This window comes from Denticeps clupeoides, chromosome 7, assembly GCF_900700375.1.
Source record: "Denticeps clupeoides chromosome 7, fDenClu1.1, whole genome shotgun sequence".
Classification (NCBI taxonomy): domain Eukaryota; kingdom Metazoa; phylum Chordata; class Actinopteri; order Clupeiformes; family Denticipitidae; genus Denticeps; species Denticeps clupeoides.
This window is the reverse complement of record NC_041713.1, coordinates 16,598,636-16,704,648: the sequence shown is the minus strand read 5'-3', so window position 1 is coordinate 16,704,648 and position 106,013 is coordinate 16,598,636. Positions and strand designations below refer to the sequence as shown.

At 44.7% G+C, this 106,013-nt stretch overlaps 1 protein-coding gene across 5 annotated transcripts; it reads right to left on the bottom strand.

The window, feature by feature from the left end:
• Window positions 1-1,641: 1,641 nt before the first annotated feature.
• sdk2a (sidekick cell adhesion molecule 2a) lies at window positions 1,642-101,795 on the bottom strand. Of its 5 annotated transcripts, none has more exons than XM_028986408.1 (45): window positions 101,203-101,795; window positions 49,528-49,687; window positions 46,480-46,586; window positions 46,222-46,369; window positions 40,482-40,615; window positions 39,528-39,639; window positions 38,395-38,585; window positions 37,449-37,532; window positions 36,910-37,104; window positions 36,512-36,628; window positions 35,316-35,483; window positions 35,126-35,228; window positions 33,359-33,535; window positions 32,043-32,179; window positions 31,824-31,971; window positions 28,184-28,324; window positions 27,800-27,981; window positions 27,570-27,685; window positions 27,281-27,476; window positions 26,836-26,934; window positions 26,561-26,752; window positions 25,535-25,656; window positions 25,301-25,410; window positions 25,062-25,212; window positions 24,730-24,967; window positions 20,704-20,819; window positions 20,421-20,610; window positions 20,211-20,309; window positions 19,914-20,108; window positions 19,284-19,485; window positions 19,078-19,181; window positions 18,383-18,453; window positions 16,876-17,011; window positions 15,789-15,845; window positions 15,367-15,468; window positions 15,162-15,277; window positions 14,781-14,967; window positions 13,531-13,668; window positions 12,189-12,371; window positions 11,879-12,004; window positions 11,637-11,801; window positions 11,389-11,529; window positions 9,652-9,793; window positions 7,126-7,255; window positions 1,642-3,423 (listed from the first exon to the last, which is right to left on the bottom strand). In XM_028986408.1, exons 1-45 carry the CDS (start codon window positions 101,300-101,302, stop codon window positions 3,019-3,021), a joined length of 6,633 nt encoding a protein of 2,210 aa, XP_028842241.1. In that variant the 5' UTR covers window positions 101,303-101,795; the 3' UTR covers window positions 1,642-3,018. The 5 variants fall into 5 exon arrangements, 4 of the variants coding, with proteins under 4 accessions (XP_028842241.1, XP_028842242.1, XP_028842244.1 ...); XM_028986409.1 differs by having other exon boundaries at window positions 12,189-12,350; XM_028986411.1 differs by lacking the exon at window positions 101,203-101,795 and adding an exon at window positions 99,152-99,199.
• Between the last annotated feature and the right edge of the window lie 4,218 nt (window positions 101,796-106,013).

Sequence of the window (106,013 nt, the reverse complement as noted above, 5' to 3'; positions counted from 1 at the left end):
GCGTGAAAAAATACATAACCAATCCTTCATGATTTTGTCCCACAGTAAAGTAAAATAAAAAATTTCATTAATGTAATGAAAGCTTTTTTGAAGTGAGGTGTATTCTGTCGAATCGCTGGGGTTTAATTACTTTTTACAGTGGGATTATTAAATAGAATAATTTGAGGGGAAAATCTTCCAGTTTAGGCAAATGAAGGCAGAAGCAGCAGCAGCTCCATCTGCCTTTCATCCCTGCGGTTCCTGGTACCTCAGAAGTGATTAACCGGTAATTGTGGCTGAGCCTTTGTTAGTCAAACATTTGCTTGAAAGCCGGTCAGAGCCCTGAGGCCACTGTGTATTCCAAATGAGTAATTTGATTACATTCAATTATATGCAATTTGCACCACTGCAGCGGGCCCAGCGTGAGGCGGCCGCGAGGTCAGGAGGGCCGCACGCAGAAAATGGTCAGATCATTATCGGAAGTCATCTTGCCACGGCCATGTCAGTTATCTTGGCTCATTTAGGAGGAGTTAGGACTAACATTTAGCAGTTCATTTCGACAACTGTCCACTTGCTAAACGACACTTCCTCTTCCATACAGACGAATGACCTTGAATGCTTTTGTGGGAAAATGGTTTATCACAAGATATGGGGGGAGGGACATACAGTGATGCATCACAGGATGTTGTACCGCGGTACGGATGGGCTGGCTTATATACTGTGTGTAGAGTGATTTGTTAATATCGGTTATGACTCAAAACCCTGGCCAGAGGGTTACTGGAGCAATGAACATTACCTGTAGTAGTACAGAACTGCGGCGCAGCGGCATTTTAAATGTTACATATTATGTTTGAATTTATATGTATGACAATTTAACCATTTAATGGTGTAGTACATGATATGTGATTACATTTTTATCTATTGGGGAATTACTTTGCAAGAGAAAAAACAAAAAAGCACCTAAACTTAACATTATTTCATAAAGTGTGACATGTGCTGACCCTAATGTACTGAAGCGACATTCCTAGTAATAATCTTGTTTTAATCATATTAATAAATTCATTGTGGTTTTTATTGGTTGTGGTTCTTATTGGTTCGGCATTGTAGTTCCTTATCATTGTATTGCTCAACTTTCCAAAAAGTTGATGTCAATATTCAGTAATGGCACAATGTGAGCAAATATTGTATTGTTTGCCTGTGCACCAGCCTCACAGTGGGAGTCAACATTCTGAACTGAGCCGTGTAGTCTCTATAAACACGCAGACGGTGCAGGATGACCGGATTGGGGTTTATACCTCAAACAGACCCTGGGTCAGACACCATTCCACAACAGAAGTCTGTGCAGGGAATGGATTTTTTGGCTGCCTGACTATGCTCTCCCATCCATTTAGTTTTTTATCCCCCCCTTTCCGACTCTGCCATCCGACCCCCAAAAAGCTCCAGATAAATGCTTCCTGGCCTGGAATAACGAGATTATCTTCAGATGAACTCTCCCACACTCCCCCAGCCTTCCACCTTCCAGATCTGGATGAATTTCACACGCGCTCTCATCATTCTGAGGGGTCACACACTGATGGGGTTCTGATAAATGAATAGCGAGTTTTAGCCGTGACTGCAAGGGAATCATTTCAGTTTTGCAGGAATAAAAGACAGAAACCAGGCTTGAAAAATAGAATAATTTATTTCGGAAAAGTGCCATGACTGAGTCCGTTATAATTCTTCAAGGATTTGTACAGTGATAATTCACCTCACAAATAACAAGACAAGAGATGTCCTATGTTCAGACGCGTTCTACAGCATTCTAAGCAAATGTACGTACAATGTATGTCGAAACATTGGACATCGAACATCTGTGTGAAATAAACTCCTTTTCTTCTCATCGTCATAATCCAAAGGTCAATAAATATTTACCGTGAATGGACAGATCACTCACATATGGGTCACTGGTGACAAATCTGTACATATTTATGTCCCCTCTGCAAAGCTAGGCATGGTGACAGCTCCATGCGTCTGTAATGGTTTATCAGCTTAATGAATTCAAAAGCTTCTTCATGATTTCATGAAAATGTGTCAATTGCAATATATAGTTTCTTAAACATAAAGTGTGCAAACATAATGTTCTGATGCCACATTTTGATGAAGTGGTGGTGGGTCTTAGGAAGTCCCTGTGTTTCATGCCTTACCAAGAAGAGGTTATGTTCTGGGCAAACATCTCAATAGTTCATGGACGTCTGAAGCAACGATGAAATGAACTAAAGGAGCAGGAATTGTCTTTTTTTAACGCTTCCTTTTGTGGTCAGTGCAGCATTTGTTAGTCCATGTTAGCGCACGCCTTCAAATGGACAAGCCAGGAAACAAAGAAAGACTTCTGCATAACACTGAGATGCAAAAAAAGTCATGTTGCTCCATATGACTTGAGTCTCACTGGACACAAACCACCATAACATCTCCACAACTGTACAATTTAATGGCACAGAATATTCACTGTCGGGACGTGACAGTGGTGCTGTAACGAGGATAAAAATGAAAAAGAAAGAAAACATATTTTACATCCAGATTTTTTAAGACGTTGTGAAGAAGAATGCATAAAAAAGATGGTAATATTGGGCCCATGTTGCATTACAAGTCGACAGCTTTCTGCCTTTCATCACTGTTCAAACTTACTTTTTCATAAGACACTGACATTCATCTCAACCTCAGCTGCAACTCTTTCATTTTTTTCTTCATTTTTTTTAAGGAATAAGGTTATTCAGACGAGTCCCACAGCATCAGCCTAATTGAAAAGCATATGGTAATGCAAATCCTGCAGCTCAAGACACGAAAATATTCTTACTTGATGATTGTCTGCTTCTTCCCCCCGGAAAAACACACACTCGCACACCCACACAAAAGAAAAGGAAAGTTCAAAATGAAACTGTCGATTTAGCTTGACAATGTGTGTAGCATGGGTTTAGATGAATAAAATAAAACACACACCAACATATCTACAAGAAGTCCAGACTTCTTCAAGTCTGCTGCTAGCCGAAGGAGAGTCTTGCGTCAAACGAAAGAGGAGAATCCCGTGGTAGGTGCCTGATTGGTCGAGCCCAGGCTGCTGGGGGGCCTGTAGAGGGCGCTGTGCTGGCTGTGGGTCTCGGACGACAGCAGTGATGGGGTGGGAGTCCGGCTGCCTTTGGGCCTGAACAGGGTGTTCTGGCCCTGAGGCTGCGGGGAATTGTTGCTTTGGGGCAGCATGGGGGGTAACGGCGGTAAGGGTGGAGGGTGTGGCCGGGACTCTTGCTCCACTCCTCCGTCGGGCTGAGCATAGCCGTATGCTGGGGGCCGAGACACGCCCTTCTGCTGCCGGCGCCAGGAGTTGTAGTAGGTGGGGTCGCTGATGTAGTGGTTGACGAACGAGTGGGTCTTCTGTCTGTTCTGATCCATTTCGTATTCGCCGTCGCTGCACTATAGGTGTGGGTAGGATACAGAGAAGAGGAAAATGCTGAAATACATAATTCATGCATAAGACTGCTGATTAACTATCTTCCCACTGGACCTCAAACCATCTATGGTTTTATTTTATGGATTATTTTGAGGGGAACGCTAATATGTAGGGTTTGTTCTACCACAGGGACATGGCTGACTAGCCTCTCACCCGAAGCACACTGGAGCAGAGATCTTATAGCAGAACACAAGCCTCTCCTGAGTGAACAAAAACATGGGTGAGATGGTACGAGTCTGGGCCAAAAGATGTAAAAGGGATGCAGAAACATCGAATTACCATTATTAATGCATCTGATGTGGCAACACAAAATTGATATACTTTGCCAACACCGGGCGCAATGTCTGTGTTTATGCAGTATGATTAGCACAACGCCTTTAGAATAATTACATTACATCAAAAGTAATATAATAATACCACGAGTAATGCAGCAAATTTCATCTCACATTAAGTAATTGGTAAAGTAATAATAACAATATTATTTTAGCAATATGTTTGCATGGGTAATTATGGTATCCATTACTGACAGGCTTCCTCTTCCACGCAGGTATGTCCTGTTTCAGAGTCGATTTATTTACACAGAAGAACGTGTGGGATAAACAGAGAAAGCCTATGCTGAAGCGATGGGGGGAAAGAAACACATTTTTTTGCTGCTCCCAGGAGAGACCCCCTTTATTTGAGCCCGAATGAGCAAATGTTATTGCTGCGTGGGTACCTGACAAACACACTGTGGGAAAAAAAACACACACACACACACACACACACACATGCTCCCACTGAATAAACCGAAGCCCTCCCACCCCCAAACGAAAGCACCATACGGTCACAGCAAACTCTATGCAAACATGCCGGAGATTACTGCACATTAACCATTAGCCATTTCCTGGCAGCGGAGAGCTGATTCATTACCATGTTCGTAATGACATTAAGTAAGAGCGCCAGCCATGAGAATGGCGGCTATCATCTCATCAAGCTCCCGGGGGTGAAGAGAAGCGCTTAGTGAAGAATGGCCACTTATCGTTAAACTCCGGGTCTGTAAATAACGCTTTATGTCGGAAAAGTGGCACCACAAACTTTTCCGCATGGATTTTTTTTTTACAGTATAAATGACTCATAAAAGCTTGAAGTGGTTTAACAAACTAGAGATCCACATGCACCCTGAGTCTGTCTCAACAAATAGAGGAGCAATTCGGCAGGTTTGTTTTCCTTGTGGAAAATCCACTGAAAAAAAGTGAAGTAACAAAAACCTGTTTGGTTCTATGAGATGCTATTAATGGCATTTTGATGAATTTAGTTGCTATTGTGTGGGTGAAGGTAAGTAAAAAAATAGGACATTGTTCCGTAATAAGAACAGGAAGAGGTTGCGGTCCATATTCACTCTGGTTAGTAATACAATAGCTCCATACTACTTTCTGGGACTCCTACTGAAAGTATTTCAGGAAAACCACAAAAAATGTGAAACTTTTCTAGTATGCAGTGACGTTTCTAGTATACAGAGCAGTATGATTCGCTACCTTAAAGGGAGTCGGGGGAGCTGGGTTTTCCATTTCAAAACAAATTACCGTCAAATTTATCCAGTCTGATCATATATTTACATTATACATTTACATCATTTAGCAGATGCCCTTATCCAGAGCGACTTCCAATTAGATGTTGCAGGGTCCCTCAGGGACCCACTAGCATTCCCAGTAACATTTGGACAAGTTTTCGGTAAATTGAACGGTATTAGCGATTGCCCGCTCACGAGCTCTCTTTAGCGCTCTGTCTGCAGTCGTCTGTCTGGACTGTTGGATATGCAGATTGAACAAATTCTCAGTCTGATTTTAAATATCTTGACTGCCGCCCTTGACTGGGTTCGCCGAAATATATCTTGTGCCAGTTGCTTGAGATGACACAGCGCCCTTATTATATTCACTGGTCTGAGTGAGGGCCCTCACCGATCGGTGGCATGGACGCATCAATTCAAAACACGTGGACATCTCACCGTGTCCACCGGCGTCATGCTAGGGTCGTCCAGTAAACAAATATGGATCATATTCGGCACTTCATGAAGAGTCTGAGCACTCCTCTCCCATCTGTTTCAATTGTTCTGAAGCTGGTTTCCTCAAGTATTCTGTCTGAACTGAATGAACTTCTAAATGTAATTTCACCTCTTTGCTCTGCTGTAATTGTACTTGGTCACTTCCTGCGTCCCCTCACAGTTGAGTTAATCTCTACCTTATCATGTTTTAACTTATCACAGCATGTTTCTGTCTCAGGCTCACTCTCAGGTACCTCTGATCATAAACTGAGATTATGGGGAAAGTCTGTCTCTTAGGAACGTTAGGTCCGTTAACTCCAATTTGTTTGCTGCCTCCCTATTGTCTTCATCTCTTTCTGTCCTGCACAGCATGCATATAAGAAATGCATTTCATTATCAAATATCCTTGATAACTCAAACCCTAAAAGACTTGGGAGTGTCCAGCCACCTGCTCCTGTTCTTGGTACATCCGGGACCTCCAAGCCATTCAGCAGCTTTATAAGAGAACTGTCGTCATACTTCGACTGCAGCTTTACTGTGAGATGTATTCTCCTCCTTCTTGACCTAAGTGCAGCATTTGACACTGTCAATCATGAAATCCTCTTTTCACGTCTATCTAGCTAGTCCTTCAGTTGTTCATATCATATCAGCCAGTGATGTGAAAGCGCTTGGACCATATAAATCTTTGACCTCTGTTGTGTCACGAGGTATCCCTCAGGCTTCAGTCCTTGTGCCATGGCTCTTTCTAATTTATATTCGTTGTGTCAGATTATTAACAGACAGTTTCCACAGCTACACAGTACAAACACTTCCTGCATCAGTATATGCAAAAAGGGTGTATATGGTGGTAGCATCCTACTTCATATGAACCAGAAGACCACACACAAAGTCACATGTTCAAACCCCACTTACTACCATTGTGTACCTCAGCATGACACTAAACTCTGGTGGTTAAGTGTAAGTCTAAAGGTTTTGCTGGTTGGCACTAGCTCCCTATTTTCTAAAGCCTCCAACTTCAATATTGCTATTGATTAGCACCTATTGTGTTTTCTTAGATTTTTCACTTAACTTTGAATTACAGGTGCCGGCCTTTGTCAATATCTGTCATTTAATGAGGCCCCAACTCTGGTTCATAGTTTCAAAATGTCTTGTATTCATACCTGTAATTCACTCTTCATTGCTTTGCATGCAAAACCTACACAAACTACAGTATATACAGTACATGCAGAGTCCTGACACACACTGTTCACATCACCCTGTTCTTTCCCAACTTCACTAGTTACTGGGGCCATCTAGGATACATTTCTAGATTCTGCTTCCTACATTATATATGTAAAGTGATCTTGATTCTGTATAATAATAAATTCTGTATAATAATAAATTCAACTTATTATTATTTTTGTCAGCGTTGTATAAAGAACGAATCAACAATGGAGGTTCATGGTCTATATAACTGACTGGCACTATACTGGGCAGCCCACAAATGACATCCAATGCTTATGGGTCTTTATGCGTATGGGTCTTTAGATCCAGCTATTGTTTCCTGTACAATATCCTTGTAACCTAACAACAGGATAACAAACATTATTGAAGGGCAAAAGGCCTCTCCTGGCCTCTAAAATCCATGTTGGAGACTACATTGTACCTGGGAGTCTGAGATCTCAGAAGGTTTCTCAGTTAGGCTACTGCTCTCTGCTGGAATCAGGTCATTGTACTTGGTGCTGACGTCCTCGTCAGAGTAGTGAAGGCTGCCAGGACTGGGTCTTGGTGGGGACCTGAATTCACAATAAAACAGAGGGGAAAGTGGTCAACTTTTGATTTCAAAGCATTCTGAAATGAAATTTCACCCATCCATTGTAGCCATGCTTATTCCAGCGCACAGTTATAATTGAACACAAGGCAGAAACCACCCCTGGACATGACCCCAGGACCTTATGAAGCTATGTTGTTGAGCCACCACATGAAGTGACCCAGGAACAAAACCATGTTCCACAAAACGTAAACAGCATTCTGCAAGGGAAGCAATGAAGCACTCAAGTTCATAATTGACCTTTAATCTCCGGTCCCTGACCCATGTCTGAGCCTCTATTTAGCACGGAGGCAGACGTAACTTTTCAAGCATCTCAAACTGATCATGAGGCACACTCGAGACTCAAGACTCTCAACTTGAGCTTCTTCATTCAACCATACCCTAATATGTTAACGGCTGAAAAACACGGCACATTTTCCGTATTTCCAAAAAAAAAAAAAAAAACCTACGGCTACTGACAGGTACTGACAGGAACAAATACACCCATCAACCGAGACATACGCTGGCCTCCAGTTGTCCTGGGTGAGGCTAGTTCTTAAATGAGGCTGAAAAAAACAGTTTCTGTTTACAGCACAGGCTGTGTGTACTTCTGAAAGCAAAGGTTGCCGAAGACATTACCATTTAAATAACTCTCAGCCCTTAGCCTTCCGCTCCATTTGTTTACATCAGTGGGTTCCGCATGTACATAAGACTGAAGTTAATGGGAGCTCGGAGGCTTATGGCAGAGGCACAGTGTAATGAGGTGCAGAAATATCAGGTATTCTGGGACCCGACCATTCAGTGAGACACAACTAGGCCACATGCCACAAATGCAATAACTAACCAATTTCTTATGAATCATTACCATCAACTAAACCTGTGTGTAGGTGTATAACACTAGCAGTGGCCATGAAAGGGTTAGGGTCGCTTAAGAAAGGGCCTAGTTACAGTTACTAGGATTCAGTGGAGGCAGATGTACACGGTCAAAACACATGGACAAAAAAGGGCATGGGCTGCACATTCAAAAATGCTCACATCACCCTGCACATGCACTGAGAACCAGTGCTTCAATTATTCAGCGGCACTGTATTGAATCACGCCCTTGTGCCCACAATACCACCCCCACCACTCCACCCTAGAGGTTTTCACCTCCCTCTGGGGGCACCTCATTACCAGCCTTGCACCCGGGTGGATCTTTTCAAAGGCTGGGAAGCTCCAGCACCCCCACTTTGATCTCCAGCACAGGCCTCCAGAAACAAGGGAGGCAACCGGCCAAGACTCCCTCTACCTCCCCCGACCTTCAACTACGCATTCCATTCTAATGGGCTCCGGGTAAACGCTCTGCCTACTAGCAGAGGAAGCTGACAGTGAACCCAGCCCTCCATCCTAATGACCCTTTTCTGTTGCCTCCCTTGCCCACTAGGGACATTGTGGTAGGTCAGTGACCTCAGAAGAGACAGTTGTCCATGGCTCTTTCATATGAAAACGCTGCTGTCAGGGAAATATTTTTCTTTCTGCCACTATGTGCCAAGTGTTAAGGCTAGTTAGGGTACGGCATCTTCAGGATTTGCATAAATAGATAGATAAAACAATAATGATGATTTTTGCTGTGACATATTGCCAGATGAAGCAGCATGCCTTAAAGCTGGGAATAAGGACCCCCCCCACAAGTAGAGATAACCTTTGGATGAAGGAAATAATATCACAGCAGCAAAGTTTCTCTTCAACTACAAAACATTTAAGTCTACTTTCTCTATTTATGTGAACATTACATTAACAAGTACCGTCTTCAGCACGCAGAGCTGTTCAAAAATGGTGCCCTCAATGTCCTTGCGCGCATAAGGATGTTCTCTTGAACATCTGCTGAAGGGGAAGCAGCGCGGGCCTAATGAATATGGCTGCCGCCCTCGCCACGATCTGGCCTTTGTCTTGGCAGACAAACGAGATCCTCATGAATGTAAAGAAAGATGCATTGTGTTGTCCACTTACATAAACTGTAACTCGGTGCTCTACACGCGCAGAATCTCAATTAGCTCGGGGGAGAAGCTTTTCTCTGTCCGCGGTCTTGGCCCGCTCCTTTCAGCTACCAGACTGCATGAAAGGGCCCGGTGCCATTCGAGTTCTGGCCAACAGTACACTGAATACAGTTGGAGCTGGGAAGGCTCGAATCTTAATCTGCTGCGGGCTAGAATTTCCGTGGAGCAAAATGCGGCTGGTCCGCGTTCTTTTGTGTGGGCGCCGCGTTAAATGCGAAGCCCTTTTCAATTTCACAGCTATGTGCGCATTTCACGGCATGGGCCTTTTATTGTAACTTTAAAGAGCAATACACAAATGGGTGTGAAGGGCAGTGCAGCAGCGTGAGGCATGCACCGGTTGACTTGCCGGGTGTAGATTCCATTTTTCCGGCAAAAAGAGTTTTTGACGGAGAGGCGTCGGTTGTTGAGCTCCAGCGCCGGGAAGCGGCCCTCGTCCAGACGCACCATCTCTCCGTGCGAGAGGGGCAGGGAGCCGCAGTTGGAGTTACCTGGGAGGGAGTCAGGGAACACGGTGTGTAGGTTAAACGTACTTGGCATGCAAAAAGCACCTCAGAGTTTCTGGATTTGCTTTGGTCGTGACCATGGCAGCGGGCTTCGTTGAATACCCTCAGGTCATTTAGCAGCCTCTTTTCTGGCTATGCCTCCGAAAGCTCCCTCCTGACTCTCCTGAGCCCTTTCACACACTCTCACGCTCACTAACTCTCTGTCTCACGCACAAACACACACACATACACACACACATACACATTGGATGCATAGGCTGGAATTGCAGTGTTACTTTGGGGAGGCATGGGCAATGAGCAGTGACCTCTCCCCTCTCTTGCGCCCGTTGGTGTGATCTCACCCCCCAGGCGTGTGAGACCAGGCCACAGTAAAACAAACAGGCTCCAGTGGAGCAGAGCAGGAACAGGCCGGGGTGCTGACTGTGATAGGGGCTCTTTGTGTCCTGCACAAATACCGCCCTGTCTGCCCTCCCGCCCAGACCAGCTAGAATTGTGTTCGCTGACCCCGGCACTGCCACGGGACCAAACGCTGACCTGGCTCACGGTGGCTCAAAGAATCTCTCGTTCGTTCGCGAGTGGATGTGTGTGTGCGTGTGAGTAGCTGACACCTTGAACGGTTCTCCCCTGTGCTGGTGTGACACTCTTCAAGCTCAGTTCATAGTATATGATCCTCCCTTTACCCTCTGGGACACAAACTATTTTAGCGATTCGGGTTTGATTGTGTTTGCCTATGATTCTGTCCATATTAGTTCAGTCATGGTCTGCTCATAACCTGCACATGTTAATGCTTGGTCCTTGTGGGTTTTTATGTTGTAGTTTGTTAACAGCATTTAGAACTAATGAAAAATTGTACAAGATTGTATAATTTTTTACAATTTTAACAACTAGTACTGTTTTACATATGATACTCTGATCAACAACAACTCACTAGGGAAAACATAATATATATGTAAGTAAAAATGATTGATTTTAAAGACATTTCTGACTTTTACATGACATTTATGATATGACCATGTTCCTGTAAATAACAGTTCAGGTTAGGGCAGGACTCGGACGAGCGGTGCAGGAGAGACACTGATTGATGCTCTAAAGTCAGCGAGTCAGTGACTCAGCATCACAAACAAACCGAACAGAAATAGCCCATGTCATCGATCCCACCCCTCCTACACAAACGAACGCTTTCTAACTCACTGCCCTGTCAAATGCACTGCAGCCACAAATGAAGAAAAGCTTTCACACATTTTCAGCTCTGTTTAGTCTCACTGTAGAAGTGCAGACTTGTAGAAGTGCAGATGAAGTGCAATCCCCTTTTTGGTAATTGGGGGGACATTTGGGCTCCAGCTGTAAACAGCTTTCGGATGCTGAGTGATTAGGACCATTAGATTTAATGGCAACACTTGAGGTGCTTGCCATAGGGGGTAATTAGATCATAAATAAGTGTAGCCGCAGCTAAAACACAGCTCTATGGGCCACTGCGTGATCATAAATATTTGTGATGTGTAATGATAGGGCTGTTGGAGTCTGCTGCTGTTGCCAGTGACTTGAAGGCAGCAGATTTGCAGGTCTAGCTCTCATGGTACCTGAGTCAGTTTTCTTGGTGTACTTCTTGCTCTGTCCCCGAATGATGAGGATGAAGATGAGGAGGAGGATGAAGATGAGGCCAACAAGGGCAATCACCACCAGGAACCACCATTCCTCATAGAAAGGGGAGACCTTTTGCGCTGAAAAATCCAAAACATCATGTCTTTTAGGTGAGGCACTGCAGAGTAAATATGCAAATAACTTGTATAATATGTAAACATTGCTGTGATTGGCTGTTAGTTCTCACCAGACACAGAGGGGGAGGGAGCACTGGGAGAGCCATAGCCATAATCATTGACCCCGATGACCCTGAAATCATAAGTGACCCCTTCCCTCAGCATATCCATGTTGAGAGTGTATGATGTGACTTCTTTGGGGATGTCTTTAATGAGGATATCCCATAATCCTTCATCTGAAGCGGGCATGGAGAGACATGTATTAATTCATAAGCAGCCCTGTAAGTAAACACAGTCATTCCTTTGGCTTTACCGGACGGCCTGGCTTCGATCACATATCGAGTAATGGGGGAGCGTCCTGGGTCCCCGCTGGTCCAGTGAAGGGTGAGCACAGTCCCATAGCGGCTGATGAAGGGTTCCCCTGGGGGTCCTGGGGCACCTGGATGAGAAGGATGGAAAGAGGTAGTTATGTGGAGACACGACATGACACGTGACAGCCATTTTTTGATTAGTTAGTCTTCAGCTAAACCTCATTATAGGGGTGATAATGAAAGCAGATGGCATGAATTGTTGTATTGGTTACATAATAATAGTGAAATTAGTATTCAGGCAGCCTGGCAGACCTTCTCCGGGCCCCGTGGTGATGTTGGCCTCGATCTCGGGGCCGTAGGTGACGGTTTTGGCTCGGATGCGGAAGTTGTAGGTCACCCCGTCGGCCAGATCTTTGATTTTCATCCAGAGGGGAGTGCTGCCCTTCACATCCACAGTGACAATCTTACTGACACCTGGAGTGTGAGGAGAGTGGTCTGTACAAGAGACACTATGACTCTAGACCATGCTTTAGAGGCAGTTGCAGAACACACACAAGCACGCTTCTTACACAGTAAATAAATCTTCCTTCCTTTCTCTCTGTACTGATATATTAATTTGCCTGTCAGCTCAAACATAATAATCCTTACTCAAACATAGTACAGCCACCGGCCTACTTTCCACTACACGTCACTTGTCATGGGCTGTAAATATTTTGTTAATGTGGGCTGTTGCAATGCATATAGGCTACACACAGAAGCGATTGTCAAAAGAAAACGAAACTAGTAAATAAAGCTATTAAAGACTATTGCCTATAGTTGATTACAGAATGCCAAATGCAATGGCTTTGGTTAACTGGAGGTGGTCTGCAGTCCCGTTACCCTGAAGCAATAAAAGGTGATCAGTTTTGTCAGATAATGTTGAACTTAGTAACATATTACTTGCTTCAGAAATAAAATTGTAATTCATAATCCAATAAATAACAGCATCGGTTCTGAATGACTCAGAATCAGAATTTAGGCATATGCGTAGGTTACCAAGAGTTCAGCTATAAATATGCAGTTTCTGGGCTGTTGACGGAAATATGGCAACACTGAAGTGTATGTTTGTTCAATGAGACATTTGTTGCAAGGACACATCAAACCAACCGTATAACTTAAACTACATATTTACTCCTCACAATGTGTTACACTAAGAACGGCCTATTCCCATGGCGCTCCAGCTCTAACACACATGGAGGTCTTCTGTAAACAGCAGCCTCTCCCATATGTCTGAAGCACGCACACTCACACAGACTCTCGCCCAACCCTTGTCCCTCACACGTGCCCATTCCGAAGCCATTAGCGGATAGCCATCAGACCACAGCAATCTTTGACGCTGCCCCCCCCAACGTCTCTGGTACCAATTACTTAAGAATCTGAGAGAACCACACTCGGATGTGTTTTAGCTCTTTAGGCCACACTCAATGAGAGGGCAAGGGCTGCGGAACGTATCAGAGGTACACCATAAAGGCCCTGCTACGCTGCACATGCCCAGCTTGGAAAGATTTAGCGGAGAGTTGTTTGTAAGTTAAAAAGCCTGTGACGACCCCAAAAGACGTTCATCACTGGCAGGCGGAGAGGTATCCCAGTAATTCGGCTGTGTGTTGCTTCTCACCATCGACAGGCGTGCAGGGCTCGTAGACCACGCGGTAGCCCTCGATGATCCCGTTGGGCTGCTTGGGCTCCCCCCACGACATGTTGACCGAGGTGGTGGTGAGCTCGCTGAAATGGATGAAGCTCGGCGTGCTGGGAGCTGGACAAGAATGGGAGCAGAGGTTAGAAAACCCAAATTCCAACATCAATTTTTTACAGTGCTGCTAAAACCTCGAGGAAAACTAAGTGTAATTTTACTGGGTCTCTTGGGGTCAAACCAACTGTAGTGACAGGATCGTTTTTAAGTCGATTTTTGGGGTGCTTATGTTGGCTCATCTCCCATCTAAAGAGCAAAAAATTCCTTAACAGCATCACACATCCGGCCAAAGAGCCACAGTCATCTGTGGAGGGAAATCCCCTGGGGGATAAAATAAAACGAGAACTCCCATCCCCCGTAAATCCACAGAAGCATCAGCAGGATCCGAGAACACAGTTCTCATTGTGCATCTGTGCCAGTTCCAAAATCCTCCTCCGCATGCATCCCTTCTTTCCTCTCTCCCGACACTTATCCCAGGCTTCCGTCCCATGGGGCTTCCCTATGCAAATGTTGTCCCATTCTCAGCTCCTCAACCGTCAGGCCCTAGCTGACACAGAAAAGAGGCATTCTCTTCAAATGAAAGACGCACAAGGCCGGTTTGCGTAGTCTGGCCGCGGAGCTGCCCCCTTGTTGAAAACCTCTCAGGCCATTCCTCAGGGGGCAGCAGGATGTGAATGGCGTGGGCATTGAAGGGCTCTTGCGGACCCTCGCGCACCCTGCTGTGCTTCAGCGCAGCCGCCTCACTTATTTGATGAGAGGATGCATTTCTGATTGGGGTTGCAAGGGGTCGCCATGTTCTCCACATGCATGCATAGCTTTGTGTTGCTTTCCGTCCACCATACAAGCAAATCAAAGTCAAAGTGAAGTGATTGACAGTGAAATTTGTCCTCTGCATTTAACCCATCATCCTGAGTGGGCAGTGGGCCTTCATGACAGGCGCCAGGGGAGCAGTGTGTGGGGACGGTGCTTTACTCAGTGGCACCTCAGTGGATCGGGATTCGAAACGGCAACCTACGGGGCTGCTTCCTTAATTGCTAGGCCACCAGTGCTAAATTGGACTTGGTTTAAAGTCTAAGGCAGAGAGCACCTACTGTCACCATGACCAGCATGAAGCTGTTCTTGATGATGGCCACAGAGTCTCACGCTGGCTCTGTCCTTTCCTCCGTTCAGCTCACCTGCTTGCTGAGTGCGCCCCCTGGTGGCCGGGGAGCGCGGCCCGTCTCCAGCTGCATTGAATGCGGCCACGCTGACCATGTAGGTGGTGTAGCCCGTCAGGTTCTTCAGCTTCACCATGCCCTCGGGCAGGAAGAGGGTGCGCAGACGCTCCGTCTCGTTCTGCAGCTGGAACTCCCAGTAGTATATCTGAGGAGGCATTGAAACGTTAATGCCGGGTTACATGAGCAACTGTGGCGCAGTTATTGTAATTCAGTAGGAGTCTTTGGATGTGATGTGACATTTATTGCAGGAAAGCATTTAATGAGGTACTGCATACACCACAAGATCCAATAATATTCTGGACATTTACTGTCCTGCTAAAATCTTCACACCCACAATACCTTGTAGCCTTGAATGTCCCCATTCTGGGCCTCCAAAGGAGGTGGGTCCCACGTGACATCCAGTTGGGTGGCCGTTGAAGACTGGACAGCCACACTTTGGGGGGCAGCTGTGGGCACTGCGGATCCAAAGAAGAAAAGCAGGGACTGATTTGCCAGTGGAGGACAAATAAATGTATATCTAGAGGTGCCCATAACCAAAACTAACCTGCCTCACCCACAAACACCTCCTGTGGTGAGCTGGTGGGCCCCTCCCCAACGGCGTTGTACACACTCAGCCGGATCTCATAACGCTTGTGTTTGCTCAGGTCTACACACACACAGAGACACCGACAAAATGGCAGATGCGTACGCTTACTCACAATTCACTGAGGCACATAGGACATGCAAAAGTCAAAGGGGTCTGATTAAACCAAGTGACGAGGAGTGATCCAGTTAGTGGATCAAATGAAGGATGACAAGGAGAAAAGGTGAGGCAAGATGAGGGCAACCAGAAGCAGGGCGCCATCCTGAGAACTTTGGATCAGATGAGCAGAAAATTGTCAGCAGTGATGGAGAGGGCAGGGCTGAATGGTAACAGACACATGACCAACACACAGACACATAGAACTCATTTCACTCAGGACTTACTGTCCAGCTCGTACTGGGTGAGTGAGGATTCGCTCAGGTTCCTCACGCTGTAGGGTGCTGGGGATGGGGCAAGATAAGGAAAGGGAGGGGAGACAAGGAGAATTTGGGTCACGTGACACGACACAAGGGAAGAGAGGGCAAGCCATAAAGAATGAAAGAAAGAAAGAGACAAAGAAGGAGAGAGAAAGAGACAGAGAGAGAGAGAGAGAGAGAGAGAGAGAGAGAGAGAGAGAGAGAGAGAAGTTAGTGCATTAGCGCCTGCTGGCCAGTATGGAAGCAGTGAAGTGGCCCTGCTCCAGCTGCTGAGCTGCTGAAAAACAAACTCACACAGCCTCCAACATCACAATACACCTCAGCAGCAGTCAGCTTATGCCTGCTTACATTTACAACACAAAGGCATGCGGTCCCTAACGCAATATGTTCAATAGTGTTCAAGTGTTCACTTTTCATTACAATTTGTGATTGTTTGGTAGCTACTCACTGTTCACTGTTGCAACAGGTTCATGTAAATATGAAATGGTGTACAGTGGAGCTGTAATGCTGCTCAAGCTTCAGGACACATAGACGAATGGGTACAACTAACTTACAACTAAGCTTAGAAAAGCTTAGGGTCATTCAGAAATGGCCACATTCTTGATAGAAAACAATTGTTTTATACATTAAAATATCAGCAAACTGATAAAAAAAATCCTATCTACAGACTGTTAATTTGGTAAATATCAATGGTGGCTGGTAATGTCTGTTCCATAAATGTAGAGAGGTCCATTAGCAGCAAAAACAAGATGGTCTAAGTATTGCAGTAAATGGTTGAACTGATGAAGAAAGAATAAAACTGCCCTTAGGTTTGACATCATTATTTTCTTACTTTGTCAAATTAGTATTTCTGACATTTCGTAGTATGAAATTTGAGACCCAACACTTTTTAATGGTAGTGTAGATTAAATTTAGTATGTGCAGGGGGAGAATTTCACAGCCACTTTCCTAAGAACATAAAGCAACTAGTATTATTATGACATTAGTTGCTAAAATAAATGCAAAGAAGAAAAAGTGAATTTGAACTGAATCTGGTGCCAGAATGAAAACTGACCTGTGACCTCGGCCCAGTTGGCGGAGGGGCTGTTGACTGTTCGGATGGTGTAGCTGCGCAGGCGTTCGTAGTGCAGCTCTCGGTAGCGCACGCGGAAGCCTAGAAGGATGCCGTTTATCTGCTCTTCAGGTGGAGGCTGGCAGGGGGAGAGGAGAAGAAGCAGATTAAAGCTGGAACTCAGCGACATGCCAGAAAAGGGCCCCTGCAGTAAACCTGATGAAATGCGGCGCTAACTCTGCAGCCTTGACGTCTGGGAGATATTGAAGTTGATAGCAGTCTCTCTTGAGCAGAGCTGGATAACAACAGGAACTGAGTTATCTACAGCCACACTCTAGGTGGACAAAATGGCTTTGTGGAACATGTGACAAGTGGCAACGCTTGCTATCTGCTTTGATTAAGTCTAAAAAGCTTAAAATCTTAAGCTCAAAATTAGTCAGAAAATATAAATTGGTATCTTAATTTCAAATTTGGACATGTTAAGATTTAACATTTTCAATAACTAGGCTGATTTTGGCACAACGTTTTTTTTACATAGTGTTTTTATATTGTATTGTTCTTTATACTATATATTGTATTGCTTGAGAGAGAGTTGGTGTGTGTTAACATACTTACATACATACGTACATACATAAATATTTAATTCTTTCAGTACATCTTGAAAAAAAGAAGATGACTTGTAACATTCCTGGATGGAGTTTAGGATGATGTCTTGAATGCATGGACATGGACATGAGTGAATTTTTATTCTTTTGCTCCACAAAAAAACAACAGGTTCTTTCCCTTTCCAATCCCTGAAAATGATCATTCCATCCCAAGTGAACTGCATTGTGAAAAAAGAAGCGACAATAATCCCAGTTGTCACATGGCCATTAGCATTATTATATTCAAAATTTAAAAGCAATATGTTGAATTAACGTGAGGATTATTTCCATTGAAATAATGAAAGTTATTCCAACGGCGATTCAGTGTTGCTAAAAGCCTCATGCTGCTTCACTCGTGAGTAAACACTGAACCGCCAGCTGGGATAATATGATGTGCGGAAGGGCCTTGGGGAAAAATACAATCGCTAAAAAGAAAAAGGTCGGAAGAAGCACGAGAACGGTAACATCCAAAAATAATAACACCTCATACATCTCTCTCCGTTTCACCGATGACTCTTCCGATTCGGACTCGGTTCCATTCATTCCATAGGGAGGGGAATAATAAGATGTGCGCTCATGGCTCAGACGCTATGCTAATTCATTCACTGTTTAATTCATTCAGGAACACACAATTCAGTCTGGAGCGAAAACCTTCGCGATTTGGATTGAGATGGGCCAGACACGCAAACCCCTACTCTGGCAATCATCTTTTCTACCCCCCACAGATTTTGCATTTTTCATCGAACACCTGACCCCGTGCGAAAGTGCACGTCCCCGCCGTTATTATTATTCAGCGTGTTTTCCCCTCGTCTGGTGCAGTCGCGCGCCTGGCTTCCTCAGACATGACAGCAGCGTGTGCTCCTTACCCTCCAGCGGACCAGCACGGACGTGGTGGTGTGCGGCGTGACAGACAGGATCGTGGGGGCTTTGTCTGGGGCTGGAAAGAAATCAAACAGAAACAAGGGATGTTAATGCCCTACAATGTTAATACGTCTCGGGGCCATCATCAGAAACTGCTGGAGCGCGACCACGGAAACGCAGCATGTATTGATCCGCAGGTCAGCCCAGCCTTTAGATTGTTCAGTTATCCAGGTCTTGCCTCCATTCAAAGTCTCTTACAGGGGGGACAGTAACATCGCTTCTTCACATACATTTCACATTATAGCTCTTTTGCAGGAATTTTCTGGGGCTCGGCTCAATACTTCGTTGCCATGGCCTCGGATAATCTGATGTAAATTTTGAATGAGGGAACGGGCTCCTCCAGGCTGGGGTGAAGGAGAGGTAACCCGCGGGAGAACGCGTAGGGTTGGTTTATTCTTTCATGGTGTTTGGAAAAAAGGGAAGAACTATGAGCAAAGGTAAAATTCAGGGGATATTCAGTTTTGTGCTAGCCAGAGGTAGTTTTGGCTGGGATAATATGCAACAATGTTGATCACAGCACAGAACAAAGGACCTTTATTAATTATTAATCATTAATAATGTACCATTGGTTCCAATTCTTCTTTTATTCTAATTTCTACTGGAGGATTTGCATTTTCAGCCAGTGGACACATGATCTTACCGTCCTGCAGTGTAGTGATGGCTTCACTCTCCTCACTGTATTCACTGTCTCCAATGTCATTGGTGGCCTTCGCCCGGAACTGGTAGGTGGTAAAAGGCTTGAGCCTGGGACACCCAGCCAGAATCACATTAGTTTCCAGCCAATAAATCTTCTCACTTTTTTTCCCCTTTTCCTCAGTTATTACATTTCTGTCGTTTTTTCTTTACCTGTCTACAATATATGAGCTGGCTTCGTGGTTGACTGATGCGGACTGGACGGTCCAGTTACCATCTGGCAGCTCTCTGTACTGGACCGTGTAGTAGCGGACTGGTGAAAGGCCATCACTACCAGGTTCCCATGACAACAGCACACTGCGGGCCTGAACTTCCTCCTGAGGGACCACAGGTCGGCTGGTGGGCTGAGGACGAGCTGGGAGGAGCACACACACAACAACACATCTGTAGACACATAATTATTAAATACACTGAAAATTGTCACTTTTAACTATACAGTGCTATTTCTGGACATCCGCAGGATTTACATAAATAAATAGATAAACAAGAAAGAAACTCAATCTTAATGTGGCATGTGGCACGGGTTTAAATGATCTAAAATGAAGAAGGACCATGCATGAGAGCTGTCAATCATGAGGCTCCTCATACTTATAGTGCCCATATTCCCTATTACACCTCTACTACTTGTCATATGTTATTTTATATTGAGAATTTATTTGCACTGAGTTTCTTTACTGTATTTATTGTGAAATTACTATGTTTGATGATTTGCCTGATAAGAAGCATTCATTGTATATGACAGTAAACTGTGAATATCTTTGAAGGAATGTGAACGTTTTGTACCTCTCTTTTCTGTGGTAACGACCAGTGCCTCGGCTGCTTCCCCCCAGCCCTTGCGTGTCTGGCCCGTGAGCCGGAACACATAAACAGACTCCGGTTTGAGTCCGGTGGCAGTGTACTGTCGCGCACTGGGGCTAAGTACGTCCACAGTGGCAGCATTGCTGTTGGACGAGTTCCGGCGGTAAGTGATCTGATAGGCTACAGGACAGGAGAAGGAGGTGACTGTTACTGAACATACATTACCCAGATTAAGGGAAGATGAAACACATAAAAATGTGTTATGTGGGGGTAAAAACCAACCCAGAATGATTCCGTTGGGCTGAGCAGGGGGCTGCCAGATAAGCCTGACTGAATTAGTCCGGACTTCAGGGAACAGGATGCCTTTGGGCGGCCCTGGCACTGCAGATGAAGGATGAGGGGAAGAGAACAGATTCACCTCTTCTTTAGCCGGAGAGACAGACCATCACACGCTGCACCTGAATATGCACTGCATGTGTGTTACATGCTCACCATCATCCAAGGTTCTCTCGAGGATGGGCGGAGAGCTGGGCATACCATCACCGATGCGGGTGAAGGCCAGTACCTGGATCTCATACAGAACGTACTTCCCCAAACCTCCCAGCTGCACACTGTGGCTCGTGTTTCCCTCCACCATCCAGAACTTCAGCTCTGCATCTGAATCTTTCTCCTTATACACCACCTGTATGAAAAATAGATAGAATATATTGGCAGAAGGAAAGAGGATTAAGTAGAAGATGCATTTGATTTCTAAGAAAATGTCTTTACACTGCACCTTGTAGCCAAGGATTAGTCCATTGCGGTCGGGTTGTGGAACTTCACCCCAGCGGACCAAGATGCTGCTGGAGGTGGTGGCAAAGGCGGAAACATTGGTGGGGCCGCTGGAGGGCACTGTAATAAAGTTTTACGGGCCAGTGAGACTCAAACAGAATTTCATTAAGATTTTTCTTTAGGCATTATGGGCCAGGAAAAGAAAGTATTGCATGAAAATAGAACTAACAGAAATCTATGTATAGTTTTGTTTTATTAGGAGAGTGCAATGTAAATCAGAATCTGCAAAAATCAAGTGATTGGAGACATTGTTGGCTTTATTGTCTTATAATTAAATTGTGACACTGTAATTGTGTAATGGCAAATTTGCATTGAACCGCTTCAGTACAGAGATCATAATTCAGTAAATACAGTCATATAAAAAATGTAACAATGCTGAACACAAATAGCACAAAAATATCACCCTAATCATAGTATTTACCATGATGTAATGGGATAAAATTTTTCAAATCAGAAAAGTCTTGTCTTACTGCACATGTATACGTACAAAGCACTGCTGATCTAAATGATTGCATTCACATTTATCCAGGTCGACTTACACTCACTCCTCCTTAAACACCCACCTTATCGTGGTGGAGGAGTTTGAGAGCCCTAATGATCCTAGCAGCTATGTTGTCTGATACATGGGCTCATCCAACTGTGGACCCACCACCCATGCGAGGAACATGAAGGGTCCAGTGCAATGTGGATCAGGTGGCAGACCGAGGCAAGAGCTTTGGCAGTCCGATCCCTGGACAAGGAAACTGGCTATTGGGACATGGAACATCACCTCTCTTGAGGGGAAGGAGCTGGAGCTTGTGGAAGAGGTTGAGCAGTACCGGCTAGATATAGTCGGACTCACCTCGACATATAGCATTGGCTCTGGAACCCAAGTCCTTGAGAGACTTGAGAGAGTTGCTGGGGTGAGAGGCGGAGAGCTGGGGTTGGCTTTTTATTAGCCCCAAGACTCTCAGCCTGTTTGTTGGGGTTTACCCCGGGGGACGAGAGGGTAGCTTCGGTCCTGACTGTTGTTTGCGCTTATGCGAGTACCCACCCTTTTTGGAGTCCTTAGGACGAGTGCTAGAGAGTGCTCCGACTGGGGACTCCATTGTCCTGCTGGGGGACTTCAACATTCACGTGGGCAATGACAGCATGACCTGGCGGGGCGTGTCTGGTGAGGAACAGCCCGCCAGATCTGAACTCGAATGGTGTTTTGTTATTGGACTTCTGTGCAGGCTGCCATAATTGGACCTTGTTCCGCGCTGCGATTGTTGAGGTGGCTGTTGCTAGCTGTGGTCGCAAGGTGGCCGGTGCCAGTCGTGGTGGTAACCCTCATACCCCCTGGTGGACACCAGAGGTTAGGGGAGCCGCCAGGCTGAAGAAGGTGGCCTACGGGGCATGGACGGTCTGTGGGTCTCCAGAAGCAGCAGACAGGTACCGGATGGCAAAGCTGGGTGCAGGCAAAATCTTGGGCATGGGAGGAGTTCGGTGAGGCCATGGAGGACTACCGATCGGCTCCAAAGAGTTCTTTGAAAACCAAATCAGTTCTGGCAAACCATCCAATCCCTCAGAGGAGAGGAAGGCAGCAACTCAAAGTAATTCTTTGAGGAGCTCCTCAATCCCACCAACGCGAATTCCAAGTAGGAACCAGAACTGGGATACCTGGGTATGGACTGTCCAATCTCAGGGCCAGAAGCTGCTGAGGTAGTCAAACAGCTACACATCAGTGGAGCCCCAGGGGTGGATGAGATCCATCCTTGTTATCTCGTTGCTATGGATGTAGTAGGGCTGTCTTGGGTGACACATCTCTGCAAGATTGCCTGGACATCGGGGCAGTTCCGGTGGAGTGGCAGACTGGGGTGGTGGTCCCTGTTTTTAAGAAGGGGGGCCAGAGGGTGTGTTCCAACTAAAGGGGGATCACACTCCTCAGCCTCCCTGGAAAGATCTACTCCAAGGTACTTGAGAGGATGAATCTTAGATTGAGGCGGGGCAATGTGGTTTTCGTCCTGACCGTGGAACTGTGGACCAGCTCTTTACTCTTGCTGGGGTGATGGAGGGGGCATGGGAGTTTGTGCAACCAATCTACATGTGTTTTGTGGATTTGGAGAAGCTTTATGACCGTGTCCCCAGGGGCACCCTATGGGGGGGCGCTCCAGGAGTATGGGGTGGATGGCATTTTGTTAAGGGCCATTCAGTCCCTGTACCAGAGGACTGTGAGTTTGATCCACATAGCTGGCAGTAATTTCTAGGTAAGCGGCTGGGAAGACCATGGTTCTCGACCGGAAAAGGGTTGCTGAGCCAGAAAGCAAGGCTCTCGATTTACCGGTCGATCTACATCCCAATCCTCACCTACGGTCATGAGCTTTGGGTAATGACCAAAAGAACAAGATCGCGGATACAAGTGGCCTACTGGAAGGAAATGAGTTTCCTCTGAAGGGTGGCCAGACGCAGCCTTAGAGATAGGGTGAGGAGCTCGGACATTCAGGAGGGACTCAGAGTAGAACCACACTGCTCCTCCACATCGAGAGGAGCCAATAGAGGTGGTTCGGGACAGTATCCCCTGGAGACACTCAGGGTTAAGTGTCTTGCTCAGGGACACAATAGTAGTAAGTGGGGTTTGAACCTGTGACCCTGTGGTCTTCTGGATCATGGGCGAATGAATGTCACACACAAACCCCATAATATCTGTCATGAATATGGCAGTTTTACCAATAACAAAAAATGTTTTTAAGTAAAAGGTTTAAATTAAATTAAGACAATATTCAATGTTGTCATGTACAGTTCTAAAGTTTCTAAATGTTCGATGTTCGAGAACCAGAGGGGACCCTTTTGCAGCACAAGGCATGGTGGATTGTTTAACCCCAATTGATTTCCCTGTACCACAATAACCTGTGTTCCATTTTCCTTACCCGTTTCCCTTCCCCCCTTGGTCGTGACAGTTTGATTAAAGTGCAGCCAAACTGTGATGAGCTGAAATTGGGTTGGGTGATATGGCCTAAAAACAATATTATTAGCAATATTTTAAATAAATAAACAAACAAACAAATAAATAAATAAAGGACAGGAAGTGAATAGTTGTGTAGGATGCCCATGCCGTGACAAATGTTTAAGCAGCTGAAAAACCCAGACAATTCTAAAACCCTGGCTGGAAACAATTTCCAGGTATCAAAAAGAAGACATATCTGGGAAAAGAAGATGTCTGGTCAGCCTAAATTAATCCAAACATCGTGTGAACTTATCTCGCTTCTCTTCGGGTGTAAATCGCCCCCCCCCCCCCCCCAAGCTGAAAAAACTTTAAGTCCCTAAAAGACATTTGCTCATTCTAAAGACTAAGGCCAGACACACTAAAGAGACAGAATAGCAAATGACATTACACAAAAAGCAACAGAAAAGCACAGAGAAAGGCTGAAGAGATACGATAATTCACAGAAAATAGGAGCCTGATTTAGAGAATGATTTAGAGAACAGCTTTGCACAAACTAGACCACATCAAAGCACATTGAAGTAAATCAAAGCTCACAGCTGTATATTTATTATGGTGTAGCCAAGATCATTACTTAATCATTTTTAAATTAATAGGGATGATTTTCTAGTTGGCACACATACCCTAATGTGTACATAACACTGTTGATGTGATCTAACACCCACAAATATTTTTCAGAATATTCAGATATAGTAGGCTAGGCTCATCTCCTTTTTAAAGTTTATCTTTATAAAGAACTACCAATCCAAGAGCTGGATTGGTAGTTATTTCCCTTCTCCAAGATGCAGATACTGGTACTTGGCAAGCAGTCCTTTCTTGTTTGTATTTTATTTGATGTAAATCCTGAAAGCATACATGATGTGGCATTACTGAACCCTCCCCATGCTCATTGTCCCGGGGCCAATCTACCAACCTTGAATTTATCAGGAATATGGGAAAAAAGTCCTGAGATGTGTTTCTATGAAAGTGTTCTTGAGCTGACATTGAATGTATAAAAGCAGCACTCACCAGACTCTCTGGTTCTGCCATAGATGGGTTGGCTCAAAGGCCCTGTCCCAATGCCATTCACAGCCTGGACAATCACTTCGTACTCCGTCCACTCCTCCAGGTCCTCTATGGTGAACTCACGCTCTAGTCGGTCCTCTATCACGTGGTATAGGACCCCACCTTTAGACCCCGCCTTAGAGTATTGCACACGGTAGCCGACAAGCTCTGGGTTCCCATTGTACTCCCATTCTGGAAGTGGCTGGAATCAAAGAATCATCTCAGATTTAATCTCGAATACCATTTTCCAGCCCATTGTGACTATTTCGTGTTTATTTCTGTACTACGATGCCTACCACCCAACGGAGCCACAGGCTGGTCTCACTGGCTGTCCTCAGGGTCACATTGGCAGGGGCGATGTCTGGGGGGGCCTGCAGAGTTTGGATCTTCCTGGAAGGCTGGCTAGGCGGGCTGGTGCCCACTATGTTTACCTGCCGCATGCGGAACCTGGAAAAGCGGGAGACATGCTGATTGGCCATACTTGTTTATCTCTGTTTCGCTGATACGACTTCATTTGAAACTTCTGTAGTAATACCTGTAAAAAGTGTAGGGATTTAAGCCGGCCACCTCAAGGGAACGTGCATCTGGCTCGTTGGAAAGCTGATGAACCATTACCCACTCCTCATTCTCCCCGATCACACCAATCTGGTGAGAAAAGGTGTGACAACAGATCAATATGGGTGATTGAAGGACCACTGTGAAAAGAAATGAGGGAGGGGAGAGAAAGTCAGAGGGAGAAATTCATCAGAGCTAATGGTCCATGCATTACCTGGGCCTCCACCAGCCAGCGAGAGATGGACGTTTTACCATCGTAGCCTGGCTTGAACTGCAGTGTCACCGAGCGGGGGCCGATGTTTGAGATGGCAATGTTGGTGGGAGGTCCTGGCATTTCTGAAAAAAGTATTGAAAAGGGGGTTAAAACCCAAAATAATACTGCAATATTGTAACCCCATTATTATTTCTGGAGTCACTTAGATATCTGTGCTCATTCAAAAGGGACAGAATACTGTGAATACATTGCCATACATGTATGTGTTCTACTACAGTAATACAGTATGTAAAAAAACATATATTCATAATACACATAAATGCCTTTTTGATATGCACATAAAAAAAGCTTTGCTGTACCACAAACCAGTTAAAACAAAGCATGGAAATTATGAAAAAAAAACTATGTCAAACATCAATTCAGTGATTTCTGCATAATTCATATTATTTATTATTGACTGTCATCCACAATACCCAGTGAAGGCGTGAAGCAAAAATGCTCCCTTGGAAGGAGAGGCATCATCTACACTCAATTGGGTTTTAGTACTAATTACATGTGACTGTACAGTTGCACTCAAAATACACAACAAATAAACTGATTTAGCTCAAAATAAGAGATGGCCTGTGCAATACATTACAGTTGGCAGATGGCACATCAACATGAATAAAATATCAGAATTATTTTTTATTGACTGCCGTCCAATTCCATTTCTGTGGCAAACAGATAACAGCTCAGGGTGTTGACTGCTAGGAGCTCATCCTTGGTCACATACACACACCCACCACTGACTAACACACTCACGCCTACAGACAATTCACCTGGTGTACATGGCTTTGGACAGTGGGTGGGGAACTGGTAAAAATGGAGGAGACCCTTACCAACATTGGACCCTCTAAACTGGAGTAAAACTTCCATATCTTAAGATGTATAATATATACAGTAGATGACTGACAGTAGGTTGTCTGTACTCAGCATATCTGTTGTTGATGCTGTGTGTATAAAGCTCTGAGGCTGCAATGTCCTAACCTGGAGGAACCCCAGAGGATATAGTTGAGGAAGACAGCTGTCCCTGGCCTTTTGTGGTCATACCCGCCACCTGGATGGTGTAGGTTGTGAGGGCAGTGAGGCCAGTGACACGGTACTCCTGGGTCAGGTTGGGGAGGTAGTGTGTCACGCGGGTGTTGGTGCGGTTGAATTCCTCCCAAGAGATGCGGTAGCCTGCAGGAATAACCAGAGCGGAATTCACAGGGTTCAGACTTGGGCATTATTTGACAAAATGACAATTAAGGAACAGAAGATACCTGTGAGAATTCCATTTTTCTCTTGCGGCTCTTTCCAGCTGACTTTCAGAGACGTGTCCAGAATCTCAGTAAAACTTAGGTGGCCAACAGGACCTGGGACTATAATTGCAAACAATCTCACTTTCTTTGACAGATCTGGTGATTTGGTGTGATACATGATAAAAAAGCTGTCAAAATTAAGGTGATAATCATTGAAATTAATTAATAAACACGTTAAAATTAGATAACAAATAAAAAGCCTGACTGAACTGTTGAGAAGAACAAGGTAATTTAAGAGATTTTCAATGAAGTTTTATGATATCCATGACTGCAAGCTTTAGTATTAATAATAAGCAAATTCTTTAATTAATTGCAAAACGTGCAGCTTGTTATATTCTAATCGATTGAAGCCTTAAAAAAAAAACTTGAATGTTTTGTGTAAATGAGCATTAATTTTGGGACTAACTGTCTTCGTGTGTGCGCACGAGTTGCGATGTGCTGCGTGGCCCGTCTCCAGGTGTGGTAAAGCACAGCACAGAGGTGTAATAATCTGTGAACTTCTTCAGCCCTGGGATGTAGCCCACGTGGACACTGTCCTGAAAGTTGGGTCTCACTGTAACCATGGTAACATCATCTTCGTGGCCAAGCTCCCATGCCAACAGCTGAAAAAGGCAAAGAAGAATTTCAGATGAGGGTGAAAATGCTGTGCTTTTGATTCCAGACTCCAGATAGTACAGGGTGGTGGGGAGGCTGACCTTGTAGCCTTGGTTGATGCCGTTGATGAACTGAGGGCTGGGGGCGCTCCACGTGAATCTGACAGTGGTGGAGTTCACTGCCTCTCCCTGCACATTACCCGGTGGAACCGTGGGCACTGCAGGAGAGAGAAATTAAAGATAAGAGAAAAAAAAACAGCTGACCTTCATGTCAACACCCCATAACTCTAGTCTGAGGCGTGAATGTGCATTAACTGAGTGAGAATCCTCACCTCCCTGCAGCGTCCATTCTGTGACCTTGTGGCTGAAGACCCCCTGTCCCGCTCCGTTGTAGGCTGCCACCTCAATCTCATAGTTAGTCCAGATGATGAGGTCTTCCAGCAGCATGTTGGTTTGGTCGGGGTTAGTGATGTTCTTAAGTTGGCAGTCAACAGGCAAGCCAGACAGACAGTACCTAATCCAACAGAGCACAAAGAAGAGTTTTATCCAAAGGTACTATAACAAAACCTCTGCTTTGGATCTATGAGACATTGATTTAGTATACATTTGACTGTAAATATAATACTACTCAAACTGTACATACTTTTTAGTGTATTTTATTAGCTACTATAGCAAAATCACTGAGAAATCATTAACACAATTATCCCAGCACTAACCTGATTATGTAGCCTTGCAGGGGGCCATTCTGGTGGCTCTCGGGTGGGGGCTGCCACTGGATCATGATGGACTGATTGGTGCGTCCACTGGCTATGACCGTCTGGGGAGGGGCGCTGGGGGGCTCCTCAGGCAGGGAAATCCTGTGAGTAAGAAGATGTTTAGAGAGAGTTTCAGGACTTCTGAGTGAGCAGTAGGCTCTGCTCTCAGTGGTAAGGATGGTGATGGTGGATGTTTGTTGCTGGCCACATGCTAGCAGGCGAGAGGCATTGATTTCATTGTTTTTGCCTAGGCTCGAGCGCCTGCACCAAAGAGTCCCACGGGAGAAGCTCTCTTCCCGTGATCAAAGAAGCTGCAGAGAAAATTGGCTAATGGCACGGAGCGAAATTCTCAGAGCCTCCCCTTGAATCAATTCAAGTTGACATCTTGATTTCTCCAGTGTGCCCTGTGCAGTTCGGTGGCCGTAGATAAAGCTCCATGTTAAGGATCAAAGGGAGAGTCTGAGATCCTTCAGAATCAGCCCACTCCCACAGTTGTATTATTATCCACCCTGGGGTCTGCCCTATCTGGCCTGTCTCAGAAAGAAACTCAGATCTATTGTTGCACAAGTGTGTGCTTATGAGTGTAAGAAAAATGGTGAGTGTAAACACTGTGATAAACAAAGCGAATAGATTTTTAAAAAATTATTATCAAAATGCATTGTGTGAGTCCTGTCAATTGATAAAAAATTTGCAACTAATTAATTGCATATTTTGCAATAAATAAATCATGATTAACTCTATTTGTTATAAGGCAAAAATATGGTGAAGTAGTTGTCAATTAAGTTGAAATTGCTATAACCAAAAACTCCAATGCAGTTGGAACGTTGTGTAAACACCTTTCCTTTTAACTCACTTTCACAGGGACATGGTACATGGAAGGACGCATGGAAGGTCGCCTCCATGGACATGACATAACGCGGAAAAGAAGCACGTAACAAGGGTAATGACGATGATCGCATGCGAACTAGACACACTGAGACACTTACATAGATGAGCGCAATCATGGGAAATCAGAGTACACGGAACACGAGGAAAACCCGGCCAGGAGAGTACCAGGGATCGTTCGGGTCATCGCCAACACACGATAAGCATTAGGGAACTGAGGGCACTAATTGTTGAAGCTGTGTAAGTGGAATTCTTTCCCATTCTTGCTTGATGTACAACTTCAGTTGCTCAACAGTCCGGGGTCTCCGTTGGGTCTCGTTTTTTTTTGCACTTTATAATGCTCCACACATTTTCAATGGGAGAAAGGTCTGGACTGCAGGCTCTTTACTATGAAGGCATGTTACTGTAACACATGCAGAATATGGCCTCACATTATCTTGCTGAAATTAGCAGGAGCGTCCCTGAACAAGACGTTGCTTGCCAAAACCTGTATGCGCCTTTGTTATGATATAATTTCCGAGCATGTTCTTTTTCTAACAAGTTAGGCCTTATCAGGGCTCTTAGTTTTGTTAACTCAAAATCTATAGAAATCGAACGAGAATTGCTGGTGTCTTCCTCCTGTAAGTCGCTTTGGATAAAAGCATCTGCAAAATAAAGTAAAGTAAAGTAAAGTACTCCTTACCACCAGGGGTCAGTGTCGAGGCCGGAAACCAAATAAATAAATGAATACCTGCATCTTAAAATTGTCATCTGCAGATCTCGTAGCACTGCCCCTATAAAATTATGCAGGTAGTGCATCTCTATCCGTATCTGTTCCGTTCATTTTTGAGTATGTGCGCAAAAAAAACGACGAAAAGACATCCGTACATATGTACGTAGTTTACAGCAAGAATATTTCTGCCTTAGCTCACCACCATTCCATCACAGACACGATGTCCATGATTTCCAAAAACAATTTGAAATGTGACCTTGTCAGGCCACAGAACACTTTTCCACTTTGCGCTCAGTCCATCACAGATGATCTTCCGGCAAAGCATTCCGGGGTGTTGTTGATATATGGCTTTACGGTTGAGTTTTGCCTTGAACTTGTAGATGTAGCGATGAACTGTGTTAACAGACAATGGTTTTCCTTTATCGACTGATGTTGGTTTTTAATGAGGTTCCGCCTGAGGGATCGAAGGTCACGGGCATCCAATGTCAGATTCTCTGAATCTTTTGTTATATTATGGACAGTAGATGATAAAATCCATAGATTCAATTGTACATTAAAAAAACACTTAAACTGCTGGATTATTTGTTTCCACGCAGTTGTTCACAATACGGTGACCCTCGCCCATCCTTGCTATTGAAAGACTGAGCCTTTTGGGAATGCTCCTTCCATTGAACCTGTTCACCTATGGAATGTTCAAAACAGGCGTTTTTTAGCCTTCCTCAACTTCCCACTCTTTTGCTGCCACTGTCACAGCTTTTTGGGAATTTGCAAAAAACACAAAGCTTTATGAGTTTTAACATTAAATATATTGCCTGAATATAGGCTGATTTACAAATGATTTCCAAATCATTGTATTCTTTTTTTTTTTTTTTTGTATTCACCTTTTACACAAGGTCCCAACTTCATTTTGTATTCTATTAATTTATTATAATGGTGCTCTATTGGAGGAACATCAATAAAACTGTTTTATTAGTATTTTTATGGGAGCAAAATTTTGAGAAAAAAGGGTTAAAGATTCATACACAAGTAATTTTTTTCATGATTAGTTTACATGTAATGCCACCTTTAACTGTGAGATATGTCATTCAGTTATGGGCTGTGTGCCATGTGCCACACTTCCTCTGTGTGTGTGTGTGCTGCAACTGGAGTGTGTCTGTTGAGATACAGTAAAACAGACCCAGGGAAGCAGTTGTGACGGCGGCGTCCCCATGGGAGATCCAGGCTCTTGCACAGTGTTGCAGGAGACTGTCTCATTCTCTTTCTGCCCTAAATCCGTTCCAAACTTTTGTCACATATTTGCCACTGAAGCGAGACGCTATATTGCAGAGGCAGCTGCTAATAATGAGTCTGTGGCGTGTCCCCTTTTCTGAGCTGGAGGAGCATCGTTCTGGTCCCAAATCTCCTTTTTTTCATCCTTTCAAAATCCCTTCAGTCTGAAATCTGGTTTGCTGAGTAACACGGCACATGGCCACAAAAAAAACAAAAATCCCTGTCTTTCTAGGCCACAGCTGCATTGTGAAGATTTCACTCAAGAAAGTCTATCATGAATGTATCATAACCATTCAAAATATATCTGACGCATCACAAAACATTCCCAATGTCCTCAAAGTGCCTCCAGTTCCTATCAATTATTTTGCGTGCGCTTGTGTCTGTGTGTAAAAGCTCAGCTGAAGATGTCAACGCCGCCCCGTGGGATCCCAATACGTTTGAAGTCGTGACTCACTCATGCATGTAGCATTGGTCTCGAGCGGGAAGAAAACTACAGAGGCTACAGAGTCCTGCTTCATACGGCATTGTGGATTTAAGCCCCTGTGCACAAAACGCACTTATGTGCTCCGTACAAGGCGCCAAACCGTAAGCTCGTAGTCCCAGCCTGCGCGCCCACTTGTCTGGAACAGAGCGAAGACTGCTTGAAGCAGGGATTCAAAGGCAGATCGAAACTGTACCAAGCTGAAAAACAAGCAGGCGGTTCGACTACAGAGAAGCGACTTTGCAATTCCTCACCGTTCCGTTTCTCGGCTAAACTGGCCCTTCCCCACGTCGTTAACGGCACACAGGCGGAACTGGTATGAGCGCGCCGGGATCAGTCCACCCACCATCACGCTGGCGGATTCTGGCTCGATGTTGGCCAGGAGAACCGTCCACGGAGCGTCTGCAACACAGACACAGTGAATGGGATTCTAGTTCAGGGTTCTATTGCTCTGGGTTGTGTAGGTCACTCACTGTTCTCAGACACCTCCAGGATATAGCGGATAAGTGGGCTGTTCCCATCGAAGGCCTGGGCCCATGTAAGGTTGATGGTCCTTCTCTCGCTGAGGCTGAGGGTGGCCACTGGGTTCTCTGGAGCATGAGGCAACTGCCTGTGTGAGGACATCCATCATTAAAATATCACCTTTTCAGAAGCAGTAAGTAAGAGAGAAGGATTTGAGAATTTGAAGGTACACCCAGGTAAAATGTGCAATACAGTAAACTGTTTGGACACACCTACTCATTTATGAGTCTTGCATTTTTTACATTATAGAACAAAGTGTATGACATTTACATTAACAGCATTTATCAGACGCCCTTATCCAGAGCGACTTACAATCAGAAGTTACAGGGACAGTCCCCCCCCTGGAGACACTCAGGGTTAAGTGTCTTAACACAGGACTATGAAATCACACGTGACGTTATGTAATAAATATAAAAGCAAACAAAGCAAAAAGTTAAGCACTTGAGTCTCTCCAAAGCGGGGAGCTTTTGCTGTGTTGTATAAACCATCTTAAGTTAGATGGTTTATACAACAGTCATGGTTTATTCTGAATCCTTTCTTATCATTCACTCATGTTAATGAGCATCTCATAAAGCAGCTTTTTATGATGAAAATAGTGCACAAAGCAGCCATGAAGGTAAAAAAACAGCGACTCTAAAAAGTCAGATTTATCAAACATACTTCACTTTCTCTTGATACAAAAAATACTAAACGCATTTCTTGCATTGGATTCTTCCATCCTAGTCTCTGTGTGTTCATTTTTACTATTCTAAAAATTTTGTACAACAATTAAAATATAAAACGTATCTTCAAAAATACCAAATGTATTTTTATATATAATATTATTATTGTATTTTTACAGCTGAAAATCATCTTTTAATGCTCAGCTATTTTTAAAATAGCTGAGCAATGAGCACTCGAAAAATTTACAGCACTTACAGCACATATAAAATTCTGCATAAATTAAACATATCACCCACTATTTACTGAAAAATAACCCCACTACTGGTTTAGCACCACTGTTGGTTGGCTCCAGTACAGTTTTGCAATCTTCAGCATTTAATTCCGACAATTCTTCTCCTAAACCGATATTTGATTTTTCCCCAGGAAGGAACTGTCCACTGTTCTGTAAGCATGGTTAAAGTTGGGTACAGCCTTGCCTGGACAGCAGAGCCTGCATGAGATGGGGTGGATTAAACTATCTATACTGCACAAATGTGATAACAAATTGCACGATTTCAGTCGAGTGAAAAACAAATATGGGAGAAAAAGTGGTAAAGGTGAGTACCTGACGCGGAGGTGGGCGCTGCGTGTGTCGTTGCCCCCCACCGAAGTGACTCGGCAGCTGTAGGTGCCGATGTCCCCGGACCATGTCTGGGAGATGTGCAGGGTCCCGTCTGGGTCCAGCCGCATGCGCGGAGTCGAGCCCACGTCTATGACCGAGCCGCCCTTTTCCCACACGTGTCTGCAGCACAGAGCGTTTAAACTTCAGTTAACCACCGCGACACGCAGCACGGCACGTCATTATGGAGGCCTGGTGTCGTTCCGCCGCTTCATCGCTCGCGGGATGCACGCGCCAGGCCTCCCTCACTCACCCTGTTTAATTGCAGCGTCTTTCATTGCCTGTCTAATCTCTTATGTCTTAAGTTTAATTAAATCCTGCGTCTGCGTTATTACGCTGCTTACATATTCATCTGTTTATCCCTGATGAAATCAGTGGCAGGTGGGCATAAATCACAGCCCGGTCCCACGAGAACGTGCGTACAAACGCACGCCGACTTGTTCTCCCTTTTTTATTTCCTTAAAGGAAAAGTCCTCCAAGATAAACAACCTGCTGTATGAAATTCGGTTTGCTACTGCTTCCCATCTGTCATCTGACATTGCATGCACATCTTCTGTATCAACGTAGCATAGAAATTCACCAACGAGAGAGAGAGAGTTGGGGGGGGCAGTTCAAAGGACTGCAGCCGCTCCAGTGAATTTGAATTAGTGATGGTGTTTCTATGGCTAGGATTCAAACTAGCAGCATACCACTGGACTACAGCAGTCACCTGCATTTTACAGGCACTACATGCAGTTTCCGCATGCCAATGTCACAGGAAGTACGGCATGCATGACGAACCAGAGAGCAATTTTGTACAACTGAACAAAAAAACGACACCCTTATTGTTCTCCCCTCTTTTTAGCCACTGGTTTGCTGGTATTAATGAAACACCACTTGGTGAAAAAAAACACAGTTCACTAGTAATTTGGTTAGCCTGGACAAATATTCAGCAGGTGAACACAAGCAAGAACACAAGCAAAGAAAAAAACAACAGATTTTGGGGCGCAACTTCCAAATTGGGGAAATTTATGGAAATAACATGGATATGACCAAAATTGGTTAATGGGTTGTTTAATTTACTAGAATTTCTGTATCACATTCACACATTAGAGCTCACACTATGACCAAAAAAGACCGGGTGGTATATTTCTGGATTTTTGCAACAGCTATAAATATATTTAAATTTAGTGTCAGCTTTTTTTCAGAAATAAGAGAATGCTTTTAAAATACACTCATATTCATATTCTAACCATGTTGATGTTGATGTGCCAGTTGTGAACTGTAGCACATTTACTTGTAGGTGCTGAATTTGTTGCATATTTTGACTGTGACTATTACATTTAATAAGTCATGAATCCCAGATGCGTGAAGGTGATGTGACTGCTTGCAAGGGCATGTTTCTGCTTCTTGTGCTCAGATGTGGATGTGGAAGACATCCATTAATAAATAATATTCACGTTGATATTTTATTCATGTTGATGCAGATTTGCCAAAACTAATTGATAAATGTACTACCCAGAAGGATTGCAAAAGAAAATATTGATACCACACAGTTGTTTTTTTACATGCATTTCAAATATGTTTTATATTTGTATTTATTTTATGTACATAACTTACTTTTTGTGCACTGCACAAGGTCAATATAGTTATGACAATGTATTCAGTATTTAGTGACTACTTCCTTTGCCCATCATTACTTATCTTATTTCAGAGATATTTAAAAAGATTAACCTGACAGTGACACTGGTGTCATGGGTCACCCCACAGGACATTGTGGCTTTGGTGCCTTTGATGACACTCTGGTCCTGTGGCGGGTTGGTGATACGGGTTCGAGCTGAAAACAGAGAGAGCTCATGAACTATTCACAGCATTTACACAAGGATTATAGTAGATTTGCACAGTCATTAAGCACAGCGCTCACCCCAGACCACCAGCTCGGCGGACGCTTCATCAATGCCACGCGAGTTGCTGGCCATGCAGGTGTAGGTTCCCGCATCAGTCAGGTGTGTGGGGCTGAGGAGCAGACTGCCTGATTCCAGCAGAGTGAAACGCGGCATCTGCACTGAGCCGCTGGCCAAGACACGTTCACCTGCAGCCAGAGGGCATATGGGCGAGTGATGGAGGACAGTGACAGAAAGTGAAAGTTTAGGGGAGAGTGAACATTTTTATCTGTACAGCACACGGTGCACACAACAAAATGTGTCGTCTGCATTTAACCCATGACCCTTAGCGAGTAGTGGGCAGCCATGAAAGGTGCCCGGGGAGCAGTGCTTAAGTGGACCTCAGTGGCACCTTGGCAGTTTGGGATTTGAACACACAACCCTTTGGTTACAAGTCTGCTTCCTTACCAACTAGGTCACCACTGTCAGAAGAGAACCACATGACATTGACAGTCGAAACTTTAGACACAACTAGTGCTATTTTGAAGTGTCTAACACAGGATTTTTTTTTGTCACAATTTAAAATGAAGATAAGTTTCCATTCATCAGATTTCCATCCGAGTCACCTATCTTCATGGCTGCTTTTCTCAATATATCATAATAAGCCTTTACATTTACAGTATCTAGAAGTGACTGGTTACAGGGACAGCCCCCAGGACACTCTCAGGGTTAAGTGTCTTCCACAGCGACATAATGATAGTAAGTGGGGTTTAAAGTTGTGTCTTTGGTTAATAGGCAGTTGTGTTACCACTAAGCTACTACTTCCTGTAAGCAGCTTCATTGGTGATCTTGGCCATGAGTGAAGGAAAAGCACCAAAAAGTGTTCAATATAGGAACTATTTCGGAAATCTTGGAAAACTGTCCCCACTGTCTAACTTGAGGTGGTAAAGAGAAGCTGTGAAATGCTGTCATCACACCATATGTTTGTTGTCTTAAATATTACATATTGCCAGTTATTTTTTGACATGTTTTTTTTTTAGTTTGTTCTACATATAAATAAATGAAAAACATGAGCAAATACATATATTTGCTCATGTATTCCAGAAATATATACTATTGGTATACTATTTGATGTGAAAGTAATTGCTCTCTAGTTAATTCCCAGGTAGTGACCATGTAGCCATTAATGGAGATTGTTCATGTTGTGTATATTGATGTAGTGTGATTGACAGCCCACCTTTCTGCCAGGTGATCGCCGGCCGTGGCGCTCCGGCGGTCTCGCAGTGCAGGATGATGGACATGCCATCAATCACAGCGCTGTCGGCTGGTCCCGCTGTGATGTTGGGGGCGATACCTACGGTCGGGGGATGGGCAGAACAAAGCTGAGATAGAGATCAAAGATAGAACATCAGCGCAGCGGAAAACTGTGTCTGAATTTATCATCTGGGAAGTCGCTTTCATTCAAGCTGTCATCTTTTATTCCGAGAATTGAAAACTAAGAACGTCAGACACAGGGCTTGTCTTTTTTGCCGCTCCCTCCCTCTTGCCTGGTAATTCTTTGCATTCATAAAATGACAGATGAAAAGGAACGTCTTATATAGAGAAGGGTGAGGGAAGGACGCAGCTCTGACTTACTGGTGACGGCCAGGTACGTGTTTGTCTGGACCTCGCCGGCCAGGTTCCGGGCAAAGCACTGGAACATTCCAGTGTCGTCAGGCAGAAGGCCATTAATCTGCAGGCTACCGCCCACCAGTACTCTATAGCGAGGGATCTTCACAGGACTTATGGGCACTGCGTCCTTGTACCACACGATGTCAGGCTGAGGGACACCTGCAGCCGTAAAAAAAAAAAAAAAAAGCACAAAACCAAAAACTGACAAATATGTACATATACATATCAGCAAGAATCTATTATGAATCTATTATTCAGCAGGTGAACAGTCCATTTTTTAAGTTGATGGGCAAGCCATGAAAATGTTCTGCTGAGAAACCTTGGGCCCTGGTATTAATACTTTAGGTTACCACCTACCAAAAGATTGTTGCAGACCACATAAACCCCTTCAAGGTAAGAGTGTTCCCTGACGGCCACAAACTCTTTCATTATTCGTCTATACAAGCTTCTGGATACCTAAATTTCCTTTTGGGATCTCTCCAAACATAGGTTCTAAGATGTACCTCTGGCCTGACAAGGAATATCCACCACCTTCTCCATCTCAGCACTGATGTGCCGCTCAGGCTCCTTGACGAACTGAGGGTGTTCTGCAATGAGAGACAGCAGAACATCAGACTCTGGAACATTTTAGTCACACTCAAAACATGCCCAAAGGCAGCTGCTGTTCTGTATGACTGTAAACTACACTGGCATTCCCTTGTGAACAAATAGAATACTATTAACATACTGAATAGCTTTACAGTATGCATGTATTAATTATACTGTAGTACATATAATAAACCAAATTACTAATAATATTACTATTAACTTATAAAAAGTATATTCAATGTCTTAACTTTCTGATAAATGAAGAGTGTTCAACACAGTGAAGTTTAAATGGACCAAATGTAACACTAATTAGGGATGTGATTTATTTAAGCAACGTGCAGGTTTAAATTGCTCTGTACTCAAGAATTAAACAAGATGGGTCAAAAGAACATGAAGTTAATAAAGACCTTTCCTTTTCCCATTTCCACTTTCCCTTTCGCAAAGTAGAGCTCTATATGTCTGTTTGTCTCGTATAATTTGTATTCCACCCCTCTATGGTCCTCCCCTTCCTTGGTATTGTGACAATATTAGTCCAAATTTAAGTATCATCCCTCTTTTCAAGACAAATGACCACATATCATATATATAACTATGGAAATTGCTATTTTTTTATTTGAAACTGAAGTGATTGTTATTGTGAAACACTTCAGCACAGCACATGGTGCACAAAACTAAATGTGTCCTCTGCTTTTACCCATCACCCTCGGTGAGCAGAGGGCAACCATGACAAGGCGTCCGGGGAGCAGTGTGTGGGGAAGGTACTCAGCGGCACCTCACCTCATCGTGTTAGCATTTGGATTGTGCGTGTGTGTGTGTGTGTGTGTGTGTGTGTGTGTGTGTGTGTGTGTGTGTGTGAAATACCCAACACATGTAGGTATGCCCCGGCGCTGACAGATGGCACGCTGCTGCTGCGCAGAGACGCCTCGCACTCGTAGAATCCGCTGTCGCTGACCAGAGGGCCGCTGATGCTCAGTCTGCGGCCAAAATCCCTCACGCCGCGAGTGAAGAGCTGCCCGTTCTTCCGCCAGGTGATGCTTAACTTCACCAGCGGCCTGAAAGGGGGGAGGTTTCGGCTCAAATGTTACACTTCGCCTAGCATTAAATACAGCTGTGACAGAGAGTCCTGCAGCACAGCACACGGTTTTATTATTGCAGACCATGTATAGATATACGGAGTAACTATGGAATTTTCAAATCAACTACTTGGATGCCACTATCAACTACTTGAATTGCATTGAACATAAAAAAAAAAGCACACTCAAACATTACAATAACATTATTCATATCTCACCGTATAACAATATCACAATCAGTACAATTATTTTTGGATTTTCCCCATTTCTTTAAAAAAAAAAGTGCTTTGTGCAATAAGTGGATGACTAATGAAATAAATCATATGCGGCAAGATTTTTGGGCAGATATGTGTTAGTGCAAAGTTTAAATAAAAGCTCATGAGCCATCATGCAATGGAAATTACTTGTAGTAATCACGTCTTTCAAGGTGAAAGCGATAATCCTTAAAACCAGACGTTCATGCAGTTAAAAGAACTGTGCATAACATAAATGTGGCCACTGTTAGGACTTTCCTCTGAAATATATTATCAAAGTATGATTTTGCTCTGTTTACATCAGTGATAGCTCAAGGTGAAGCACTGCTTTTAATGAAACCGCTGCCAAATCTTTAGGAAAAGGCTGGGTACTGCGAACACATTTTTGACCTTGCCAGTGCAGCTTGAACAGGAATTCACATTTCATACTCAGATTCTTCAATTAACCTTGTGTATAAAAGCAATGTCTGGAAACTTCTTGACATGTCGAGAAGCACAAAAAGAGAAAATCTCAGATGGCAGAATTGCGGATTTATCTGTTTATTCCAGAGCCGCGGTTATTTCCGCCCACTTCAGTGACACTGTCAGGATGGGTATGCAATGTTCTGCTCATGTTCTCCAATATTCACAATCCTCTGCAGTAAAAGTGGACTAAGATATGTCTCACCTGGCATTGGCCACACATTCCAGGGTGACCTCAAATGTGCCCACAACCACACTGGTGTTCTGAGGAGGGATGATGATGACAGGGGCGATGGGGTCTGCAGGACCCCCTATATCTGGAAAAGAAAAAAGGATAAACGCCTTGCACAAAATAATAAGGCTGTTGGTTTCTACACCCCTCACACATCCCTATACCACACACCACACACAGTAATTCCATCATTTATAAGCTAATTCCCTCAATGACTTCAAAAAAAAATTATATGCGCGTAATTATCACCATTATACTCTTATCCTTCAATGGCTTTCATGTTGAACATACTCTCCTTCGAGTTGAACTCCACACAGCGCTCCCTAGTAACGCTGTTATTAAGCACTGGCACTTCATAATGCTGCTTAATTGGAAAAAAAATAGAAGAATGTAATAAAAGATGCTGATTAAATGAGGAACAATCATTCACTGTTTCCCGGAAGGCTGCAGGCAGCCATCGATTCCCTGGCTTCAATTCGATCTTTTTTGCAGGGCATGGTCTGCTCGTTTCATTCTGTTCTCCGATTTTCTTGTGTTTTGCCCTTACTTTTTTCTTTTTTGACTAGATCGGAGCGACATTAAATTTCTCCCACCCCCGGGGGGGGAAGGGTTTTTTAACAGAGCACTCGTTCACAGTCTGGCATAATCGTCCCGCCGCTGGGGGAGCACATGCGGACTCACGGCAAACTACATGACGGAGGGTGATGGAGGAGGGGAAGAGTCCCCCTAGTTGTGCTTGACACCACAAGGGGGCGCAAGAGGTATTTCGTTCAGCCTGCTTCAAGCATGGCCACCTGTTGGCCCCTCCAGATCAAAAATGTTTTTTTATGCCGGGGGCTACACCATTACCTGGTGACAACCCGGCATGCTGTGACCAATCCCGTCAGAGACGGGGCGAGGGTGGGGGGGGTTTCCAACGCTACTCACTCTCCACGGTCAGGATTACAGGCTGGCTTGTTTTGTTCTCTCCGTTCTTGTCGTTCACGGCCTGAGCATAATATCGACCAGCGTCTGGGGCAACGGCAGATAGGATGACCAGGGTGTTGTCCAGGGTGATGGCTCTGTGAAATGAGAGACACAAGCACACCTTAGATTGTGTTTGTGTGCGAGCATCTTAAACACGCAAACCAGCAGACACACTCCAATACAGCTGCAACTTGGGATGTAAATTATTTTGTCACTTAGTGTTCAGTGAAGCGCTTCTATTATCCAAACAGTATTCAATACGAGTGGGAGAAGAAAAATCGATACGGCCATATATTGCGATTGCTCCTCCAGTGAATACAATGTCAATATGTTGGTATCCAGAATTGACGCATGCTTCAAATTGGGTAGGTGACTTAAATGGTTTGTGTGTGTCTAATAAGACCTCATCACTGTTATTTATGGTAGTGGCCGAAACCAATATCTACACCCGTTTGCACCTGCACGGCTGGTCAGAGAGGCTGAGATGGGAGTTTATATTTTAATATTTTATTGCTTCATTGGAAGTAACCGTTCCTTTAAGGAATAGTTGCTGAATGGTAAGGGAGAACCAAAAAAAAAAAACCCCACTGCCTAATTTATTTTACATTAACAGCATTTACCCTTATCCAGAGCGACTTACAATCAGTAGTTACAGGGACAGTCCCCCCCTGGAGCAACTTAGGGTTAAGTGTCTTGCTCAGGGACACAATGGTAGTAAGCGGGATTTGAACCCGGGTCTTCTGGTTCATAGGCGAGTGTGTTACCCGCTAGGCAACTACCACCCTAATACTTTTTTTTAATCATGGTTTCAAAACCTATTGTGCTCTTTTCAAGAAGACAGTGTAATTTGGGCATTTTTCTTCATCATTTACATACCGACCCTGAATTCAACAGGCTAATTATATGTGCCTAGATTTATTTAAATAATTATATTTCAAATTTCTTGAGCACTGCAGAATTGTAGCACCTGGATGGGTTCCACCCAGACATCCGCAGACATGCAGGGTTGGTGAACAGGACAATGCCAAATCGCACATACACAGAATCCACAGGTGAGCAGGTGTAGAACACAGATGAATGGATCTAGGAATTTCCCAATTCTCCACATCTCTTCAGGATGAAGGGAAACCTTCATGATCGGGACCCGGGAGAAGGGGCCTTTCCATGGCCATGTGTCGCGGCGCATAGTGAGATTAGCGGCTGTGTCTCTGTCAGCCCAGCCTCCACCGGACCCGATTATACAGCCTCCCGGACAATTATACTGGGCCTTCTCACACAGTCGTCCCACCATGCCAGAGCAAGCTGCAGAATATCAATGCACAGGAGAGCGGCACCTCGCCGAAATAACAGGCAGGCAAACAAATTTCTCTGCTGTCAGGGCCTCTCAGCATCATAGTGCAGCATTACCGCTGCTCAGCCGGGCTGATAAGGCTCGGCGCTCGGGTGGTGGGAGCCGGTAGCAGTGCAGCTCGATGGACAGGCTGCCTCACTGAAAAGTGCTTCAGACGTTTTATATAACCTCTGCCTCTGCACCCTCTCCATCGAGCTCATCTGGGATTTTCTGCACATGCTCGGCCCGAAAAGATGAAAAATAAATAAATAAAAAAACGGGAGACGTAGGAGGAGAAGCGACTGTGTGTTTTCCAGTAGAGTACTGCTGGGGAATACACTCTTCCAGTAGAGGAGCGAAGGCCTCATATCCAATGTGACATGATGGACAATCACAATGAATTATGGATCATTAAACTCTGAGCGCTTCTTACTCAGCCTCCTGCTGTCGGATGAGTTCAATTAATCTGGGTGACCTGGCTGGTGCACGCAAACACACAAACTGCCATGCACAGTCACACCCACACACATTTACAGTTCAGGCCAAAAGTTTGGACACACCTTCTCATTCAAAGTGTTTTCTTTATTTTCATGACTATTTACATTGGTAGATTCTAAATGAAGACATCAAAACTATGAATGAACACGTGTGGAGTTATGTACTTAACAAAAAGTGGAGACCTGGCCTCCACAGTCACTGGACCTGAACCCAATCCAGATGGTTTGGGGTGAGCTGGACCGCAGAGTGAAGGAAAACGGGCCAACAAGAGCTAAAATGCCAAGACTGTGCAAAGCAGTTATCAGAGTAAAGGGCGGCTATTTTGAAGAAACTAGAATATAAAACATGTTTTCAGTTATTTCACCTTTTTTGTTAAGTACATAACTCCACATGTGTTCATTCATAGTTTAGATGCTTTCAGTGTGAATCTACCAACATAAATGGTCATGAGAATAAAGAAAACACATTGACTGAGAAGGTGTGTCCTGTACTGTATATGTGATGGAATACACACACCCAATAGGCCAGATTAAACATTTGTACAATAGTTACTCATATAGATATATATGGACATAAATACAATGATATCCATATATAGATACAGGGAGTGCAGAATTATTAGGCCAATTAGTATTTTGTCCACACCATCCTCTTCATGCATGTTGTCTTAATCCAAGCTGTATAGGCTCGAAAGCCTACTACCAATTAAGCATATTAGGTGATGTGCATCTCTGTAATGAGAAGTGGTGTGGTCTAACTTCCTTTCCTTTGGCAAAATGGGTCAAAAGAAGGACTTGACAGGCTCAGAAAAGTCAAAAATAGTGAGATATCTTGCAGAGGGATGCAGCACTCTTAAAATTGCAAAGCTTCTGAAGCGTGATCATCGAACAATCAAGTGTTTCTTTCAAAATAGTCAACAGGGTCGCAAGAAGCGTGTGGAAAAACCAAGGCGCAAAATAACTGCCCATGAACTGAGAAAAGTCAAGCGTGCAGCTGCCAAGATTCCACTTGCCACCAGTTTGGCCATATTTCAGAGCTGCAACATCACTGGAGTGCCCAAAAGTACAAGGTGTGCAATACTCAGAGACATGGCCAAAGTAAGAAAGGCTGAAAGACGACCTCCACTGAACAAGACACACAAGCTGAAACGTCAAGACTGGGCCAAGAAATATCTCAAGACTGATTTTTCTAAGGTTTTATGGACTGATGAAATGAGAGTGAGTCTTGATGGGCCAGATGGATGGGCCCGTGGCTGGATTGGTAAAGGGCAGAGAGCTCCAGTCCGACTCAGACGCCAGCAAGGTGGAGGTGGAGTACTGGTTTGGGCTGGTATCATCAAAGATGAGCTTGTGGGGCCTTTTCGGGTTGAGGATGGAGTCAAGCTCAACTCCCAGTCCTACTGCCAGTTTCTGGAAGACACCTTCTTCAAGCAGTGGTACAGGAAGAAGTCTGCATCCTTAGAGAAAAACATGATTTTCATGCAGGACAATGCTCCATCACACACGTCCAAGTACTCCACAGCGTGGCTGGCAAGAAAGGGTATAAAAGAAGAAAAACTAATGACATGGCCTCCTTGTTCACCTGATCTGAACCCCATTGAGAACCTGTGGTCCATCATCAAATGTGAGATTTACAAGGAGGGAAAACAGTACACCTCTCTGAACAGTGTCTGGGAGGCTGTGGTTGCTGCTGCACGCAATGTTGATGGTGAACAGATCAAAACACTGACAGAATCCATGGATGGCAGGCTTTTGAGTGTCCTTGCAAAGAAAGGTGGCTATATTGGTCGCTGATTTGTTTTTGAATGTCAGAAATGTATATTTGTGAATGTGGAGATGTTATATTGGTTTCACTGGTAAAAATAAATAATTGAAATGGGTATATATTTGATTTTTGTTAAGTTGCCTAATAATTATGCACAGTAATAGTCACCTGCACACACAGATATCCCCCTAAAATAGCTAAAAATAACTAAAAACTACTTCCAAAAACATTCAGCTTTGATATTAATGAGTTTTTTTGGGTTCATTGAGAACATGGTTGTTCAAATAAAAAATTATTCCTCAAAAATACAACTTGCCTAATAATTCTGCACTCCCTGTATATCCAAAGATATCCTACCACTCTGAAAGTAGACTAAGTGGGTAACACACTCGCCTATGAAACAGAAGACCCAGGTTCAAACCCCACTTACTACCATTGAGTCCCTGAGCAAGACACCTGAGTGTCTCCAGGGGGACTGTCCCTGTAACGACTGATTGTAAGTCGCTGTGGATAAGGGCGTCTGATAAATGCTGTAAATGTAAATATAGTCATATACCTTCATATACACACAATGATTGATTAGATAAAAATGATTTGATAATTGATAAGACGTAAGACTTGCTATAATGCTTATTGAAACTATGACACAAACAAGTGTGGGAAAGAGGCTCAGACAGGGAATGATGGGAAGATGATCTGGTCTTTATTTTTCAAATAAAACATCCTGCAGTCAATCAAATGGACATAAATGGTCATAAACTTTTGTTCTCAAAAGTAAAAAAAACCCAGTTGTATTAATTAGTTGTATTAACATGTTGTATATTTAAAAATGAATTGCAGCAATAATAATAAAGCCATGTCAAGTACCCGCACATTTTCACCAAAACACGCACACACGTCCACACTCACATACACTCATACAAACTTACACAAAGATGGCATAACTACGCCATACATGCATGCTGTGCACACGGGCACATACAGGAACACCAGGCAGGTCACGTCAATCATCCAAGGTCATCAATAGTGGCCTTTTGTCCACTTTATCTAATTGGATCCCCTGCTGCTTCCTCCCTCTCCACCCTTCAATCACTGTGCTCCAAAGTCAACGTGGGCTCTTATTATTGCAGAATTTATCAATGCGGGACCATTCAGCGCAGATCGGCTATGGATTCCCAAAGGCTGCACCTTCAGCTAAAACCGGAGCACTGCCTGCCAGCACAGACACCGAGGCAGCCAGGCAGTCTGATGTCAAACACACACTTTCACACAAATTTTGTCTGTCCATGCCAACTCACGCACGCTGGGATGCACACTAATATAGTTATGCGTTGTCATACACACACATCCTGCTATGCATATTCATACTTCTATTTATACATCTGTTTAATGAATCTGATAAAAAAGAAATCTGTATAATGAGACAGAGGATACAATTTAATATAATGTGCACTCTTTTCTATTTATTCAGGTAAACTATCATTTAACGTCATTTAATTCCGGAACTGTAGATTTTGGAGATCACAAGGGGAAAGTATAAATTATAAAATATTCACATCCAATTTAATTTAACACAGTTCATATCTGAAATCTGCCAATATGGGCTTTCACTGCTCACTGGTCAGCTGGATTTGTTGGGAAAACTGCAACACCGCTGTTTAGAGCTCGCGGGATCAAATACCTACCTGACTCTATTCCGTAACTTAACCTAATCAAGAATAACCATGACAACCATGCAAATCTTTCTAACCCTAAGTTAGTCCCAATGACAATATTTATTTGCGGTTCCAACCATCTTCTAGCACAATGTAGAATCATCTTACGGACTACCTGCAGTGACACCCAATACACAGCTTATTGACACAACCTGCAGATGCTTGGTCCATAGGAAAGAACCTAGGGAAAAACAGGCAAACATGAGGAGAACACGCAAGGGACCTCTTTGATCTCCTTGATCTCCTTGTTGTAAGGCTGCAGAAGTAATTATGCCTAATTTGTTGCCTAATGACCATGACCCTCATGCTGCATCAAACACCCATTATCACCTTAGCACTACGCCCCCCCCATGTGTACAGAAATATGTTAAAGAACACACACACATACACATACATGCGGCTGCTGGGTGGAATCTTGCGTCCGTCCCTGTACCACGTGATCTGCGGCCTGGGGTAGCTGTGGATCTGCGGAGCCGGGATCAGTGCCGCCTGGCCCTGTGGGACGGTCTGAGAGCGCTCCCCCTCCACAAAGCCGCCCATGTCTGCGGGAGAGGGAGAGAAACTTGACAGCTCACGCCAAGCCGGCAGTGACTCAATGTCTGCATTCAGCGCCTTAACAATGTTTATCCGTCACGGTCCTGCCTGTACTTACAGGCCACCTGCACCTGCGTGCTCCTCTGCATGATGGCTCCCACTCGGTTCCTCACGATGCAGCGGTAGGACCCTGCGTGCGAGCGGTCCAGCGACGGGATCACATACCTGACAGAAGGAAAGGAACAATGCCCTAAATAACAAAGGACCCTTAACGCACAAGCACTCTGCGCCGCGTCGGCTGTGGAAAAAGGCACTATAGTACATTAAGTATATTCAGCCATTTATAATAGCATTGTGCATTCTGCATGAAAGCCAAACAAACAAAATTTGGGCAAATATAGTGCACTCAAGCTCTCCTTACATCTTAAGGTAAAGGAAGCACATTCATTAATTATGGAGGTGCTGTTCCATCCAGACCTGACTTTGTGAAAGTGAAAAAGCCATTAACACGTGCGAGTCAGGCTGCAGGGGCAGAAATTAACTCTGCCACTCCCAGCAAACCACCAACAGAACATATGGATGAATGTTCACAGAGCGTTCCTGGAACACCTTCGCCCACGTTCTCCATCATAATCAGTTTTTTTTAAAGCTCTGTCCCCAGGAAGTCTCTTGTCTGAGCAATCACATAGATGGCGGGCAACTATTGAAACATGTATGTCTTTTGTTTGTTCACCTTACAAAAGGGCCAGAAGCTAGAGCTGAATGTGAATATTTGACGGTCACGTTCTTTCACCAGCTCACCCTGCGTGACTCTGATTCATCCATCTAAAGTACTTAAGCTTCCAAAAAGACAATGATCTGAAAGCACAAGCGAACATGCTGGACTGGCTCAAGGACGCAAAGGTGAACATCCAGAAGCGGTTCTTACAAATGATTGGAAGATGGTTTTTAAAAGTGCTTTCAGCAGGCTTCATTCTACAGGCAACTAGGAGCAGTCTGTCACTTTTATGGTTCTTGCAGCAAAAAGTTGACTGCATCAAGTATTAATGTGCAAGGTGTGTTTATGCAAACAGCATATTTCAGTTTTCTATTCTTTATTACTACCATCAACACCATAAAATGTGATCTACTATAAGCACTGATTAAGGGCTGCATTTGTTGGATTGTTTTGATAAAACCTGCTTCAGATAAAATCATATAAATAAATATATATGATGCTTAAATCTTTTTTTTATATGAAGCTTTGTACAATAAAAAAACAGTCAGATTTACAGTCAAAGCAAGCATTTCTTGTTACCTTGTTTGTGTACATCTGTACATATTGTTATTAATAAATAAATATTATTATTTCTTACAACCACTAAAAATTCTTGCTAGTAAATTGCAATCCCACGCAAAATGGATTTATTGATACGTTTATGATATAACATAATTTGAACAGAAACATGCAAACACAAAACTAGGTTTGGCTTTGCATCATTTGTAAGTATCGGAAGGCCTACAAGTTGTGAGCAAATGAACAGGAGGGTTAGATGTGATACGTGGCCTTCGGTGCCCGCATGGAGAGCACCCTGCGGTGAGCCTGCGCCGACTGTTAAAAACCACGAGGTAGTCATTAAAATGAGATGGAATAAACGCTAAATTGGAGAAGCTTGCTCAAGACAGAATAAAAAAAGACACTAGCAGAAAAAAACAACTACGCAACAACACTGTTGTAGAAAAGGCACATGCACAGCAGCTGTCTCATCTGCCCAGCCATCTTTACTATTTGCAGAGCTGTAACGCCTTGGTTAAGTGGATTCAAGTTCTCGCCTTTGATCAAGAATGGTGGGGAATGACAAGCAGAGTTGTGATTCTCTGTCTCTCTTTCACACACACTGACACACACACACACACACACACACACACACACACACACAAACACATACAGACACAGATGTCCATGGAAGCGTTTCACAGTGCTGATGACTGACTGCGGAAGGGGAATTGGGGCTGATAATGATAGCTAACAGTGATCTAATTGTGTGCTGTAGAAGCTAATCACACTCTTTCTACAGAGTTGGTCGAGATACCCTCTGCACATGTCTCTAAAACCCACTGTTTTTTTTTAAAGGGGTGAAGGTCATCCCTGTTCATACCATCAGTAGAAACCATCTGTATGAAACAATAATGGAAAAAACAACAACTATGTGCTCATAAATAATTTTTACAAAACACATTTTATACATCTTAATGGATATATGACACACATGCAATCTAGAATTCAGATTATCTCATGATCTGTGACTTGTGTGAAGAGTGATGCCCTTGGAACTCTCATTATTAAGTCATTGTCAAAAAATATGCTTAGTTACAGAAATTAAGATGAAACATTCATTTATTTTCTGCTTCCAGATGTCTTATGTACCAATTATAATCAATGTTCAAGTAAAAAGGTTGGAAAGGTTACATTCATTTTGTAGGTAGAGAATCCGCTCTGGATTTATTTTTTGTCCCTGTTCACCCTGCAATATCAACAGAGCAGCAACTCCAAATGCAGCAGCACCAGCAGATCATGCTGGATCCTGCTGCGACTTTGAATTCACCAGCAAGTCTCAAAGAGGTTGCTTGCTTGCTGCCAAAGGGAGGGTATTCGTGATGACTGAGTAAAACAAAAAATCCCTCACCTAGGGAAAAAATCATCTTCATGTATTTGAATCAAGCAGTTGGTAATGTGAACAGAAGAGCCGTTCCACACTCGTATGGAATTGGTGACCTTGTATCTAAAGAGGCTTGCAATGGACGGGCTTAAACGCACATGCCGTGTATCTGTTCTAGAAAGTTCTTTAGGCCAGTTGTTCTCAAAGTGGAGGTCCATGAAATGTGGGCTGGGGGGTCTGCAAAATTATTTGTATTGGGTTCTCGTCAATTTCTAGCGACTGAGGCCATGAATGAATCCAAACTGAAACAACATCAAACCTAATCACACCTTTTGCTCTGTTTTATCAAATTAGAGGAATTAATTAAATCAATTAACATTGTGAGCTCAGTTACACACTCATCACACAAAAACTAGGCCTTTAAAGCTTTCAAAGCAAATTAAATAGTACAAAAACCTACATCATTGTTTTGCAAAAAAACTTATTTAAAAAAAATGCGTGGGAGGAGATATGCAGAGTCTTCTCACCTGTACTCCAGGGAGAACCGGGACAGCTCGGTTCCATTGTAAATCCACTTAAACTCCAATGGCCAGCTCCCCTCTGCCATGCAGGTCAGGACCAGGCGGTTCCCCTCCAGGTGGACCTGTGTTGGCATGGGCTCCATCTTGAAGTATGGAGGAACGTCATCTGGAACAACGGAAGTCAGACTAAGATTAAGGAGAATACCGATTAACTGCAACCTGACCAAGGCCTAGATGTTCAATAGGCGAAGGTGTGAAGTTAATCATGTGGAGATATACTACAATAAAGCAGAGCAGATTTACAGAATCTAGCGAAGCGCCCCTGGACCTGCAGGGAAACTTGAGAAGAAGCCCAGGAGGACAATTTATGTGGAAATGCAGCTCCAAAGCCCAGGCAGCTGACAGGATGAGCTATTCCCTCCGCAGGTCTCCATTTATCTTTACCATTGCTAATATAGGCGGCCCGCGCAGCACAGTGCCGCACATCACATCACGGAGCCGCGTGCACGTGCCCCCCCCCTCCCCTTAACTCCAGCCGGAGACAAAGCGGTTTCATTTTCCAAACGAGAAAGGAATGATCAGACATATCGATCCAGCCAAGTCTCAGCCGCCCATAAGTGACAGTGAGCTGACTGTCACGCCGCTTGTGAAGGTCTAATTAAAGCCTGTATTAATAGAAGCAATAAGCTGGCCGAGCCCGAAGCGCGAGCTTGATTTCGCTCCTCTGAGTCATTCTCAGCGGTCGGCTCGGTTCCTCCCTAAATCACCAGGAGCCGGGGATTCACTTGGGGGACGAGGAAGGGTGGGAGACAGCTGCCCTGATGCATTCTGGCATGGGTGGGCACCACTGGACAGGGAGTGGGAGGTGAGAAAGGTACCACAGCCACTCTCACACGCATCGACACATTAAACACGCACTCATCAGGAGCAGATAATCCCGATACCAGCACGCCATATTTTGTCTAATCAAAGCCCTCGACGACCCCGGCGACACCCTCCAGCATCATTGCAGTGGCTAACAGCTCTTGCCGCTCTCGCCCGACACCCCCAACCCACCCCGCCTCCCTCCCGCACAATGCTCTCCAACAAAACAGCACTGTAATTTCATCCGCTGGTAAATGTGCTGCCTTTCACTATGGCCAGCTGAGGGGCTCATCCACTTAGCAGCGCTGCAACTATAAACACGGCACCATTAGGAACCTCCAGATGCACAACCGCACTGGCCCACTGATTGGCTATAAGTAGGGCTGCCTCTGTTGAGTGCGTTTAGAGGCCGGGTGTTGGAAGCTCTGCCGCATGCGCTGAGGGTATATAATGTATGTGAGCGAGACAGGTCCTCATCACTCCCGGAATAAATAACAATTGCAGCATATAATAGCAGATGGCACTGCAGGTATAGCCGTGTTACAGCTGAAAGGGGAAAATCGCTTTGGGGATTGCCCACAGATGGAAATGAGATTTTTATGCTAAAGGAGATGGAGGACCCTGGAAGCGTTTAGCACTTTGGTTGAAAAGACGCTGGTGGCATTGAAACGGGGGGGTACAAAAAGACGGGTCAGACTCTCCAGGACAGAGAAACGCTATTCATCATTTCCTGCTCGCCATGTTGTAATATCACTTGTTCTGAGAGGTGTGCTGTGTGTGTGTGTGTGTGTGTGTGTGTCTGTGAACACGTGAGCAGAAGAATAGATGCGTCTATGAACATTCGTATATGCATGTGTGGGGCACTGGCAGAGGTACAGGAGAGAAAGGATAGGCTCCATACAAAGTGGTTAGTTGGCATTCATCGCAAGCACGTTCTCATTCTCAGCTTTTGTCTATCAAGTGTATGTGAGCACTTTTTGTGTGTGTGTGTGTGTGTGTGTGTGTGAAATCTTTGAAGAGTTTCAGAGATTTGCTCAATTATAATAGAACAGTGGCGACTTAATAATATTAGCAATGTTGTAGAATACCAATACCAGAATAGCAATTTCATCAGACAAATAGACCATAACATGTTGACAGTACTAATTTCTGTTTAGGATCCCTCATGTTGTCTACGTACCCAAATCCCAACCCCTACCATTGTCTTGATTTAGCACATAATTGCAGAAGAAGGAATCTGCTAGCTAATGTAGCATTAGCAAGCTAACACCATAAATGATTCATTAGACCTAGCATCCATTTTAACATGTTAAAATACTATGTTTTACACCCAAAGACGGTTATGACCCATAAATGAATTCTAGAAAAGATTAATGCTAGTTTCATCCATTTATACAGTGATTTATTTATTTTATATGGTCAAGAAATGAGCGAGGGGAGGTCATTGGGTACACAAGTGAAACAAGTTACCGCTCACTGCTGCACACAATCTTTTGACACAAGTGAAACATGACTGTTCACTTTGAGTGATGAAACACCTCTGCATGTGTGTGCGTGTGAGATATGTCCACAGGGTAAGTGTGAGGAAAGGTCTGTAGCTTATGCTTAATGAGGTTTTTGCCTCAGAAGTTGAATGTTGGAGCTGAGAATGATGTCACACTAGCCAGGTTAGCCATGAGCCATTGTTAGCAATCGACCTACCTGTTGTTTTTAGCCATTGTCAGCAAAGACACTGTGATTTTCATATAAAATTTCCATGGAAATATGTGCAGAGATTTGACAAAGTTTGACAGTACTGTGTATATGAGTTCACCTTTATGTCAGCTGCTAACACCTTACTGCAAGTCATAGATACATACAGTAAATGTTGCATTCTGTACAAAATGTTTCTGTGTAAGGTTTGGACACACCTTCTCATTCAATGTGTTTTCTTTATTTTCATGACCATTTACATTTGTAGATTCTCACTGAAGGCATCAATTTCATAGTTTTGATGCCTTCAGTGAGAATCTACCAATGTAAATGGTCATGAAAATAAAGAAAACACATTGAATGAGAAGGTGTGTCCAATCTTTTGGCCTGTACTGTATATGAAGATTACATTCTGAACATAAAACTATGCTATAATTTAAAAAAATGCTTCTTTGTCAATTTATTCATGACTTGGTCATAAATATATGGCTGACATATGAAATTAACCAAGACAATAAAAAATCACTTCTCAAATTTGCCAGTTTCTGGTTCGTTATAGACGTTCATTAATTTAAAAGGAGTGCTACCCCATCCCAAGTTGGCGGCACTATTGACGCATTCGCTCCCATAGATGTCCCTTCTCAACGCCACATATATTTATGACAGGAAGTAAGAGGAAGATGGGCGATGGGGGGGTTGGGGGCAGGACCTCAATTTCTTTGTATGATTGTGCAATGACAATAAAGTCTTTAAACTTTACACCTGAAACGAAGCGAAGATTTGCTCCCTGCCCAACTTCAGTGACGATACTGATGACCTGTTTTCCATGTGAACAGACACAGGGCATCAGCCAGCCCCGGGCAACATTGAACCGCGCAATGCAGCGTTTATGTCAACATAACAAAAAGAAGTGAAACAGGGCGAGTAAAAGAGGAATTAAATGTAGCACAGGGAGAGGCTACCTCTGGAACACAAAGGCTTGTAGTTGAAAGGCTGGAACGACCAGTGATGGGAGGTGTTTTAAAGACCTCGCCTCAGAACTCTCAGCCCCCCCTCCAACCCCTTCCTCTTTCAGAAGCAGCCGGGCCTCTTGGCTGCGATAAAAACACCTTATTTTAACCTGACAGCTGAAGTCGAATGGGTGGCAACACTCCACTCGGGCTCCCCACTGTCTTCACTGAATTTTAATAGCCACAAGACAAAGGGCACAGGCACAAGCCCGGATCCATAAACCATACCCCATTGTGTTCCCGTGCACCACGCTGGCATGCAATCATACACAGGGACCTGCATTCAGCACTAGTAATTTTTTTCCCCCCCCATCCTCTCGTTTTATCCAGAAGCAGTGGGAAACACTTCTCCCTTTACTTAATCCACTGGCACCTACATGTGAGTGAGCGAGGAGTGCGCGCACCTTATGTCAAGGAGCGTGCACGCTGACCTCGGCACCCTTGGTAGCAGGACCATCCAGAGAGGCTCCTGCTTGTTCCTGCTTGCAGCTCTGCCAAGTCATTGTCACATCGTTGCTTGCTCCCACCGGCCAAGCGTCTTTTTTTTGCCAGTGATGACTCGTACTCATGTGCTGTACCCTTTTCGCCCCCAGCTGTGCCACTGTCCTTGGCCCCGTGAACCTGAGATTGAGGGCACTCTGCGGCTCAGCGTGAAGACGTTGCAGCCTGGCACGCAGCGGCCGCGCAGCCCTCTGAAGGTCAGGCCAATCCGTCACTCTGTCACTGCTGCTGTCACCGTGACAACCCGGCACCCTGTCGATTTACACTTCATCAACTCCCTCGAGCAGCGCGCCACAAAAGTGCCCTCGGCGCCGCCAAACAAGGTGAAGAGACCCATTACCGGTCGGGCCAAACAACCACGTCAAGCCGTTAAGACAAAGGGAGGTATAATACAAGGGCGCAGACGTGCCAGCGATATCAGCTACCCCTCATTATTTAAAGCAATGGCCCGTGGGTTAGTGCTTGCGCGGGCCACTGGTGTACGCTTCCGGGCATAATAGATTCTGTGCGCAAGCTGTATTTATGGTCTTTAAATCAGGTTAGTTAGACATTCAGATTGGTCCTCCCTTACAGTGACGGCAGAGCTTTGGCTTATTGGAGACAACGTGGCGTTTTGATTGTAGCATATCTGATTTAACTCCTGAAAGCCCGTTGGTTGGTGGCACCACAGAAGGGTACAATAGAAGGGGGAGTACCAGAACAAGCTTTTTACTGTTATGCCATGTGCCCTTTGTCTGACCTGTGACTGGATTGTAGGTGTTTTTTCTGATGAAAGGACGCGTGACAGTCGTATCCAAAGGTTGCGTTGGATTAATTGATTTGTAATTGCACCCCTTAATTGGGGTCTAATGTACTGCAGCGTTTTGACCACTTTGATCCGAGGAGCTGTGGGTAGTCAGTGATGTAACTCAAACACAATTAGTGGTAGCATAGAGGTATCAAATAGAGATTTAATTAGGAGCGAAGGCAGAGCAGGAGGCCAGTGAATGGCCAGCAGATTGAATTATCCGAGAACAGCCTCCTGAAGGCAAGATTGGCAGGGAGGTGGTGCACCTTTCGCTTTCAGGCACCCTCTCCCTTTCATTATCACCTTCTTTCTGTCTTATTCAGATGCACTCTCACCTTTCTATTTCCCTCTCGCTTTCCCAGACTCCCTGTTTCTTTCCCTCTCTCTCTCTCTCTCTCTCATTCCCTTTTTCTCTGTTCCTTATGCTCAGGCTCTCTGACTCACCGCCAGGGGAGTATGTGTGCCCTGGGACGTGTCTCTGGTATCCTGGAGCTTAATTAGGCTCCAGAGCACTTGGCACAACATACAGAGGAGCAACAGCGCGAGCCAGCCATCGATTAATGAGACGCCGTGCACCCACATACTCCTTGCACATCTATTTTTTCCCCCCGCTCCTCGGAAGGCGAAGATCTCGGCGATGTCTCTCGCTGCATGTCACTTGATTTCCCCTCACCGTCTGCTTGTGATGGTGGATACTGAGCATTCCCGATGGCCTCAAAGAGACACACCAGGGTGCACTTCCCTTGTTGAGAAGCTGATATTGCTCGTCCTCAGCTAGCCATTAAACACTGAGCAGGGGAGCGTGGCAGCAGTGTTTTGGGCTGAGTGGGAAACTGCTCCTTAAGTGCTTCATTTTCTCATTTTATAAAACCAGGGCCAGCTCAACAGGCAACAGTGAAAACAGGGTGCATTTTTCTATGGAGATAATCAAGATTACGTGAGTCAAAGACCTTGAGGAGACGAGTGGAAGGAGCATCAGGAAAAGGACGCAGGCAAGCGGCGCTTTTTCCAGGCAAGATGAAGAAGGAAAGAACCGAATTTAGAAAGTAGGGCAAGGAATAATGGAGGAAAAATAACAAACAGAAACGCTGAAATGGGAATTCCACCGGGCCTCGGGTCATTAGAGTTAATTCAGTGCATTCTGCCATCTGCTGCAATTGTTTACACTTGCCTGGATAATTAGATCCTAATTAGTTGATGGTGCAGTGGGAACGAATTCGTATACGCACCGCAAAAAAAAAAAAAAAAAGACACTCTTTTACGGCGGGCACCTGCATGGTTGGCACCCAAAATGGCACCCCACAACTCGGGAAAAATACGTAAGTAGTTCGTAGCGTAAGTTTTCATAATGTGTGGTGCACCGAAGCAAGCACACTTCACATCTCCTCAACACACTGCACCACGGTGAGAAATGATTTCAGATTGGAAGCGGTACCCGGCCCATCTGTCCTCTCTGCCTTTTGACTGCATCTTGGCGCCTCCGAGATTCTGTGACACCACAGCGGCACAGAACAAAGTGTTAGATCCTGAAGCTGTCCTCCCCTCTCGTCCCCCTCCTCCCAGGGCTTCCTGTGCTTGAGAGATAGCGCAACATGTTAATGTCCTTTGTGCGGCATGTTGTACCAGGAGACTGGCACTGTAATATATGTGCGTGGAATGGGAGGTGATTGCGATTTTTATCAGAGAGCAAGAGTGAGAAAGCTTTGATGGTGAGTGGCAGCACTGGATGGAAATGCTAATGGACGTGTGTGTACGTGTGACTGGAGGAAGAATTATGAGACACCCTCATTACATTTACAGCACCCTGCCTGCCAAACTGGTAAAAAGGCCTCATACAGAAACACCATCCGGACTTATTTATCAGCTGGAGGGGCGAGGTACATATTTTACTCTACAGGTATTATCAGTGGGCGCTGGTTTCCGATGTTCTCTGCTGTCAGAATCACGTGTTCTTGGGGAGAAAATGGAAGTAGCTCATGGGACGTCTGATTCACCAGATGTTACATGTAGAGTGATGCGCTCGGCAAACCCCATTGGGTGATGGGTTGTTTACAGCAAATGTTTTTGAGCTTGTCTCAGTTTTGACTAAATTTGGAATTTTGTTGAACTAAAAATATTAACCATGTCTAGATAAAAATTTAAGACCTAAAATCTAAAAATCTAAGCTCTAACAACAATGATCTATAATGATAAATAATCAAGAAGAGCACTTGACAACAAACTAGAGCAACAGTAGGGCAGTGGTGGCCTAGCGGTTAAGGAAGCAGCCCCGTAATCAAGGTTGCCGGTTCGAATCCCGATCCACCAAGGTGCCCCTGAGGTGCCACTGAGCAAAGCACCGTCCCCACACACTGCTCCCCGGGCGACTGTCATGGCTGCCCACTGCTCACCACTTATGGTTAAATACAGAGGACACATTTCGTTGTGTCACTGTGTGCTGTGCTGCTGTGTTTCACAATGACAATCACTTCACTTTCAATTTAATTTACATTTAAATCTACAGCATTTTTCAAACGCCCTTAGCGACTTACAGTCAGTAGTTACAGGGACAGTCCCCCCTGGAGCAACTTAAGTGTCTTGCTCAGGGACACAATGGTATAAGGTTGGGTTTGAACCTGGGTCTTCTGGTTCACAGGCGAGTGTGTTACCTGGTAGGCTACTACCAGCCTATTTCACATCTCTATGACATACAAATTTGGGACAGGTAACACTACAGGGACCTAAGGGACTCTCCCTCAATGACCATTCATGTCGTACAAACCCTTACTACAGCAAGGGTTTACTACACTTACTGTAAGTGAAAGTGAAGTGATTGACATTGTGAAGCACAGCACACAGTGAACACAACTAAATATGTCCTCTGCTTTTAATCCAACAACTGTGAAAAGCATGAACTCATTGGCAAATGTGATGAATAACCATCTCAACAACTTGCAGAAAGAAGAGCATTTACATCAAGTAGAGGGTTTTTTTTTGCCCTCAGTCATGTTTCTAGATGACAATTTTAGTGACAGTTTATCCATTTGCAGACTTCAAACTGGTAAAAAAATAAATCAATTAGATACTGAAGCTTTAACAGAAAGAGAAATTTCCATTAATCACACTAGTAAATGGTGACAGGCATAAATGTGGGGCTCTTTTAGCATTTATCAGAGAATTAAGGTGGCCGTGGTGTTTGAATTATCAGTCATATCAAGAACTCACTGCAGCAAAAATGATCATTTCTGTGATAAATTGCTTCAACAGAAATGAAGCAATCAGTAAACGCTACTTTCCACATTTTCTGAAGTGAGAACCAGAGGGGTCTAAGTGACATTTTGGGTGAAATGGAGATAAATTGTGTCAAATGGAGGCTATTGGTGAGCTCATTGTACTGGAAAAAAAAGGACAGCAATATTCTCAACAATATAAAGGTCCTTTAAAGAATGAAATCAAGACACAAATTCAGATCAAGTACTTTTCTGTTGTGGTCCTTCTGTAAAATTGCCCCCCCGGTCCTCATCTCCCGATTTGAGAGCAGACAGATTACAGCATGTCAGTGCGTCTCGTTGTGCAGACGCACTCCTGGCAGACCTTTTGACCGCCATTTTCTCCCGTCATTCTTTCAGAGAGCCGCTAACAGAGCCGCTTCGGTGCCAAGCAAGAGTGTAATTACTCCTGGCTGGTAACCCACAACCCTGCCACCCCCCCAAACCTATCGGAGCGTTTCCCTTCCAGAGACGCCAAACCACTTTTCTAGAAGCGTCATCGGTGACCCGTGATCCCCCTGGGCCGCCATGTCTCCTGCAAGCCTGCCACTCGACGCTGGTCGCCTCTCCAGCCGCCTTTGTTTTGACGGAGGCTCTGTTTAAGAGCGGACAGGATCAAGTCGCAGCAGTGCGGATGTGGGCTTGGCATGTGGCAACAAAACAGCAACACAAATCCCAACACCACCATTATGCTAATCACGGTCACTCTTGTGTGTGCCACGATTTTGCAGAAAATCTCATCTCTTCTCTCAATTACCGAGACGTTACATGCGGCTCTGGCTGAGCGCCAAGGTTCAAAGACAAAAGGGAGTAGCTCTTTTTGAAACACTAATTATTGTGTTCACCACGACACAATGGTTCTTCATCATGGTCCTGCCAAGCCGGGGCTACACTAATTAACCTCTGTTGTCGGCACAACCAAGAAGCTGCTTGGGTTGCTAGAGGTTCAGGGGGTAGACCAACCTACACAGTTTTCTGAGTCAAGGACATCTGATGGAGGCCACACCAGGGAGTACAATGCACACCCCCGCAAAATAGATGAAATGGCCAAACAAGAACAAGAGGGTCTAGATACACTGCGTGTGTGTGTGTTCCCCTTTAAATGTGTCTAGCATCACAGCGGTCTTCAGATTCTGAACAGAAAATGGCGGAGATTCGCGTTCAAACCTGTGATTGGCTATGCTCCTACAAAAGACCCATTCTCTCCATCTGTCATCCTCCAGCCATCGTTCCCCACTGCGTGACACCACCCTGTCCATAGTCCCTGTCAATCAGCACTTCCAGCATTGCTATCACTCACTGTGCCTGTCACCGCCTGTCACGCCATCGGCCTGCTGAATATAATATATGTGTTGTGGAGTCGTGTGGAAGTCTTGGTTCGTGTTTGTTAACTCAGCGTAAATTTTTTTTGGTGTATTCGGGTCTGGATCCTCCTGAATGTTATGTTCTGCCTCTGGTTTGTTAAATAAAGTGTCATGAGCCAACGTGCCAGCTCTCATAAATGAGAAAGTGTCACCCAAGGTGACTAAACTTTGTCAAAGTCACATCTGTAACAATTTTATTGCCATTTCTGGTTAACAGAACATCTATTATTACTTTAACATCCCTTAATGTCGTTGGGTGCATGAAGTGCTTAATATTTTGAGAAATGTAACATCTACATTGGGGGCAATGGTGGCCTAGCAGTTAAGGAAGCAGCCCTGTAATCAGAAGGTTGCTGGTTCAAATCCCAATCTGCCAAGGTGCCACTGGGGTGCCACTGAGCACCGTCCCCACACACTGGGGACACCTTTCAGGGCTGTCACCAAGGGTGATGGTTAAAAGCAGAGGACACTTTTCGTTGTGTCACCATGTGCTGTGCTGTGTTCATCACAATGACAATCACTTCTCTTTCACTGATTTAGTGTGACAGAACTGTTGAAAGTAAATATTCCATATTCCAAATGTGCTCTGAAATGTAAATATTAAAGCTGTACAAACGGTTACATTTACTGAGCAGATTCTATAGTTCTTGGTTTTTATTTTACAGAACTGATCGATAAAACTGGCACATGCAGATTAATAGTCAACACGCAACTCAGACAATGTCTACAGAGAAAACACGAAAGCCTGCCAAGGAACAGTTGACTCTTCTAATAATTTATCTTAATTTCATCGAGACAGACAGTTATGTTACCCTTTGCCTTTGTTACAGTTTTGTAATAATGATGCATGAGGCCGTACGTTTGTTTATGTGCGACTGTCTTTCTCTTTTTTCCCCCTTGTTGGCTCCAGATGGAGAAGTAAGATTAAGAACCTTGCTTGGGGGAAAAAGCTCCATGTCCCACCCATAAGTCAAGTAGGCAACCTTCCACTCACAGATCCAATTTATATGCAAGAGTATTGGAAGCTGCTGCTGCAGAGGTGCTGGGTAGGGTTGAAGTTGTGAAAGTAAAATCAAGGTTAGCTCTATTTTTTGACATGATCTTATAAATATGCAGGAGCTCCTTAAAGACATTAAAAAAGAGAAATTACTGGCACAGCACTTTTACTTCTCACACAATGTCAGGTTTATCCCTCAGGTTATGGTCTGAAATTACATAAATTAAGATGAAAAACAGGATAAATCCAACTTTTTGCTCGCTCACAGCAGTTTTTTTTTTCACCCCTACCTTGGCATCTCTCTTTCAAGGCTTGTGTTAGCACATTCTGCCAGGCACACAGCACAGACACTTTCAGCAATTCCCAACCTTTCCAGATTTACACTATTACCGCTTACAGACAGTAATCTGGTCGTAAGAACCAAATGCGTGTGTCTAGCCGGCTGGCTGAACCATTTTTGAAGTATTTGTGCCTCTACATTTTCGCTCTTACTTAATATATCTACATCTGTAAGCCACAAGTAAATACACATCAAGTGGTTTTTCTCTGGCAAAAAAAAAAAAAAAAATTAATCCCAGGATAATCTGCACATACGGCACCCAGAGAGATAAATTAGTGGCAAAAAACCAACACAAATGAACATATTTTGCATGAGGCCCATTAGGGGAGCGCGTTGACGGGAGCACGCCGAGCTGCAAGCTGCCGCTTTTTTACAGCGTCCCAAAGCTCTTAAGAATTTGATTAGAATCACTTAAACGCAGCTGTGACATGGCAAGTAATGTGCTTTAATACACAGATAATGCACTGGATTACAACGCCATGTATTAATAAATCTGCTCTTTTATTTATGACTGCTGGCCTTCCCGTGCCCCTCCCCCTCACAGCTAAAGGCGAGACAACTTTACGTAAGTAGCGCGTGTCAGGAGGTCGCCGTTCTTTGCTGTGCATGATGGGACACATGCGCGCTTGCCGTTCTGGGGAGATCAATGAGCGCCGAAGTTTGTGGACAAGCTTCCGGAGCAGATCAAAGCATGCCGGAGTGAGATCATTATGAAAGGTCAGCGAACGGCATGTTGCCAGGAAAGTGCTTAACCCTGCAGACGTGGAGGTTGCTGAAGTGGACCTCAGTGCAGTAAATAAGCCGGAAACTCACCGCATTGGATAGAAAGAAAAACGCCATCTGAGAATATAAGATTAGTCCCATTTTGGAGGAGTAACCGGCATGGCGATGTGCAGTCAATTAAAACACCTCACCTGCGCTCACCGCTTTCTATAGCAGTCTGTAATCTTTCACTTTGCCATCTGAAACAATTTCACCTGAGCGCCACTGATTTCGAATGAGTCCCACAGTTTGATCCGGGCATCAAAATTCGAAGCTCACAGTTCCTGAAAAACACAACACACAAGCTCCTGCCGTCACTTTGGTCCCCTTTTCCCCAAAACACTCTACTTTCATTTTCGTTTTACCTCTCTGTCCATTGTGCCCAGTTTCCCGACACTCTACCTCCAGCCTTCTCACCTGCCTAGTTCTGACTCTCCTCCGTTTGGTCCCTGTTATGCTAACGACCCACCGTGACCTTGCCCCCGCCTCCTCTAGAGCTGAGTGTTTTAACCAGAATGCAGTGGGTGAGGATCTGATCCTGGCATCGATGGTAGGAGTGGCTCTCGGGTCCTCTCTCCGTAACCACCGGGTAGCCACAGTGCCCGAAGCCACAGATTAAAAAGTCATGAGTGCTTTTAGGCTCTGCCCGCACGGCTCTGGCTCCCTCGGCCCATTCTGGATTGGCTGTCTGAAAATAGCCTTTGTGTTTCTGAGACAACAGATTCTGGAAAAGGAGGGGAAGGGGTGGGGGGCTGAAGAGCACTGGTGCATGGGCTCCCCTGAGCACTGCTTGCGAACTCCAGGCTTTAATTGAAAAACGTGTCGCTGCTGGGCCTTATGGTGGCCCACGTCTTTGTGGCGGGTTTGGCTTTAAGAGCCTGTCTGTGGCTCGTAAAACATTCAGCAGCTCTCCACGCCTCTGCCAGCCTCTGGATAGACATGGGTGCTGGGGCACACAAGAGGAAAGGGTGTGCACCACGCCCAGCAAGGTGAACTCTGTGCAATTTTCAAAACTTTAACTAAAATGATCTACAAAATGTGAAGGCATAACAACATTCTGACGTCGTGTCAAATGCAGCTGCATCTCTGGAAATAAATGAGATTCCGCATCGTAAAAAACTGCCTTTCTATTTCTGTAGCAGCCTTTCTATGTCCATTATTTTTGGAATTCCAACACCAGCGCAGATTCTTCAACATGTTAAGCTGCTGATAAAATCATCAGCTCATCCAAATTCCGCAAAACCACTGTTGTCGACTGAACCCACTTACTTCATCCTATTTTGACTGTTGAACCACTTCCTACGGTAAAATATTTTAGTTGTTTGTCATTCTTGTAACGTTGTTTTATTTTTGTACTTTTTGATAATTTTTTTAATTATAATTCAAGTCATTTTTTATGACAAAAAACATGTTTCAATCAATCCTTGATTGATGGGCTTATTTAAGTGAAATATATATAGTTTTGTTTTTCTGTCCCACATTCCCACATGCAGAGACATTAGTATTGTTAGTAAGTCAGCGAGTCACCTGTTTTAACCGTTATGCGCCAGTTGTAATTTTGACATTGGAAACACTGCTCCCTATCTGTTGGAGTGCAATTTTGCAAGCTAATAAACCCATACACTTAGGGGGAAAAAACTGTGCATTTAAGCCACATATGTATTTTCAGTCTAGTCGCAAACACATTTATGCAAACACAAACAAATGACTAGGAAATGTATGGCTGGAACAGATAAGCTAAAATGCTGTAAGTGCCAGGTGATTTTTGGTTGTCGACTGATGTCAGTACATATTTGTGTCCCTGAACAGCCAGATGAGAAGGACAGCCGTGCCAGCAAGGAAGTTATAATGGGTGTTTCACTTTTGTTCTTGTCCCTTTGCTACGATCAGTAGCGCCTCTCCCGGGAATGGGAAGATGGGATGGGATAGGCAACTAAATGGAGATTACAGTGGGAGCTTTACTGGCTGCGGCGCCACGGCTGCAACACATCTGTTCAATATTGAAGAGGAGTAGCGAGACGCTTCGAGACTGTTGGATGGGGATTAAAGATGAGCTCAAGTCAAACAGACACCGCATTACTCTGGGCCAGACATGACCGGGAAAAACTTTCAGGGTCACAGAAAAAAACCTGATGGAATCAATATGCTTTGCAAATATTTATAGGCAGCACCACTGTAAAGTGGATCAATCTTAATCTATAGGCTAATGTTTCTCCAGACATATGTTTAAATAAAAAAAATATTTAAATTTAATAAGGAAAAAGCTTATTTTAATAACAAATGTTCTGTTATATGTATTATATAGGCCACAATCAAGATATGATTGTGGCCTGTGATATCATTGGCTAATGACTATTACTCTTGCACTGCAAAGGGTGAGGTCAGGTGAAATGCAGTCTTCCATAAACATGAAAAAGTTACTTAATCCATTGGATTCTTCTTTCCACCATGGACATATCTGCACAAAAAATCTAGTTTTGGAGAAGAAGCAGTAATCTGAAACAGCAATAATTTTTGCATTACAAGAAAAGATAAATATCATGCAGGTTATCAATCTTACAACAAACGATTCCTGTCTGACCCCTTGCAAAGCACCATAGTCTGCTTGTATTAAAAAAAGCATTTCATGCTCCTCCCTGCAGATATTTTTATGATTAAAACAGAAGACAGTCAGGCAGGACGGCACACGGCTCAGAAAAAAAGAAGTAGAGCTCAGAAGTCAAAATAATTAAATGTGCCACTAGGTCTTTATGACATGCTACAGTGAACAGACAAAGAGGAAGAAACTCAAAGGAAGCTGAGAAAACAAGTCGGCTGCCATCTGCAAGCACATCCTCATTGTTTTTTTACGTTTGAAATATCCTGGAATCATTACAACGTTCACAAATGGCCTGGCTTTAGTGCAGAAGCTGTGATCACCGCATCACACGTTCGCTGCTCCTGGAGAGCCGGAGCACATTAAAGTGCTTTAGCCTGGAGCAAGAGAGGCTCCTGCAGCTTCACCTATGGTGCCAACCCCCTCCCCAACACCTCTCCTGCCTTTCACAGTTAAGGATTAACCTGCTCTGACTTACTGCTGCTCTGCAGGACATTATGCAGAAATTAAGACGTAATTATTAAGACGTTCATGAAAAATGCAGGGATATGGTCCCCCTTTTTTTTGTTTAAAGCATCATTTCCATTTATATTTGATGTGGATATTTATTGTTTCTGCACCTTTGTACTCACTCAGTAGCGTGGCATCACAGAAAAATTGAAACAGCGTGCTTTGCCTCAGAGGCAACTAATACAGTTCATAAACTGTGTAGATCCAGCGAGGTTTTTAAAAAAACACTACATCAACGAGAGAATGATTGGTAACATCAGAAGCGCAGAGTGCTGGGTAAAAAGTGCTTTTCTGCCATTATGGAGCACAAATCTCCCGAGACAGAAACCACGCAGGGTCTATCAGTGCTGATTTGACTCAGTGTGGGAGAACATTGCCCATAGTTTACATCTGCAATTCAGAAACAACACCAACATGGCTCTCGTCCATCACAGAGTGATGACACACGCCAAAGCCCTCGTCCAAAATTGCACCACCTCACATGCGTCTTTATGGACAGAGCCCAATAAATGAAGAGTATATTGTACGCAAGTTGGTTTAGAAGGTCAGTTTGATTTGGGTGCTGATGTTATTTGCCAGAATGAGTTGAAAGTAAATGTCGTACTTTGCATGCCTGTGCCCGTGTACCTAGTACGCACCTTCTTGGCCGAGGAACTGAAACTGAATATGACATACATCATTTTTAAAAAAATATGTGTATAAACAAATTTTATCAAATTTTTATTAAAAAATAAACAGATTAATGTGATCTATTTGGACAAAACCTTATGAATAACAGGGATGTAAGTAGATTGTTCAAGTTATTATTGTAAGATCACATTAGGCCAGTAGAAAAAGTTATGTGGCTGTACAGGCTATACACTAATGCTTTGCAGTGTTTGCTGATGTATTCCAAACCACTCGCTAAGGCCCCTCTTAAATGAACAAATGTAAATATAACTCTGGGTGGGAAGCACAGCGAGAGAGTAGCCAGCTGGCTGTAAATGGTCACAATTATCACCGTGACTCCCTCCCATACAGCAGTTAAAGAAAAATTACTTATTTTAGGGATTTACTTGCAAACACTTATACAGCCAAATGGTACACAAAAATACCTCTAAAAAACATCTACATCTGTGTGAACCTTTCTTTATAACAATGGGACAGTGCACGTTGTCAAGGAAATAAATGCATGGTAAACAGAATATGTGCATTATGCTAATGATGGTAAAACAATATATATTAAGCAGCCTTTAGGCAAAAGCCTACTTGAAAACACACAAGAAAACCCCTTTAGGCCCAGAGGTGGAAAAATTGCAAATCCAGCATTTTAATCAAAGCATGTACAAACTCCTAGGAAACTTTGGACGCCGATGAATGCAATGAACCTGAAATTGTCAACACTCTTCTTGCTTCATGAACCTCATGGACCCTTCTTATACCTTGTTGTACATCCTTCCCCAGGAATAGTACTGTGTTTATTTGACAAGTTTCACATACTGTATTTAGTTCTGGGAGGTCTGGTAATGAACACCAAGCTACCTCCACCACAAGCTAAACTGACTGAAAGGTGTACAGTAGTTTTCTCAGCTTGGTTTTAATACTGTGAGTCAAAAGTACATTATTTGTAGAATGCAATAAATAGGTTGTTCATCCAATGCAATGCACAGTATTAAAAACAACAGTTTGTTACGGTACTTTATTTGCATGTCTACATAGGTCTATTTATGAGGAAGAATTTGGTATTTTGCAACTTCAACTTGACCAGGATAGAACCTCTGGCTGAAAGTAAGTCCTACATACACTGCTTTTAATCTTGCAGGCAACCACTGAAAAGTGGACAAAACGTGACGAGGATAAAGGAACGGCTCAGGAAATGTACTGTAGCGGACTAAAACTGCCATGAACAGAACAGAAATTCCATTTTCAGAGGGAACAGGGTCTTTAACTCTGGAGAGCCATTGCGGCCTGATAGCAGAAATGGTGTCGAATTTTATGTCCTACCTCTCTTCAGCAAACAGGCACAAGATGCAGTCTGCTGGTCTAATACTGTCACATATTCACTGAAATGAATACAGGGATCACATGGATGCTGAGAATACTAAGAATTTAGATTACATTCTTTAGTCCACAGTTAGTCCTATCCTGCATGTCATTAAGTTTCATTCATCATCATCACATTATTTATGTGCTCAGTTTTGGCATGATTAACTACTTACTTACAATAAACATATTTCCTCACTAGTTTTTAAACAGTAATATTTGAGGCAGAACATATGATGCAGAACAATTTTCTGAAAGCATTTGCTCTATTACCAGGTTGATGTAGATTGTATTTATTGTAAGTTCACATTAGGCCAGTAGAACATGGGATGTCAGTTCCCTCATCCTTCTTTCAGGCCACCCCTCAAATCCTCTCCTCCCATCTAATGGACTGGGCACTGTGTCCTTAGAGGTGCCCTGCACCAGATTTGAAAATGTGATCTCAGGTGTAGACACCAGATACCTCTTCCTGAAGACTTAATAAGCCAAACAGAGTTTGGTGTCAGCTTCAAACGAGGGAACACGTAGAGCAAGTGCACTCATTTCTCGTTAGTTCTGACTGATAATGTTCTTCTTTCTCTGACAGAAGCAGTTCACTGTCTGTATTTTGTTGGCAGTAACACCATATTTTTGCTCCATGAAGCATTTAGTGCTCAGGCATATTGCAGCAACAATGAAGGAAGTCAGTTTAAAATTCATGCGGTAATTACCACCTTCTGCCAACATGAGTAAATATGCATCCTATTTCTGTTGCGAAAGAAAATTGTCCAGTCATCTTTGTGTACAGAATATCAAATGAAAATAGAAATGATTGTAGGATTAGCATATTGGCTTACATTTCTAAATGCGGTTGTTTATTTTAACCATTGGGGATCATTTCTGGCCCTCAATCATGTAAATAGATCATTCCTTCACATTTAATTTCATGTATTAAAAAAACAAACAAATTAAACAGTACTGCAGTGCCGAGGTAACCAACGTAAGAAAAAGTGGGGTTAAAGTTCACCCAGCCAGCTTCGACAGGGATAAGTGGATCTGCAAAATGGCTACAAAATGAACATTTGCGGGCGGGAGCCACGGCATGGGCCACCGTGGTTTCTAACCACAGTGGTGGCCTTTTGGGGCAATAACTGCTGTGACCAAAGCAGATTTCTTTTTTGAAAATTACTTTTACAGTAATTTTCCACATCTCAATCAAATGCTGCTCACAGTAGTTCAGGAAACTCTTTTTGTAGTGCTATGGTCTACCTGCGGTCACAGCAGAGAATTCAGACAATACAGAGCCAAGTCAATAAAATCATCAAACAAATAATCTCTAACTCTAACAAAGTGATATAGTTTAATCTAAGTAAACAATAATTGTTTTTGGAATTAATTTGGAACCTTTTCATGTGGAATTTTTTTTTTTAAATTAAAATTTCTATACAGGTCTGATTCAAATGTGAGTGGCCCCCATCTGAGTACTATGCTGTCTTGAAAAAAAGACACATTAAGAGCCACGTGTTGCCATTTTAAAATATCGGAAATGTGAAAATATCTGAAAATATATCGGAAAAAATATTGGAGTTTGTGATAGCATTTAACACTTCCTCATGTAAAGATTTATTCTGATTTGGCTAAAAAGTGAACACTTCCAAAGCTGTCCCACTTTACCAATCTTTAATCTTTGTTTGATTAATTACTTATTTATGTACAAATATATTCTTACATCATGAAGATGTGCCAGTACTTCCATTAAACTGCCAATTCTACTAAAAGCCAAAGCCTATTCAACTTAAATCTAGGCTGAAACAATGGGGCCGGAACCCAGCGCACACTGCCAAGTTGTTACAAAGTCTTTTTTTTTTTGACAGTGTGAAAGTTATATGAGGCTTCTGGGAAGTTATCAAAGCATTTCCTACTAAGCAGCCCACCCCTCTTCAAAAAGCATGTTAATTTTGGAGTGGGCAGCTTCAAACTCATTACGCTGCTTTTAAAAACGGCACTCCGATGCACAGCTCTGAATATCTCATTGAGCAAAATTTTTTTTTTTTTAAACCAAAGACCGACACTAAAAAAAATAAAAGAAAAAGTGAAGTGATTGTCACATGTGATACACAGCAGCGCAGCACATGGTGCACACAGTGAAATTTGTCCTCTGCATTTATCCCATCACCCTGAGTGAGCAGTGGGCGGCCATGACCGGCGCCCGCGGAGCAGTGTGAGGGGATGTGGCACCTCAGTGGTACCTTGGCGGGTCAGGATTCGAACCTGCAACCTTCTGATTACACAGCTGCTTCCTTAACCGCAAGGCCACAGCACTAGTGAAAGTGTGACAAGGGCCTTCTTGCATTGGCTTTTGAAGACGCAAAACCTGGATAATCCACGTAGCAGAGCAGAATGACACAAACAGCGTTATTCCAGGCATTCCTGTCATGAGCTCTAAACAAACATGAAGGCAAAGAATGTTTGCATCTGTACTGCTGCATGAAGATAATCACTTGTGCATGCACTGCTCCAGTATCCAAACTGGATACCTCTAACCGCCCAGCCAAATCATACTTGCCAGAACTGACCATCCCGCTGAATTTTTCACTGGTCATTGCCTCAGGTGGAATAATATTTGAGGAGCTTTGTCCTTCATCCTTCCCCATACAGATAGAAAATAAAGCTTCTGCAGTCAAGGTTCAGAGAACTAGGTGCAAGATGAGAACTAGTTGCTAGTTCAAGGCTGGTTCTGGTCCTGGTGACATGTTAACACACAAGGGAGCCACGTTATTGTACGTGCCTATACACTGTACATCTCCACTTACCCAGCAATGCACACGCACCACAATTCACTAGTGTAAAGAAATGTGTTCTGTGCATTTACAAATGATTCTGTGCTCTTTAATATCCACCCTGTATTGGCATCTATTGAACACCTCTTTAGGTTTCTTATATTTTCTTGCTTTTAGAAAGCACGACACGCTAAGCTTTGGGCTTATTCACTATGGCAAGTTCAAATTCAAATTGTATTTGTCACACACGGTATGATATGCAGTGAAATGCTTTACATAAGGTGTCCTCAGTATTTACACCAATAATTTAATAAAACAAGAAAGAAACACAATCTTTAATGACGTTTAGCCATGTAAGGTATTGACGGGCACAAGTATAAATCTTCCATAATGAGGAAGTGGAGTGCATGGGAGCTGTCAGTCATAAGCCTCGTTCCATTTTAAACTCTTCTCATAAAAACATAATTAAAGAAATTGTTCTGGATAACGGAAAATAATTGTGCACCAACACAAAGGGAAGTTAGTTTCTCCTGACAGATAATGGCAAAGCGATTCTTTCTATTATGTATTATCAGTTTTAAAAATAGTCCCTTTTTTTTCAAACATAATCATATGGTTGGCTCCTGTTGGTCAAGAGTTAACGCCCAGCCTTTACTCGTCAGTGGTTCTAGTCCACCAACCAAATGTCAAGGAACTAGTTCAACACTTATTCTTAGACGCTTTTTCGAAACCGGTGTCGTTGTCAATGATAAGGAATGAAAAAGGCAGCTGAGAGCTCAGAGCGGCCCGCTTTTTGACTGGTGCGATGGCAAACTGTGCCTCCATGGGCCACACCTTGCAGGGACTTTCAACTCATATCTGCCACTTCAACCCAGCGGTTTCGGCCCTCCACAGATCAAAGCACGCAGATAGCAACCGGCCATCGTCTCCATTAGTCCAGGCCCTCCCCTCGCTCTCCCCTTTACCCCCAGTGCATGTCCTGATCGATACCTGGACAATCAATCCACATCGCTCCGCCAAGCACAACTGCGTAGGGGTGGTGGAAAAAGAGGGGGGGTGTCAGGGGAGCGAGCGTCAGACGGCGAAATTTTCTTTGGCCAGGTGAGTGTGTCAGATTACACTCCCTGTAATGTTTCAGCCAAATCAGGCAGCCAGTAAGGCATCACTGCAAGAAGGCAGCAAGTAAGAAAATAAAGCTGTGTAGTTCTTTAAAGAACAAATTGTACATGCTGGAGCAAATCTGTGTTCTTGCGGTCTGGTGGGGCACAACCCAGTACACTGACTTAAATCCATTTTTCATTTTTATTTATTTATTTGTGTGTGTGTGTGTGTGTGTGTGTGTATGTGTGTGTGTGTGTGTGTGTGTGTGTGTGCGCGTGTGTATATACAGTACAGGTCAAAAGTTTGGACACACCTTCTCATTCAATGTGTTTTCTTTATTTTCATGACCATTTACGTTGGTAGATTCTCTCTGAAGGCATCAAAACTATGAATGAACACAAGTGGAGTTATGTACTTAACAAAAAAAGGTGAAATAACGGAAAACATGTTTTATATTCTAGTTTCTTCACCCTTTATTCTGATTACTGCTTTACACACTCTTGGCATTCTCTCGATGAGCTTCAAGAGGTCGTCACCTGAAATGCTTTTCCAACAGTCTTGAAGGGGTTCCCAGAGGTGTTTAGCACTTGTTGGCCCCTTTGCCTTCACTCTGTGGTCCAGCTCACCCCAAACCATCTCAATTGGGTTCAGGTCCGGTGACTGTGGAGGCCAGGTCTCCACTTTTACTGGGGCAGTGGTGGCCTAGCAGTTAAGGAAGCGGCCCCGTAATCAGAAGGTTGCCGGTTCGAATCCTAATCCACCAAGGTGCCACTGAGGTGCCACTGAGCAAAGCACCGTCTCCACACACTGCTCCCCGGGTGCCTGTCATGGCTGCCCACTGCTCACCAAGGGTGATGGTTAAATGCAGAGCACACAGTGGTTGGTCACTGTGTGCACTGTGTGCTGTGCTGCTGTGTATCACAATAACAATCACTTCACTTTCACTTTTTGTTAAGTACATAACTTCACATGGGTTCATTCATAGTTTAGATGCCTTCAGTGAGAATCTACCAACGTAAATGGTCGTGTGTGTGTGTGTGTGTGTGTGTATGTATATATATATATGTATGTGTGTGTGTGTGTGTGTGTGTGTGTGTGTGTGTGTGTGTGTGTGTGTATATATATATATATATATATGTATATATATATATAATTTTATATGGGGTCACAGAAGATGACAGTTGTGAGGTCTGACGTTAAACTGAGCTGTATTAAGTGCATAAGAGCGGCAGGCATAAGATGTAATGTGATCTCTGGGATCTCTGAGCTTCTAACGGAGGAAGGGTGTCACTGAAGGATTACTGGCGGGTGTCAGCTTGTATCAAGCACCCGAGTAATCAATCTTTCTACAAATGTTTGCCTTCCTCTCTTTCACTGTGCATTGCCCTCTATGAGATTGCAATGCGGCTCTGTCAGCGCGGCCGAGAGTGACTTCATTGTAAGAATGAGCTGTCTCTCCCACAGCCTGAGAGCACTCTTCTAAGGCTGTCGTCCCTGCACAGGGATGAAACGTGGATGAGTGTGTGTTTGCCTGTGTGTGTGTATGTGTGTGTCTGTGTGTGTTGGAAGGAGCTGGATTTGTCAAGAGGAAATACAGCATGGCACACGACAGATCTAATGCACGGCCCTTATCATCCCCACACTCATGACGAGTCTGCGCAGCACAGACAAATAAATAAAACAACTCAATAAATCAAAGCACATCAAACGGGATGGGGTTGCTTCTGAAGTCCATATGAAATTAATCTGACATAATCAGCTGATGGCAGGCTGTAGCTGAAGTACTGGGGAGCGAAGTTGGAGGTCTGCTGCGCACAGCGGTGACCTACATCAGGGGCTCGGCGGTAGGGATGAGCCAGCTCACCGCCCGGGTGCTGAGAGGCTCTGTGTGGTGGTTTTACTCACAGGCTAAACTGATCACCGTGCCGGCCCCTTCCCATACCATATCGAAGTTGGCCACTGGGCCGGGTCTCTGGCAGTGACAGTAGAGAAATGGCACTCTTATAGCAAATAACCAAACATTGGTTAATATTTAAAACATAACATTTTCATATTTAGCTAATTCATCCGTTAGTTTTAGAGTTGTTGTTATAAATTAGATATTACATTTCAAACTTAACAATGTCTTTAATCATAGCTTTCAGAAACTAGGGCAGATGAACAAAAAAACTCAGGATTTGTTTATGAGAAAAATTAGAAAACTATACTACCAATCAATCTAGACTCATATGTTTATTTTCTCCATTTCTCATGTATCTTATAATGACAGAACATTGTGTTTCGGTTTGCATAGCGTCTGACCTTCCAATTGCAGTAACTGCACTGCAAAGTGATGACTTAGAAAGTCATGTAGTCTGTCTTTCATACATAGTGGAAAATGCTGATACTTACATTTACATTTATGCCATTAATCAGACGCCCTTATCTAGAGCGACTTACAATCAGTAGTTACAGGGACAGTCCCCCCCTGGAGACACTTAGGGTTAAGTGTCTTGCTCAGGGACACAATGGTAGTAAGTGGGATTTGAACCTGGGTCTTTTGGTACAACCCTACTACTGCTGACAATTCTCAGGGAATCTTCTGATTATCAATGCACTAAAAAGGCATTGATCCCAAGCCAATTTACCTCCATTGTCTTATGAAAGTGAAGTGATTGTCATTGTGTTACACAGCACAGCACACAATGACACAACAAAATGTGTCCTCTGCTTTTAACCATCACCCTTGGTGAGCAGTGGGCAGCCATGACAGGTGACCGGGGAGCAGTGTGTGGGGACGGCGCTCTTGCTCAGTGGCACCTTGGTGGATCAGGATTCGAACCGGCAACCTTCTGATTACAGAGCTGCTTCCTTAACCGCTAGGCCACCACTGCCATCACTGCTATGTTGATCAATTAACAGTTAGACACACTAGTAAACATAGTCAAACTATGGCAGCATAGTTTGAAATAATGTTCAAATGCTTCACCAAATTTTCATTTTTGTTATCATGGGTTCAATCCCTGTTTCAAGTAAGTTCTGCTTTTGTGGACTAGTGGATTCAAACTCTAGAAACAGACATTTGTGTAATGCATGGATTTGCATGTTGAAAGTATAAGCAGGCCAGGAGATGGGATAATGGCGAGTCCCAATGTTCGGATGTTCAGTTCTGAGACCGAATACGACTGAAGAAATTTTGAGTGAATCTGTTTCAGGCTCACTGCAAAAGGATTAAACTTTATCTCTGGCAGACTGCGAGGACAATTAGATGTATGCCTTCTTTTTCTATGGGAATATTTCTATAACATAGCAGATCTCCACACACCCGAATGGAAAAAAACATCTCTTTAATGTTGTCTGGACTGGAAAGACAAAGACCAGAATCAACAAAAAATGACACAGAGTAATATGTTATTTCCTGTGCCTGTGACATACCTCTATCCCTCTGCAAATTTTTCTCATCTCCAGAATGACCAATGGATTCACACACTCCACTGAGCTTTTCCAGCCGTCATTGTTGCAGGGGCTTCTCCTCAATGAGCTGGAGTAATGTTGGGAAAGGAGCCAACATCAGTCGGATCGATGGCAAGGCAACAGGACCTGATCCTTTGAGTGAGACTAATGAATCCCGGAGAAAGGAGAAGGTGAGGGGAAGACATGTGGCATGAAAAGAGCTGGTTGATGTAAAGGGAAATCAAGGGGGGGGGCTGGAGACACGCGAGAAGAAAGGGAGGTGGCGGGAGACGGGTGTGACTATTATAAGTCCCAGAGTGTACGAACTCAATCAGCACTGAGGCACACTGGCCATTGTGTGCTGGTATAATTGGAACTGTGAGATTTTATTAAGAGAGAGTAATTGCATGTGCTGCTCATCACCGTATCCATTGTGATATCCCTGGCCAGAATGAAGTCTCCAAGGGCAGTGTGGCTATTTACTGTCTCAGTTTCTTCCATAAAAATGGCATTGGCAAAGAATCTTGCCACCAGGGCTCTCTAGGATGCCTATATTGCTCTTCAACCGAAGCCTCTGGTGCTATTCCCCATTGCCATATTTGACCATGCAAATCAGTTATTGCATTGCTTTATTATTCCTCTCCCCCAGAGCCTATTGATTTGCCCCACTCGTGAGGGGAGGGAGTGCACAAAGTCCTTTAACTCATCTCGAGAATGACTGGAATCCACTGCCACACTGTTATACTGCACTGTGCTCAATTATCTTAACACTTTATTGGACACCTGTACTTCAAAGAGACACAGCTACGGCCTGTAGGCCACCCAGGTTCTCCAGGGAGACCAGTGACTAGAGATGCTGTGTTGTAGCGTATCTGGATTTTTGCATGTCATTCACTGCAAGTGTTTCATCACTCAATGTGTACAGGAAAAGATTGGCTGTTGTCTCCAACTCTACATGCAAATATAGTTGCTTCATGAAAGTATGCACTTCACTTAATGCTTTAATACATGAACTATCTTGTAACACTGGAAGCAAAAGCACCAATATAATTATAGATACAAAGCTAAAATGGGCAAGCTTTAGTTAACACTAATTAGATCAATGCAAAAAATACTAATAAAATACTAATATAGACTATAAAAGTCTATAAAATATATATACTTCTGTTGTGGCCTGAATTTGTGGGGTAAACTGGTTCTGGAATTAGTTGTTGACAGTGTGTGTTCCTGATTTCCAGATTGTGTTCACCTGTGTTTCTCTGTATAAATCTCCCCTGGTACCCAGGTCATTGTGCCCGTGTTCTGTGCAACTTGAGCAATTTTGTCCTGTTTCCTGCCCACATGGATTCCTAACATCTACTCTCACTAGGGACAAGCTGATTCTGGCCGAACAGGGCATGGCAAATCTAACACGGTTTAAATGACAGAAGAAGAGTAAACGGAAGAAGAATATCATGTTATGATGTTTCCTAGTCTGAGGTAGAATAATAATGGTGAACTAACTCAAAGGAGGGTGTTTCACCAGTGTCTGTGCCTTTGTTGCAACATAGACTGGCTAGTGCCTGGAAGCTGTGCTTCAGGGTTGAAATAAAAAGGGGCAGAAAGGAACTTTCACAGGAAAATAAAAGGAACATAGTTTTTTTATTATAAAATCATCTATAGAGACTCAGTAAATACCTGTAAAGAGTGTTGTACACCAAAATATACTGTTTATAGGGTTGTTAGTAGCCTAGCAGTTACACACTCGCCTATAAACCAGAAGACCACAATCTCACAGGTTAAATACCACTTAATACCATTGTGTCTCTGAGTCAGTGTCTCAGAATATCTTAGACCTGGTCTTCATTCGCCCATCATCAACTACAGACTTCATTACTACCCCACTTCTCTCCACTGACCACTTCTTCCTTCTGTATTACCTTGTCCTCTCCACCAAAAACCAGCAACCATCACTACCTTACTAGACGTGATCTCAACTCTGTCACTATCGCATGCCCTCTCACTTCATTTTTTTTTATTCCTGAATCCTTTTACTCCCTACCGCTGGAATTATCTCATCACTCTCTTCATCAACTGACCTCCTCTGTTCAAACCCGAGAGGACCTCTCCTCCTACTCCTTGGCTCTCTAATTCAAAACGAAGAAATCGTAGGGTGCTGTGTGCAGCAGAAAGGAAATGGAGGAAATCCCAATTAGACTCAGACTTATCAACATATCGCAAGCTTCTTAAAAATTTTCAATTTGAAATAACTTCTGCAAAAACAAACTTTTACTTCTCATGCATCAAGGATCCCCGCAAATTACACAGCATCTTTTCCTCTCTACCCAAACTACCAACCCCCCCCAGCTCAATCCTCAATAATTGCAGAGGACTTTGACAACTTTTGAAAGAAAAAATGAAGCAACTTTGCCAGTCATTTACCACAGATCTAGTTAATATTCAAGATTCCTCATCCTAATTGGCTCACTTCTATACCCTGATATCAGATGGGTTCCTACAACTCATCACTTCATCCAACCCATCCGCCTGTTCATGGGTTCAATTCCTTCTACAATGTTTCCATTATAGACCAGTGTCTCTCCTACCTTTTCTCTTCTCTTCTGGCCGTTACAGAGAAATGACATGCTACCAGATCAACATAATTGTTTAACCCTAACCCTAACCATCACTGATAATCTTTGTGGACCATTAAGCAGCATTTTACAGTCACCCATAAGACTCTCCTCACCATCCTTAGAGGTCTGGGAATTGGTTGCTTGGCATACCTGTGGATAGCTTAAAAAGGCACCTCACAAGCTCTCGATTCGTGTCCATCAGGTCTCGGTACTTGGCCCTCTCTCTTTACACCAAATCTGTTGGTGAGGTCATATCTTCCCAGATCACACCCAACTCCTCTTTTCCACCATCTTTTCCACTTCCTGTAGCTGCCCGCATCAGATTCAAAATACTGATGTTTGCCTACAAAGCCAAGGAAAGCTCACACCATCCTACCTCAGATCTCTCATAACTCCACACTCTACACCTCAATCTCTCTGATCCTCTAGTACTGCTTGACTGGTACCATCATCTCTCAAGGAACTAGGAAAGCATTACTCTAGACCCTTCTCTGTCTTGGCTCGTAGGTGGTGGAATGAACTTCCACTAGATGTCCAAACAGCTGGGTCATAAAAGATGTTCAAACCCAAACTGAAAACCTTCCTGTTTGGAAAATATTTGGACTAAAAGAGCTCTTATGGAACTTTCAATATCCAATATTAACAGTTTGTTCTGAGTTGTTATGCAAACGGTATCTAGAGCTAAGGTCCTAATGAACCAAATTAGGGTTTTCAATGATGATATTTAAAGCACTGGATAAGAGTGTCTGCCAAATGTTGTAAATGTAAATTATAGTTCTGATCCATCGTCAGACACCATTCTGTCATGATCTCACAGAACATTACTCTACCGGTGTACTTTTGCAATGCACTCTACAGTGCGGAACTCTGCATCGCCCTGCTGCACAAGTGTTGCACCCTGTTACTCTTGCGTCATGGTGTTTGTTACGCTGTTACTCGACTGCAACACAATGTTCATGTGTCTTTGCTAGAGGCTGCTCTAGCATCTGCCATCCTCCACCTGCACATCATGTTGGTGTTAATTATTCCTCAGATGGCTCATGATTCATGCAGGCTATTTTTTTCTTCCTTTTTCTTTTCCCATTTGAAATAATCAGCCTCCTCTGCTATTGATCGAATGATCTAAGATTCCCTTTTTAAAAATCTACCCAGCAAGAGAACAGGTTGTCCACTTTTGCACGTCTAGGTAGATATTGCATGCTCCGTTAAAGATTTCATCATTTCTTATAACGTTTTATTGAATGTTTTATTTTATTTAAGAAAAATGCAAACATAGAGGATGCTCAGAATCATCCTTCGAACCTCTCACGCATGGCGAACCTATGAGAAGTGAGAAGTGAGCAAGGTCTGCGAAAACAAAAGGGTCCACTGAAAATCCATCTATCTGATAAAAAGCGGTGGGTGGCAGGGTGCCGTCTCACGCCACTGGCCATCACCATCCCGCAGGGATTACACATCCATCCCACCTTCCCCCACTGCAAAGAGCTGAGCGAGCTGGCCATATGCACAGCTTCCTACAATCTGATTTATTTACAGTGGACTAAAAGAAGTGAAATTAAGATCGGCAGGGCTGAGGATCAAGCCCGACTTTTTGCGGCCTTCTGTAAACCGAAGCCGAGCATGGGGAGTTCAGGCGCTGCCAGCTGAGCAGAAGCTCGATGTCAGGGCAGGATGCCTCTCTTTCTTTCCTTCTCTCTTTCTCCCTCTCCCTCCGAGGGTGGCAGGTCTCTCTGGTGCAGCAGCGTTGGTGGGGTTACTGCAGAGCACGCTCCATCTGGCCTGCTGGCTGAATATAAAGTGAGTGCTGTCGAGCATCATTTCTCTTTTGATCACAGACATTTACTCTTAACTCCCTCTGGTGCCAGCTCCCAACCCACACACAAACACATACATATATGCACACGGGCACACACAGTAGCGCGGGCACAGTTCACTTTCCAACCTCATCAGCGTCTTTAACAGCAGCACCTCACAGACCGAGTCGAGCGTGCACTGGTACGATGCTGAGGCATATTTGGCTCAACAATTCTTTTGTTCTCTCAAAAAAAAATTTAAAAGGGAAAAACTTGGCACGAGGACACTGAAGCTGATAAACTGGAGGTGAATGGTGAATTACTCTCAACAAAAGGATGAGTGCGAGTAGAGTGGTTCTCACACACCTACAGAAAGTAGGAAAATTAAAAATTGTCAAACCGGCATCAGAAAAGTGCATGACTATTCTTAGAAATCTGTGATGGGCTGCATGGGTTCTATTTAGTTGTAGTGCTTACAATAGAATTGGGACTACAGCCTGCCCACAGAGTGTTACCGTGAAAGGGTTTACTTGCAGCAATCTTTAGGTCGGTGTTGCGTCAAACGACTACATAAATGCAGGGCCGAAAGTTTCCCAGCAGAACATCACACTGCCTCTGCTGACTTTCATCTCAATTCGCATCCTGATATCCAATCCTCGTGTAAATAATCCAGACCCCACCTGGCTGTTAACATACTATTCTGTTAGTCCACGGTCCAAAGTAGGAGGAATTCGCATCTAGACACGAGGAAACAGGCTGAAGGCATAGCAGAGGCAGGACCATGCAGATTTCTGTTTGACTTCGAACCTGCCGGTGCCCGGAGGAGAACTGCGTTCGCATTATGGCGTCTTGCAGATGTTAACAATGTGCTGTGAAGCTGTGAATGTGCCTTGCAACGCCTGAACAGAAAAAAAAACACATCTGTGACTCGGCAGCCGCTGCAACTCATCATTACTGAGAGTGGTTTCATTGACGAGCCTTGAGCGCTAAAGAAATAGCATTCCATTGTCATGGACACCGGAGAACCGAGGAGTCCAAGGTGGAGACTGTGTAGCCCACAGTGCTACCGAGCGACCAAGAAAATGTCACACATTATTTGGATGAGGTTTCTCTCTCTCTCTCTCTCTCTCTCTCTCTCTCGGATATCACCACAATATGGTTAGAGCATCATCAGTTTCTACTTTCAATCAATAAAACATTCATGACAACAGATTACCTGCAAGCTGAAGACACTTAAATCTAGTGGTTTCCGAAAGCGGGGATGTGGAGTTATAAAATGTGCTGAAAGCAATTAACACTTTAAAATATGATTCACAAGACGCATCTATTGCGCGGACATTTCCTTTATTTTCAATGGAGACACTCAATCGCGCCACAAATTTTGTCAACTTTTCATGCCCACACAGTCCAGCTTGAAGCATCCAAACAGTGAGATGAAGTGCACGTATATAATAACTAACAAATATGCTCCCTGTTACACTGTCCACGTAATACCATTAGCCCAGTGCTTGAAAATATTTGTATCTAGAAAAAAGGAGAGGCCTAGAGAACCCGCGTAGGAACCGCTGCCTTAATCCTCTGTGTGTCAGGTTCATGTCCTCTTCAGGTAATTTAAGATCTTCTCCCGGGGCAGGGACTTTGGCTATTCATCCTCACGCTGGTTTCAAACACTCGTTAGGGGAGCAGGCAGGTCCCCGAAATTCACCTTTCCGTAAGAGGGTTAAAACAAAGAGAACACAGATTACACGGCAGGTCAGGCAGAGGGTAGGCACAGTAAGTGGACTCATTTTACCGAGTGCTTCTTGCTCCCCACACATCTAATTCCGGTGACAAATGACGTTGGGGTGGCTTAAATGGTTGACATTTCCAGGAGAACATCTTTAAGATGCTAGGAGGCGGCTGTGGACATTAAAAAAAGGGGGAGTAATTCACACGTCATACACTCAGGCAGGGGGGTATTGACTCGAACGGTGCGATTGCTGCTGACCCTTGGAATTGAGGTGAAACGCGATGCTTATAGATCTCTGGCTAATACACCAAGGGAAGGCACGTCAACAAAAGCAGCGCTCCTCGCTAATCCACGAGGAAGTCGTCTTAAAAAGAGACCTATTACAGATCTGAAGGAAAATGGCGACGCTGGAGACGGGCCGACAGCTCTGAAGAACCTATTAGGCCTGTTAGAAACAAAAAACTAAGACCACCCTGTCCATCAAAGCCAGCAGGCCAAATGAAGAGTGAACTCGGTAGCACAATGAGTGTGCCGCTGGTGAAATGTTGTCAGGAAAATCTGACGGAGATTCATAAACAAGCGCAGCAGTCGTGTTTTGAATTCGAAAAACTCCTGATTGACAGTGCTCTGTCGCCTGGATTAGAGACATTCATTTCGTCCTGAACTCAATTATACTTTACAAAGGCTGACATCCCAAGTTAATTGCAGCCTTTCCACATGAGGGAATTATTTGCACTTCTCAATTCCCTGGCCATGTGTACTCTGTTCCGCATGTTCAGACTTCATCTCGTATTTGGAAAATAGGGTGGAATGACTTTTAAAACACTTTTTGCAATTGAAAAAGTGGCCAGCATGCTGGCTTGGCAGGGATGAGACCATGTTTTTGGGGAGGCCATGTTTTATTCATCTGATGTTTGCAGGTTGGCGTGTTCATGTCTGAGACTGTCTTGCCCTGGACTTAGATCTCAAGTGACAGCAAGATCAAGATATACATGCAGGTTGTGGCGGTTGTGCTGACAAGTGCCATCTCGTGTGGGAAAAGACACCAACGGCTCCAGAGAGAGGACGGGGTGCTCACGCTTGGGGGACGGGCCCTGGGGTGGGTCAGGATTAAAGATGGGTGGGGAATGAATAATCCAGAGAATGTCTTTGGCCCTGAGGTGTCCCAGAGGCCGTGCTCGTCACTGGTGACAGGCAGATTACCGACCCTAATCCCTGTGTTAAGGGAGGGGGGTCTGAGGTGGGCGTGGGATAATCTGTTTCTCTGTCTCGGGGGAGGAGTAATCTGCGGCGTACCATCGCCCAGGGATTGCACTGAAAAGGCTGGAAGCTTCGTGATGAGGCGTAGTTGTCATATGCTGTGAGGTGCCTAAAACCCGAGGATTAGGATTATCTCTCGGATGACAATAATGTGACGGTGGACAATGACAGAGTGAGCAGTGCTGAATACCATGGTGCATCATAACAACACCCCGCCACCAGCCCGCCCCAAAATGCTTTCAATTATTACCCTAATCCCACATCGCTGTGTCCAGCCTTTGTTTGCTGATATGGGTATCAGCGTTGCATCCTTCAAACTTAAGACCATTGTTTGGGTATTTAATTTAAAACGGCACGAAAAAAATAACCCCATATGGCTTTTTACAGGGCCTGGTGATCTGCCGCAGAGGTAAACATGCTTGCATAAGTCCCGCCCTGCAAGGAGATGCGCTAGCTGGAGCTACACTGAAAACAATTAAAGAACAATTTTTTTTTTTAAATATCGTATTGCTTTTGAGCTGTGTACTAAACTGAACTGAAACTGCGTATGTTCTTCTAACCAAAGCCTAAAGCCAAACATGGCAAATCACAATTGCATTTGATTGCTTGTGAGTACATGTGCTAAGCCTCGGCAAAACTCCTTGTGTGACAGATAATGCCCGGGTAAACAGCGCAGGCAAAATTCACATGTATTTCTTGTCTGTGTGTGTGTGTGTGTGTGTGTGTGTGTGTGCGTTTGCTCTGTTTATTCGTGGCAGGAGATGTGATTCGCGCTCACACACAGTCTTGCGCGTGGTAATATCCCGCCGATAAACTCTCAGGTTCCATCCGATCCTCTCAGGCCGGGGGACTCCCTGCAGTTACAGGCACTCCCCCTGATTAAAACGGGGCAATCGGTCTTAATGTCACTCCTGTTGACTGCAGCGCTCCTTCCCGCGCCGACGCCGTGACAGGTGGTGGGAGGTAGCGGCGGCCCCGTGCCAATTCCCTCCTATGCGAAAAACACACTGAGGTGGCGCCCCGGTGCCCCCCCCCCAGTCTCAGAGATTATGCTGGTGGACTGGTTTCCCTCAAGAAGTATCTGTGTGAAGACACTGTCTGGGAGTGTGTGTGTGTGTGTGTGTGTGTGTGTGTGTGTGTGTGTGTGTGTGTGTGTGTGTGTGTGTGTGTGTTTTGTATCAGGAGAAACTGAATTGGCAACGTATGGAAGGCATTAATGACAGAAGTAAAGCATCTGGCAAAAGGTTAATTAGCCAAATTACAGGAAATGAGAGTCAAGCACCAAAGTCTTGTAAGCATTAGTTCAGGATGTGTGTCGAGGTCTTATGAGGGCACTCAAAGGAACTGCCTGAGTGGAACATGCACTGGCAGAAAAAAAAATTCCATAACCACAAAGTAATATAAATCATGCCTTTAGACTGTGTCCTGTTATTAAGCACAGTGCTTATTATAATAATCTAGAGTTCAGCGCACTGGATTTTGCACGGCGGTGTGTTTATGTTAATCATGTTCCAAGCTTTTTAGTTTCTCCACCCATCTTGTGGCACCAGCACACACCCAGGCTCATACCAGCGATAGACACCTCACTGTTTGTAGCTCTGCCACCAGCCCACACCAAATATTTAACGACGACTCCGGAGCTCCATGAACAGAAACGGGTGCCACAAATGAGAAACAGATGACGGAATTAACCGATTTGCCCCCGCAGAGGAAATGGCTTCACCGTCTCATGTGGTGGGAGGAAGCAGAGGCGCAAAACCACGGCAGCATCTGCTGCTATGCCCTCTTGGCTCCCAGAGGAAGAACCTTCTGGAAAAAGCCAAGAGGAGACAGCCAAGGCATTTACAGAGGGACTTCAGAGACAGCTGAACTGTCCGACGTGACCCGCACACTTGAAAATTGACCAAATCCAAATCAGAAAATGTCAGGCGCTGTGTTTCATATAGCTAGAGATCAACGGGAAGCAAGATGGAGTCTCTGCACGGCATCTGGAAACCATGGCACCTGATTGATCGGTCTGCTGGGGTCACAGTGACATAAGAGCACAAGCCTCATTCCCCTTTCAATACGAAATGCACCACCGCAGTGGCACAGTTCGGCTTTAAATGAATGTGTTGAATGTGACTCCCCACCATGTCCCAATGCATGCGCTGTCACAATGGTAGGAGGTTAACATCTGCTGGGCAGAGGCTGGCAAGATGCCACCCACAGCAAACCAAAACAGCCACATTTATCCTGACCTGGCAAATTTCTGAACCCACCACCCCTCCAGTGAAAATCCACCCCTACTGACCTAGCCTGTGGAGGCAACAGCCTTCCTATTCAGGGAACACAAAACCTGGATCTATGGCTCGTTCTTGGTGGCTGTGGGCCTGAATGGACTCAGTGATCCGGCACTGACGGGTCCTGTCGGCCCCTGCCGCCCACCCAGGGAGGGACCAGCAACATACGGATTCAAATAAATCCACTCCTGATACAACCTTGAGTTCATCTATTCGCTGACATTTACGTCCACAGCATTTATCTGACGCCCTTATCCAGAGTGATTTGCAATCAGTAGTTACAGGGACAGTCCCCCCCTGGAGACACTCAGGGTTAAGTGTTTTGCTCAGGGACACAATGGTAGTAAGTGTGGTTTAAACCTGTGCCTTTGTCATCCTCTGGTTCATAGGTGGGTGTGTTGTCCACTAGGCTACTACCATCCTAACATTGGTTGTCAGTGGAACAAAATTGGTCTTGAGCAGCAGCAGATGTTTAATCCCAAGCAGACGTGTGTGAAGGATGAGCACGGGCGAAATATCTGCAAGTTGCTTCTTGAGCTCAATCACTGCAGGCCTAGTGACTCATCCAGCAAGTTACCCACACCTCCATAACCAACAGCCCAGTCAAAGCGTGTAGTGCCGTAACGAGCTTTTCACTGGGGTATACCCATCTCTTGATCTCTCTCCAAGACGTACTTAATTAGAAAAAGGCTGGCAGATGTCCTACAGCAATCATCTCTCTCCTTCTTGCTCTCTCTGCCTAGATCTCGCTGACACACTGCCTCTTTATTCTCACATCTAATATGCATTCACTATGCCCCAACAAGTTCGACCAAGCCTAGCACCCCTAAATCCCATTAGAAGACTCAGCCAATTATTTAAAAGGCCACAGGAATTAAATTTTGCTTAGGGAGAATTAGTGGTGTTTATTCATGCATTCATCACCTCTTGGGCTGGCAGAGGATTGGGCTATCTCAGCAGCGTGCAAAACCAACCAAAATCTCCCTCGATGTCACACTTAAGCTCCAGGCAGAGCCAAGCCACCACGCTGTGGAGAAGATCTTTAATCATGCCCCTGCAAGTCCAAGCAAATTACTGCCTAGTGATCACCCGGTCGATAAACTGATAGCTGCTGCGGCGCAGTGGAGAGGGACATTGGGAATTAAATGGAAGCACAGCGGCCACTGGTCAGGTTTTCCCATGACCACGGCGAGAACAAGAACTCAAGAGGTTCCATCTATTCCCCCGAGGAGGAAAAGGATCTTATTATTAAGAACATAACGGCATTCTCACGATTGCATTTTTTTAAACACAGGTAATAACTATTTTAAAATACGGATAAGCATCTGACTGAAAGTGTAATAAATCAGTTGGACCTTCAATTGGACCCAAACTGGCCAAGACACAAAACACAATTACCTCTCTGGACCTACAGCTTTCAGAAGAATTGATAAAACGATAAATCTGTCAATCAATATGAAAACAGTTTAATCACACATTTTGCAATGAATTAAGAGTACATTTAATTAGGGCTGTTACGGTACACAATCTGTTGAAGCACAGGGGCTAACGTTTAGAATAAGCAGTTGTATGGAGAATTCACAGTCAATGTGTGAAGATTGAATGATGTAGAACCATATGGAACCAAAAGCATTGTGGACGCACCGCAACCTCGCGATCCCAGGGTTTAAACGCCATGTGCTCCATTTAAAAATCATGTAAATGCACACAAAACGTCCGCCATCTGAATCCAGCCTAAAACCCCTTCCCCTAGGAGGAATTTCGCAACCATGTCATTAAGTCAGACCCACACAAGAAGTAAACAACATGCAGCTGTGTTAATTGTGTTAATTTATTTGAACATGTTAAATAATTCATCATAATGATAAAAACAAAAGAAAACAAACAAACAAAAAAAGAAAGCAAAGTGCACAGCATCTACTTAAAAGTAAATCTGCAAAAAAAGTAAATATTGTTATGGTCTGTGAAGTCATACGTCAACCGAAAAAAAAACTGCAAATAAAACTAACTAAATGCTACTAGCTGAATTGCATCCCACTTGTATTGCATCCCTACTAGGTCAAGGAGAGAAGTCTGATAAAATGACCAAATCAATTAAATTGTACTAATTCTATCAGTTTGATGGATTATATTTTTTGCTCTGTCTAAAACCTGTTGGGTCTGAGGCTGTCTACTCAGCTACAAAGCAGCAAATTACGAAACATCAGGTTTTTTTTACTATTGCGGACGCTGCAAGTCAGTGAAAGATATTCCGTCTTCAGATCATAGATTAGCTTAATCACATTTGAACGCCGGTGCATTATTTATTCCGGACCCTTAGTTATCATCCTTTGCCGGTCTCCAAGTCAGACTTTTGTTGGCAGGACTGAGCTTTTCTTGGTCTGCGGCCCTGGGGAAAAGCTCCTGAATGACGCCGTCCTCCACCCATGGCCAGGACATTTCTCTACCATCTCCCCCCTCTCCCGCCGCTCGAGCCCTCCCCAACCACCGGGAGTCTCAAAATGTGTTTCCTCATGCGGACACGATAACCACTTTCCAATTTCGACTTCATCTTAAACCACCAATTTCTCAGTCTCCATGGCTGTGACTGCAATATGAATCTGTGCATATATACAGGACATTACAGACCCGCGCCCGGCTCACTTCCAATCAGTTGAAGGGGAAGGACGGTGGGCTGGGATCGCTCACAGCTGTCTGCTATTCCACACTATGATTTATTCAATAAGCTTTAATTGACCCTTGACCCAGAACAGTGTATAAAAAAAATGCAAAGATAAAAAAGTGCCGCAGATCTTTGGTATACAGACAGACAGTGCAGCAGGTTCGGCAATGTCAAGTAGGGCTAAATCAACACGAGAGGAGGGAGAAATCTCTGTGCTACATGCTGGGGGGAGGGAGGGAGTGCTCATCATGATTGAGACTGAATGGAACCTGATGACTCTTGACATTTCAATGAAATCATTCAATCACAAACACGGTCACATGCCCTCGCCCAACATTCACATAAATGCACTATCCAGCGCCTCTCGCTCCATCAAGCTTCCACAAGAAACTCACAATGATGAAACGCGTTTTTCCATTCGCTATCTCTTCTATTGTGCAGTGACAAGGCCAGGAAGAGAGCAAAGAAGGGAAGGAAAACTGTAAACTACTAGATGTTCAGGATTTTTATTAATGGTCTCAGGAGGGCTGGATCAGTGTCCCTGTCTGTTTCAGTCCAGATTTGTGCACATTTTCTCAAAGCTTGTGGATGTGGGACGGCAGGATATCAGTTCAAGAGGGTAAAGAAGAAGACATGGCAGAGTCTATGCAAGATTGAAAAAAGTTGTTTTTTCATAATCCCACAAATCCTGCCATGGGCTCCCATCCTGCCATGGGTATCCTGTGCCCAAAGCCCTGGGATGGGCTCCGGCAGCCTTGAACCTGATTAGGGATGAGAATTTATGGATGATGAAAAAGTGAGCAAGTTAAAGGGTCTCATGGAGCACCACCATCACTCCAGATGCCAGATGCAATATATCACACAAATGTCACAGAGGGCCACCCAGTATGATACGATATTCAGCAATATTCAGCCAGCAGGATGTAGTTTGGGGACCAATGGTTTATATTACTAATGCAGTTTCTTATATGCAGTGAATAGATGCACTATAGATTCTCATTTTACAGCAGCACAAAGGAACCTGAACCAAGCAAAAATCCACCATTTATTGCAGCTTATTTCATCTTACCTGATGAAATTTTGCACACAATTTTCCTGTTATCCTTGAGATTTCAAACCTGATGCATTTATTTTTGCAACAAGGCCCCTAGCCACTTCCACATAATGCCGTCTGAGATGGTCATAGATAATGTGCCAGTAATCCTTATTCTTTCGCACCACCAGCACACATTTGTTCTATAAATGCCTATTCAGTAATCCAACCCAGAATCCTTTGCAGCAGCAGAAAACCTTAAAACACATTCTATATTTCGGCGGAACAAACTAAGGAATTTGTATTCTTTTTGGCAGATCAGATTCAGAAACAATGTCCCACGTTATTTAGACAAAACAGATCAAAAGAAACATCACGAATCAATTACAAATGAGAGACACAGACACAGCTCATTTGCATATCAGGTTCTCGGGATTTAGCAGAAGAGTGTAGGTTCATCCCATCTCTGACAAAGGCTATCTCTGAACAGGTTGGTGTGTTTCTGTCTGCGTGTGTGTGTTCTCCAACGATGCCCACGTAATCACGGCACAACGCTAATCACTCCGATGCATCCTATCACTGCCTCCGTCTTTGATCTGACCAATGTGTTCATTTGAGATAAGCTGAATCGAAGTCCACTGATGGCAGAATAGATTAATTCAATTCATTAGGTGTGCATTACTGGGACAGGCACTGTGTGTTAGCCCTGGGCGTTCGTCTCAGACCGGTATAAAAAAACAGCGGCTCCGCCTTCTACATTACAAGCATGTGTATTAACAAGTGTCCGGCACAACTGCTCAGCTGGGAGATGTAAATGGTTTGGTGATGTCCCTTATTTTTTTAAGGTGCAGAGAATAATCTGGACTCCAATTCTGTTTGTCATTTTGTGTGCAGGAACATTGCAGGGAGGCTGCGTAATTATACAATAAACACACACACACACATTCGGTGGCGTGTGGTTGTCAGTGGATACAACGGTAATGAGAGGAATAGAGAAAGACGATTGAAAGACTGGCCTGTCTCCAAAAGTCACCTGCAATAGCAGAGGGGACACCGGCCCATCCTCTATCTTCTATCTTCTATCTTCTATCGCTGTTTTCCTTTGTGTAAACCTGTCGTTTTGTATATTGGCTAGTGCCTGTGCTCATGTGCATGTGTGTCTGATCCCCGTGGCGTCCCCCCCTCCCGTCCCCCATCTCCAGGGGCACCGGTTGCCTCTCTCATCAAACCCAACCCGGCCAATGTGACTGTCGCTCCCAATCTGTGCTCAGAAAAGCAGGATGTCTATTTTTATAAATGTATTCATATTCATTAGTCCTGAGTGTCATTCACAAGAGCGGCTCCTTAATGCGGGAGCTCCCGGCTGGAGGACGCAATGTTCGCCGCGCAAAATTAATAACGCGGCCGGTCGCGGGGAAGGTGGCTGCTGTCAGCCAACAACACCTATTTGATTTTCTAGGTCTGCACATCCACAACAGCGCAGGACCAACTGTGTCAACTGTGAAGAAGGGCTGATAGTAGCCTAGTGGGTAACACACTCGCCTATGAACCAGAAGACCCAGGTTCAAATCCCGCATACTACCATTGTGTCCCTGAGCAAGACACTTAATCCTAAATTGCTCCAGGGGGGGACTGTCCCTGTATCTACTGATAGTAAATTGCTCTGGATTAGGGCATCTGCTAAATGCTGTAAATGTAAATGTAAGTAAAAGGTATAAACGTACACGGAGAGGCTATTTACAGGCTTCCAAATGTAAAAAAAGATTGTTCATCTAAATGAGAATTAATTAGACCCCTTTTATCTCCTTGACCCAACGTGATATTCTGCATCATAACGTCTCTTCAGGAGGCTCCTAATTGTGCAGAAGAAGGAAGGGTGTGAGCGCTGTGTTGCTAATGAGTGCAATTAGCCGCGAGGCGCCCCCACAACTCTGTCTTTCGCAAATCTCCCTTTCCAAACGCTCCACAAGAAATCGCCTAATCAATGGCTTACGATACGTAAACCAGCTGTGAGAATTAATGCCCACGTTGAAATACGATCTCTCAGGAAAAGAGAAAATTGCAGGTGCTGTAATTAGGCTGCATGCAAAGTTCTATAAAACCGGGTGGGTGATGAGTACGATCAACCTATATGATTACCCTATATGTTTAATTCACAGTTTGTTATTGAACAGAGATCCTTTAGAAAGTATCATGGTCCTGATACCAATTTTTATGAATTACAACTATTCATGAATTATTTATAACATCTTATTAGTGACATATGTAGCCTATTTAGAATTCAATCTTGCCCAACCAGTGTATATAATTTGTCATACGACACAAATTTCTGATGATGAATTTGGATAGCATTGTGCATGGTTATTATGAAAACATTATATTATTATGAAAATGACAAAGATTCACAAAATAATGGTTATGATGTCAGATCACATAATGAAAGAAGAATTCAAATGCAGTAAGTATTAGTTCTCAGTATTTTTATGAAATAATTGACATTTCAGAAATGAACCTTTTTAGAATGGAAACGCAGTAGTATCATACTGCTGCATATTGCCACAGGATTTGTATAATGGAGCTGCTGCTTCATGTCAATGTTTATATGTCCAGCCTCTCTACTCAGCCTAATTAAAATGTCAGATCTTATTGATGAAAGACTGAAATGAAGACATCAGATGTGATGTTTGATATTGAATCACTGTCAAAGAGGTCTAAGACACACACATAGCATAGGATGTAGGGCTGTGTTTTCTTTGAAAAAAAAAAGTGTTTTCTTGAAAAAGCAACCACTGATATGTGTTCAATGAAGGTCAGTAGGGCTGCATGGTGGATTTTATTACTATTGTACTCTATATTCAATGCTTGAAGTTGCACCTTGAAATTGAATCATTTTTTACCTCAGCATGTTCCATAAATAAAGTGAGAAAAACAACATGGCTGCCTGCAGCAAAAAGCTCATGCTTTAGCGTTTTAGCAAATAAAGTGAAGTGATTGTCACATGTGATACACAGCAGCACAGCACACGGTGCACACAGTGAAATTTGTCCTCTGCATTTAACCCATCACCCTGAGTGAGCAGTGGGCAGCCATGACAGGCGCCCGGGGAGCAGTGTGTGGGGACGGTGCTTTTGCTCAGTGGCACCTTGGCGGATTGGTATTCGAACCGGCAACCGGCAAATGTCAAGTGACCACAGTTAGTCACAGAGAGTACGATAGAAACAAATATATGCAAAGTGCGGACACCACATGACAGGTTGGACGAAGCAAACGTGACACAAGGACACAACCAATGTGCTAAGTATGTCATCTTACACAATCAGGTCAATTCTCGTCCACGAACACGGCTCAAATTTGATTCCTATTTTTTTCTGATCGGATCTGTGCTACTGCGACTGCAGTGTAAACAGACATGTTTGGATGTACCCACACAATGCATTTCATTGAATTTTGACAGTTTCATATACATTTATGTGGAGGACTCTCTTGCTCCTAAACATCTCTTTGAATCATCATAGAGACAATTACACTGTCTGCACAAGCATTGACTGCCCTTCTCCCGTAGCTGTTTTTGGGAAATCCCTCTTGCAAAGTGATTAAGCAAAGGTCTACTTCGGTGTTGTCCACTAGCTTGTGTGTAATTTGGTGTCATCCATTAATATCTTTAACACAATGTGCAAGATTGCCAAGTGTAAACCTGGTACAAATGCACAAATCAGATGTGGGCCACACGTAAAAGTAGATGAAAAGTACAGGGTAAAAAAAATCAGCCGGAAAAAAACAGAACTGAGAATCATGTTTTGGGGTTTAAAAGCAACCCTAGTAACATTTTGCTCCCAGTAACTCTCAACATCTTAACATTGGCCATAAAGGTAAGACCACACACGACCAGTAAGATTGATCTTTTGAGATGAGTTGAAACCAGCATCAGCCTATTGTGTTTTCGTTTTTTTTTCTTTTGATAATTTAAGTTTCTATTAACAAGTGAACAAAAAAGATACAGCACGACCTATGAGTGCAAATCCCATCCAGATTGGCATCATATAAAGAACACAGCGAAAGGAATACAGAACCGAGTTTAAAGAAAGAAAAAAAACATTATAAAGATATAAAACACCATATTTGCATAAAGCTTATCTTTCAATGAAATGTTGCCAGAAATGTTCCCAGATCCTCACAGAAATATCACCTTTTTTATCAGATTTGGCTAATATAATTTTATAGGATGCCATCTGGATGTTTTCCACATTTTTGAACATTTGAAAAGTTTCCAATGTTGAACGTTGAATGAACGTTGGAGTTTGTCTGGATAAGGGAGCTAGAGCTATGGTCTCAAAAACCCAACAGACAAACTTTAAATAATGAAATAATTTTGGCAAATGTGCTTCTTGTGCTAGGCCTTATGTTCAGCCGTCTTAGCGACAAATGTTACACATAATTATTTAGAAAAATTGCAATCTGGAGGAAGATATCTTCATGGGGAAATGGTGTTAAGCCTCTTTTGATTTGTTTTGGAGTTTTTTTGCGGTGAAAATGAGTTACACACTCATGTAACAAATTGTGTAATAGACTTTGCAGCCGGATTCTGTCTTTTAGAAAAACAGCCATTATGAAGCTCGGTTTCTACAGTAACAGTTTTTTTTAATGAAGTGTTTCGCCGTATGCTTCCTGGGCTGCTGTCGTGTTCTTTGTTTCTCTCTCCTCCTCTCAGCTGCCCTTTCTTACCCTTCCCTTTCTCGCTCCGAGTTTTCACTCAGGACTGCATTAATAAAACAGACTCTCCGAGCCGGGACACACGCGGGATTCGGAGTGGAACATAATTAAAGCTTTTTAAACTCACGCTGCCCTTTCAGCCGTTGTCTGTCTGTGCGCTGGGCCTGTGTTTGTATGGAGGTGTGTGTGTGAATGTGTTTTTTTGCGGACCGTGCGGGCTCCTTTTTTCCCCTGTTAAGATGGAAAAAGTGTGATGATGGGTCCATTCCACAAAGCTACTAGACCAGAGGTATTAATGAGGCTTAGGGATCGATGAGCAGGTCAGCCAGGTCCAGCCGCTGGGGTACGCCATAAAAACGCTACCGTCCGACAGGATGCTACTGATGAAATACACAGGAAACACACTATAAAGTCATTCACGTGACATTTATACGCACACGTATTTACACAAAAATACCCTTAGAAACCCACAAAGGCACATTCATAAGTACTTGTAAAAACCAATGCATTCGCTGTGTGTCTTGTCAAATAAAACATTGAAAACTGCTCATTCAGAACATGCAGACACACCGTACACACTACAAGACATCTTCTTAAAAGCTCCGCTCTCTAAATTTTTGATTGGGTGCAAAAATGTCTATTTGCTGCTCTAGATAGTGAGAATGTAATGTTTTTTTTTTGTGTCTGACACCTTGACACTTGTTGCCTGCCTGAACACTCTGACCCAGAGCGTACAGCAGACGTGACCCTACCTGCCACCCCTCTCCTGCTGTGTCCATGCCTTCCAGACTCGTTGATACACACACACATAAACACATTCAATGTGTTTTCTTTATTTTCATGACCATTTACATTGTTAGATTCTCACTGAAGGCATCAAAACTATGAATGAACACATGTGGAGTTATGTACTTAACAAAAAAAGGTGAAATATTAAAAACATGTTTTATATTCAAGTTCACCCTTTATTCTGATTACTGCTTTACACACTCTTGGCATTCTCTCGATGAGCTTCAAGAGGTCGTCACCTGAAATGCTTTTCCAACAGTCTTGAAGGAGTTCCCAGAGGTGTTTAGCACTTGTTGGCCCCTTTGCCTTCACTCTGCGGTCCAGCTCTCCCCAAACCATCTGGATTGGGTTCAGGTCCGGTGACTGTGGATGCCAGGTCTCCAATTTTTGTTAAGTACATAACTCCACATGTGTTCATTCATAGTTTTGAAGCCTTCAGTGAGAATCTACCAACGTAAATGGTCATGAAAATAAAGAAAACACATTGAATGAGAAGGTGTGTCCAATCTTTTGGCCTGTACTGTATATTATATAGCTTTTATTTTTTTCGCAGTGACCTTTCTGTGTGTTGTGTGAATGGATCAAAAGAAAACAATAAAAGCCCCTGGGGTGCGGGGAAAGACAATCGAGGGGAGGAGCCAAGGAGCAGCCTGCACGGTCAGCAGAAGGCCGAGGCTGGAGGCCAGGGCTTGAGAGATCATGGGGATTCGGATTCTCTCCTGCGCCCCAGCCTGGGCCGCTAATCCCCCTGATCCCCACACCATTTTACTCACAGCCCGTCTCCTAGCTACCCACACATCCGTACTGAATTTGGGATTTATGCCACTGTGTACCGCAGCAATCTGTCCACGCGTTCGCAACCTCTCTTCCTCCCTCCCTCCAGAGCTCTGTTCATGTACAAAGACACACGAGTATAGCTGAGCTTCTGCAGGAAATAAAATAAAAAAAAAAAAAAACACAAGTACCGTTAGCGGACAAAGAGCATGGTTCCTTTGAAGCGTCCCACCCCCCCAGTGGACACTTGGGCTGTGTAAAACCGGCCCCGCTCGTGATGTATGAGCAACACTCAACAAAAAACATCCAGCGGCCAACTACCGATGTTAGACGATGTGAATGCTGGCATGTGCGAGGCCGCGCCTCCGTGTGTAGGACTGCACCTGACAGTTCGTCCGGGGCATACAGATTTCTGAGCGCGCGCGGCTTCACGTCTGTTTTTAATGCATCAAAGTAATAAAGACGGCTTTTTATTAGATTCTACTTTCGTGCTCCCTTTGAAATGAAAATAAATGGCCAAATATATCGGAGCGGGGATCTCTTTCATCCATGTCAGTATTCATTGCTTTGAGAGGTGCAAATTGCGATGCACCGTAGCTTCCCTGTTTAACCTCTGATGCCGTCTCCGCTTTTTGTAACCCCCTCAAAATTGCACGGAGGCGCGCCGCGTTCCCATGAACGATGCCGCCGCTTGCATTGATCCCCGCCTCTCGTTCGAAACTACGACCTCTAATTAAACAACGGCAATCGGCTAAGCCATTAAACCTGGTGGCTCCCAGAGAGATTCGCACAGACGGGCCCTCCAGGCTTAAAAGTATCTTACGGGGGTTGCAGGGAGCCTGTCCTCCTTCTCTGAGCGCAGAGGCGCCTGGAGCCCCGGCTCATATTTAAATCCTCCGCATCCCTTGCCCCAAAATCCCAGCTCTTTAGAACAGGGTCCTCCAAAGCCCCCGCAGAGTCACGTTAGCTTTGTACTGATTGAGACTTCAGAGTGTGCATTTACATATCACTGCATATTAAGCGCACACACGCTCGCAGACACTCTGAAAGTCGGAGGTCTGGCTTCAAAGCTCCAGTCGGGTTGGTTTGCTGCAGAACGCACAAGGCGCACGAGCGCAGAAACATGATGAGAAATGGCATAATCACGGGTCTTCTTTACAAGCACCAGACAATCACAAATAGTCTTATCAATAGTTTTATTAATAAATAAGGTACAGATAAGATCCCATTCTTCCTATTTAGTTATGTGAAGGGGTCCATGAAGACCTGGCGAACAGCCTAGTGTCACTTTTAAAGTAGTAGAGCCAATAGAGTTCTGGCGCGAGCCTATCCAAAGGGGAAAGGAGCCGCATTTGTCCTAATCAATCCTGAACACATGGCTTTACGATGCGGCCAGAGGCCTCCAGCCAGACAAGCCCTCCGGCTAGATGCCATGGTGGGGGCTGAGAACCAGCCGGGCAGCCCAACAATCAGAGCCATTCCCATGCACGGCGAGAGGGTGCGTGCCGCGGGTTCTCAATCCTCCCCAACCCAGCCTCCAAGAGACCAGCGATGCCTCAGCGATGCCAGGCCGCGCCAGGCCGAGGCGAGCCGGTGACTGAGAGTCGCGAGGTTGAAGGGTTCTCCCCGCAAAACAGGACGTGGCATTTCCACGGCTTTCAGGATGACTTATCTTTAATGTCAAGCCAAGGCAACAAACAAGCTTTCAGATGTAAGCCCGCCACTTTATACGCGCTGGCCCAACCAACATGCATGGCAGCGCATTGTGACCAACCATGGAAATGAACAGGACGGGCAATGCTGAATGTCAAGTGTTGCCTTCGCATCAGACGTATAAATAGCTCCACGACTCTGAGCTTCAAGATGAAGAAATTACAAGAACAAAAAACGAGGGGAGAATATGAGTCTTTCAGCTCTGGGCTTCTTTCGATCTCTTTATCATTACCTGACTCTGCATCTCTTGCCTTTTTTTGCCATTTTATTCACAACACAAGAATACACCCGCAATCTCCCAGGAGGCCGCGACTGGAAGGAAAGTGGAGCTGCACGGCTCAAAATGTGCTACGGAGGGCTTTGTTTCTCTCGGCGGTTTTGCTTGAGTTGAAGCTTTTGTGCTCTTTAAATGTTTACACAGAACAGCCCAGGGGCTTGAAACAAGGCTGCATCCGCCAAGAATAAGATACACTGTTCCTGTTTCATCATCTCATCACGTCCTTCCCTCACTTTCCTACACAAACCGGCGTGCAGCCACCTTACAATTCCATCCCATTCATCTACCGCCGGCATGCGGCAGTCATGTCCGTCCAAAGACAACACAGACGCGCTTATGCCATATAAGACCAATAACAGTGTAATGTATTCTGATTTAAGGAACATCAGTAAAAATATTCGCCAGAACAAAATGCATTGTGGGAGGGATGTTGGATTGAACTGATTTATAGCCATTAGCACATTGAAATGTTCAGTACCGTTCTTTGGATGGACATGCATTATCTTGAAGGTTAGGGCTTATGTCACATGCATTTAACATTTCCCACTCCGGATTAACACAGACATTTTGTTCTGTCCTCAATGTTGACGGAGGGATGATTCTGTGGGAGGGAATTGTATGCGAAATGAACGGAAAAGGACATTTTTTTTCACAGAAGCCCATGTCATATCGCTTAAATTTACATTTACAGCATTTATCAGACGCCCTTATCCAGAGCGACTTACAATCAGTAGTTACAGGGACAGTCTCCCTGGAGCCTCTTAGGGTTAAGTGTCTTGCTCAGGGACACAATGGTAGTAAGTGGGATTCGAACCCGGGTCTTCTGGTTCATAGGCGAGTGTGTTACCCACTCATCACCATACTCATCAGCCAGCGATGAACGGGGGAATCGGAGGCGTCTTCCCAAAATTCAGCAGTCCCATCAGTAAAATGATCATCCCTGGTTAAAGATATCATTTTGTGGAACACAGAAGTGGACATAATTGGTTTCATTTAATCGTGCTTTTGTGCCCGTTTTGTGCTGTAACCGTAGTATTAAAGCCAATGGGCTTGCGTGTGCTAGGGGGGGAGAAATGGTTCCAATCGCGACCTCCTCCGGCCTGCCGTCTGAACGCCATTCTCAAATAATCACTTCCAAAGCCACGTCTTTTTCGACTTAAAAGCACAAAGTGCAACCTGGAGGATTTTTTTTCTTAACACGAGAGCAACTTAACACGCGGAGAGCGCATTGTCTAACAACCGGCGGGCTTTTGCTCTCGTACGTAAACAGCCGAGGGGGGGGGGGGGGGGGGGGGGGGGTGGGGGGGGGGGGGGGCGCCCCTGATGCTCTTTGATTTAAACGTGCCCTGAAATCCCACGTCTTCTTCAACCGCGAGGCTCTTATTGGTGACGCACCCTCTCACAAGCCGTTAATCAAAGACCGCCGCCCCTTTCTATCTCCCCGTCTTCCGCGGGGGCTTCTTCCTCCTTCCCTCAATCACACGAAGGGAGAACACTCCACATTATCGGCCTTTGTTCCCGAAATCATATTAAACAGCCGAGCACGGTTGAACCGGCGCCGCCATTAGTAACTGAATATGTTTACTCTGCCCTAATCACCTCCGAGAGTCGACGCGGCGGCGGAGGAACCAGAACCGATTCGCTGTAACGGCGACGTTGGCGCGAGTGGCTTCGACTCTCCCTGCCAAGCGCGGCTGCGTTCTCCTGCCGGTTCCCGCTGCCCGGCTGTTGCCAGACAGCGTCGCGGGGAATGTTATTTTGGTGCGGCGCTATGCCGCTGCAGCCCCGGCAACAAGTCACGTTTGCCTCTGGGGTGTCAGAGCATGGCAGCGGTTCGGGGGCGACGGCAGATAAGGCGGCGCGTGCCCCGCGCGGACGGTGACGGCCGCAGCCCCGCGGCCGCATGCCAATTACCGGGCACGGGCCGCGTGCCAAGCCCCGAGGCCCAAACTAATCTGATTACATTTCCATTATGAACCATAAACGCAGTTTTGCCGCTTGACTGACTCGGTTAAAGGCCTCGAATTGCAAAAGTCCGGCCACCCCCCCCCCCCCACCCCCCGTCCTCTAATCACACTACAGCCATTCATATGTGGCTGTGCGGCGGCAAAACAGGCCATGTTTCACAGTGATGGAGAGCAAAAAGAGAGAGAGAGAGAGAGAAAAAACACACGAAATGGCTTATAACTGTGCAAATTCTTCAGGGGTGACGATTGCGCCTTCGGCCCGCTCCTTCTCCGCTCTTCTGATTAAATTCTGTCCCCCGGCTGCATGAATAAACATCTCCGGGCCAGCGCGACTGTTCCCAGTCTCACCTGGGGCAACGGCAGGGCTCTGGGTTTATGGGGGGGGGGGGAGAGAACGAGCGGGGAGCGGGGGTGGGGGGCAGGGGGGGGTGTCTTCCTCTGGAAAGAAATGAGTGTTTCTTTTCTTTCTTTTTTTTTCTCCCCCCCCTTTGGTCAAAAAAACTCACGGGACATCTGTTACGATTCCGAAACTCTGCCCCGAAGATGTTTAATTAAATAAGTGTCAAGGAAAGCCAGAGATAAATTCGCCATAAATACAGCGTGTGCATAATTATGGCATCTGCGTCCATGGGGGCAGCGACACTCGGTCTTTATAATGGCCCATCTGCGCCATGAAACACTCAGCTTGTTTTCTGCGGCGTTTGTGCTGTACAGCGGGAGGGAAAACGCTGCCTCGAACTGCACAGCTCTGATTGGATGAGAGGGGTCAGGGTGTCGCGCATCTTTAAACATCTAGTCACCTATTACGCTGACATTACGGCTGCAAAGAGAGTGAAACACATCTTTGTTGTAGGCTGCGTAGTTCTGCCGCTATCAGACGTTGTGCATGGGGCGCGTTCAGTAGCGTCACATTCGCCAGCGGAGTGCTCGGATCTGTGATGTTCGCACTCCGGCTACGACGGCCGTTAGAATGGAGGGAAGCGGAAGATTAAGGGAGGAGACGGATGTGGCATGTGACATTTTGATGGAAGGGGGATTAAATCATCCAGAATGGAGAAGGAGAGCGCGTGAGGGACGTCAATCATCACGACGGGCTCCTGCCATTTTCATCTTTGAAGGTCTTCGTCTGGGTGTCAGAAAGGATCGCACACCAACAAAAAGTGGGTAGTTGTGTCCTCCTCGTCACCACGCGGTTAACTCTCCTGTTTGCATCAGCTTGTCCGTCTTGGCCCCTCGGTGGTGGAATGAACTTCCCCTCGACGTCAGAACAGCTCAGTCACTGAGTATTAACGGCAGCTCAAGACCTTCCTCTTTAGAGAATATTTAGATGAACTTGTAACCATCTTATTGTCTTCTTCATGTATAGAAACTACAACAGAGTGAATAAAAAGATTGTATTCATATTTGGGGGTCCTAATGAACCGGAACTGATCACATTTTACATTTACAGCATTTATCAGACGCCCTTATCCAGAGCGACTTACAACCAGTAGTTACAGGGACAGTCCCCCCCTGGAGACACTCAGGGTTAAGTGTCTTGCTCAGGGACACAATGGTAGTAAGTGGGATTCGAACCTGGGTCTTCTGGTTCATAGGCGAGTGTGTTACCCACTAGGCTACTACCACCCTACGATCACTTCATCGATGGTAAAGCCAAATGCCTTAAATGTAAATGTAAATTGCGTCTTCTAAAGAGCCGGGCCAACGCAGACTTCAGCACCGAATGGCCTCCGTCTGAATCCTCCCTCACATTCGAGCATAAAAGCAGGTCGTTTTAATCACATTACGCCCTGGACGCATTTGAAATGAATTCCGTTCTGTGAGCGGCGTCGGATTATCAAGCGTGATCGTAAGATTTGAAAGATGTGAAAATGGCTGACAGCTGCCAGGCCGGCGTAATAACGGCTGCGGCGGAAATAAATGAAGAAGTCGTCGGCCTCGTCTTGGCGGAATGTCAATGCAGCCATCCAGATTACGGAGAAAACAAGACGCCTGCGTCCGTACGGGAGGAGCGTCCCGAAACCGGCGGCGCCGTGCTCACTTCTGGCTTGGGAGATGTCCGCCGTGTCCATGTCTCTTGAGTTTTTCATTTTACGGTGCATCTGGGTCCCCGCTACGGCACACTATTACACGCAGCAGGAGGGAAATGTGGGGACCGCTGTCTCTCCCCGGGGACACCGCTTCCGCGTTTCTGCTCCCTAATTTGTGGCGTCCTCGCCGCTCCCGTCCCTCTCCGAGGACGAGCGGACCCGTTCCGGCCCAATCGGGGCCGCGGCGGCGTTGGCGTTCGTTAGCGGCCAACTCCCGGACAAATATGCGCGGGCCCCGTGGGGAGAGCGCTCGCTTTGGAAGACGCCGTCTCCCGCGGCTCACAAAAGCGTCCCCCCCCCCCCGCGAAGGACGCGGCCAGTCTCCCGTGGCTGCCGATGCCACCCCCTGCGCCGGGAGCAAAGCCCGCCTTGCCAGGGTGTCCTGATTGACAACCCGAGGCGGTGGCTTTCAGTGAATCTGTCTTCACCCCCCCCCCACCCCCCTGGAGTGGAAGGGAGGAAGGGGGGGTTGGGGGGGAGCCCCATTTTCTTCATTCGACGGGCCGTCGTTAGAACCAGAGAGGTACGGTTCCGGGAGAGAGGCCGAGAGGAGGAACCACGTGACCCGCCTTCCCGGCTCCAGCGGCGGCGATGGCGCGCTCTGCATAACAAGAGACGCCTAAGCCCTCCTCACATGAAGGTGGGCGCGTTTTCCGTCCCAACGCGGCCTGTTCAAAGACAAACAAGGCCGTGGATTATGTTCCTGGCGGCACTTCGACGCGCCGGGCATTGTGATTGTGATTATAATGCCGCGGATCCCCAGCACCAAACAGCACTCAAAAAATGAAATGATTTAAAAAAAAAAAGAGTGAGGTTCACATGGTTCACTGAACTGTACGTCGGCCATCTGCTTCGTCGAAGGCTACTTAAGTTTTATAGCCGGGGCCCGGCGCGCCGCGCCGCTGCGGGGCACCTTGTCAGAAGGTGTCTCCAGGAGCCCGGCCGAACAAGAAACTCCGGAAGGTCAAAACAGCGCGCCGTCCCCCGCACCACATGGTACCCGTGTACCTGTCCAGAGCCCGGCGTCCCGTCTCCCTCTCACCGCACATCACCGCCCGGTGCGCCTAATTATTCCTTACCGAGCCCTGCCGTAACTCACTGGAGGTGGCGCGGACAATCGATCGAAATTAACACACCAGAGCTGACAAGGTAATAAAGACGTGGGTCCGGGTTATAAATTCTCCCTGCAGCTCTGACTACATTCCATATGTATATCCATATATATATATATATATACATGTGTGTGTTAGTGTGTGTCTATGTGTGTATATATATATATATATATATGGAATGTAGTCAGAGCTGCAGGTAGAATATATATATATATACACACATAGACACACACACTAACACATATATATATATGGATATACATATGGAATGTAGTCAGAGCATATATATATATATATATATAGAGAGAGAGAGAGAGAGAGAGAGAGAGAGAGAGAGAGAGAGAGAGAGTTTAATATAGTTTAGTCCGGACCGTCTTGTCTTGTAGGATTTAGTCTTGTCGGTGAACTTGACCTCCGGCAGCGGGGTGCACGGTAACTGTGGGGTATTTTGACCCCCGGCAGCGGGGTGCACGGTAACTGTGGGGTATTTTGACCCCTGGCAGCGGGGTGCACGGTAACTGTGGGGTATTTTGACCCCTGGCAGCGGGGTGCACGGTAACTGTGGGGTATTTTGACCCCCGGCAGCGGGGTGCACGGTAACTGTGGGGTATTTTGACCCCTGGCAGCGGGGTGCACGGTAACTGTGGGGTATTTTGACCCCTGGCAGCGGGGTGCACGGTAACTGTGGGGTATTTTGACCCCTGGCAGCGGGGTGCACGGTAACTGTGGGGTATTTTGACCCCTGGCAGCGGGGTGCACGGTAACTGTGGGGTATCTTTTTTACCATCACGTGGCAGCCGCGTCTCGTAAGCGGGCTGGAAAACGGGAAACTTGCGAGTCCCCGGGGAGCAGCCGTCCAGCCCGGTATAAACGTCCGCCGCCGTCCTTACCTTGAGCTCCCGCGGCGTCGACGAGGCAGCAGCAGCAGCACAGCGCGGTCCATGCGAGCGCGCACCGGGTCCGGTCCGGTCCCGAGCGGGGTCTTCCCATGTTGCGCGGGAGCCGGGTGGAGGGATGGAGGGATGGAGGGATGGAGGGACGCGCTCCGCCTGCCTTCTGATGGCGAGGAGAGTGCAAGACAACAAAAATAAAAAATAAAATCAAAATCAAAACTTTGCCGACGCCGGGATCTGTTGGCAAAACGCCGGGACGAGAGGACGGCGCGTAATCCGCTGGTGCCGGCGAGCGTTTCCCGGTGCTTCTGGACGCGTCAGAAAAACACCGGCAGAACTTTCTCCGCCTTTTACTGCGCCCCGTGGCACGTTCCCACGCGGCGCGCCACGGTCCTTATCCGCGCCGTTCCAGACGCGCGGTCACCTCCAGAGCCGGCAACATCCCCACCGACCCGAGCGCGGCTTTCCGGCCGTAACGACGGAGTGACGTGCGGCGAGAACAGTGCCCGGCAGGTCGCCTGATGAAGCATCCGGCGTGATAACTGTGCGTCCTGATTGCGGCGGCGTCCTCCACGGCGCGCCGCGCAGCCTTTGCGTCGCGCCGGGTTATGGCGCATTGTGCTCGGCTGCCACCAAGCGGCGCGTCGCGGCACTGCGCCTCCGGGGCTCGGCGGGCCGAGGCGGTGGGCTCCCCGTCTTCTCGAATTGCGATCTGCCAATGACGGACTCATAGTTCAATTTCACGACCACAACTAGAATTACTGTTGCTCTGTATAATTATTATGGCCCAGTAGAAAGCCACTAATGCCTGTTGCGCGTCTATACCATCAACATGACTACACCATGACAACATGGTGCCACCAATTCAGTCAGATTGCATGTCTAAACATGAAATACTACACTATACTACATTCACATTTACAGCGTTTACCAGAGCGACTTACAGGGACAGTCCCCCCTGGAGACACTCAGGGTTAAGTGTCTTGCTCGGGGACACGATTGTAGTAAGTGGGATTTGAACCTGGGTCTTCTGGTTCATAGGCGAGTGTGTTCAGGAAACAGCCCCTTAATCAGAAGGTTGCCGGTTCAAATCCCGATCCGCCAAGGTGCCACTGAGGTGCCACTGAGCAAAGCACCGTCCCCACACACTGCTCCCTGTCATGTCATGGCTACCCACAGTTCACTTAGGTTGATGGGTTAAATGCAGAGAACAAATTTCACTGTGTGCACCGTTTGTATCACATGTGACAATCACTTCACTTTACCCACTAGGCTACTTCCACCCTATACTACACTTTGGACTTCTCCACCTCTATAACTGTAGGACTTTTTCTCTTATTGGACAAATCATCACCAACCCTGCACAGACTCACTCTACCTTGGAAGGGCATCCCTCTCTATATCACTCTTTCCAACGTTTCTTCCTTTGTTTTTTGCTCTCCACTAGAGTTTTTCCTTGTGTGCAGGAGGGTCAAGTGTGGGGGGTGTCAACTGTAGGGTCTGTCAAAGCCCATTGAGATATACTGTATGTGATTTTGGGCTATATAAGAAATAAATGTTGTTGTTGTCAAAAATTGTCCAGGACCTGGACTGAAACTGTCCATGTCATGCGTGGTAAATGCTGCACCATCATGCCTACGTAATAAATCCAACACTCTTATAAAGCTGGTGCAGAACTGTAACGTGCAACCTGCATCTGCCGCTGACCTGACACAGACCTCCTGACACCAGCGTAATTCCATCCATGTTCCATACCTGCTCAACCAGCTCAGGGTCACAGGGAACTTCAGCCTGCGGACACAAGACACGTCGCCACCCGTCCACCACAACTGATGCAGTCTTCTTCACGCCGAAGAAAGAACCACGCCACTACAGTCAGAGGAACCAAGGGAACATCTCTAAACGGCAGAGGAGGGGTTTTCTAATCATAATTCAATTTGAACATTTCCCTAAAAAATTTACTACAAAGCAGGGACAGTTTTAGCAATGCCAGTGCTCTCGTCGGGAAAAATAGGTCATTTTTTGGTTCTGAAAATGTTTTTTGGGGGAAAGAAAACCAGGCTTTTCGAAACAGACTTAATTGTGCCGCTTTCCGTGAGATTACAGGATACCGGTCTCCTTACGAGCGGAGCAGAATTGATTTTTGTACTGTCGTCTATACAGTGCAGCTAAACTGTTTTAGATATGCAAACAGCTTTGTGAAGACTCGCCGCAAGGAGTTCGAATCCCTCCCTTGGCAATACTATCGCTTCTCTCCGTGACAGGAGGCTCATTACGAGCTTTGATCATACTGCAAGGGAGTGAGAGAGAGAGAGAGAGAGAGAGGCGGGGGGGGGATCCAGAGGATTTGAAATCCAAACCACAGACTCACAAACTCCTCAGCCAGTTATCGAAACATCGTCACAGGCCGATTCGCGCGTTCAGCTCTCGTTCTGGGAGCTTTTATAACGAGATAAGCGTGGAGAGAGTCAGGGAGCGGACGGCGGCGATGAAGGTGCCATGTGGTGTTCCCGTGGGTGCTGTGGCAGTGGTGCTGATGAAAGCCGTGGTAATTCTGTCGATAGTGATGCCGATGCTGATACTGGTGGTGGGGCCGTGCCATTAATGGTCGCGGTAATTGTACGGAAAGTGATGCTGCTAATGATAATGTGGACTGGTTATATCAGTGTCACTGCTGCTGTTGGTACTTGTGGTAATTACACGGATAGTGATGATGAGGATCATGCCAATCATGATAATAACTGGTGTAATGCCTGCTATCACGCTGGCAGGCCTGGTGGCCAATGTGTAAGATGCATTGATCAAAAGCGCGCGGCCAAAAGTCATCACACAGTCAGAGGTCTGTCTGGACCCAACTGCATTTTTCTCTGCTTTCACACAAAAGCCAATCAATGACAAGATCTTCCAAAAACCACGAATGCGTTCCTGCCCCAGCACCTGTACAACACAGAACACGTGCAGCCCATTCCGCAAATGGAATGAAATAATCATGAATCATGAAACGCCTTCACATACTGTACCCATGTTGCTCATATCATTTATTTATTTGTATTTCTGTTTATTGTATTTCCTTCTTTCTTTATTTGTTTGATAATTTACAATTACATGGATCTTACACAGCATCCATGTAATTGTATATGGTATATGGTATATGGTCCACATGTACATGTATCCATATAGGATAAAAACAAAAAATAATTGTTTATGACATGTTTTGGTGGAATGATTGAGTTTTGAAGGTAAAACTGAGTGTTTGTTCAAGATGCATGTTGATAGTATCAACTGTGTATGAAATGAAAAAGGTTAATAAAGGTTAATAAATGGTAATAAATAGTTAATCATACTGGCCTTCAACTGAAAAAAATCAATAATAATTGCACACCACAAGGCAGAAAAGTGAATTTCGTTCAATAACTTGTAAAAGTCCTTGAATTGATTTAGTATCTCAGCGTAAACTCCGGCGGGATGACAGTTACAGTCCTTTTACAGACTGTGACATCCACGAGAAAGCAGCATTAGTAAAAATACACGGACGCTTTTTACCCTTGGCACACTGTACGGCGAGCAGAATGTATTCAATATCTATGTGAATTAAATTTTAATTATGCTCCAGATAGGACAAGCCAAAATTCAATATTCCTGGCATGTACTACATCGCTCCTCTTTGCATTACAAAAAGCTGTCCCCCCATTACACGAGTGGACCAAATATACCCCAAAGACCCGCAGCACTGGCGCCGCTAGCTGAGGCACAAGTGACGGGCACATCCACCCGTTCACACGCCCTCACATGTGCAGTCATCTATAAATAACCGCAAGGGCCAACAAAAGGTCGGTGTGAAAAGGCCTTGATCTGTCAAGCAGGATAACAAGGGTCTGGATTTGAGTTGGGTGAAGTATGATGGGCACACGAGCCTGGAGTATTGATTAAAGTGCACGGCGCGGCACCGCGCTCGGCCACGCTGAAGGAGCCATCTCACCGTTAATGAGGGAGCAGCAGGCTCATGGATCCCTGCTGCATGTGTGAGTGCTTGTATTTCCTGTTGTCACTGTGTGTTTGTTTGTGTAACATGTCTGCTGTATTGTATGATACATGTGTGTGTGTGTGTGCATGTGTGTGTGTGTGTGTGTGTGTGTGTGTACAGAGAGAGGGAGAGTGACAAATGCCTAAATCAGTTTGTCTGTGCTCCATGTGTATATGTACAGTACAGGCCAAAAGTTTGGACACACCTTCTCATTCAATGTGTTTTCTTTATTTTCATGACCATTTACTTCTTAGATTCTCACTGAAGGCATCAAAACTATGAATGAACACATGTGGAGTTATGTACTTAACAAAAAAAGGTGAAATAACTAAAAACATGTTTTATATTCTAGTTTCTTAAAAATAGCCGCCCTTTGCTCTGATTACTACTTTACACTCTCGGAATTCTCTCGATGAGCTTCAAGAGGTCGTCACCTGAAATGGCTTTCCAACAGTCTTGAAGGAGTTCCCAGATGAAAGAACAGATTTCCGCTGGTCTAATGTCCATTCCTTGTGTTTCTTGGCCCAAGCAAATCTCTTCTGCTTGTTGCCTCTCCTTAGTAGTGGTTTCTTGGCAGCTATTTGACCATTCGCGCAGTCTCCTCTTAACAGTTGTTCTAGAGATGGGTCTGCTGTTAGAACTCTGTGTGGCATTTATCTGGTCTCTGATTTGAGCTGCTGATAACTTGCGATGTCTGAGGCTGGTGACTCGGATGAACTTGTCTTCAGAACCAGAGGTTACTCTTGGTCTTCAGTTCGGTCAGTCCACATGCGTGCCAGTTTTG

Bases quoted from the DNA above. Each gene is read 5' to 3' on its own strand.
- sdk2a (XM_028986408.1), bottom strand. From the start codon at position 101,302: ATGGGAAGACCCCGCTCGGGACCGGACCGGACCCGGTGCGCGCTCGCA. The intron at 31,972-32,042 runs GTGAGTGACCTA...TCTGTGTTGCAG, and splicing joins CCTGGAGGTGTCTGAGAACA to ACGCTCCGTGGACGGTTCTC. The intron at 25,213-25,300 runs GTATTACTACAG...CCGCTTTTCCAG, and splicing joins AATCCCTACACTTTTTACAG to GTTCCGCATGCGGCAGGTAA.